This window comes from Semicossyphus pulcher, unplaced genomic scaffold, assembly GCF_022749685.1.
Source record: "Semicossyphus pulcher isolate SPU_LCO1_2020_fin unplaced genomic scaffold, fSemPul1.0.p SCAF_22, whole genome shotgun sequence".
Taxonomy (NCBI): domain Eukaryota; kingdom Metazoa; phylum Chordata; class Actinopteri; order Labriformes; family Labridae; genus Semicossyphus; species Semicossyphus pulcher.
In genome coordinates, this window is record NW_027211696.1 from 3,773,961 (window position 1) to 3,888,358 (window position 114,398).

General features: G+C 41.8%; 1 protein-coding gene across 1 annotated transcript; it reads left to right on the top strand.

Annotated features, from left to right (window-relative positions):
• Positions 1-16,335: 16,335 nt before the first annotated feature.
• On the top strand, positions 16,336-107,181 carry LOC138602007 (matrix metalloproteinase-17-like). Its single transcript, XM_069673368.1, has 10 exons — positions 16,336-16,499; positions 49,933-50,065; positions 50,246-50,381; positions 67,501-67,787; positions 85,422-85,598; positions 86,448-86,550; positions 89,863-89,945; positions 90,857-91,009; positions 91,964-92,221; positions 105,621-107,181. Exons 1-10 carry the CDS (start codon positions 16,362-16,364, stop codon positions 105,944-105,946), a joined length of 1,794 nt encoding a protein of 597 aa, XP_069529469.1. The 5' UTR covers positions 16,336-16,361; the 3' UTR covers positions 105,947-107,181.
• Positions 107,182-114,398: the final 7,217 nt, after the last annotated feature.

The following is a 114,398-nucleotide window of genomic DNA, read 5'->3' on the forward strand; positions in this document are numbered from 1 at the left end:
AACGATGACAGGGTGAGCAGGTTCCTCAGCGATAACAACCTGCTCACTATACATTATCCCACTTCTTACATGGCTTACAAAATCAATTATTTGACACAATATATTGAGCTGGAATTTTTTTTTATTGATCTAATTAATTTAAAAATGATTATCTTTACGTTTAAAAAGAGCTGCATCCATAGCAACAGTTAACACTTCTTAAAATGAGCCATCAAAGCTAACGTTACTCTCAATTGAATAAGCAAACCGAGCTGTTTTTAGTCACATTAAATGGAAACGTTTGCACTCATAGTGATGTAAGACTGGAACGTGAATGGGTTTTTTGTGTCTGGTCACTGTCAGAATCCGTTCCATTCACCGTCTTTAAATACCGTAGTATCCCACACTGTGTTCTGTTCAGTGTTTACTTTATGTGCCATCTTCAGTTTTGCAGATCTCTCTGTAGTAGCCTTCAGTTTTTGCATCGTTTAACCTTTATTGCTTTCTCTCTCCGCTGTTTTGCCTCTTGTCTTTTTTCCCCTCAGTAGACAAACTGAAGTCAAATTTACCGGACTTCTTCCGCAGTTTGTCCTCCGGGTTGTGTGATTAGATCTGCATCCCAAGCAACGGTTCTTCATAACAACGGTGTGTTATCGAGAAATAACAGACCTTGCAATGCTGTAATTAACCAATCAGAATCAAGTATTTAACACAGCCCTGTAATAAAGCCATATATCTAACTACCAGGAACAATGAGCAAGTGTTTTAGAGGACAGCTATTTAAAGTTCTTCTGTCATAGTTATTTGGAAGGATGATGATTCCTTCCTGTGATTGAAGCGTAATATAGCCTTAAAAGAAACTGATTTACAGAGAACCCTGTAAGTCGACTGCCTTTCACAGACTAGGTTGCACCTGGCCTCATTATTTTCCGCTTTTACATAAAAGCCTGGGACTTGATAAGGTCTGTATTTTGAATATTAATAAAATCGATCAGAATGAATAATGCAAAATTCCAACTGAAAATAACATTTGCAAAGTGCGTAGTCAGGAGCTCATTTCAACTTGAATGCTTTATAGATTTCTTCAGAGGAAACAAGACTTGTACAGAGTTGTTAAAAAACATTTTTATATAAAAAATATATAAAATATTTTAAATCAATTTCAGACTTCTGCACCTGGTATATAGATAGTTAGATAGTTTCCCTTTGCATTCAAGAATAACAGTGTACTCTTTTCTCCTGTTTTGGGGGTTTTGTTTGTTTCATGTTTTATTGCCATGGTGGGCACATGCAGCGATCCTTATTCAAAGTCTACTCACTGAGATAACAAATGCAGATCCTCAGCCTGACAGGTGATGTCCTGTGCAGGATGTGTGAGTGGGAGAGATACAGCGGAGTGAATAACAACAAGGAGGACAGCAGAATTACTGGAACACAGCTTCCATGATACATTACTCGGCCACATGCTCTCCATGGTGCAGCTCTTTATTATCTGTCAGGGTCACAGCACCATTGAACTGCGGGAGAGCAGGCAATACTAACCAGGCCTTTCTGTGCTGACATTTATTAACATTGGAGAAATGAAGCCAAGGAGTCCGCCCTACGCCCACACACACTGTACAAGGGAAAAGGAGGTGGAAAGCAATGCCGAACTATTGAATGAGGTAAATCGACAGTGTGTCCCTTCTTTTACAGATTAACATACGAATCAGAGCAACACGCAACTACTCTTTGAGAAAGATATCAACAAGTTGTCAGGCAGTCTGTTGTGTCTTCGTGTGCAGCTGGACGCACATGGAGAATAAAAAAAAAAGGTTGCCTCTGGGAATGTGTCGAAGCCCCAGGCTCAGTTTCACAGAACCACTTCCAATCTAGGACACAAACCTCACCGAGCCTCTGGATGGGAAGAACCGGCGAGATTACACACCAGACTGATTAACATTGACAGAGGAAAGGTGAATATTTATTGCATGCACAACCTCTTCGCTTCTCTTTTTTCACTATCCAATATCTTTTTTTTTTTTCACACTTAAGGGAACAAAGAGGAGGAGACATTGATGCTGGACCTCCGGACATTTTTCTTCTTTACTGTTGCTCGTCTGCATGCAGCCCTCTTCCAGCTTGGATATCAGATTTCATTATGCTGCACTGCTGCTAGGCTGTTATAGATTTAATCAAGGTTCAAATCCTACCACTGCCGCTAATAACAAATACATCTTGACATCAATATGCATTTCACACATGCAGAGCTTCTCATCAGAAAACACTGAGCAAACTGTGTTGCATCTTGTATGAAATCAAGCAGCGAGAGATGCATGAATTAAACATGACTATCGTGGTGCTACAACTGAAACCTGCACTGTTCTTTTACATCTAATGTAACATGGTATGAATGATTTACAACAACGCTATGAGGCTCTAATTGGATTAATTTGGTCATCGATTACAGGCATGATGATTGAGGGAACACCTAGTTTGTTATTGTAAAGGTTTGTTGTAAAGCGACTATTTCAGATCAGTCATGAATCCATCACACCACATTAGAGATGTCACATGGTTGTGCATGGACCAACACACAGCCACCTCTGGCTAATGTATGATTAATGAGTTTAGCTTGAAATGAGGATGTGTGGAATGGGAAGGTTGACAGAGGAATTGAAACCAGTTTTAATAAATCTCCAAATGGGATGTGGATATTTAATTAACAAGTGAGGAATGACATCTGCCAAATGGCTGGATGCAGAGATGGATAGTTCTTTACAGTGAAGCACCCATTGGTTTATAATGTTGTATTTTTGTCAGTCTTTTAATGATTTTTATAACTGCTGATAACCAGTTGTATAATAGGTTTTTACTCAAATTCCTACCTCGGGACACTTGTTGTGGTCCTTCAAATAGACACAGTGAGGTCGCCAAGCGGCACAAACTGTCCAGGTCCATTTTCTTCTCCTGCCCCTTCTCTGTCATGCCTCATTAGTCATCTTTCCAATCCCTGAGCTGAGCTGAACAGAACTGTCTTACGGGCTAAAATAATAAGCTTATTAAATAAAAGAAAAATTGAGCCGAATGAAATGTCAATGTGGAAGAAAAGAAGAGAATTTTGTTGAAAATGCCTTTACCAAAATAAAAATTGTATCCAATAAATCTCTGTACGCAAATAAATTCAAGTTGAGCTTCACAAATTGTGCCTTTATTCATATGAGATGAGTATTTCATAACGGCTGTTTTATTCATGTAAATCTGAACACTTTGTGGTTCTAAAATGCCCCTAAACTGACTATTTGATTTTGACTCTTGTTTTATTACAGAAAGTGAAGGACAACCATGACCAAAATACTTTTTTCTTTGTGTTACTTTTGTACTGATTTAGTGAAAATAAATGTGCCCAGAAATAAACCCTGGGGTACCCCACTCTGAGAACCCCTGCCACGAGGAAGGTACAGCTATACAGAAAAGAAAAAAAAAACACAAAAGCTTTGATTTAACTGCTCTCAAATTATGTTATACTGAGCTTTCTATGTCCAGTCTCATTAAGTCCCTTTGTAATCCTGGCTGAACTCACTCGGAACAACAGGTGACAGAACACAGGTCACAGCCATACTGTTACTTTAAATTACCTTGACTGTTGGAGATGTAATCGGAAACTGAATTAAATAGGAGCCTGCAGGTAAACGTTTTTCAAATAACCTTGGCTAGAAAGGGGAGTTGTTATGAGTGGTAAAAGTATGAAGGGTCACAAAAGAGAAAAAGATAAAACCGTACTTGAGTTTTTAACTCTACTGAGGTACTGGTAGTGGACATAAACATTGGGGGTTACCCAACAGTATCTTTTTTCAGTACTTCACTGTCTCTTTTACAACACTCTTGTAATTCCAGTGTGAAAAAAAATATGTCAAAACAAAAACAACATTCTGATTTATTTAGAACATTTTACTCACTACACAAAATCAACCCCCTCCCTACCTCCCCATCCACTCTCAAAGCCGTCCCTTCATCCTCGAGCATGTCACAGTCTGTCACCAGGGCAGAGCATGCGAGAGCTGTCATGTGTGTCTCAGAGGAGGCAGGTGCCGTGCTGCCGGAGCACACCAACAACACTCTACCACTTTTTTTCTCCAAGGGAGGAAAGAGAATATTTTGGCACCCAACCCAAGTGTGCACTGGCCTTTACTTGTGACCTAGATTAAAGACAAAAACACTTTCAGCTTTTATTTTGGTAATGCATCCGACATGCATAGTAGTTTAAAGCTTACACTACAAATCTTACATTGAAAACAACTCTTACTTAATTACTTGCATTTATTCCACAACACACCATATGACAGAACAGCTGTGTGAGCAGGATGTCTATCAGCATGCATGGTGACAGCTTCCTGCTTGTGGTGGAGAGCAGCAAGAATGACCCGACAGGTTGCCTATTTATACCCTCCCACTTAAAAAGGAGTGCCTTCCACAGCTGCGGGTGTGACTGTAGTGAAGTGCTCGTGGGCAGGGATCAGTTAGGGGGTAAACACGTGATGTCACTGTAAGCGTAGTCACAATCAGGAATCAGGTGGCAAACGCACAACAGCCGGCATCTGCCGTCATGAATTCAAAAAGGAAAGAAGAGTTAGTTCAGATCAGATTCAGAAATAATTCAAGATAGCACAAGCAGGCCTGCATCCTGGAAGCGCAATGTTCATTATTAACTATTTTTAAAGTTATTTTTAACGTTGTTGTTGTTGTTGATGTTGAATCTAATGAAATAATATTAAAAATTGAACAAGACAAACCCTATTGTCTATGGTCTAAGTGTGTCAGGTGTGATTTTTTGCACATTGGCTTTTATTGTAACCTATGCAGCTGTGTGTGCCCTGGCTCAACACAAACCAAAAGCTCCTGTGAGGAACTTTTGGTTTGTGTTGATTTTGGCGCCCCCTGTGGACAAAGCCGTACCTCTTATCACTGATTTTGTCCTGTACATGCTTAAGTAGTGTTTTTTTAACAAAAAATCTCATCCTGCTTTCTTTAAGTCATATGTATCACTCACTTTCGAGTTTTGCCCTGGGAAATGTAAACAAAGGCAGCATGCATTTAATTGGGGCGGCTGTGGCTCAGTAGTAGAGTCGGTCGTCTTTCAATCGGAAGGTCGGAGGTTCGATCTTCAGCTCCCTCAGGCTACATGTCGAAGTGTCCTTGGGCATGACACTGAACCCCAAATTGCTCCTGGTGGCATAGCCAACGGGTATGACTGTGATAACTGATTGACAGTTGGGCACTTTAGGTAGCAGCCTCTGCCATCAGTGTGTGAATGTGTGTGTGAATGGGTGAATGTGACATGTAGTGTAAAAGCAGCTTTGAGTGGTCGCACAGACTAGAAAAGTGCTATATAAGTACAGTCCATTGACCATTTACTAATTGCTTCATCTGACACATACCCCCCGCCAGCGGTTTCAGGCATTAAAGTACCCATACAGAAATAATCAATCTTGTCACTGACGGTCTGGTTTGCTTTTGGAGGTCATACAGAGGCATCAGAATGAATTTCAGTCTGTTTCATAACCAGTAAAAAACTTCTCAAAGGGGATTTAAAGGTATAATAAGTAGACTTTTTCTAATATAATATACTATAAATCATCACTTATGGGTCTCTATACATGGGTGTTGGTGAGTGTGTGTGCAGACCCTTGTGAGACCCTTCCCTCTGCATCTATTATGTTGTTTTGCTTTGCACAGGACGTTTTCAGAAGGGGCGCTGTTGTGGTTCCCTGAGCCAATCACAGCGTATAGGTGAGTGTGGGAGTGGTTCAAATTTCTAACTGGGCCCCAGTCAGACCAACGAACGTGGCAAAAGACGGATGCAGAGTTGGTCTTCTTTCTGTTGGACAGGTAGGTGCCTAAAACCTGGTAGGACTAAGCTAAGCGGCGGTTAGCAAGCTAGCGCAAATCTAACCAGCAATTAGCATTCTAGCGCTGCGGTAACCAGCGATTAGCATGCTAGTGCAAAGGTAACCGGCGGTTGGCATGCTAGCGCAAGGGTAACCGGCGGTTTGCATGCTAGCACAAAGGTAACTGTAATGCTGTCAGTGTTAGTTCGGCAAGGTGGGCGTGTTCTCGCACGAGAGAGTGAGAGAGAGCTTCTGGTGACAAAGAGCCCAGGAGGAGGGGCCCAGTTTGAATGTGTTGTTGACAAAATGCAAGGAAAAACCCTACTTATTATACCTTTAAGTAAATGATGAAAATAGCCTTCTTTGCTGCAAGGTTTTGGTCCAAAATTATGGACTGCACTTATATAGACTTTCGGGGTTCAGTGTCTTGCCCAAGGACACTTCAACATGTGGACTGAGGGAGCTGGGAATCGAACCCCCGACCTTCCAACTGAAAGACGACCGTCCCTTATGAGTAAGTCAATCAATATGCAGGTGTTGTTGGGGATTACTCACACATATCTAAGGAAAACTGCAACTGCAGAGAAAGTTTAGCTGCTCTGGAAATTCATTTTAGTTTCATGGAAAAGCTGTCACATTAGCGCGCTGCTGACATGATTGTGCTTTAAACACAGAGTAAGGGCCATGTTAAAGTTCTGTGAGGCTATCTGCCTTAGGCTAAACGCTAATGTCAGCATGCAAACATGATCACAGTGACAACAGGCTGATGTTATCATGTTATCACATTTTTATTTTAGCATGTTTGCATGTTAATGTTTGCTAATAAGCACTAAACAAAGTACAGCTGAGGGTGAGTCATAAGCTGAAGTAGCCTAAGGGACACATTAAAATCAAACGATGAAAAGTCAGTAAATCGGTGTTGATGCTGCACGGAATTCAACGGCAATCCATTTACAACGGAAGCTGTTCAGACACTGAAAAAAAGAGCACAGTTGCCTAAGAGAAAAAAGTCAAGAGAACACCAAAGTCAGTACATTTCATCCTGGGGACTCCAAATGTCTGGACAAAATATGATGGCAATCTAGCAAAAAGCTGTTGTGATAAATCAGTGTCGTCTAAAGTGTTGGACTGCCTGACCAACATGGCCATCCCTAAAGCCACGGCTAGCAGGGCTAAAACCGTCATTATGCAGGACAAACAACTGAGCATCAGCAAATGACCTATGTCTGCAGTATACTCGCACCAAGACCTAAACATCTTCTTACCAGCGGTGTCTGTTTGTGTTTATTTTTTTCTCGGACACTTCTGGGCTTCTTCTGCCATCCCCCATTTTAAAAAACACAATCATATGAATTATGCATCATGTCCTCGAGCAAAGAATCCTCACAGAAAGGGTACATAAAGGCCTGAAAAGTCTGCGGGAGAGCCCTCATGTGCATCCACTGTAGATTTTATGGTGGGGCTGCCCGGAGCTGCTGTAGTCTTAGTAGAACTGTACATCAAAGTCTGAGAGTCTGTGACAGAGAGATTGGGCGAGAGAGACTTTCAAGAAGAAGGAGGTAGGAGAAAGAAATGTGGAATTCAAAAGGGATGAGTCTGAGCCTGTGCCACAGTGTTTGATGGATTTATTACAACCTATCCATTACCCTTATTGACTTTACTGTCTTCATTGATATTGACGAGTCATCCAAACTAAATAAATGTTATTGGAAACCTTATTTACATTAAAGCTAATGCACACTGGCAGGGTAAATAGAGCTTACTACATTCAAACTTCCCAGGGGGGAGTATTTAAGTTTGTTCATTGTTTATGCATGGCGGTGCATCTCAAGGGGGACTAAAAGTCAATGTGAACATCACAAACTACATTTTTAAGAGTCAGCAGAAGGACTGTATCTCTCACTTGCCACTACTTTATCATACTGGACATGAATACAAAGGCGGATTCACAGAAAGTACAAAAGAAAAGTGACATAGGGACAGCTTTTGGATTCCAGTGAATAAAACTTAATTTGGCTCTGGAACTTTAAATACTTCAGGTCTTTAAAAACCTTTAACCTAGTCTAGTCTTTTGGATTAAGCTTCAAATTACCATAACCTGGATGAGTGAGACCTTCACACACATTTAGGTGTGGTCCTCTTTTTGTGTTTTTTGCAAAAATGATAGCACATGGACGGTAATGGAGTCAATGCCAAAGACTCTGATTGGTCAAACTTAATTAAGGTGTTTTTCGACAGCAGGAACTTTCCCCAGGAACTAGGAACCTTTTGAGGAATTTAGTTCCAGGGTAAACTCTCAGGGTGGGGCCTGAAGTGCTGATAGTTTCTGATTGGTCGAGTACTCGCTGCAAGCTCACTGTTATCATCGTGCTTTAAGATTGTTTATCGCAGTGTTTTGAGATGGAGTCAGAATAGAAAGTCTATGCAGGCCTTGCTGAGTCTTTATGCGGAAGAGGACATCCAGCAGGAATTAAAAAACGGTGACCAGCAATGAGACAGTGTGCGCCAAGATAATTACTTCTTACCAACACCTACTGGACAGGCGTTACTTTTACTGCTTCTCCATACGTCATTGGCCTGATTTGCTAACATAAAGTTCCTGGTACTTTTGGTCAAAAGGCACCTTTAGACTGATTAGAGTTACATAGGGAGCTACCCTGCCATGTGTCATGTCTTAATTATGATAGACACTGATCAACCATTACATTATGACCACTGGCAGGTGAAGAGAATAACATTTTTTTTTTTTTTAAGATAATTTTTTTGGGCTTTTGCCTTTATTTATAGGACAGCTGAAGATAGACAGGAAATGGGAGTAGAGAGTGGGGGATGACATGCACCAAATGATCAGCAGACAGGGAGTCGAACCTGCGATCAGCGCAACGAGGACTGCACAAGTGCAAAAGTGAATGCTGGTTCTGATAGGTGTCAGATCACACAGTGCATCACAGTCTGTTGGATATGGGGCCGTGTAGCTGCTGACCAGTCAGGGTGCCCATGCTGTTCATAATGTTCTGGCGGATCTGTGCAGAGTCCAATTGGTTTTGCATAAGCTGCACGGCGGTTAGCACTGTCGTCTCACAGCTAGAAGGTCCCTGGTTCAAATCCGTACGGCCACGGGGGCCTTTCTGTGTGGAGTTTGCATGTTCTCCCCGCGCATACAGAGGCTGTCTCCAGGTACTCCAGCCTTCTCCCACAGTCAAAAGACATGATCGTTGGGTTCATTGGTGACTCTAAAATTCTGTGTGTTTGTAAGCTTCCCTTCGCGGTTTAGATGATGGATGAATGCATGGTTTTGCATACTGCATGTTTACCCCTGCGTATGCTTCAATCGTTGTTTAGGTAACATTAGCCAAAAAAGTCATGAGACCCTAGAGAGAATATTTTCAGTTTGTAGATGAGAGGAATGTATTTTGTTTGTAGTTACTTTCCAAATGAATCTTTCACCCATTATAAAAGTAGACTGCGCAGTCAGTAAGGAGCTTTATCTTTATGCCAATTTAACTTCAATCATCCCTACTTCCAAATTGCTTTCATATTCAGCAGTGTTTTAGTTCCTCATAATTTATTACCAACACACCGAGTAACATACAGATAAAAATAAGAAAAAAAGCAAGATTGAAATAATGTTAGGGAATACAAAGTATTATACTAGTAATTAAATATATTAACAACTTTAAAACGTGGCCTCAGTGTGCAAACAACAGCTCACAAAGCCGCAGAAAATCATTCACGTAAATTTTCATTAATACTTCAGAGACAGTCTTCATCTAGTTTTTGAGTGCAAGACGTCTGCAACCAAATTGGCACAAAATGCAATAACAAATATTAAAATACACGGACTACAATGGCAGCCAGCAAACTTAATTAATAGATAGGTTTTCCTATAATTATAAGATCTGACCAAAGAAAATGAGCTAAATCTTCTCGGGGAAATAGTCTGAAGCTGGAGAAAACTGCAGGTAAAATGTGCACAGCAGACAGTGAGGAGTAGATGTATGTGTTTTTCTTTCTTTCAATATAAAACTAAAGGACTGAGGCTTCTTTTTGCCAACAGACTTGCTATGAGACAATATTCAAATGCTTCAATAGTCATAATATATGTCAAGTCCGACTGGGACTGGAAGCAGTAAAGCTGAGAAGTTTTTAAGCCCTCAGCGCTAAGACAGCAGAACGTAAAACCGCTGAAAGAAAAAAAAAACAGACTTTTCATGTCTTTCTCCTCTGAACCAGTGATGACTGGCTGCTGTAATGGATCTGAATAAGAAACAGAAAAGTATGTATGTGTGCATGTGTGTCTTAAGTTACAGTCACTAAGTTAAAATGTTTACTCCGATTCTTTGATTCTCTGGCAAATTAACCCTTCAGCTGCTCTATTACAGGGTTAATATGCCACATGCATGTAGCTCTTATTGTTAGACATTACACTATGTCCTTCATTACCTGGTGGATTTCACTTATGCAACACAAAAGAAATGAATAAGTACATGAATCTTTCCTCAGAAGAAGAAAGCAGTGGGATGACACCACTGTTTCATGTAATAATTATCTCTGCAGCTCTGCAAATTGTTTCGTGCTTTCCTCTGATGTTTCTCAAATATGGTGAAAATAGAAGTGTAATGAGGGGTACAAAATAAAACATCTTTGCATTTCAGAGACATATGCAGTTTCTCTACTTCAGTGACCCAGCTTCTGCTCATATTTATGTTTAATTGGCTGTATTTTAACTCTTTGAACGCTCACTTTTTAATGTGTAGTCTGTATTTGGAGCCGTATTTGTCCCTGCTTCCTGGTTTGAGTGACATCTTTACATGTCCTTAAATGACAAAAAGATGATAGAAAATGTACACACTGTTGGATGGAAAGTAATTGGATGACCTTTTACAGTGATCTAGTTTGAGATTTCTCGCTGGTGGTGCGTTGAAAGAACAACCAATGACAGTCACTCGATCAAAGAAACATGACTTTGTTTCCCTTCTTTCTTTACCAGTGCCTTTTCTCAATCCTTTCCAGCCATTACTCTTGAAAGCCTGTCTCAGCTTAGACCAGATATTTCTAAATTTAACGCAACTGTCACACGACTTTAGTTGTAAGGTCCCAAGTTTACCGTATTTATTTTTTGTGGTTCTATACAAATTGTAAATGTGTGTTAAGGCCCTTTAACCTGGATCCTAATCTCTATTTACAGATTCTACATAGAAATGTAGACTCTGTAGGCAGGGACGTGGATTTCTAGGAAGGCAAGTGTTCTGGTTTCCGTTCGTAGTACGCTTGTAGTCCGAGTAATATTGATCAATCATGTATCAGCAGGCTGCCGCGTATGCAGGAAAAACAGTCTGATGACAATTTAGCTTCTTATTAATCTCTATAAACAGACATCTGCAGCGAGTTCAGCCAACAATCCGTTCTGGATCTAAAATTCAGTTCAGATTTCCCGACTTCCTTGAATGCATCAGATTGCAACGACCTCAGTTCAACAAAGAAGCATTTTAAAAGTAGGTTTCTTCTCCTCTTAAGGACAGACCTGACAATCCTGCCTTTTAACATATTACAAATCTGCAAAATTATGTTGAAATTGCAGCAAAAGTAAGACCCGTTAATTAAAGTAAACCACAAGAAAAAACGACACATTCACCATCGTCCCCAGAGGCTATATAGTCGATGGGATCCGAGATTGACCTGGATCCTAATGTATTCCCTAATCTCAAGGGCTGTGTCTGTAAGACAGGGAGCATGCTAACAATTAGCAAAAAACAGAAACAAAGTAAAAGCTGAATGTCATTATTTTGTCACTATAGTCATAAACCAAAATCATTACAATTATGACCTGATGTGGCACTAGAAGAGAAGCCAGAGGATCAGGAAAGTAATTACAGTATTATCATGAGAGATGCTTGATTGTGTGCAACAAACATCATGGCAATCAACCACATAAAATAAAGATATTGGTGACATATGACATATTGTCCGAATTAGAGCCCGACTGATATTGGATTTTTGGGGCCGATGCTGATTCCGATATTAGGGAGTAAAAAAATTCCTATATCGATATATTGGCCGATATATTCACATATGTTCAAAATGTATCTGAAATTAAAATATTAAAATTCCAAATCTGAAAAGTTAAAAAATAGCACTAAAATAAAATATCAAATTAAATAGAACATATATATATATATATATATGTTTAACACAAAAACACACAAAAGTAGGAACAAGAATGAATTTCTTGTTTTTCCCACCTTCACAGAGTGCTGCTGAAGATAAAAGTTACTAAACACAGACCAGCTCAATTGACAGACTCATACTGTTAATAATAGTAATAAAAGGCTTAATGAGCAGGATTTTCCGTATTAAATATTCCCTCTTAATCAACATTATAATCCAGGAGAAGTGTGAGCCGGTGTCTGTATCTGTAGAGGATCTGCCCTTTGTCTGTGTTTCTATTTTTATTATTCTGCTCTGTTATGGACTGTCTATAGCGGGGCAGTGGTCTGGAGCTCAGCCAATAGTCTAGTAGGAAGATAGGGTCCCTATGCACCCCGTGGATATATTTTTCGAACTTAGTTTTTTGTAATCCTCAAGGTGTCTGGTAAACAAATTTTGATGTTCCCAACTCGAAATATTGTCCCAAGGGTCTGTTTGGCAGCCATTTTTGCAGCTTGGATTTCTGACGAAAAATTGAAAATCTACATAACTTTTGAACTATACATCGTACAGAGACAAATGACCCCATTCTGTGTAATTGTGTCTGTCATCATCCCTGTAATCATCCCTGTCATCATCTCTGTCATTATCCTTGTCATCATCCCTGTCATCATCCCTGTCATCATCCCTGTCATCATCTCTCTCAGCATCTACGTCATCATCACTGTCATCTTCACTGTCATCATCCCTGTCATCATCCTTGTCATCATCCCTGCCATCATCCTTGTCATCATCCCTGTTATCATCACTGTCATCATCCCTGTCATCATCTATGTCATTATCCTTGTCATCATCCCTGCCATCATCCTTGTCATCATCCCTGTCATCATCCCTGTCATCATCTCTGTCAGCATCTATGTCATCATCTATGTCATCATCACTGTCATCTTTACTGTCATCATCCCTGTCATCATCCTTGTCATCATCCCTGTCATCATCACTGTCATCATTTCTGTCGTCATCACCATCATCATCTATGTCATCATCCCTGTCATCATCACTGTCATCATCTCTGTCATCATCTCTTTCATTATCCTCGTCATCATCCCTGTCATCATCTATGTCATCATCTCTGTAATCATCTATGTCATCATCCCTGTCCTCATCACTGTCATCATCTCTGTCATTATCCTTGTCATCATCACTGTCATCATCCCTGTCATCATCTATGTCATCATCCCTGTCATCATCCCTGTCATCATCCCTGTGATCGTCACTGTCATCATCTCTGTAATCATCTATGTCATCTCTGTCGTCATCACTGTCACCATCTCTGTCATCATCTCTGTCATCATCACTGTCATCATTTCTGTCATCATTACTGACATCATCTATGTCGTCATCACTGTCATCATCTGTCATCTAGGGCTGCAACTAACAACTATTTTGATAATCGATTAATCTGTTGATTATTTCTACGATTAATCTATTATTAATCGAATAAAAAAAAAAGATCAATTTTTGTATTAGCATTATATTCAAAACAAAAAAAATATTTCACATTAAAAAGGAAAATACAGAGAAGGCCATCACAATAAAACAGGACATTGTGGATACAGCCATGAACTGAGTATAACAGGTAAATGAAACTAACCAAAATATATTTAATCCGATATTGCTGATGTTTCTGTTGTGAATAAATAAAAGATTCACTTTAGGCTGTCTCTGACTAATGGCATAAAATAATCAAAAACTCCATAACGTTATGTTACACTCCAGTGTCTGTCTGACCGAATTTCAACTAAACACACGATTACAAGTTCATTTAAAGACAATGTTACGTACAGAAATACTTTCCGTCATTTCTCTCCATGTTGTGACGGTTTGTTTTCAAATGAACGAAATCGTAACCGTAAACGGACACTAATCTACACTAATCTAACTTCCTGTAATTTATCACGTGAGCTACACAAGCCGCGGCATTGGCTGGCTGCCGTTTTCACAGCATATGCCATGCATCATAACAGAGACCCAACTAATCGATGATGAAATTTGTTGCCAACTATTTTAATCATCGATTCTAATCGATTAATTGTTGCAGCCCTGTCATCATCACTGTCATCATCATCCCTGTCACATAGAGAGAGAGAGAGAGAGAGAGAGAGAGAGAGAGAACAAGCAAGTTGTCATTGTTCCTTTTAGTCAAAACAATAAAATGGGGTAAAATTTTGAGTGTAAATTAATCTGACTTTTTCATATTTTTCAATTTTTAATACACCAAACTTGTTCAAATCATCATAATAACACTCTCAATCAATTCCTCATGCCAATTGATTTTGTCAGAAATCCTAGATGGCTGCAAAAATGGCTGCCAAACAGGGATGATGACAGGGATGATGACAGGGATGATGACAAGGATAATGACAGAGATGATGACAGGGATGATGACAGGGATGATGACAGACACAATTACACAGAATGGGTTCATTTGTCTCTGTACGATGTATAGTTCAAAAGTTATGTAGATTTTCAATTTTTCGTCAGAAATCCAAGCTGCAAAAATGGCTGCCAAACGGACCCTTGGGACAATATTTGAGTTGGGAACATCAAAATTTGTTAACTAGACACCATGAGGATTACAAAAAACTAAGTAAGAAAAACATATATCCATGGGGTGCATGGACACCCTATCTTCCTACTAGACTACAACAGTCTGCAGGTCGGGACTAAATCAAAACGTAGCATCGCTTTAACATCTTCATGAGACGTAAAAGGGACTTCACAAAACGTCTTCATTTGCCGTTCTGTGAATGAGAACAGTCCGCGCATGTGCTGCTCAGCATCTGCTCAGCTGTGACGCGCACTCTGGCAGCGATAGGGACGTCCTCATTTCCCATCATGCCTGCCGCCTAGTGCTGACTGAGTATTTTAAGTTGTTGAATTATTTATGTTCCAAAATGCAAAAAAATATTTTGTTAGTGTTTTTAATGTGTCTGTTTAGAACATGTGTTCTGCATATGTTGGTAATTGTCATTTTTGTGCTGGTTTATAGTTGTAACCAGGAGTGAGGTGGCTGTGGACATTTCTTGACTTCAGCTGTATTTTGGCTAAAAGGTTGTGAGTCTGGCTCTCATGCTGCGAATATTAAAATTGTGCCCTGTGTTTATCAGAAGGTGTAATGGCTTTTCCCCATGGCACTGCAAAAAATGTAATTAATTAATATTGGAGCATATTGGAGGACATATACGCCAATACCGATATATCTGCAAAGTGCGAATATTGGCTGATAAATCGGTCGGGCTCTAGTCCAAATAGTGACAAAACTCATGATCAAACAGTACATATTAAGTTTATATTTTGCTCACATGTTTAAGATATTAAGAATAAATTTGCTCAATGACCACATGATACATGCTCAATATAAAGTGGTAGGTGTGGTGGTCTGGGGGGTGGATTGGGGGCTTACATCCCTGTTTTGCCCCAGGGCACCCAAAGGCTTTAATCTGGCCATGCAGCCATCTTTTGAAAGCTTGAGAAGTAGAGGTGGTTTAGACTAATCATGTTTGTTTGAACAGCAACACAAGATTAGCAGACTGCAACAGTCTTTAAATCCCTCTTGACATTCCATGTGCAGTCTTTACTCCTGTGTTATGCTATGTGTTTGAATAAAGATAAAAGAAAAATTAGGCTCCTAATTCAAAACTGGATTCGCCTGAGGGCATGTCAAACCCACTTAACACCGACGTATTCCTCATTTTAAGATAGTGGAGCAACACTGACTAATTGTGCTGTGCGTTTTTTGGCCAAAAACCCATGAGACTCAGAAATTACGCAGTACTCGCGTCATGATTATAGTAGTATCCAAGTGGGCTAAAAAGGCGTTGAACTCCCCTCCTCTCTCCCCTCCTTCCTCCTTTCCCCACAATCCTTAAGGCAAAATACTCACGCACCCTCTGTGTGTACGTCAACGAGCGGGGTCTCTGATGCTGCTGCTGCTGCTCGCGGACAAAACCACACGCAGCTGCTTTCATTCTCCAGAGCGCGAGACTGCATGGACAGGGGGAGAGCTCGCGCTGCTTGTTGCGGGGATATCACCTCAGTTGGACTTGATATCGGACACGAATACACATCTTTTCCACCTGATAATGCCTACGTAGCTGATTATTAGTAGTGCCGTTTTGTTGAAAACAAACTTGTTAACCCTCAAACGTCCTTCCACTTGTTTTAATGTGTTTTATGTGTTTGCGCTCAACAGTGAGGTAGACTTATGCGGAAACATTGTACCGGAGTGTCGGCGTGTGATTTATCCCGTGGATGCGGCTGTCGGGGTCGGTGTCTGAGCCCTGCAGGAGCAGCCTGTCATAGGGCATGATGATTTTTGTGGCTCTTCACAAGTGGATGAGGAATATTTCTCCGGAGATGCTGCTGTTGGTGCAGATATTGTGGTTTCTACCTCTGACCGGAGCGGCTCCTTCTGTGAGCACCGAGCAGCTGGACACCGGGGTGGTAAGTTTTCTACCTTTTTTACACGGGAGGTTGTAATGACAAGTTTTGCCAGTTATTAAGCTCACACTTACGGACACGGGGGACAGGGAAGTTTTGCCACTTGCTACCATGACTGGAAATGGTGGTGTGCTTGTCTATATCCTCTTCGAGCAGACAGTTTTATCTACTTTTGGTGGTCTGAGGCTAACGGTGCTCGGACTTTTTACATCTCTCAGCAGTCCTTTACACAGTGGAAAATTGGCGTTGCAGGTTGAATGTGATAGGAAATGAAATAAGAGCAGGAACCCTTGTAATATCATGCGATTAATAAATGTCGGCCTATGAGTATTTGTCTTGGCAGAATAGCCTACCGACCGTCCCCACAGCATGTTGACATATCCTGCACTGATAAATGGCAAAAAGGGCTCACTGACAAACTGACTATGCCTCTTTTACCTGTCATGCCTGTAGCAGACGGCTCCAACATGTCACGTGACACCAAGTTAAAACAATTGATGGGTTTAAATAGTGGTTGTTGAAATTGAAATGTGATGGAGCAGCAGATGTTGTTGAACCAATGAAAAAAAACACGATTTATGATAATAAAAAATATTAGATAAGAACAAATTAAGAGTGTAAGCTGTGAATTAAGTAGTTTAATATTTAAATTTTGTAGTAAAGGACCCTCTTGTATGATATTCAGGCTAATTAGAAACACCTCAGAACACAGAACACCATCTGAGTAAATCAAACCTATTACATAATGATTTTAAAGTCTAATGAGCAGCGCACCTGCTTAGAAACAGGTATCTGCTAATTAATAACTCTTGGGACAACATCCTAATTAAGTGTCTTCTTAAATAGCTCCAATACCAGCATACATTTCTCATTTGTTTGTTGTGTGGTATTAAAAGTGGAGACAAAATGATGTGCATCAAAACAAATCTCACATCTCAAAGCATATTGTGTTGCTGCTGGTTCAAACAGCGTCTCTCCTCGGCTGTATCGTTTCTCTGTTTGCTGAGCCTGAAGCTTGAGGATGAGTCTTATTATCAAGGACGTTGCTGAGGTGTTTGTGTTGCTGGACTTCGCTGACTCCCTGTTGATGTGTGCTGCCAGGATACAACAATTCGTCCTCTCCGTCTCTAGATACTTTTATTGTAGCTGCAGACGTGAATCTTAGCTCGACAAGTTAGTCAAGGACGGCGTGCAAATGTGAAGGAAAACAAGTTGTGAAGACGAATCCCAGTACAAGCTCGTGGTTGGATGCAAATGAGCTGGTGTTTGGTCGCACAATCCTTTAAGCTGCTTTGATGCTATATTATCCCTTATCAAGCTATGTTTGAGTGTGTGAGCAAACACTTGGCTTCTTACACATTCAGCAGAAACAAAACAATGAGAGCATCACTGGGATTCATTTTCTCCAGTCCAAGTGCATCAGTAACTGCTGTTTTACTCCTACGGTTTGCTGCTATTGAGGATCTGCGATTATTACTTGTGAGGTATTTGGCTCATCAGCCACGTGTTTACTGCAGCTCTTCATCATTTCATGCTGTACAACTTGCTTGCGTGAGCTCCTGTGCTGGGGAGCAGCTGCCTGCAGTTTTCTTATGAACCTAAAAACCAAAACAATGAGCTGCAGAGAGCTGAATCTGTATCGTCAGTGAGCCTGATGAGCACAGAGCCTGTCACGTTACTGGAAAACAACCGATTTGGTGTTCATATCTGAAATACTGATCAATGCAGGCTCGAGTTTATAGATTTCTTTTTTGGGTAAAAGATAGAAAAATGATGACGGATTAATCTCACTTTTCAACAAAATTTAGCCTGTTTTTAATCTCTATAAACTGATTCTGCAAAGGAATACACAATCTGCAGGTGATGCACAAGATTTAGGGTGTCAGAAATGTTCAGGTTTTCTATTTGTAGTCCCATTTGTATTGTTCACTAGCGTTCCTTTGGGCATTTGCTGTAAGCAGGGAAAAATTCAATGTAAAAAGCAAAACAGGCGGAACGCATCAGCCGTAATGCAATCCTGAAACCGGACGGCGGTCATCGGACATCTGAGATTTAATACAACACAAGCAACGATCAAGACATGAGGAACAAAGTCAGTAAGTGCCAACAAACAGCTTCAAGTGCGACCGGACACTGGTGCTGACAGACAGTGCACGGGGCGTAAAGAATCATTGTCAACAACATCAACAAGGTCAATACATCCTCATTGTCATCCTCATCAATAGCATCAATATCGTTTAACGCAGAGGTGTTGATGAAAGAGCTGGCTCTTTAGCTTCTTCTTAAAGGTGAAAGGGACTCTGCAGACCAAGTGGAGTTTGGTAACTCATTCCACCAGCGGGGGACCACAGAGGACAAGAGTCTAGTTAGCGACTTAGAGCCCTGTTGTGATGGGAGTAGCAGGCGCCTTTCATTGGCAGAGTGTAGAGGGCGGGACGGAGAGTCAGACCTGGAGGCTGTTGCACAAAAGCAGAATTCAGAAATCCAGGATGACTGGAAAAGCGAGGCACGACCAAGTCCAATCAGTGCGTCCTGGCTTAATCCTTTGCACGTACGCCAAGCCAGGATGAAGAGGAGTGATCGTGTCAAGCCAGGTGCAAGTCATTCGGATAAGTGCGCGTTCACGGCTTTCTCAAATAGACCACGAGGTCGATCACAGATTTACTGATGCAGAAATGAAGAAGACGCGACGCATACTTTTCTCAAAGTGAGCAACAGCTTATTATGGAAACATATGAGGAGGTGAAACACATTGTATGTAAAGATGGCAATACAGCCGCAGTAATTAAAAAAAGAGATAAAGCCTGGCAGACAATAGCGGGCCAACTGAACTTATGAGGCCGATGACAACGTGTTTGAAAGCAGGTGCGCGCTGCGGACGTAGGTGAGGACAGTGGAGGAGCAGCCCCGCCTACTCCCCGGACAAAGTATCCAGAGCCCTATAGACAGAGAGTCGCGTCAGTGGAGGTCAAGTATACTCCATGATCTGCCATTGGGATGCCGCAACTCTCTCTCTCTACAGCTCTGAAAGTACCATCACTCAATCAGTCAGTCAGTTACTCAGTCAGTCACGTACAGACCCGTGTGTAGGGCTGACCCCGGCAGTCAGCCAAAAATATACACTTACTAACCACTGCTCCACTTAGAGGAGTTATTTGTCATTTTCACAAATGAACAGTTGTACACTTTGGCTTAAAAGTGAGCAGAGGAAGTTAATGTTACTCAGGAAAATTACCATTAAGAATAATTACAAACACTTATTCACAATGCAAGAATATATAAATAAAATGTTCAGACAGAACAAACATGACTGGACAGAGGAGGATCTGGCAGCAAGTAAAGATCAAGTACAACAACATTTTGCAGGCTACTAAGTGCCTTGATTGTTGATCACAATGTACAAATGAGGTGTATAAATGACTTTATTCTTTAAGTAGCAAATTCTTCTGTGGCCAGGGAAGGTGATAAAGATGTGTGCCATTGATTTTAATGCCAAATACACATTGATTATGCATCAAATCGTGCCTTTATTCAGACTCTCAGCATCCCCAACCGATAAGTTCGTGCCACTCGCAAAGACAAGGAATAAGTGTAAAACAGCTGACTGAACAAATAAGGCAGCAAGATTAATCAAGCCTGGCTGTTAGCCTGGTCTGGAGCAGGCTAGCTGCACAGAATAAATCTCCATGGTAACTTACGTGGCCCTGCTTTTGTGCAACCGAGTCACGGCTAAATTCAGCCAGGATAACCGGAAAATCCTGGCTTAATCCGTTATCTAGGTTTTGTGCTATAGCCCCCTGGAGGTGGGCTGGAGCCGTTTTTGTTGCTGTTTTGTAAGCGAGCAACAGGGTTTTGAATTTGACGTGAGCGGCAGCTGGGAGCCAGTGGAGGGATATGAGCAGTGGAGTGACGTGCCGTTCTGGATCATCTGCAGAGGTTTGACTGTGCACGCAGGAAGGCCTGTCAGGAGCCTGTACCAGCAGTTGTGTTGCATGTTCAATTTTATATAAATTTCTATAAACAGACATCTCACAACTTGAAATGCTAGTGAGATTGTAAACAATGACAAACGCATGAATGGGAAGTCTTGGCCTGGAAATCCTTATCACTTATCTGATAACCGCTGGCTACACCGGAAGCTCTTGGCCGGCGCTCTTAGAGGCGGAATCCATGTCAGACGATAGCCAATGGATTCCAAACTTACCGGTCATGTCTTGGCATCTTTACAGTTGAGAAAAGTTGAATTCAATGGTTTGCTTATTTTCATTATTAATTAGATCGCTTATTACTGCACAATTGTTATGTCTGTAAGATCTTAAAAAATGCCCATAAGACCAAGAACCCAAAGTGATATCCTCTGTCTTGTTTCTTTTCCCACCAAATTCCAAAAATCCATAAGTTTCAGATGATTTTGTAAGTAACTAATGGTTTTACTTCCAGTTTGAAGTTACTAACTTACCAACAAGCTCAGCCAGAAGTCATAGTGTATAGTGTGTGAATGTGTAACAACAGTAAGTTGGAGTGACTGGGATCGTACACCTGAGTGTGATAAGTAGTCATCCCCAAAGGCGGACACAGATTGTCCACGGTTGTTGGTTTGGTGTTAGAGAGGTTTACGATGACCAAAGGGATTTGGACAGACAGATGGACAGATGGGTCCCCGTCCACAAACACTCGTCCCCTGTGACTGTCTGACTTTTAAATAAGACCTCTCAGCGAGGATGAAATCGCTCTCAGCTGCTGAGAGCAGGTGGATAATTGCTTGTTGAAGGTATGAGTGGGTTCTTCCATCGTGTGTGCCCAGTTGTGTTCGTAACTGCTTTACATTTGGGACTCGGTCCACAAAAACAAGCATCTACTCACAGAACCGTGTCCTGATCTCTGTGCCGCTGCTCCCTGGTCCCATCACACTCCAGAGCCACCGCGCTGCATCACTTGGCTTTTAGTCAAGCTTGAGCGCAGAATGTGTCCGTCTCTCTCTGTAACTGCTGTACACTGTCACCGTAATTAACTGCACCACAAACTTAAGCACAGCTCTGAGGCATGCAGTTTTTTAGTTTTGCTGTTATCTGGCCAGATATATCACCGCACAGTGCCAATTTGCGATTTCAGCATTTTAGGGAAGTGCTACATTACAGCTACAATGTTATCTGCAATATGTTTTCCGCTCATCATATCATTTTACCCCTGATGGCTGTTTTCTGCTCTAGTACAGAACGACGGAGCTCCTTTGGGGACTGTTACTTCGTAGGCAGAACTGTACTTGCTTTAGCAGCTGTCATACAGTAAGACTTGGGTGAGCAGATTGGCTGCTGATAAAGGTGTTTAATCTGGTAGACACTGACATCATCTGCGCAACATTTAATCCCTTCAGAAGGGGGGAAAGGTGCTGTGAGAAGTGTAACACCAGTGTGCAGCCTGTGCCTCATGGGAAAACCACACCCTGCCATTCTGCTTCTTATTGCCATTTTGCGTAATCATTTTCAAATGAGAATAACATCTGGTCGTGAGTCCACTCCGCTGAGTGGAAGAGAGAAAAAAATCCTGGTAGACGCTACCCTCCTCCACCAACTTTCACCACCCTCTCTCCCTGCTAGGCCTCATAATGCAAACTCTCATGCAGCCTGCCTGGCACCACCACCACCATCACCCCTCATTAACTCTTTCTTTGCTTCGTGTGCACATTTCAGCAGTATCATATTCTGTCCCCTCTGTCTTCCAATCCGGATAGGAGGCTATCCGGACTGAAAGGACACAGTGGCTGATATAAGTAATCAACCAGGCAGGGTCAAGACAGGAAAACACATTATAATGAAAAGGAAGAGAATCATCCAAAGAGTGTCAGCAGAAAGTTTGGGACTACTTTTTCTTGAATTTATCAGCGTAATGATTTAAAGAGAAGTTCCTCTTTTAGATAATCTACCTGTAAGGTATTTTTAAGCTGTGGCATGACTTCAGGGCGCACTGAATGCGTGCCAACTTGTATTTCTCTTCATTGACTTGTCATGCTGGATCATTAGGATACTTTTAGCACGCCTGTCCCACTTCCATGAAGCTGTGGGACCTTTCTGTCTGTAGCGCTCCATCACAGGGCCTCTATCCAGGGCGAGGACACTTTTTTAAGGTGTGCCAAATGGGAGATGACTGCACAGTAGGATAAATCATTGTGGAATGAGTGACAGAGAGCACAAGGGACAGTTCAGCATGTAATATGCAGCACATCCTCAGCTTCTCAGGAAAAGGGAGATACTGTGGAAACCAGCCAGTCCTTCAATCTACTCCCATCCTATCTGTCATCGCAGCTTTGCTAAGTGCAAAAGTTCTCCAGGGAAATGCAACTTTCTGAGGAGATTGTCAGACTTTACAATATCCTTAGAGGCCATTTCAACAAGGGAGTTTTTCGGCTGCTACTGCAGCAAAACTGTGTGGGACTGATGTTTGGCAGCTGCAACACTTCTGCTTGATGTTTAGTCGATGACAACACCAGATGGATTTGAGTAAATTCATGACTTACAAAAATGTAGAACGCTTCCTGGTGAAATATAACATTTTATAAGAAGTAGGAAACACCGCACGTGTGTCTGGCCTTGTCTTCGACCAAAATGGTAATTTCCTGTCTGTTCCTGTGATGCTGCTTCTGGCTGACCTGGGGCCAGTTTCACAAAAACAGTCTTTGACTACGACCTGGTTAGACTTCAGATAGACGTCTACACGGTCCAATGTAGGCTCTATTTCTTTATCATCTTCACAGGGACTGTTTGCAGGTATCCAGGTAAGGAGACTTAAACATGTTGAGGAACTGAATGATCATGCAGACACATCAAACCTCTCAGCTCTGCTCAATTAGAAGATGCTTCTCTTCTGGAGGACTTAAACAGATAAAAGGTCATTTCACGCTGAAAAAACAGCGTGAAATACAGATCAGAGCACAGTGCAGAGTAGGGCCGGGTATCGATAAGGATTTCTTGATTCAATTCCAATTCACAAGGTCCTGATCCGATCCGATTCGATCTGACTGGTTAAGGGTATTTCAGTTACAATATCAATGCATCTCTAACCTGGTGCATTATTATAGTACAACATTTTTAATGTTTACATTAAGAATTGACCCTAACATCATGTGCTTTAACACAATATTAACAATTTTATGAATCAGACAGCGTATTAACTTTTTTCCAGTTTCAGATTTTCAGTCTGTACATCTGGCTCATGGTTTTGGATTAAACAAACTGGGGTTCAATCTTTTGCGCAAGATTTGGCCACGAGATCCCACAGCGCGAAGAACAAAACCACACGAGACTAAGGGTTATGGGGAAAGGCATATTGTATAACAACATGCCAAAAATACACTCACAGCCAAAGCCGACGCTTACAGAGTGTAACATAAACGTATTCATGGACGCAGACACGATAGAAAGAGTCCGTCGGTGATCACTGATGTTTCCGTTATAGGTGCAGTAAACAAGTCCAAGCATGTCTCCCTCACTGCCGTGTTTCGGGGGGATGCGCTGAGTTGTGCTGCGTTCAGGAGAGCTCAGAAACGCGAGTGATCGGACACGTTTTTACACATATTCTTAAAGATCGATCTCGGGATTTATTAATCGATATTGGGTCATTCAAATGAGAGTCGTTTCGAATCGGAAAAATCTATGTTTTTAAACCCAGCCCTCGTGCAGACCTGTAGCAGGGCTCAGCTGCCGAAGCTTTTTAATGTGGCAGGGCAAAGTGCTAGTAACTTGTCAGTCAGCCTCAGGCTTGTTCCCCCTGGACCAATGAGTCTGTTAGCCTAGAAGTCTGTGTCTTTGCTTTGAGAAAGTTTTTGCTGCACTGTTTAAGTTACATTACACTAATACAAGCAGCAGCACTACAGGAACCTGGTGCTCTGGGGAAATCTATTGTGTGCATTTCAGAAACAATTACAAAGAAACTCATTAATTCTCTCTCGCCTGTGTTACTTTATTTAATGGTACAATGATTGAGCTGATTTGTGGAACGCTTTTTGCTGTGATTTGAGATCTCTAGGCTGCATCTCAGCCGTTCCTTTGGTTTGCATTTCAAAAGGAAAGTGAAGCACAGCGTAGTTCAACCCGGGCTCTTTATGTTTGACTTTACAGTAGTGATTGTTTAATGTTGTGGGGAAGAGAGGGCTGTTTTCCACAACGGCGCTGCACGCGATGGTGTTCTCTCTACTGGCTTGAAGTGACTTTATTACTTGAGCAGGCCCACTCCACGGCTCCCCATATAGAAAACCTCAAATCAACTCCATGTGGACAGTTCTATTTTAACCCCAGGAGCCCCGCCTCCCCTTCTTGTCTTCGACCAGATCAAGGTTTTGGTTTTCATTGCTATTCAAAGGGCCGACCAGATCTTGTAATTACAGTGGTTTCTGGTGCTGTGCTGGCTCTGCATGCTGAGCCCTGAAATAATCCAAAGCAACGCCGACCAAACTGCCAATGGACGTCTTTAATAGCACGATCAAGAGAACCCGAAAGCAACAACAAAGCTGCTCTGAAATTGCTTGCAGAAACTGGCAGAATAGTAATAAATGCGGTTGTGACCGCCTGTGCATGTCAGTTTCTTCTTGTGTGTCGCTTTTGAAATGCATGATTGCCTGTGCATGTGCATCACATCCACACTGGTGATCTCATAGTTTGTCTCTCAGTAGCTCTTTTCATTTCTTACCAAGTCACAGCAGAGCGGATGAGGGGGGAAAAAAGGACGCTGATTGCCTATCTTCTGAGGAGTCAACTTCAAGCCCGCTTTTGTGCCCATGGTCATGTTCCCTGAAGGTCCAGTGAAATAAAGAGCATTAGACAGGAGAGGGAGGAAGACCATGAGAGACTGAGTGGGTGGCAGAGATAAGCTACTCCTCCATCAAACTGTCACTGACAATTAGGCCCAGCTCCTTTTAGTCCAGCGCTGATGCTCAACTTCCTATCAAGTGAATATAATGACACACTTACAGCTGAATTTCAAGTGGCACTCATGATTGTGTGATTTGTACTGTATTTGGTTGTGTGGATGAGGCTCAATCTTGCAGTGGGGTTAATGTTGAGAGCAGGGCAATGCTGCTTTAAAAATAGAGTCAAACACATGAAGAGATGAACACACATGCACAAACATGCATGTGTGTATTTCTGCATGTGCATGCTTTCTATAGCCACGCCAGTTGCCAGCATTCCTCGGCGTACACTAGAGAGACGTCGGTTTCTTTGTATGTACCATTATAGTGAGACATGGCAGCTATTGCATGGCTTTCGTGTGGGCTCCATGAACTACATTCAAGGACAATCCATAAATACACGCTTATGTATGCGTTTCTTTCTACAGCGTTCAGCTTCTAAAGGCAGTTACGAAGATTTATACCATCTCAAATGTGTAAAACAATCATTACAGTTTCTAAGCTACAGATTTGTGTTCTTCAAGTCATCATATACATTAAGAGAGTAATAAAATACCTTCCTATGTTGTTGAATGTGCCATGTTTCTTTGAAGACGTTTTTCCATAGCGGTAAAGGTCACGGATGAAAAACATTTTACATGCGATATCGATTAACTGACTGAGTTTTTTTGTCATGCTGAATGACCTCTCTCTTGATGTATGATAAAGATGTTGCAATGAAAAAGACAGGTTGCATTTAGCATTCTAAACCCACACACCTCCGACTCACCTTCAGCATACTGCAAAAAAAAACCCACTCCTCCAAACTCCTCTTAGGGCGAATACAAGCCTTCTAAGACAACTATAATGAGGACACATTTGTTCCCTAAAAAGTAATTTCTAATTTAAGAACATAGTGCTCTGTGGGACATTAATTCTGAAGTGCACGCAAGAAGTGACGTTGATAGTCAAACACGAACGCTCATGCATTGTAAAATGTGCTCCAAATAGACGGCCTGAGGCACATTACGTTAAGATTGCTCACAAATTGAAGATTGACTCTGATAGATAAAATCTCTTGTTGTGTTTGCATAGGCTATTTGTTTGTGTGTAACGTTGCATCCTTTCTCCCTTATCCTCTCTATCTGGGGACTCTGGGTGAGCTTTATTCAGTCCCTGTGACTGTGGGCCTTGGCGGTGTGCCATGCCACATTACCGCCCACAAAGGAAAGAACTTCAAAGAAGGTTTGGGGGCTTTTTCCCCGAGTGGAAGCTCTGAAACTTATGCCTCCTAAATTAAATTAAGGGGATGTTCTAATTGGCTCCATCAGTGTGTTTGTCTTTAATCTCTGGCTGACATTTTTTACCTCCTCCTTTTCCTTCCCATTCCTTTCTGTCCTTAAATCATCCCTCACCCACTCATGCTCAGTCCCCTGCAATATTGCATGGATTAACTTACTCTGCCCTGCAAAGTAGGGATGCACGATATTGGATTTTTTGCCAATATCCGATATGCCGATATTTTCCAACCCCTTTTGCCAATTGCCGGTTTCGATACCGATATATTAGGCACATTTCTTCCCACCTAATTGCAGAGGACATGAAGTCTCCCCTGTAGTGGAATTGATATCATGCCTACTCTTATTGTAGTGGCCAAAAACATCATACCGCAGACATCTTGCACCCTTCTTGATGCTTGACGGAAGAGACATTGTACAAATCACGTGTCTGAGCGCACCTGAACGCAGCATCCCACTGAAACACGGCAGTGAGGGAGACATTCCTGGACTTTTTTACTGCACCTACTACGGAGACATCAGTGATCGCAGACGGACTCTTTTTATTGTGTGTGCGTCCATGAATATGTAAGTTAGTTTTGCACTGACACTCTGTTAGCGTCAGCTTTGGCCGCGAGTGTATTTTTGGCATGTTTGATGTTAAGTCCGGTAAAATGACGAGAATGTGAGCTAACTGTTAGCTGGTTAAGAGTTGTGAAAGTTGTTTTCATTCATTGGCTCGGGTTTCTGTGACTTTTTAGTCTTTATTTGTATATTGTTGATAACTTTGCGCAGGCAGTGTGCGTGCACACTCGCGCCGAGTTAATGTCGTAGCATTATGTCAAGCTTTTTTAGGGAATCATCGAGCATTTAGGCAGAATTAAAGTGTTGTCTTATCGGCGGAAAATATCGTCAGAAAAATGATCCCTAGTGCATCCCTACTGCAAAACCTTTTACCATAATAAATTAGGGCTGCCAAATTCATAACTGACACTGAAGTGAAACTCTTGTTGGCCTCTTTAATGGAGCTGAGTTGCTGCTGGCACAGATTAAGCAAATCCTCTCGTGAGCCACTGATTAAGAGTCTCAGCTAAGAAGTTTCTGCCGTACCTCAAAAATACTATCGCAAATCAACATGCAAGGAAAGGTCAGTCATTGTTTGCATCCTTAAAATGTATCGGCATCAGCAATATTTCCACTTTTTCTGGTCAATTTTAAGTGATTCCTTTTTGTTTATGTTGCTTTGAAACACATGCACTGAGGAACACATAGAAGAAACAGATTTGGTACGGAAATGAGAGCGTGCACACTCCAAACAGCGCTTGATAAATGAGGGCCGACCTTATTCCAGCACATGGAAACGTGTTCCACAATCCTGCTTCAACCTAATTTCTCCCAATAACCTGCTCTCTGTTCAGCATGGAGCCCTAGACTCTCCTTTTCTCTTCCCCTCAGCCTCTGTCTCTTTCTATTTTGTGTCGTCTCTTCTTTTTCTCCTTTGTTAGTCTCCACTCTGTTTGTTTTCCACTCTCTGTTACTTTTTCCCCTGAGCGTGGTCCCTTTTTTCTTTCTCCCCCCTCTTTGTATCTATCTTTCCTCCCCTCTCTTTTTCCCTGTGTCACTTCCTCTTTGTATTCTCTCCTCTTTCCTGTCTCTCTTACCTCTTTCTCTTAACATATCTGTCTCCCCACCTTCCTCCCCGCTGCCTCCAGGAGCAGGCACAAGTTGAGTCTCCGCTCTCTGTACAGCCAGCTGTTCCTAAACCAGGGATTAGATGATTCACTTACAGTCACATTTTAATCCCTGCTGTCACGCTTTCGCTCACACAAACATGCAAATTAGGACAGATTTTCCTCCCAAATGTCTAAGAAATGACACTCACACCTCAAACTGAATAGAAACTGGGTGTCACAATGAGCACATCTATCAGAACGTGCTGCCTCCTTCCAACAAGTCAGATTTTTGCGTCTTTATATGCACATTGTATCTGCAGACGAGCACAATACTTCCTGAGGAGAAGTGATAGAGTGTTTCAGCAGGGTGGCATTTGTGCCATCTGCTTGCCAACAGTAGGCTGGGATCTAACTGATGACTTTTATTGTGTGCCATCCCTTTTATTGGTTGTTTCTGTGCTGTATTGAATCTATGGAATTAGTTAAAATATCTTCACCCAAAAGTCTTCCTACAAAAGAAATCAGTGGAATGAAACCTTATCTTTAAAGGTCGAAGGTCATTTAAGTAAATGTAATTTAATTCACTATGTATCGCTGAATGAGGTAACACATTGATTGAGCCCATGGCCCACTGATGAAAGCCTTTGCATTTGCAGTATTATGGACCAGGTGTGTGTGGCAACTTTTGCGGAAAAAAATCTGCCAGCAGTGGTTGGTCTGCCAGAGAGGGTAGGCAGAGCTAAGCGGCTGCTTTTCCTGTCTCTGCATGTGTTGCGAGTAAACAGTAATCTACTATGGCTGAACAAACAAAGAAAAGATCGATGACTACAGCTACAACTTCAAAAATAAGTGAAAATCCAAAGAAAAAGAAACAAATTGGACGCTCAGATGAAGGCAAACAGTCTAACAAGGAAAGCGAGGGAGAAAAGTCAAGAGTTACAACCGTAACAAAGGGAGCCAACTGTGGACGTCTGGTTAAATTGGGAAGTGTCCTCCTGCATTTACCGTTTACTGCCAAAGAGAACAAAACGGAAATCTTCGAGATTAGACCTTTAAATTTCCATATTTTCTTTCATCCAAATAGCTGTTAATTTCCATTTTGCATCAGGCCTCTAAAATGTTTTTATTAAGATGACACAATCTCTCACATACGAAAACCCACTCATGCATTGGCATACATTTTGGACTGAATGTTGACATATTTTGCAGCAGAATCCCAGAAGACGTCTTTAACCACATAAACTCAGTGTAAAAAAAATAGTCTAAAAAGTGTTAAATCCTCCCACTATGTTGATGATTACGTGTTCTTTGGTGTCCTCTTGTAAAGGGATATAACAGCTTATGTGTGCTGTATTCTTTCTGACGCCTACTTGTTGAAGAGGCTTTGTCAAAAATCTGTTAAACAGAGGAAGTGCGACGCGCCAACCCCACTCTGGATCCACTGGAAGTGTAATATACACACAAAAAGTGTTAAATGGGTCAACTGGGCCGGATGGTTTAAAGTGTAAAAGAGTTTATGCTTTTGATGTAGATACATTTAGTAACACAAAGCTCAATGTTAGATTGGTAATGCAGGCGTCCCATGTACAGAGGCTACAGTCCTCAATGAAAATGGTCTCAGGTTTGACTCCCGCCCTGTATCATCCCCCCCTCTCTTCTCCCCATACTTCCTGTCTCTCTTCAGCTATCCTGTAAAGAAAGGCAAAAACATAGTCTTTAAAAAGAAGGTCATTGTTTTTGATCGAAACCAATGTAAACAGGATTTAGCCAGATTTAAGTTCACATGCATCCAAAACTTGTTTCCTGCTGCAAGAAAAGACCATTAATGATCTTTTTTCACCGGTCATTACTGCTAAAGAGATGCTCTTTTTCTAATATGCTTCTTATCACTGAAAGATAAGAGGCAGTATGAAGAACAGAAAGCTATAAACATCTCACAATCCAGTAACATTCAAATAAAATATCGATTTCCAGTTGACTACTTGCAACTCTCTAGAATTAAAACTGTAGAATGAAGTCATAATTTTCAATTAGAGAGTTAATTAGCCAAAACTCATGGCACATAATCTCAATAAATAATAGAAGCAATGGGCAGAATAAAAGCCGATAATGGAAGAATGAACGCTGCTGCCAAAACTAGTTGATAAATGTGGCTGCAGTAGACTGTGTCGGATCTTTTACTGTAACAAAATGAAAACCAGCAGGGACATTTCAAACACAAATCATCATGTAAGCCTCACTTGGTCAACATATTGTGTTATTTAACAAGTCTCAAAAATGCTGAACATGGACGATATTGATATGCAAACAAAAATTTTATTGAGTTTTCTACTTGACCTCTAAATATGGTGAAGGCGGCATGGATATTTCCATGGTTACATAAACTGCAATTTCAGATCATAATGGTAGCTATAAGCATGCTAGAGCTATCTACCTCTGCCACACACATCAGATCAGTGTCGTCTGCAAAGAAGCTTATCAGTTATCAATTTTCTGCCTATATGCAAGGCTTGACATAAGCACTGGCCCGGTGGCCCGGTGGCCCGACGGTATGTTTGTAACCCTCCGGTGTGCCAGTAGGATCCACAAGCCCACAGTGTACACAATATTGTAGCCCTCCCAAGATTCCCGGTCCCGATGGACGGGAATGATTACTTTCTACACAGATTCCTGCGGTAATATCCATCCGATGTCAGCATCACTGCAGGCACTTCAGCTGCTGCTGTCAACAACACGTTACGCGCTACTCGCTGCACTCGCGGCCGAGCAACTGTCATTCTAGATAACGCTAATTGATATTAGCAAGCTAACGCGGACTAGTACAATGTTTTTAAAAACCCCTAGTTCTGGTCAAGCGCCAGGAAAAAGGGCAACAGTCGAGAAAAAAAAAAAAAAGCAGAGTGCACTGGACTGTGAAAAAAACGTCACCGGTGTCACGTTCCGCCACGACATGGATTTTGCAATACCGTCATTACCGGGATAAACACAAAGTGAACTGACCACTGTGCATGCAGAGTCTGTGTGTCACCTGCCTGTATACTGTAAACGTGCAGTTTTGCCGTCACAGATGTGCCTGCGGGATGATCGAGGCAGACGGCAGTTATGTGAGGTAGCTAAGTGTGTGTATTCCCGTAATCAGCGGCGCCTCATAGCGGTGCATGTTAGCGCTGTGGCTACATAAACGGACTGTTCACGGAGCGGATGTGCCATGGACTGTTTACTTTTAGTCTGCAGCTGACAGAAAGTGGGAGAGTCACAGGGCTGATCACGCTAGTTTAACATACATTTGAACAGCATCAGTAATGATAGGAAACATACCGTATAAGTAACGCAACTGCAGCTTTAACTACTTATTCATGCGGGTGTCAGAGTTGCTGAACCAAGTGTGGTAAAAGAAGCCTCTTTATTTATACCCATGTGATTATTTTGGTCTATTTTATAATAGTTCCACAATTGAACAGACATTCATTAATAAGAACCCTTACATAAGGAGAAACAAAATTTGACTTTAAAATAATACCTAAATAACAAATTATTTCAGGGCCAGTGGTTTTAATGGCAGGGCCAGTGAATTTGGAAAGTTACCAGTGGAAAATTGTGCTCACTGGCAACCCCTGATATATCCATAATGTTTATGCAGAATGAGATTTTAACAACTTTAAGAAATGTATTTGTGAATTGATACTTTTTTTGCTTCTGTTCATGTTTATTGGATAACTTAAAGTTTTATTCATATTGATTCTGCACCAACTAACTTTAACTTAACTTTTAATAATTTACTTATTTTTCCTCATTAACACAAATGACTAATCCAAATGAATACCGCTGTCTTAATTTAAACAGTGGGCATCCTTTAAGCTATTTCCGAGTCTCGTGAAGTCATTCTAGGCCAGTTTTAGATTAAATGTATTTATATTAATCAACCAGACATGGTAAAGGAAGGAACATGTAGGGATTTGTGATTCTGTAAGAGTTGCTAACAAGGCATGAATTAATTTCTTCACGCTTTTACCCCCAGCCGCAATTTTCTGTTCGATTAAACGTGTCATTCAGGCTGCATGTCACCCTCAATTTCCCCTTCTTCCTATATTCTCCCTCTTTGATCTTATCTGTTTGCACGAATGAGGCTAAATCCTTCATTTCTTTGGTAAATTGTGTTTGCGCTCAGGATATGCCATTGGAATACTTTCAGGGGCTTCTCATTCAAACACACTTAGAGAAGCTTTCATTGCATGGATCCTACATCATCCCATTGTAAGACTTTAAGTAAACCACCTCTCTCGGAAGAAGCTGCTGATATCCAATGGGAAGCTGCTACAACTGCTTTGAATACTGATAGCAACTTTGTGCAGAGTGCACCACCATGAATATTCTGATGAAATTAAAGTTGAGAGAAATCTGTTCTGTGAAGGAGAAGCAGAGGATTACTTGGCATGAAACATGTTAATCCCTGTGATATTTGTTCGTTGGTTGATATGTAAGTGAAAAGTGTTAACAGAACTGAATAATTAAATCACTGCTCTTGATGTAGTAGTCAGATTTTTGTTTTTGCTTGATCTTGGTCTGATTTTAATGTGTCCGGTCTGTCTCGAGTTACACGAATAACTCATTTACTTACTCAGTACCCGCTCTCCCAACACAGCAGCAAAAGCACTTTTTCCGCACACAATCATGGGAAGCGACTTAATTAAATCCCCGAGGGGAAATTCAGTTTTTTCACTCTGTTTACAAACATGCTACACACACATAGGCCCGAAATACACACATGCACAAACAGGACTCCATGGACATGCACTAATGGAGAGATGTCAGAGTGATGGGGCTGCACGTGGACATGTGCCCCGAGCGGTGGAGGATTCATTGCCTTGCTCAAGGACACCTCAACAGTGCCCAGGAAATGACATGGCACCTCTCCAGCTACCATCCCCAATTCTACGCTTGGTCCATACCGGGACTTGAACTACCGTCTACCCCCAAAACGAAAACAAGCGTCACAAACCCCGCAAAATGATTCACTTTACTATCAGAATTTGGTAAGCCATGTCCAAATCAATCAGAAGGTCTCGAAGAGCTGCACGATTGAATTTAAAGTCCAATAATGTTAGCTGGGTGCTAAACCGGATGTTAGCCTGATTGGGCAACAGAAGTCTCTAGTGCACATGCTCTACGACGCTTGGGCCGGTGGGGGATTACAGCGCTGGGTAACTGACACGAGTGACTGGAAAACCCGACTCTCTTTTGAAAAACAAGAAGAAAAAGAAGATGTACTTTATTAATCCCAGAGGGGAATTTCAATGATTTCACTACACTACACACACAGGTCCAAAATACATACATGCACAAACAGGATTCTATGGACATGCACTAATGGACAGATGTCAGAGTGAGGGGGCTGCACATGGACATGTGCCCCGAGCTGTGGGGGATTTGGTGCCTTGCTCAAAGGCACCTCGACAGTGCCCAGGAAATGACACGGCACCTCTTGAGCTACCAGCCCCAATTTCCATGCTTGGTCTGTACCGGGACTTGAACAGGCCAGCCTCCGGTTCCCAATCCAAGTCAGACTACAGAGCTACAGACTAAGCTACTGTCTACCCCACCTTTAGTGAGTGACTCATACAAACTCAGGTAAAAAGAGTCGAACCTCCCATCTCTAATGTGAACAAGTAAGTAGGTCAAATAAAGAGAAAGTGAAGATATTCTACACCTACACTACAATTACAAAAATAAACTACACTGCCAGTCATGTACCCAAGCAGAAACCGTATTTCTTGAATATAAGACAGCCCTGGTTGTGAGATGACCCCCTTTTCAAAGAGCTGGTTTTGGGAAAAAATACAGTTAATACAGTTGTATTTGAGGAACAATATGGTGTGAGACAGTTTCCCAGAGGTACTATCACTCCAAGTATCAGTCCTCCTTCCTCAAGCATTTCCTCTTATAAAAGAGAAATAAGATTCTCCACTAAAGCACAATATGAATCTCAAATGATGACAGGCCTGCTTTCAAGTATTCAGGCTAATTCTGTCACACGCTCACTTATTTTTCTTGGCATTTTCAGACTCTGCTTGAGCGCCTCTTCATAGAGGTTCTTGGCTGCCTGACTGACAGTCCCTGGTTCATTTCAAGAGCGAAGATGTTGGGATACTTGTTTGACTCGATTGCACTCAGGATTTAATTGCTTCCTCGGAAAGGAAAAGACATCAAACAAGCAATCAAAAACTTAAACTGTAGGTTAAACTGGGCTTCCTCAACACTTGAGGATGGTCAGGACTCACTCTTCCCTGCTGTCTACAGCAGAATATGACCAACAGTCCAAATTCACTGCAGCAAAACTTTTCTTGGATACGGCTGTGGGCTGCAAACAGCTTCCCTTTCTTTACTGTCCCCACATGTGGTGAGGCAGTGTACAGATTTATAGACAGTTTGATTTCATTCCTAGGTCTCCAGGTTTTTAGCGTGCGCCTCAAAAATCCTTCAACAGGCCATTTTATGAAGACATTATGACACGTTACAGTATGATGTAAGCAGGTGTGGATAATAAAATACATGACGGCTGAATTCAATTCAGCTGCTTCAGTTTCAGGGTCCTGGTGTACATGCTGGCTTACTGTCACGCGTTGTGTTCAAGTTCAATCCTTTTATTGTCATATGTACGGATAAAAACAAGTTCCACCGTACAATCAAATGCATTTTTGCTCTTTCACCCTCAATGCCGTTTTAAAACTAAAAATAAATAGATCAAATAGAAAGGAAAAGAAAAGAAAAATGGAGATACACATCAATAGAACTATACAGTATACACACAAGATAAAGAAGTGTATTCAGTTATCAAGATATGTATATTGCACAGGGAGAAAAGTGTCTTTATTGCAAGATTATTGTTATTGCACGTGCGGCATGTGTGTGTGTGAGAAGGGTGCTTCTGTGTGGTGGGGGTGGGTTATGGTGGGGATAGGGGTAGTGGATTGCAACTGTTAATGTGTCTGATGGCTTGTGGATAAAAACTGTCCTTCAACCTGGAGGTCCTGCACACTCCTGTATCTCCTGCCAGAGGGCAGAAGAGTGAAGAGTGTGTGTTGGGGGAGGGGTCCCTGACGATACTGCAGGCTCTCCTGTGGACTCTGCGGTGGTAGATGTCCTGCAGAGAGGGTAACAGTGCCCGGACAATCCTCTCAGCCATTTTCACCATTCTCTGCTGGCGTTTGCGGTCCGCAGAAGTGCTTTTCCCAAACCACACCGTGATGCAGCTGGTCAGGATGCTCTGGACGATAGCAGTGTAGAATATCGTCTGAGACATCCCCAACTTCCTCACTCAGCTGCTGGGTGATGTTGAGTGTCCAGGTGACGTTGTCGCTGATGTGGACACCCAGGAACTTGAAGAAGCTGACCCTCTCCACCTCCGACTCCCGGATCATCAGAGGTTGATGCAACCTCCTCTCCCTCCTCATGTCCAGGATTATCTCCTTGGTCTTATCCTTGTTGAAGGTGAGGTTGTTGCCACCACACCACTCCACCTGACTGGCCACCTCGCTCCCGTATGCCGCCCAGATATCAGATCGATGACTGTCGTGTCATCAGCAGAACTTCAGGATGGTGTTGTGACATTAATACATGTCCTGGTCCGGTTTGTGCATGTGTGTATTTCAGGCCTATGTGTGTGTTGCATGTTTGTACCAATGACTATATACTGTCTGCAATCTTGCGATGGTGACGTCATTTGGAGCCAGAGCTGTGCAGAGCTGCAGAGCTGGGGTGGAGCCACCCACTTTACTTACTGAAAAAAACAGCAAGGATCCCGCACGTCCTTGTGTGAGAACCCTTGTGTGTAACGGAGCATTTGGGGAATTTTTGGTCACATCAGGTGTTGTAGTTCTTGCCTCTCAAGAGTGCACTCCTCGGGGCACTGGTTTAGCTCAGTTGGTAGAGCAGGCACCCCATATAGAAAGGCTACAGTTTCCTGTGTTTCTTGGCTTCCTGTGTAGCCAGTGGATAGGTATAAAGGACTTCTGGCCAAGACTTTCTTTGTCGTTCACACAACCAAACCAGTAGACTTTAAATACCAAACATCATAATTCTGCATTTATATGCTGAATCTGTTAGACAGAGATTGGTTTTGGTTTTGTTCTTTTATGTTCTGAGACTATTTGTGCATGTAATGTCAGATTTACTGCTCTGAACTGCTGCTCCCCCCTTCTTTCTTCCATGATCAAAAACAAGTAATCGTGCTTTGTTGTCAGCAAAGAGCACCCAAGAGGCGAGGCAAAGCTTCATCCTTAATTGGCATTAATTAATGGACTTGCATGAAACTTTAACTCCTATTCCAGTGGCTTCATAACCTTTTAAGTCCAGATTCCAGGCCACAGATCTGAACTCATCCCCAAGGTAATAGGAAACGATGTAAACACTATAATGGTCTTGGCTACTTCATGACCCTTCCAGAGTCGATGGGGTCGCAAGGTTAAATGTCTCCGAGGGGCTCATTTCCTGTCAGTATTGTGAAGATGGATGGACTCTTCAGCTGTTCATCAGGGCTAAACAGGGAGGTATTGTGGGACAGAGGAGGCCCTGTGCACAGGGGAACAACTGATCCTGCTTTTGTTGCTGTGGTGACGATGAAATAATGTGTGTGATTACATAGAGGACTTTGTACTGTGGCCGCGCAATTGGCCCAACACGAATATGACTTGTATGACTTTGGCATCGACCAGGTCAACATACAAGCATCATAAATATACAGTACTTTGGCCAATGTATGAATCTATATCTGATCTGCCTGCCCATGCTAAGTCTATGTGGGAACACTGACAGATGTATACATCTTAATTTGTTTGATTTTATTTGTTGTGTCCACTATTTTAGCATGAATAAGTTTGAGCCAATCAAAACGCTTCACGGTCACACTGACGAACAGCCAATCAGCAGCATGCTAAACAACACACAAGCCATAGATAGTAGACAGTAGCTCAGTCTGTAGGGATTTGGTTAGGAGGTTAGGAGGGAGGGTGGCCGGTTTAAGTCCCGGTACAGACCAACCATGGAATGGGGCGAGGTGCCCTTGAGCAAGGCACCAAATCCCCAAACTGCTCAGGGTGCATGTCCATGTGCAGCCCACTTACTCTGACATCTCTCCATTAATGCATGTCCTGGTGCGGTTTGTGCATGTGTGTATTTCAGGCCTATGTGTGTGTAGCATGTTTGTACCAATGACTATATAGATCGGCGGGTGGAGCCGCAGTAGCCACTTCCGCTAACCATAACACACACTTAACTTAGTGAAAAAAACAGCAAAGATCCCACACGCCATCATATTTAACAGCAGAACAGCTTCTTGTGTTGGTCTGAAGGAGACGTTCACAGATATGGAAACTTCAATGACTGTAGAGATTGTTTTAGTTACGTCTCCTCTCGCTGTTCGTCCTTTACTCAGCTAATCAGGATAAAATCGCCTGCAGGAGCCGTAACAAGAGATGTCAATCATCCTTTTGACAGTATCACATAATTAATTGAAACTAGCTTCTTGATTTAGCTGCTCTGCTGAAGCCCATTAACCAGCATGCAAATATCACTGCAGTTGAGTTTAATGCTGTTGTAGTTGTTATTCTTCAGTAATGCTGCTAACCACACACCGTCTAGTCCTGACTTGTTTAGGGCAGGGGTCAGTACGAGAGCCAAACCTGGTGACTGTGCCAAAGGCCTTTCATTCTTCCCTTTAATAATAAAAACATGTTAACATAATTTTCTTAATGTGATAGCAGTTGTACTTCGAACCTCTATTCTGATTTCTGTAACCTTTAGGCTACTGTGTTTTTGTCGCAGCCAACCGCATGATTTAGTTGGTCTCATTTACATATTTTCCTGTTCCTGTTTGTCGGGCGGTGGCATGCCAAGCCAGCATTTAAAGTAAAAAGTAACAGAGCTTTAGGGTGAGAAAAAAATACAAGTTTAATGTGGACAATGAAAAATATTTTTTTGATTGTAACTGCCTTCATGGAGCCAGAACATCTCAGAGAATAGCTCTCAGAACAATCTGTAGTAAGTGCTCCTCTTTCTCCTTGAGCCTATGTGTTCTTTACAACCGTCTTTAATATGAGTACAAACAGATATAAAATGTCTTTGCATTAACAAAACACAAAGCAGCAATGTTTTATGAAATCGCATAAACTCTGCCCTATTGTTCCGCAGACTCGCTCACCCACACAATGCCTCACCGTCTCAACCCTCCTGTTTCAAACGCTACACTGATCGCTGATTCATCTGCAATCCAGCAACGCTTCGTATCTGCGCCCACATTAATCAATGTCTCACACATGAAGCTCGTTTTTTTCTCCACGGGTTGGACGTTTAGCTTTGTGGCAGAAAAGCAGACAGCAGTTGTTGGCTTTGGACAAAGGAACTAATCCTTTGTCCACAGCTACACGTTGACATTAAAAAACATAATTTAATCAGAGAAGGTAATTTTCTATGTCTTCTGCAACATGCATGCTATTTGAATACTATACAGTATATAAGCAATACAATTTCAAATCATAACTCTTTTCCTTCAAGAGTTGGGGCTCCTTGTGGAGTCAAGGCCTCACTGTGTTAAAGGACTGCAGGGACCAGAACTCAGGATTACCTCAGATCCAGACTGTGCACTGCACACTGGGTCAGTCTCGCACTATAATACGCACTCCATATATGAGACAGCGAGAGGCCGAATGTGCGTGCAGCATGTGTTGTGTCCTCAGTGAATTATTGTTTTAATGTGGATATAAATAAAAGATGAATGTGTGTTTGTGTAATGTGTATGCATGAGTTCCCGAGTACGTGTGTGTTTGGACACTTGTATAAACAAGCCGCATCTCGCAGAAGAAGGAACTGTTCTCTAGTGAAATGTTTTTTCCATGCTGGTGTTGGTAGAGTTATGTCTTTCAGTATAGTACAGATTTTTTTCTCCATGCATTATTTCAAGTTAATTTAGTGTTCAAATTGATTGGACAAGAGCAGTTGTCCTGGGGCACAGATTTCCTCTTTCAATTTGGAATTATCTTGGAATTTCTTATCAAGTCTGCAAAAAAACAAAACACAAAACATGTCTTTGTGTTACATTTAAAGGAGAAGTTCTGTATTTTTAAACCTGGGCCCTATTTGTACAAATTTGTGTGTCGACTCATGGGAACAAAAAGATTTGGAATCGGTCAAGTAGCTGGCCTCAACCAGAGCCGTGATACGAACTAAGGCAAATGCGCCCGATCAAAGTACGTCCATTAAAAGTGCTTGTTTTTGCCACTGACAGGCTCAGGTTGTTACTCCAGGTGTCCGACGACATTACAGAAATGATCCCTAAAAGGTCGTCCTTTCTTTTATAAGAGTCATATCCTTTTTGTGTAACCAGAAACAGAAGTCTGGCTCACCAATTTCCCGAGATTTCTGTTTCTGGTTACACTAAAAGGATCTTACTCTTTAAAAAAAGGGACCGTCTTTGTAGGGATCATTTCAGTAATGTTGTCGGACACCAAAGTGTCAGTGGCAAAAACAAGCACTTTTAGCGGACATACTTTGATCGGGCGCATTTGCCCCTGGATTATGTTGCAGTCATTGCGGCTGTATCGTGGATACAGCGGTGGATACGGCGAAGGCTACCTACTGGACAGATTCCAAAAGTTTCTGTCATTTCTACCTAAAAATACCGAACTTCTCCTTTAAAGTTAAATTAAAGGTGTGACAGCCAAAAAAAACCCACCCACCTGCTGCTCAATTAAAAAACCCTCAAATGTTGTCCAAAAAAAAGTGTCGTTAAGTTCATAGTAAAACATTTATTCAGGAGGTCAGTCAGGAACTTGTAATCAGAAAATGTAAAGTGTAAGAAATGTATGTATATGTTTATTTTTGTGTAATACATGCACATATTGATGTGCAGGTGCAGATATGCATAAACTGTAAAACTGTAGAGCAGCTCTTGGGAGGGAAAATAAGGTCCTCTGTCATTAGGTGTGCTCACTTTGCTTCGTGTACTTTCAAAAGTGTTATAGGTGACGGCTCAACTTGTGGGCTCCTTGTAGGCTTCAAACCACATTTTAATTAGGTTTCCTTAAAAAGGATTGTTCGTCCTTGTAGCAATGGTGTTAACATACTCTTGCCAACTGTCAAAGTTGGGCCCAGGTAATTGGAGTGTAGAGACCGGTGATATCATGACACTATTTTTGCTGAAAACTAAACTGAGAAAGCGTTTTTTGGTGAAATAACCTTTGGGTTTTTGGTAAGTAAAAAATTCTACTGATACCCTTTTCAGAATAGGCACTTGTAAAGCGTTGTTTACAAATGGTTGTAGCTTCACATTTTACACATCATTCCTTTTGAAATTTGTAGATACATTTGTCAGTGGTCTCAGGCAAGAATTATCTCCTGTTTAGAAGTTGGTTAAAAATGGGCCCCCTGTCACTTACTGGCAACATTACTGCGTACACCAACAAATATGAAACAAGGATAACTCGGTATGTACAGTAAATCTCTCAGAGCTGACAGATTGCTATGATCCTATGGTACATGTATCACCCAGGGAAGTCAAGGTTTCCAGAACATGAAAAGAGAAAGACAAGAGCACACACATGCATCAACACGTTTGATAAAAAAGAATCCCATAAGACGGAGGGCTGAATCTGCCAGTGTTGAAAGCAGAGGAAATATTAACTGATGTTTCAGATGATGCTACAAACAGACGGGTTTGATTTAGGAGGTTATCTAATTGTACCACAGTGAAGTGCATCAGTGCAGCCCTGTCTCCCAGGAAGTATACAGAGAATGATAAATGGTAGCTTATTGACACTGATGAAAGGTGTTGTTCTGATTGATCAAACGCTGCACAGCTGCCAGAAATTATAGAGCCAAAGGAGGGAAGATAACAGGGGTGTGTCATTCTGCAGAGCACTGGAGGGACTCTGAACCACTAATGAGATTGTACGCAAAGACTGTATAAGTTGATGAAGGAGTAATCTGGAAAAAAACTGATAAGGCGAGAAGATGTAAAGTCCCCGAGGACTAACTCAACAATTTCTCTCAGATAAAATATTGGTGCTCACATCTAGAAGGTTCCTGGTTCAAATCCTTTGACCGCAGAGGGCCTGTCTGTGTGGAGTTTGCATGTTCTCCTCGTGCAGGCAAGGGTTCTCTCTGGGTGCTCAATCTTCCTCCCACAGTCCAAAGACACGTCGTTAGGTTCACTGGTGACTCTAAAAATGTCTGTGAATGTGAGTATGAATGTGTCTATGTGTAAGCCCTGTGATTGACTGGTGACCAGTCCAGTCCAGTCCAGTGCCGAGCCCCCCTGTGACCCTGAACAGGATAAACAGTGTAGATAATGGAGAGATGAATGGATGGATGAAATATTCATCGCAGAATAAGCAGCAATCAAAGTTAAAGTTTGGAAGATGTAAGGTAGAACTCAAAAACTAGCCAACACTTCATTAGGTCAGTGTGGGGGTCGAGCTGAGCTATGTGACTGAACTAAAATTCACCTGTTTGTTATGGTAGGACTCCATGGTTGATAGTAAAAAGCTGATTAAAAAAATTGTTACCGGGGCATTATTCTAATTATAATTAGCATTAGCACTTCTATTGTATAATATTGAATAATATAGGTTTACATACATAAAGTATTAGGCTAACATTAGTCCTTGCCCAAAGCCAGTGACATCTTACACAGTACACTTACAAATTTGGCAGAGATGAAAACAATGAATCAAACACACACTGTTAAGCACTCTGTGTTCTGGAAGTGTCTATCAGCTGTCACACAGGCCTCTCAGTCCCCAAACAAACCATGAGGTCACACTTTTTTTCAGCCTTCTGTCTCTGTCGTTGTTAACCAGATTTTTTGAAAGAAACAAACAATAGATATGAGCAAACTAACCTACTGTAAAAGTTGACTTCCGGTTAGAATTAGCTAGGGAAGTAGCTAGCTAGTCAGTGTGCAGTGAGGGGACTCCTTAAAAACATAGTATTTCACCCGGATGGGCGTGGCTTTTCAGGACGTAACAGTACGTACGGCAGTGAGCTCTGTGACCGTCAGCCGTCTCAGCACTAACTGTTAGCGCAAGCTTACTTTACGTTAACAGGCGGAGCGCTTGATAGCTATATAGATAGATATTAAGAATGAAATTACCTGAGTCTGTTGTTATGTGGGTTAAATGCTATAACCCCAACGTCAGCAGTTTGTAAACAAATTTAAAGTGAATTGCACCTCATATATGTACATAGTAGCTTACTGCCCTGTAAGCTCATTTGGACTGGGCATCTAATAGTATCTTAGGGACGGCTGTGGCTCAGTGGTAGAGTCTGTCGTCTTTCAATCAGGAGGTCAGAGGTTCGATCCCCAGCTCCTCAGGCTACACTTCGACAAGGACACTTCATCCAAGGACACTTCGACAAGACACAGAACCCCAAATTGCTCCCGGTGGCATAGCCAACGGGTATGAATGTGATATCTGATTGACAGTTGGGCACTTCACATAGCAGCCTCTGCCACGAGTGTATAAATGTGTGTGTGAATCGGTGAATGTGATATGTTTGAGTGCTTTGAGTGGTCGCAAAGATTAGAAAAGCGCTATATAAGTACAGTCCATTTAATAATGGAAGATACTACACTGATATCAGAGTGCAGACAGACCCCCATCTGACTATATTTTTGTTGTTGGACTTAGCCTAAGTTATCTAAATGTCAATATATTTAAGCACTATTTAGTTATATTATATTAACAAAATATATTTTCCAGTATAACGTTATGGTCAATTTGAGAATTTGTCAACAGTCAGGTAGAAGTCTTTTGAAAATCAGCAGGACGTCTAGTCACGGTAGTAGCCGTGCCAGCAGCTCAATGAGCTAGAATCTAATTCTACCTTCGTAAATCAGTGATCACAAAAAAAATAAAAAATCATCTCGGTTTGAAGTTACAATTAGGCATGAGGTCTCCTGTTTGTTTAATCTTGGAGTTAAGGCCAATAGTAGGTTAATAAACGGGCTACGGTTTTGCTAGCTGAGTGCGAGCCGACGAGAATGTGCATCAGGCATACAACACTCGCAGGACTTAAGGCACCACCACACTCGCAGGACTTAAGGCACCACCACCGGGGGAAATACCGTGTTTTTAGGAAGTCCCGAGCAATGAGCAGCTAAAACAGTTTTTTGTTTTTTGAAAGATAGCAGTGTTCTCTCAGCTCACATTAAAGGATCACAGATCTGCGCTGGGCACAAACACTGCTAGAAAAACAAAGATAACTAACTAAATTGAAGAAATGGACCATAAAGGTTGTGACATTATAGACGCTCAAATTGGGAACAAATTACTTTGGTACAGCAGTATTGTCCCCCATTTACTGCATACCTGCCCCAATTCATCATCAAAAATCTGATAAATGGTTGAAAGGAGAGAGAGCTGGTCCAGACTCCAAACCAACATCGCTCATTCTGGTATGGCGCCTGTCCAGTTGTTGTGCTTAGCTGACTTAGCCAGCTGCTGGGGTTAGCATTTTTTATTTTTTTTAATGTGCTGACATGAAAGCGGTATCAATATTCTCAACTGGCTCTTTGCAAGAAAACAAATAAAGTTACCAAAATTCCAAAGTTTTTCTTTGACACCAAACGTTTGCTTGGAAATGGCCTTAGAACAATTTTTATTGTGCCCCAATTCCTGACTCCCAGATGAGGAGTTATGAATTATGACGACCACAAATAAGTGGGGGACATTGGGGAAATGTTAATTGATTGTTCGGACACTATTGGTAAAAACATTATTAATACATTAATACTCTCTTAATCCCAGTCAGTGTTGTCTTTTTCATGATTTCACCAGGAACCCAACCCTTTCCTAACCCTTAACTGTAATCTGAACTTTGAACTATTGCTTCAAGCAAATACGACTTGCACACATACGACGTGAATGAGTCCTGTACTTTGATTGACAAGTTGACAAACAGTTTTACTTTGTCAGACTTCAGACAAAACTGCACTTGACTTCCTAAATGCTTTTTTACTTATTGTTGTAGGAAAATATTTCTTTGTTTTCATTTTGGGAAGTCTGATCATTTAAAGCTAAATGCTAATGCTCCAGGACTGGGCAGGTCATTTTAGCAGCATGGAGGCTAAGTGGTCGAGATCCCCTGGGCCTGAGTGTGGACATGAGGTCAAGCCCACGCGTCAGCCAGAATTTGCCCTGCTGAAAGCCATCGAATAGCAGCTTGAGAGCTGCTGGACTGCAGCTGAGCCGGTCTCTGGCTTGACTGCAGGGGGGAAACACAAAGGAAGGAGGAGTTTTTTTTATAAGTGGAACTTTATTTGGTTAGTTATCGTTTAAGTGTGGCACTAAGTCCTCTGAACACACACAAGGATTGCACAATGATGGGTGGTGTATTGATCATTATTGAACACTGTATCATACTTCCTAATACCAAACATAGAGGTTAAATGTGCTCAAGTTTGTTTGATTAAGTCTTAAAACCAATCTTTCATTACAGAATAATTCCAAATAACATTTTTATGTGCAGCCATACTTTTTTTTGCCGTATATTTCATCTGATGAAGATTTGATTTTCAGGATCGTTGCATTTTAATTTCTGTGATTATTTATGCAAATCACCAAACTAAGCTCTCATTCACTTACACAGTCGATTTGTTGCTGGTTGTGTAATAACTTGTTGCATCATGAGATCAGATACTAATTATATACATATATAGTGCAAACTGAAAGACATGGCTCAAGTTTGCCCCACACCAATCATTAAACCCATCGCCTATCGTCTGACAGCGATAAAGCCTCTGGGAGCAAACTCTTCGAGCAGGTAGCCAGCGTTAGCAATAAAGCACTTCCAGCCAAGACTTCCTTTTCCTTTTCTGGCCTACTTCAGCAAACGAACCCGAAAAAGAAACAGTTAAGTTTGCCGAAAATACAACATCATAATGCAGATTAGTAAAAAGTGAAAATGAGAGCTTTGTCAGGTCTGTCATCGAGAGAATACTACTTTTAAAATCTTTGTTCAACAGAGATCATTTCTGATGCATTTAAGGAAGTTATGGAATTCTAAACGCTGACTGGCTTTTGTGTCCCAGCATCAAAGGAATATGTCGCTCAATTTGAAATTTGTGCTCTAGAACGGATTATTAGGCGAACGTGCATGCAGATGTCTGTTTATAGAGAATAATAGAAGCTAAGCTGTGGGGTGCAGGTTTAGCTCAGTTGGTAAAGCAGGTTGGTGCATGTCATCCCCCACATTTCCTGTCTCACTTCAGCTTTGCAGTTTCAATTTTGGCAGCTGTTTCAGATTTAGTCTCAGTCTTAGTTTTCAGATGAAAATTCTTATTAGTTTTAGTCATTTTTACCTTTTATAGTTTAAGTATAGTTTTAGTCAACGAAAACTCTAAACATTTTCGTCCAGTTTTAGCCCAAAAAAAGTCATCACATTTTAATCATCGTTTTATTATCACAGATCTATTTTTAGCTCTTCATCGTCTCATCTTTGTCATGGAAGAAAAGATTGTTCATGAACATTTTCTGTCATTATTTTTGTTAATGAAGTTAGCACTGTCGAATAAAGGCAAAAGCCAAAAAACTAATCTTTAAAAAAAGAAGCTAATTTGTCGTCAGATGACGGCCGATCGGAGCCGGGATTGTCATTCAGGTGGATGACGTTCCGCCTGCTTTTGCTCTCCACACTGACTGTTTTTCCTGCATACACTAAAGCCTGGTGATATGTGATTGTACTACTTGGACTACAGACGCACTATATCCAGTCCCGCACCTACTAGATAGATAGAGATAGAGATAGAGATCAGGCTCACACTTTTATATATGTATTTATCCTTGTATAAAATCGGACTTTTTTGGGATGTATGTTTGGTTATTTTGTTTAGTTTAATGGCATTCAAAATACTTTTATTTCTCTGCTGTCCTCTCTGCTTCTTCTCAGCTTCCAAAGTAATTAGTTGTTTTGTGGCTTGAAGCAGCGGCTGAACTTTACACTTTGCCATTCAAGATGTTCTTTCGTTCTGCTTCATAACTCTGGCACAGGAAAACGAAAGACTCCACATCGTTACTTTATGCAAAACACATCAGAAAAATTAGCTGCAACTGTTGAGGCAAACTTACCACTGTAGCATCAAAGTCTTTAAAAAAGGGCTCTCATGTGGGACGCAGGGCAGTAATACAGATGTTAGATATCATTGTGCATCATGCTGTGTGTGTGAGTGTGTTTGTGCTTAACTGTGCATCCTAATGAGCCATTAGAGAAGAGTCTGTCATCTTCAGATGTAGAATGATTTGTTGTACAGGCCTGATTCAGTGTTTTTCTCCCATTCTGCACTCATTTATTTCTCTTATCTTTATTTTCGGGAGGAGAACAGCACCATTATTTTTTGCTTGATTAAGCTTGAAATGCATGTAAATTATTTAAGCTTTCCTTTCTCTTCCTCCTTTGTTCTTGCAATCGCGATTTAATCTCGGAGCTGTCGCTCTCCATCGTCTGTGAGAGTGAAAGTGTGGTTAATTTTATTGTTCTCTTTATCTCGTGATGATTTTTTTGTGTCTCTGTTTGAACTCGGATGACTTGTGCGCAGCCTTTTTAAAGTACATCCAATCTCACCTAAATACAGTGACACCCCTGTATATAATTTAGCAGTGTTCAGCATGTTACTGAGCTCTTTGGCAGGTTTTACAGCTTTTTTTCCCCCTGTGAGCTACGGTGTCAGGGTTTAAATTAGTTGCTGGCTCCACAAAAAAAGTTTGATGTAGTGAGTTTATGAGTTGTGTGTGAAAAAAAGTGGAGTTGCGGTTTTGTAGACAGCCCAGATGTAATCCATCACTTCAACACTTTGCTTACAGAGAAGAACTCACACCTCCCCTTGTCCGTGTGGATGCAGTCACGTTCACACAACGTGTGCACAAATGCATACACATGTTTTGATTTAACAATTATTTTTGGATTATTAACAGTTTAAAGTTTCTTTTGCATTGTTCCGGCAATTGTTTTTAATCTGTTCATGATGACATCACTTCAAAAAAGTGTGACAGAGCAGGAAGCATGGGCTTTCAAAAACCTTGTGATCAAGATAAATGTTATGATGAATCAATTAATTTTGAAGTGACCCTAAAGTGAGTGCACCCAATCTTCATTATTATCCCTCATAGCACAGAAAAAAACAGAACATCAGGTAGCTACGGAAAGTCAGATAGGTCAATTTGATCCAGGAAGTCACATAGTGTGTTTCAAATGTATCCTACATACGAATTCTGTCCATACAATAAAGCTGAAACATCTAGATATTCAATTACTTGAGGCGCTGCACGGGGGTGCAGTGGTTAGCACTGTCAAATCTAGGAGGTTCCTGGTTAAAATCCCCCTGGGTTGAATCTCGCTTCGGGCGTAGGGGGGCCTTTTGTGTGGAGTTTGCATGTTCTCCCAGTCCAAACACATGCTCGTTAATTGGTGACTTATAAAAATTGCCCTTAAAAAAAGATTGTCTGTCTTGACTTACGATCAGTCAATCACCTCTCGCCCAATGACAGCTGGGATAGGCTCCAGCCCCCATCGCGACCCTGAACAGGATAAGCGGTATAGATAATGGATGGATCAAGCAGTTGATTGACAGAAACATCTGCAACTATTTTGATAATCAATTTATACATTTCTAACCTCTCTGATGGTTTTGGCATCTCCAGTGAGACAAAAACCCACTGCTTCCACTCAGTGCATTAAACTGAATATAATTGGGTGTTGGACTTGGATCACACAATGATTTTATACCTTATCTTTGGCTCTAGGGGATGATCTGGTCATTCTCTTTACAGTTTTTTGATGATTTATAGAATATAAAAACTAATTGACTAATCAAAAATAATGAGCAGATAAATCTTTGATTTAGTCGTTAGTTGCAGAGACTTTAGAATATTAAAGCTGCTGTGAGGAACTTTGGTTTGTTGATTTTGGCGCCCCCTGTGGACAAAGCCGTACCTTTATCTCTTTGCTGATCCTGTACGTGCCTAAGTTGTATTTTTTAACAAAAAATCTCATCCTGCTGTCTTTAACAGTCATATGTATTACTCACTTTAAATTTGTACCCTGGCTTCGTCTGGCACCTACCCCCCACCAGCAGTTTCAGGCAATAAAAATTACTATATAGAAATAATCAATCTTGTTGCTGATGGTCTGGTTTGCTTTTGTAGCTCTTATAGAGTAATCAGAATTAATTTCAGTCTGTTTCATAACCAGTGAAAAACTCCTCACAGGAGCTTTAAACACAAAAGTGTTTCTCCAAGGTTTTAAAACGTATTTGTTTCCAGTATTTTCTGGAGCTCTCTCACCATCATTCACACTTTTATGAAACTTTTCTTCAGCTATGAGCAGCACTTTCCTTTCTGCACAGCACAAACATTTCCAAGACTTTATGCTTAAAAATGCTTACAATGATCACAGATTTGGGACATGACAACGGTCTCTGAATTGTGATGGATGTTTACTACAGACCACTTATTCAGAAGATAACCATTTATTTTATTGTTCCATTTACAGTAGGTTACGATCGCATGGGAGTTTGGTAAAACCGATTCAATTATCTGACTTCTGCTGTTTCTTAGCCCATCTTTTGCAACATTGGTGAGTGCTTCCACTGATTCCACTTTAAAAGACCAACGACAGAAAACGTAATTGGAAAACTTTTGGAAAAAAGCGCCATCACATTCCTTTTTGATTCATAGAGTCAATTTCACTTCCCCGCTTCCTTTTAGACTCTTTAACCAGCACGCTCGCCCCAGGCTTTACAGTAAAAGTTAAAGAAACTCGTTCAGGAAATTGTTGTTGTTTCTCATCATGCCTGTTGTTGCTAAGGGTCAATTTAATTTCCCTGCAAACCTTTTCCCAGCCCTCTGCAGGGATGGCAATCCCAAGGATGAGGAGGCGAATATCAGCCAGCAGAGAGCTCAAGCGAAGAGTTAATGGGATTTTGCCAGCGTTGTCTTTACAGAAGGGTTGCCTTGCAATCGATCTGTGTCACTCACCTCTGATGAGCGCTGATCAAAAACCTATTTAAAATCTGCCATCTCTTATTGGCTGTTAGATCATGAGGGGAGAGGAGGCGGCTTTGGTTGAGCTGAGATGGATGAAGGCGAGAGAGAAAAGAGGAAAACAGCAGACCAAGGGAAATCTCAGGGGACAAAAGGCGAGAGGAAAAGATCGGCACTAAAGTTGCAGCTTGCACGCATCCATCAGTCAGAACAATGCAGTCAGCAGGGCTGCTTTGATTGGCAGCTGCTTCATTGGTTTATCCTTCATATACATGCTTCTCTTATTGCAGGACTATGTTTCTTTAAGCCAATTAAGTGCATCTTTGAATTCATGTCACATACATTCACATAGTTTGTATATTAATTATCACCAGAGACACAGATACGTCCCACACCTGTTTTTAATGTGCACACTCACATCCTCTCACATAACCTGAGTGTCTATGTGCATAGATACAAAGTATCCATATAGACTGTACAGAAGGTGTCAGGCCTTCTCAGCTGCTTTGGGATACTTAAAGTCCTTGAAATGCCTGGGTTGACCTTTGAACTCTGCGTCTACCGTTTCCCTTCCAGGACTGGCTGAGCAAGTTTGGCTACCTCCCGCCCCCTGACCCAGTGACTGGCCAGCTCCAGACCAAGGAGGCCCTGACCAAGGCCATCAAAGCCATGCAGAAGTTCGGAGGGCTGAAGGAGACCGGAGTCTTCGGTATGTGGGAGCGTTTGGGGAATCATGTGGGATAGTTGCTTCTTTGGCATGCTGGAGGAAAATATATATAATATGACAATTGAAGTCAATCCAATCAAGAAAACATAAAATTATAGCCTCAAGAATTTCTAAAGAGTCAAATGAGGATCTCTGAAACAACGTCTCTTCTCTCCCCTCCAGACCAAGCCACCCTAGGCTTAATGAAAACACCCAGATGTTCTCTGCCAGATGTGTCAGAGGGAGAGGGGACAGTGGGCCGCAGGAAACGAGGCCTCACTCCTCAGAACAAATGGAATAAGAGGCATCTATCCTGGAGGTAGGTAACAAGGAAATATAAATTCTACCTGACACTAGAATACTTACAGTTTTAAATTAGACTTTTAATCGGTTGCACTTTTTACTACTCATGCCAGCAGATAATAGACCATTGTCATATTATTTGGGTACTCAAGAGAGAGCTAGTCATTTTGTGTGTCACCAACAAATGTTTTAAAGTGATTCATATTGGTTGTCCTGGTATCTCTCTTAAAGTAGAGGTTTGGTATTTTTAAACCTGGGCCCTATTTGTGCAAATGTGTGTGTCGAAATGACTCACAGGAACAAAAACTTCAGAATCGGTCCAGTGGATGGCCTCCACCGTAGCCGTGATACAGACTGGGGAAAATGCACCCGATCAAAGTACGTCCTCTAAAAGTGCTTGTTTTTGCCACTGACAGGCTCAGATTGTTACTCCAGGTGTCCGACAACATTATGTTAATGATTCCTACAAAGATCGTCCTTTTTTTAAAGAGTACGATTTTTTTTTGTGTAACCAGAAACTGTGACATTTCTAAGTAAAGAAATTAAATGCATGTAAATATGCAAGGTTTACTTACTCATAGATAGTTGCCCGTTAGGTCCCTGTGGTCTTGGCCGCCTCCTCCAGTTTATGTTGGGCACATGAAAGAAAGTCTGCAGCACAGCCCTGTTGATCGGAGAGGGTGGAATCCTCCGACATGGTTGCACAGCGCTGTGTATTGTCCAAGGTATCATCCATGGAAACCCCTGGCCATCGAATTCAAATGCCTCATCTTCATCGTTGAAATCCAGTAAATAATCAGCCGTGGCTCAGTGGTGGAGGTGGTCTACTTTCAATCGGAAGGTCAGAGGTTTGATCCCCAGCCCTCTCAGGCTACATGGCGAAGTGTCCTTGGGCAAGACACTAAACCCCAAATTGCTCCCAGTGGCATAGCCAACGGGAGCAATCTATATAATTACAGTCCATTTACCAAATATATTCTTGCTGGCAGTCCTCTACGTAAACAAATCCTCTCTCCAACTCTAACTCACGTTTCCACCGTCCTGTTCAGGTAACATCTCGCCACCCGCAGGATTTCAGAGCGAGACTTTTCCTTGAGCGTGACTTCTGTTTCTGGTTACACAAACAGGATCTTACTCTTTAAAAATAGGACGATCTTTTGTAGGGATCATTTCCGTAATGTTGGACACCTGGAGTAACAATCTGAGCCTGTTAGTGGCAAAAACAAGCACTTTTAGTGGACGTACTTTGATCGGGCGCAATTGCCCTAGTCCATATCGCGGATACGGTGGAAGCTATCTGCTGGATGGATTCCAAAAGTTTTTGTTCCTATGAGGCATTTGGACACACAAATTTGTACAAATAGGGCCCAGGTTTAAAAATACCAAACTTCTACTTTAAGAACTTAGAAATTGTAGGATTAGTAGGATTAGTATGGATTATAATAAGGACAAAAATCCAGCTGAGTTTATTTCGTGTAACTTGTACATTCTGATTCTCTGAGTGTGATGTGGTTCTGTACAGATTTAGTCCAGCACATCACATCAGAGCAGTGCAGTCGGCAATAAGACACAAATCCCCCCCGCCAACTCCCAATTTGTGCATCCTCTGATAGATTAAATTAGAGGTCTCTTGCTCAAGCTGGAAATCTTTTGCTCACCAGATCAATGCTAAGGAAGGGCATTTTACAAATATGCCAAGCTGATTAGAGAGACTTTGATAAACAACAAACACATCTGTCCTCTCAGAGGATGGTAAAAAGATCCCTCGTTTAACTTGAAAAATAAAACGTTGCCTTAAGTGATTAAAAGATGCTTCGTGCCAAACTTCCGTCGCCATTGCAACAAAGTACAGAAAGTTGTTTACAGAAGTTAATTAGATCCATAATGGGACATTTAGAGTCCTGTGTAGTAGTGCTGCAATTAAAGGACTATTCAACTGTATATCCATTTTTTTGTTTATATAATGGATTCAAATGGTGGCCTAGAGCCATTGCAAATATGGAAATATGTTCAAAACAACAATATTGCTACACTGCAACATCATCACCTCCATATCTGTCAGAAGTTCCTCCAGAAGTAGCGTACTAAATGATATTGGGAAAGAGAGGACAGCTTGCTATATACTGAACACAAGGATCAATAGCAGAGAAGTGGATAATGCCGGCAGAGTGCTTTGAAAGGTTTCTGCAGATGTTTTGCATGCTTTTTTCCCCCCACAACTCGGGCTTAGTGTTGGAATCAATTTTAAGCGTAGTGGAGAAGCAGAAGAAGCATGATGCAAACTTTTCAGAGCCGCCTTTCAAGCGGTTCCTACAGCCTCTTAGTATTTGTTAAAAGCTACTTTTGAGGTGTATGAGTCCTTTCATGGTGTAGGAGGTCGTTTGTATCCCTGTTTTTTGTGAAGGAGAGCGGATGTTTTTGGAGTTTTCCCTTGGTGAAATCGATGGGCGTCCATTGCTACCTGAGAACTCATAGCATAGACATTAGAGGGAGACTCGGTCAAACACAAAGCTGCTCTGTGCTGATTCGCACAAGCTATCAGGGCTGATTCAACAATGAGCTGCCATGAGTGTGTTGGCCAGAGTGTGTGTGAGTGTGTGTGGAATATGAATAGACTTATAATTTAAGAAACGAGAGGCAACACACACACACACTGTATCCTTTATGCACAGGTGTGTAAGCATTCCCTCCCTCCTGGTGGGCTTTAACTTTCCTTTTCTCTTTGTACTGCTGCCAATCATCCAGCACGCTCCTGTCAGCCCGCTCCTCTCTGAAATAAGACAGGTTTGTCTTCAGTCCAGTGAAGCGCCTTTGTATTCACAGCACTCAGATTTGTAGAACAGTGCACTGGCTTCAGATCCGGAGAGATTTCCATACAGTGCAGATTTTCAGTAAAGCACCATAACAAAGCATTGATATTCTGCATAGATTTGGCCCCCTCTGTAATTCTCCCGGTGTGCTTCCTGCTTCCGTCTTCTTCAGCTTATGTTGTGGCACTTGAATAGCAATTCCCCCACGGCTTGGTTCAGAAGTGTATTTTTATCATCTAATATTTCATGGTATCTCTGCTTTATTAGATTATACGGACGAATAACAGGGCTGACTGAATGGAGATAATGTGCAAAACAGCTAATGAGGCAGATGCAATCTGACAGACGTATTAAATGTTGGTATTAACAGGAAGTATTTATATCACTGCAACATACATTTTACATCAATATGTCAATATTAATTATTTCAATCCAAAAGTAGGAAGGCAGTGTTAATTAGCCATTGTGTGTTGATACTTTGTAGAGCCCTTCTATAAAGAAAACGATACTACTGCAGAGGATAGCGTAATGTTAGAGGAGCAATTCTCCCCTGGAAAAAGCCACTGTCAGTCAAAGCTGGTGTTCTCTGTAATCAATAGAAGCAATAACATTTGAAATTGGTGCCATAGCTGTGAAGAAAGTTGTACAAACAGCTTGTGGTTTTGCCCTTTCTACATTCCTACAACACCCAGCATGCATTGCGCCCCTCCCTCTGAAAGGAACGGCCCAGCAAGAGACGCTGGAGTGAAATACTACCGTTTTCCAGTCAAGGACATTGATCACTCAGAGCGTTACAGAATCTGATCTACAACGAGAATATACCGGTGGATCGTCTAAAAAATCTTCGTGTCTGCAGTCTACATTTCAAACTTGACGATTTTAAACGAGACATGACATCGGAGGCGGGCGTCCTAGATTGAGGAAGTGTAGTTTAGCGAGCTCCCTGGGCTCCGCCAGATGTGGAGAAGCGGATAGCGTCCTCAAAAGGCACAGAGCGGATATGCATTTTTTATTCTACCATAATGGCATTAGCTCCTCATAATAGCACGATAGGACTGAGGTTGATCGGCAAACTGGCCCTTTAACATGTATTGAGGAAAGAACAGACATAAGACTTTGTTATTCAAATCACAAATGCTTTCGTGCTCAAGGTCCAAGGTTTTATCTGCAACTTCCATTTAGAGGCCTCACTGTGCACCTGATGCTTTTGTCATTGAGGAGACTCACGTTTGCTCTTTTTGGGGGTTTGACAGAACCTTGCTAATTGTAGCTGCTACTACACTCATGGTGCCAACTTAAACTACTGAGCAAGATGTTTCACTGACTGCGGCAAAAATATTCCAAAAAGGTAAAACTAGTCTTAAAGTAAGTCTAACATTTGGTCGTTGGCTCAGTTATAGTTGACTTATACACCAATCAGCCGTAACATTATGACCACCTGCCTATTATTGAGTAGGTCCCCCTTTTGCCGTCAAAACAGCCCTTTACCGATGAGCCATGGATTTCACTGGACCTCTGAAGGTGTGCTGAGGTGTCTGGCACCAAGACGTTAGCAGCAGATCCTTTAAGTCCTGTGAGTTGCGAGGTGGGACTTCCAGGGATCGGACTTGTTTGTCCAGCACATCCCACAGAAGCTCGATTGGATTGAGATCCGGGAAATTTAGGGACGAAGTCAACACCTTGACCTCGTCGTTGTGTTCCTCAAACCACTCCTGAACCATTTTTTGCAGTGTGGCAGGGCGCATTATCCTGCTGAAAGAGGCCACTGCCATTAGGGAATACTGTTTCCATTAAGGGGTGGACTTAGTCTCCAAAAATCTTTAGGCAGGTGGTAATGGTGTATATAAACTCTCACCAAAAAAGTGGTCACAGTGAGCGCTGGTTTAGCTCAGTGGGTAGAGCAGGTGCCCCATGTACAGAGACTACAGTCCCCAACACAGCTGTCGCAGGTTTGCCCTCGGCCCTTCGCTGCATGTCATCCCCAACTCTATCCTCCCAATATGTCCTGTCTCTCTCCAGCTGGCCGATCAATAAAGGCAGAAAAAGTGGCTGCATGACATTCAAAACAATCCACAAGTTAACTGACATAGGTGCGCTCCATTACTTTACCCACTTATGAAATCATTACTGTGGGAAACAATGAGCACTATTTCCACCAGGTTCTCAGTAGACTACTATCCTTTATGTCCAGGTGTTAACTTGAGATCAAAGCGTTTAAAGTTACTGCAAAGCATTTACAAGCTCCAATAAAACTTTGTTATTCACAGAAACAGACTTTTAGTACCTGGAGCATTTAAGATAGCGTTGTCATGGCATCCTCGATCAATCACAGGTCTGCACCCTCAATCTGCTTCGATTGCTTATTAGATTATCACATCAGCATAAAGGGAGAAGCAGGTACGCCCACTCGTTCCTGATTTAGCGGCCCTCGGTACGATTGACATAGTCCGTTTGACTGGCGCTTCACACTCTCTGCTGCCTGTTCACACACATCAATCACACCATTATGTTCTGAAAATGTGCCGAGTAGGTGGTGAGTAGTGAGTGTCAGATATTTCATGGAGGGAAAAGAGATAAGCGGCAAGGCTGGGTAGCTATTCATGTGAGGGAATTTGATTCAAGTCTGGTGTTTTTCTTTTATTGAAATATGAGTAAATGATATTTTTAATGATGCCGAGGAGTCATTGTGCCAGGTCTGAGCCCTTAATCCCTCTTTTAACTCCTGCATACATGTTTTTCTTTTTTTCTCTTAAACACGCGTCCATGAAGCTCTCTGCACTCAGCTGAGTATGTCCCACTGTTAGCTCATTATCTCATATTGTTAGGCCATTATCACAGCAGACAGCCTGGCAGTCATTAGCAGCCCAGCTGATAACTCAAACAGATAGGTGTAGTGAGCTGAGCAGAGGAGAGAGAAGATGGGGAGGCCCGATGAAGATAATGAGGAGGAAACAAAGAAAAGAAGCCAAAAACATGACATGAAAGATGCTACTCTTCTCTCTGCATCTTTTTAGTGAGATTGATAGGCGTTTTTTACTCACTTCTAAGCTGGATTTCAGATTTACCAGCTGTCATCAGAATCTTCAGACTTGCACATCATCTTTCTAATTAATTAAATCAACTGAGAACAAGAAGGAACAATGTAAGAACATGATCCTATACTGGATGACCATTAAAAAGCAATCGTAGTTGGTCCACAGCAGGATCGTGCATTAACATACCTTAAAACCCAAAGCAAAGACCTGCATGTGGTAGCTATCGCCAAAACCCCAAACCCTCTGATGGTGATTAGAGCCGTATTCAAAGTCGAAGGCGGGCGGTAATGACAGCATTAAATGTAGCCATAGTCATAACTCAGCAGCAGGGGTCCATCAAAGTACTAATTATATCCATAGCTCGCAGTGGTTAAGAGTGTTAAGAAACACACCAGCTGTATTGAAAAGCACCTAGCTATGGGACTTAGCAGTAGTAATAAAGCTGCTGGCAGTAACAGCCAGGCATAGCACAGCATAGCAAACCGGTTTTCAGTCTCTATTAACTTTAACCATTTAATTTATATTTTAAACATAAGGAAAGTAAGTTGCATTAATTAAATGTCCGTGTATTTTGGCATTCTGACCTGCATTTTAGAAAATCTAAAATAGTTTTTCACTTGGAGGTTGCTTCAGCCCTTCTTAAGGAAAACATTCAGCTAAAGAGACACCGGGGCCTATGCACCCAACATAAGTTAAATAATGTTAGCCATAATCAACATCATAGCTAACATTATTTAGCTGGTTAGCATGCTAACTTTTGCTTATTAGCAGTAAACACAAAAAACAGTTTGCCCTGATGGTGACGCTCCAAGGAAAGTGAATGAATCGCAGAATTATTCATGTGCTTTTATTTCATGATTCAGTGATAACACTTAAAACCAGAAAGGACAGAGGAAGGGGCGCTCTGTGGCATTTTCAATATCCAGCTAAAGAGACAATGGGTGCTATGCACCTAACTTAGAACAAGATGCTTGAGTAAGGGAACTGGTGCTAATATATTGATGCTAAAAGAGTCTACGGCGATGCTAGAAGAGCAGTATGACTGTATAGGCTACGTGGGGCTTTTAGCTTAATGCTAATGTCAGTTTTGCTAACATGCTCAAAATAAGAATGTTGATGTTTAGTAAGTTTAATAACGTTAGATAAATATGATTGTGTACATTATTTTGCTGGTTAGCATGCTAACATTTGCTTATTAGCAGTTAACACAAACAACAGTAAAAACCCAATGTGCTGCTCAAATTTAAATGTGACCTGATGGTGATTCATATTGGACTAAAGTGGTGGAGCAACCAATGACTGACGCTGCCAAAAAAGCCTCAACTAAAATCCAAATAAAGCACTCTTGGCCTACTTTTAATGAGAAAACAACACAATATGCTTTATACTTTATCATTGCTAGATTTAAACCAAATTGAAACACTGACTCAAAATTATCATTTTAGTGTCACTGGTAATGGCATCTTACATTAAACACCAGTGCCCTTGAAACTACATCGTTAATAAGAAAAAGTAGATGAGTAGAAGGTGTACAGGAAAGAGTCTGTTATTTATTGCCTGTAACCTTGAGTCACAAGCTTCACAAGGATTGTTGAAATCCTTCTCTTCACTGCACCTTGAGTTTGCCTCGTTTGTGAAGTGCCTCTGTTATTGGTCAATCACAAATCTATCATTGTGTACTTATCACAAAGCAGTTCTGCCAGAGGACTTTATTGACACCAAACCGAACAATCCCACGCTATTGAAGGCTTCAGCATTCATCTCTCTGCCGCCATTTGAGGCCACCAACCTGTGAAATTGCTTGTTGGAACCTGAAGAATAAGAATAACTATAATATTGAGTATTATCTTATTAGAGGCCCATTACATTTTTCTTAAGTTTCCCATCAGTAGCTCAGAGTTGGTCACTGTGATAGTCAGCACAGGCGGAGAATGAGGGAGGAATGAGACTGAAAAGGGGGTGAGAAAGATTTGTGGAGAGAGAGTAGAATCATGCAGAGCCTTTTAATTTAATGTCTTTCATCTTCAGCCTGAATGTCATCGCCTGTGTGTGTGTGTGTGTGTGTGTGTGTGTGTAAGAGAAGTACAAGGAGTTTTTGCTTTCGCGCAGCAGAAGTGTGTCTCTGTCGGGGAAATATTTTTCATTTTTTTGAGTGCTTTTCAGTGTTTCTGCTGCTACATGTGTGCAGCTCAAAATGCATATGAGCACCTGAATCACCACCTGCGTGTGAGCTTTCAATTTTCACGGTAATCAGCTTATGTCTGCGGAGGGTAGCAGAGCACAGGAGGTGAATAATATTTTGTGTGCGCCTGTGTGTGCGCGTGTACTTTTTAGCATCACTTTTGATGTCGGCTCATGTCTCTGTGGAGGAGCGGAGCCACGGGAGGTGAAAGCCTGCTGAGAGGCTGAAGGCGGGGACAGCAAAAGAGTCTTAGAGCTTTCTTCATCTGTTTCTCTCTCCCTCTCTCTCTCTCTCTCTCTTCTTCATCTGAATCATCACTCTGCCCGTGCAAAGGTCTGTAAGAACGACATTGAAATGAAAAGTCAAGCAGGTGAAAAGTATGAGATTGTGTCTGTGTGTACTTGTGCGAGCAATAGTTTGTGTCTTTCCAGATCAGCCTAAGCTCATACATATGTAGCACTCACACACACACACACACATTTATCTACACACAGCCTCATTTGCTCTTTCTCGTTTGTCAAATGAAAGTTGAAATCGTGCCATGGAATTAAATAGGTCAAGAAAATTAAGTCCACCTTAATCAGCCGTCTCTCCATCCGGCTAACTTCAAAGTCTGTCAAATCATTTTTCCTAATCTTTGGCAGAAGAAGCACGTTGGATTGCAGACCTGTCTCTTACTCATCCCCACACCACATATTCTGTTGTGTCATTTGAGTAAGATAGTTATGAAACAGGACTTTGGGTGGTTGCATTTAGAGCTGAAATCAGGAACCTTTACTCGCCTTCTCTTTTACTGAAATACCAATGTCGGATCCCAAAAGCAACGGTGAACATGCCGGGGCGTGTAGCCGGCGGTTAGCCATAAAATACTTCCTTTTCCGCGTGCTGCATTGTTTACAGGAAAAGAAACAGTTCTTCTTGTGATTGACTTTAATTAACGGGTCAGAAATTTCAACATCATGATGCAGATTAGTAAAAAGTAAAAATAAAGCTTTGTCAGGTCTGTCCTCAGGAGGAGAAGAAAACTACTTTTAAAATGCTCGTTTGTTGAGCGGAGGTCGGATCGAAAAATTTCGGATGCATTCGAGGAAGTCGGGAAATCTGAACAGCTTTTGTGACGCCGCGTCAGGGAATTTATCTCAAGTTGAATTTTAGAGATTGTTAGCTGTTAGCATGCAGGTGTCTGTTTATAGAGATTAATAAGAAGCTAAATCATCGTCAGATAGCCGCTGATGGGAGCCGGCAGATTTAGTTCTGCCTGCTTTTGCTCTCCACACGGACTGTTTTTCCTGCATACGCCGCAGCCTTCTGATACGTGTTTGTTATTACTCGGACTAAAAGCGGACTACAAACGGAAACCAGAACATTTGCCATCCCAGAAATCCACGTCCCTGCCTACAGATTCTACATTTCTATCTAGAATCTGTAAACAGAGATTACTGAAATACTAACTCTGTGTGTTTCACTGACACGAGTGCAAGCATGTAAGCCCAGTTTCCCTACAAACTGCATCTATATTTAACTGTTCTGTAATATTAAAACTTTACATCCAGCACCAACACAGACCAACACATTTGTATATAAATGCAGCAGACTTTGGCTGTACAGAGGAAAACAGTCTTTGTGGGGAGTTGAAGAAGCAATTCAATCCAAAGACCATTGGCTATCGTTTGGTGATGTTATAGCCTTTTTATTAATCATTATATACGGACATCTGCGTGCAAGTGCAGCCAACAATCTGCTCTTAGAAGTCGTCTGTCACCTCCAACTGCCTTTGCGCTTCTCAAGTTGCTAGTTGGACTGTGAAAAATGGCCACTTACAGAAAAGGAAGTCTTAGCTGGATTCTTTTATTGCTAACTGCTGGTGACACCGGAAGCCCTGAAAAGTTGGCCCCTGCTCTATATTGTTAATAGATGACAGCCGATTGGTTCCGAGGGCACCCATGCCCATCATGAGTTTAGGCTGAACCCAGATACAGAGAGACAAACAGGTAGGGTGTAAAATAACTGCTTTATCTAGAAGAGCTGGCAGGAGAGTAGTGAAGGGGGCTGGCTGGAGTTTGGCCTGAGGAGTGGGGGAGTAATCCGGGAGGAAGTGGCTGGCAGACGGGTTTGGTGAAGTGGCGAGGCAGGCTGGCAAACCGAGGATCCCGGAGACACAAAGAACAAGTGTAAGTCAAGGCGACAGGCAGGCAAACAAGGAAAGCAAATCAGGCAGGCAAAAGATTAAACTAGAGCTGGACATGAGGCACACAGACACACCGTGTATGGGACAACGATCCCACAGGGAGTGTCTGTCCGTGCAGGGTTGTTGTAGGAGGCGGTGATAGCTTGATGGCAGGCTGGCGTGTTGATTGCAGATCCAGGGCAGGTGTGCTGAGAGTGAAAGAGACAGAGGGCAAAAGGGTGAGGGGAAAGCCAAAACACACCAGAGGAGTGTACTGCAAAGTGAGATTAGTGGGTAAGCCGGGTCTGTTGAGCCTAAACCCAAGGTGTCATGAAGCTGGTTCTCTTTTAATGTAGCTAGATCACCATGGTAACTTATTCTGCAAAGTCCCGACCAGGTTATGTGCAGAGTCAAAATCGGCTGTAAAGCGCTGCCCTTTCATTAATAGAGTCCTGACGATGTTCTCTGTGGGTAATACAGCTCCTCAGCTGAGTGTATGTGTATAGGGAGACTTCTGGAACGTCACGTTCCACATGTAAAGACACAGAACGAAGCTGTGCCGGTAGCACTTACTGTATGCATCACATCGCAGAGCCTATGCATTCAGTTAGTGATGAATTTAACAAGAACATCCCTCCAGTCTCCCTCTTCTCGCTTCTACCTGTTTGCTTTGGGTAAAATTAACACTTATATTTCAGCAGATCATCCATAAAGTAAAAGACCGTCAAGGTCACAGCATCTAAAGACACTGGATTATGGTTTTATTTGCTGCCAAGTCCGTTTTACACGCCTGCTTTGGTTCCTGACTATGCTACTGAAATCATGTTTATTATTGTTAAAGTTAAAGAGTTGTTCTATGTGTAGCTGTTTTATTAGAAACAAACGGGATGCACTGAGATCGTTCGTGTGGTGAAATAAATACATTGATTTACATATAAACACAATAATTTCCTGCAGCGTTCCTCTCTCGCCTTATTTGCAGCAGCAGTGTTGGCTTTTATTGTAATAAATTTTCATTTCTTCTCATTTAAACAGTCTGACTGAAGCAGAAAGCTGATGATCGCTCCTTTTTTGTGCGGAAGAGGCGCCAAATGACGCGTAAAGCGGCCCTTTTTCTGTGAGCGCGCACAGAGCCTGCAGCAGAAAGCCTGGATTAACAGAGACAGTTCATAACCACCTTTGTGATACTTGTTATCTCTAACTGCTGCTCGAGGCTTTGTCGAGCCAGCTTACCCTAAGCTGGGTATGTTGAACTTGCTTCGTAGAACACCCCTCGGGCGTCACGGAGGAGGGACTGTGACAATACCTTTAACCACAGCTGATTTACCTTAGCAGCGATCCTTCTCTTAACGTGACCATACAGTAGTTTCCATGCACAGATATTGCAGGATTTTTTAAACCAGTTTTACTAAAGGTCATCTGGGTGGATGTTCTTGGGTTTCAAAAGGGTGACATTTGCATTTTAAACCTATTGTACATGCCACTTCACTTTTCAAAATCCCAGTGTTGTCCTCCTTATACTAAAAAAAAACCTCACTAAAATCTGTCTGAACAGCGTCCTCTCGCTGTCCAGCCATTATAATCTATTTAATGCAGCACTGGGAAGATCTAGATCAAAAAACACCATGCACCCTGAGCGAAATAACTAGCAGAAGCAGCAGCAGGTGTTGTAATAGGACTGTCTGCTGCCCCTGGGAATCGCCTCTCAGGCTACATACAGGCTTCCCTAACCATCTGCAGCTTGCCGAGTATCCGTTCAGCCTAAAAAGAAGACACCGCTCAGGGCTGTGTGGCAACAAATCACATCGTCCTCTGCAGTGTTTATGGGAAAAGTCATCCAATTAAGGTTTTGATTCATAGCTGACACTGTGTGAATATATCCTGATTCAAAAGGATGCAACGATTGGACTCAACGGAGGCTAAGATAATAAAGTTTCTATTACTACTCATAGATAACACTTCCATTTATTATGGAAGGCAAGTAATCAATTTCTCCGAATGTCTTTTAATATAAGTTGATAAAAATCCACATTGAAGAAAGGGCTATTTAAAAAATGTCACTTTTTCCAACCATGACTTTTGCCCGTCCCCACTTCCACCTATCTCTTTCTCAAACTGTCAGCCCCGCACTGCCTTACAACTTCAACACCAGCCATCTTTTTTAAAACAGCCTTTGTAATGAGGAACATCTTTTTGCGGGTAAGGAAAAGGAGACATCAGATGCTCTGTCAGAGATGGAAACGTGTCTGTGTGATCACTGATCCCTCTGAGTGGAGTAGCCTGCAGAAACGCTGAAACTTAAGGACCCGTCATTCTCGGGGAGAACAAACTCTGATTCTGACTAAAGTTAGAAATGTGGAAGAAGAAGCCGTGGGGAGTTGTCAGAAATATTTCTGCCATAGGAGAGTGTCTGTGTTTCTGCCCTTTACTCCATCTTTTCTCACTCTGTCTCTTATTAAAGCATCTCTCTGTTTTCTATCTAATTCCGTCTCTCTCTCCTCGCTCATTATTTTGTCTTCTTTTGTTTCCCCGCAGATTTGACACGTACCGCTTGTTCTTCTGAAATAATATAGTTGGTTGTTATCTTGAAATTAATAACAAGAAGACGAACAATATAATCTTAAATTGGTGAATGCAGATGAAAGTTGAGTCACAATTTATAGCGCCACATACAATTGGAAGCGTGCGCAAAAATATACTCACAATGGCAGTGCACTCTTTTTTTTCTCTGACACACATTGACAGACATTTAGCCTCCTATTCAATTTAAGAATAAATGAATGAATCTGCAGCTCATGTTGCTTTTATTTTGCAGTTATAATCCCAATGGTCTTAAAACCGGAAGAGGGAGAAAGTTAAAGAGCCAAGAATGATAAATGAACCCTTGAAACCCTCATTATAAACCGCTGCTGTACCTACACCACGACCAGAGATCCTGAACTAGTTAGAGTGCAAGAAAAGAACTGTGTCTGCGGCGGAGGAGCTTCAGTCGGGAGATGAGGGATGAGTCACCAGTACTTACCGAGATGTTCTTAATCATGAAGAATTCAAGACGTTAAAACAAACGTCAAACAAATTATTTTTTCAACAGGAACTTGGCTTTTGAGGTGCCACTTTCCACAAAAGAAGTGATGAGGACGACACAGGGCCTTTTATGTAAAAGTCTTACAACCTTTTTATGACCTGAATGTTTAATGTAGGGCTGTCAATCAATATTTAATCGCGATAAATCGCATGGTTGTCTATAGGTAACTCGTAATTAATCGCAAATTAATCACACATTTTTTACCTGTTGTGTTTAAATGTACCTTAAAGAGATGTTTTTAATACTCTTATCAACATGGGAATGGACAGATATGCTTCCTTTATGCAAATGTATGTTAATTATTATTGCGACATTTCCAAACAATGACACATACTGTCCAGAACATTCTACAGAATAACCTCAAAGGTACTGCATGCTCAGAAAATATGCTGAAAGCACAACATGGCGAACTGAAGCCCAACAAGCAACAGACGGGCATAATGACCTGAATGTAACATTCCTAAGTAGTAAGTCATGAGTCTGCAGTAGTAGATAAAAATACCATCATTTTAGTAAAAGTTTAATCACTTTATTTTTCACAACCTGGGGCTCCCTGCATCAGCTGTGTGCTTGGCCAGCAAGTGGTATTTAAGACACGACATACTTTACATCGACAGTGAATACAAATAACTTTTGTCCAGAGAAACATCTAGCAGAGGTTTGTTTCTGCTTGTTATCCACAACATTACCGCTGCATCGCTTCCTGATTTCACAAACTACAGGGTGGGCGGAGGGTCATAATGATAGAACGCGCATGTGTTAATCACGTCAAAATAATCAGTGCCGTTAAAGGGAATGTGCGTTAACTCGGTATTATCACGTTACATTTGACAGCCCTAGTTTATTGTGATTGAAACATGGAGTTTAAAAGTCCCACAGTTGGTGCAGGCTTGTCTTAAGCGGGGTACAAACTACAAGACACTACCCTCTTCCGACAATCGTTTGCAAAGTCCTGATTTTTTGATGGTTCTAAAGATGATCTCTCCAGATGTTCCTGTGGTGTGAGGTCTGTTAAGAGTGGTTTTACTTCCCAAGATCTGCTCAGAAGGCTGTTGTGGCCGTACCGATTTAAAATCGTAAATGTTAAACATGTTCAATATTTACGATCCATTATCCTGTTGTGTGGGGGAAACCCCGATGTCATCTGAGCAATAATGCCCATGCGCTGTACATGTTACTTTATGCTCCCAGTTTGCCAAGCCGTCTCCACCACTTCATCCATGAATTTTTCTGTAAATGTCCAAAAACTATCACCGCCAGTTCTTCCTGCCCGCCATCCGCCATGTTTGTTTACTCTAAAGTCTCGTTTGATTTGATTTCCAGTGTTGAGAGTGGGACTGTTGGTGAATGAATCTGTTAGTGTGTGGTGAGCTGTTTTGGCGTAATCGTTGCTCTCCACTCACTACAGGAGTAAAACTGTTAAATCTATGATTATCATGTGTGGGCTCTCTCACATTTTCAACATCTGTTAAGATTTTAAAAATCTTTTAGTGTGGGCCAGGCATTAACGGACCAAACATAATGACATTTTTGTTGTATTTTTGTTGTGAGATTAGATTTGTATTCGCGCTGTGAAGGGGGTAAAAATCCCATCTTGTTTACTGCCACTTTGATTTAAAAGCTCTTACTACTGATGATAACAGTGTGTTTTATTACTACTGTACACACACCATAAGCAGCTATATGTCAGAAATACTACTGTTCAGCAGGGCCCATGGAGTTGGTTACCTTGCTAGAGTGCAGGAGTCGTGTTGCCTGGCTGCTGCTTCTTCTATTTTATTTACAATATTTAAAAGATTCATTGTTTCCTGTGAATCCGCCACTTTAATGACATCTTAAGGTAAAGTGGTTGTCATGCCCCAGGCAGTAAAAGCTTTCGTTGAATCTTAATAGCCTTGCTAGGATCAGAGCACTCTTTTGGGCCATTGTTCGTTAATGAAATTATTCATTTATCAATTTTATTCGATAAGTCTACTTAAGCTTTGCACCACATTTTATGTCCCAGTCATTATGCCGCCCTGCAACATACTGTGTGACTCTCTGCTTCCTCAGTTTGACATCCACTGGAAGTTGAATGTTTCTGTTGACAGTTCAGAGATAAAATCTTATACTGCGTCTGATATAAAGACTTTGATCTCATGCTTAGTTATTGCTGAAATGAAGTTAATGAATGTATCCTGGAGATAAACACATTCAAATGCAGTCCAAACAGAAAACAGAGCGTGCTATCTCCAGAGTAAGAGAGAAGTAATTCATTAGCCTGTTTATCCACTGATACTGAAAAGTCACAGCTCAGCTGAAGCGCGCTCACCTCCAACTCCCCCTCCACAGTTTACAGTCCTTGTTGCTGACTCGCTGCAATCACCATTTCACCAAGATTTTCATCCTCACTTTCATTTCCTCGTCCGTGCATATTGCAGCATAAATAAGAAGCGCAGGTGCTTTGGCGGAGCTCATTTTTATTCGGCTCGGGTACAACTGAAAGAATTGATGCTGTCCCGAGGTTTTCGTGCACCAGCTCGTGGAACTCGATTATTCTGTGTACCTTGTAGCTTTAAACTAGCCCACAGGTCAGCCTGACAATCAATATGTGAATCAATATCCATATATGTGCTCCTTGTTTTGATTGAGTTACAGTGTTGTCTCATTTCATGCAAGTCACAACCCCAGAACACTAAAGATTTTCAATGATATCAGGCTCTTCAATACAAGGAGTGCAGCTTAGCATAATAAGCTACCTGGATGACCCTAAACACCTTAAACATGTTAATATATAATGTACATTAGGTTGGAAGTAAGTAGAATAAAGTAATATGAAACTGGGCAATCAGATTTTTTATTGAAAATAAAAACAGGAAGCGTTATCAGGACAGTTTAACCTGGTGTAAGCTGGTTTTGGTGGTCAAAAAGGCGATAGTCTCTCTATGCTAAGAGCCAATCCTACACTCAAATGAAATGTCCCAGAGTGTTCTGGTTTGGCCCAATTTAAACAAACCTATTTAGGGAGAAAGAAGGTGAGTGTAGGCAGGCAAGACTGCCGGATGGAGAAAGATAAAGGGAATAAGAGAGACAACAAGAGAATAAAGAAGGAAAGGAGATATGGAGGGAGAGTGGGTAGACAAACTTAGTGCATCTGAGTAGTTCTCTGTTTATTCTTGTCCTGTCTCTACTGGGGCTGAGAGAAGGAAATAGCTTGAGAGATGACACTGTGATGAGAGGAAGTAGGAAAATGAAATATGGAATGAAAAAGAAAGGAAAATACAGATGAGTTCTCCTCCGAGCTGACGCCACAATCTCTTCAAATGCACATTGTATTCTCAACTTATTATCAATATATGTGAGCAGCAGGAGCACCTAGCCATGAAATGCAAAAACCGATGGAATCGCATAAGATATGAAAAACAAAGTTTGTTTGTTTGTTGTCTATAGCAGCGCCTCTGTTCCCTTTCCCCTTCTGCTTCCTGTGCTCAGCGCCTTCTTTCCCTGACTTTAACTTTTCTAGTCTCTTCTCCATCTTCATGTTCAAGTCTGTCACCCATACAGTCTTACTCTTCCCTTGTCTCCTCCCACAGATTTTACCTCCATTAGCCTTTCCTCCTTTAATTTTTCTTTTATTCTTTCCTTGTTTCTTGTCAATCATCATTTTTCTCCTATAATTTTGCTCGGTTCTCTTCTCTTGTCTCCACTTTCACTTTGTTCCCCTGTCAAGTCTCCCTTCTACGTCCTTCATCAGCCTCCTCTTCACTGATCTCCTTTCTTGTTCTCTCAACTCCCCAATGCCCTTCTTTTCTTGCTCCTCACCCCCTCTTTTCTCTTGTTTTTGTAACATATTCCATCTCTCCCTTTCTTGTCTCAGAGTGAGGACCTTCCCTAAGGATTCGGCCTTACTGGGCAGGGACACTGTTCGAGCCCTGATGTACTACGCCTTGAAGGTCTGGAGTGACATTTCACCACTTAACTTCCACGAGGTGGCAGGAAGTGATGCAGACATTCAAATTGACTTCACAAAGGCGGACCACGATGATGGATATCCTTTTGATGGGCCAGGGGGCACCGTGGCGCATGCATTTTTCCCTGGAGAGAGGTTCACAGCTGGGGATACACACTTTGATGATGACGAGGCCTGGACCTTCAGATCTCCAGGTAATTAACATTCTTATCTACCTTATTAATCCACAGTGTTTGTGTTTACACAGCAGAAGGGCCTTGGCCATTGTCCAGCTATATCCTCCAACAGATGATTTAAATGTTAAGCAATAAATACTATTTAAACACTTTTAAATACATTTTTCAACCATTTGTCCATCACTTCTGTCAATGTTTCTAAAATGTATTCATTAAGCTATATTTCGCTCACTTTTTTAAAGAATTTTCCATAATGTTAAGCTTCCTCCTTCACGCATAATTTATTTTTGCCATTTATCTATTCCTTTAAGCTGACTATTTTAACCGTGTGTCTGTTACTGTAGGCTTACTATATCAACCATTTGTCTATTACTTGAAGCTAACTATTACAACCATTTGTCTATTACGTTAAGCTAACTGTTTCAACCATTACTACTTGAAGCTAACTATTTCAACCATTTGTCTATTACGTTAAGCTAACTGTTTCAAGCATTACTACTTGAAGCTAACTGTTTCAAGCATTACTACTTGAAGCTAACTGTTTCAAGCATTACTACTTGAAGCTAACTATTTCAACCATTTGTCTATTACGTTAAGCTAACAGTTTCAACCATTACTACTTGAAGCTAACTATTTCAACCATTCGTCTATTACGTTAAGCTAACTGTTTCAACCATTTGTCTATTACGTTAAGCTAACTGTTTCAAGCATTACTACTTGAAGCTAACTGTTTCAAGCATTACTACTTGAAGCTAACTGTTTCAAGCATTACTACTTGAAGCTAACTATTTCAACCATTTGTCTATTACGTTAAGCTAACAGTTTCAACCATTACTACTTGAAGCTAACTATTACAACCATTTGTCTATTACGTTAAGCTAACTGTTTCAAGCATTACTACTTGAAGCTAACTATTTAAACCGTTTATCTATTACTTTAAGCTAACTATTTCAAGTAGTAATATATTACTTTAAGCTAACTATTCCAACCATTTATCTATTACTTTAAGCAAACTGTTTCAACTGTTTGTCTATTACTTTTAGTTAACTTTCAAACATTTGTCCATTTTAGTCATATTAACCACATATTATTTACTTTAACCATTTTTCTTTTAGATGCATTTCAACTTCTTTGCATGCATGCTAACTCATTTTAATGCACCCCCAACGACAATATAATGCGTTAATATGTAACAGACAGCTAATTGCAGATTAATGGTCATTGTTTATGTATTGTATTGTTTATGTTTAGTTTATGTAGCTAGCTGAGTTTACCATGTTACAAGTAACCCCAAGGTTTCCTCTTGTTGGGAATCAATCACCTGCTATCCTCAGGTGATACTCTGGTAGCCTCAAGCCTTTTATTGGAAACCTTTTTGTGTTTCAAATAATTGCAACATTGAGAATGCGGTGACAGGGAAATCTATTTAACGCCCTCAGTAACAGGGACATTATTTTTTCCAATAGTAAGGTTACTGCGGAATTATGTTGAAGTGCTTCGATGATTAATGCCTAAGTGGATGGACAGAAAATTAATCATCAACATAATAATCATTAAATCGCTTAAGCTCTTACATCTAAGTGCCCAGCTTGGTTCCAGTTTCGCAAATACAAGAATTTGCTACTCAACTCTTCATCATTGGTTCTGTTGAAGTAAGTATCTTTGTGTTCAGGACTATTTGGGTGTCGGTCTGACACAAATTCATCACATGCTCTCAAAGCCTGTATAGTGCCAATTTACATTATAGCTTGAAAAATCAATGCAAAGATTCATGAATATTCATCAGCGGCAGGCAAACTTTGAGAATATAATTATTTCTATGCAAAATAGAGTTTTGTTATTCTATTAATTTTGGTGAGCCGACGCTATAAGTTCATCAGATGGCTTATTAACACAGAGCAAGGGTTATTTATTATGTATCATTATTATGATAAGAATATGAATTATAATATGAATAATTATCCGTGGTGCTTTTCATTATTAAGTCTGTTATTACTGTCAGTGTTGTGTTTGGCTGCCTCCAGTGAAACGTATTCATTCAGTGTGTCTCTGCTTTGTGCTGTGTGGGGCTAATAGATTGGTTTATTCACTGTTATCCTGAATGATCTGGCCAAATGTCTTTCATCAAACAGTTTTCAAAGAGTGTGATTACCCGCTAAGGGAGATCTGCGAGTTTGAAATGACGACAGGATGGCAGCGGCTCGAAATGGAATTCAATCAGCCCTGCCAATCAAATGCAGAAAAGCTTATATTAGAAATATCTGTTATCCTTGGGCAGCTTTGGAAAACACAACACTGCTTTTGTGACCTCCCAACTCTCACTGATTCATCCTTTCACTCTGTCATGCATTCACTCACTCGCCGCAGAGATCATCATTCACTCGCCTCCTCTTCGCACTCCTGCTGAACCGTCTGTGTGCTTGTTATCTTATGTATGATTGTGGATTCCAGAGCCTTTGCTGAGTCTGTGTTCACTCTGGTGCAAAAGGAAATTACTGGTGGCACAACAGGAGCATTTTTCAAAACGTGACCAGATAGTCACGTTCCGATAAGAACCTCATCATCCTGAATTCTCCCAACTGTCCTCTACTTTTTTTTTTTTTTAAAAGAGAGGGAGGATGGAAGAGAGGGAGGTGACAAGCAAGAAAGGGCATGGGAGCATTACAGGTCCACTCATCCGAACGAAATGAGCGGATGGAGTGATCAAGACGCTCTGAATGCATCGTCAGGCAGGGGCTGTCTCAGTGCGGTCACACGAATGACAGCATAAATCATTCACTCCCCTTTTCTTTTCCTTTTCTCTGACTTGCTTTCTTTGGTCTTCCTCTCTGTGGATGACTGAACTTAAAATGACCTTTTTCTCTCCTGTGCTCACTACCTCTGATCATCCCTTCTTTTTGAAAGATGGGTGGACAGCAGAGGAGAGGGGGAGAGGTGCATGAGAGATGTTCGGCTGAAAAGTTTAAACACCAATTACAAATGACAGGTAAAGGATGCTGTTAGAGTATGACACAACAATACCAGCTCAAGGTCAGCTTACCAGTCGAAGCTGTGACTGAATGAGGGAGATTTGATGTCTGATAAAGCAGCATGATGGTTTGCTACAGGAGTGTCGTGATGGTGTAATCCAGAGTGAGTTCATTTAACACCAATCTAAAATAGCATTGACATTTGGGGGGCGAAGGGAGGCACGGTCAGTGATGTCCTCGGCAACAGCCCCAGGTTATCCCCACTCTCTCTCTCCCCTATATTTCCCTGCATGTGGGTCATTGAAATGATGGGTTATTTGTTGTATCACACAGTAAAATCCACATCATTTTAAGAATCTTTTATTATCAGCGCTCTTAAGTGGATTCCAGATGGAGTCAGGTAGAAGAAGTGTACAAATGATGACATAAGGTTGTCCAATATGTTGTATCAAACGCAGATAGGGACCCACAGTACAGAGACAAGTCTCCAAACAAGGGTAAGGTTGAACAGTTAATTATAACAAATTCTTATCTTGAGTGGTGATTATTGCTTGTCCAAATGAGGAGGTCCTTGGCAGTGAGAGCGGGGTTGTGGGGGTAATAGTTTCCAGAATATCCAGTCAGGGGCTGGCAGAGGTTGTAGTCGTGGAGCTGGGCCCAGGAGGTACAGAGATCTAAACACAAAGAGAAACAGGGGCAAGAAGGTGCAGCAATACTTCAAAAATTCCTTGAAAAAGAGCCTGAACTGTGTACCACCACAGGGTAAACAGACCATCTGGCGAGGAGTGGGAGACTGCAAGATAAAAGCCTGGCTCAGAGTGTGTAGGTGGCTTGATTGTAGATGTGTAGCAGGTGTGCAGACTTGATTGACAGACAGGTGTGTGAATCCATGCCCAGCTCCTGATGAACACTCGCACACAAACACTGAGAGAGAGAGCGAGAGAGAGAGAGAGAGAAGGGGAAACAAGAGGGAAAGGAGACGAGGATCCTCACACAATATGATTAGCCGTGTCCCAATCCAGGGGCTGCAGCCTTCGAAAGCCGTATTTGATTGAAGGTTCCTTCAGATGCGACCGACAAATGCGTCCTCCGTTTCCCAGGCCACGAAGGATCCATGGGGTGTACCCTTCATGGCCCAAAGTATCCCAAGATTTATTGTGCGCCAATTCAAACGAGATGCAGACTATTTCACGGCCAATGAATAAACATTAAAACGTTTTTGGTTTCAACTTCAATCGGATAGTTTTCTTAAACACGTTTAGAAAAACTTTTGGTTTTGAAACAAACTATCTTTATGTAATAGGTTAAGTTACGTGACATTAGTTATGCTAGCTAGTTAGCCCGCTAGCACCTGTTGCTAAGTGACAGGAGCGGCGTTTGGTGACGCGAGGGTAAGCTGGAGACGCAAACAGGAAATCCTCCATAGACCAGACCGTCTCATTTCACTTCTGCTTTAACGGTCTAAGCAGGCTGTGAATGACCCATCCTCCGCAGACGGCCTCCTTCGAAGGCTGCAGCCCCTGGATTGGGACACAGCTGATGTGTGATAAATAACCAAATACTAAAGTGTGCATGTTAGCTAACACTGACAGTTTGTGCGTCTGTCTGCTGTTTCACACAGTCAGCGTGTTTGAAACATGTCGCCACCTGAATGCAAAATTATTCAAAGTAGCAGAAGTGCTGTTCTTTTCACCATAAGGTCTTCATCAGTCACATTTTGCTCAGTCTTCTCTTATCTCTCACAGTTGGGACCAAATTGACACCATTTAATCTGAGTGAATCAGGCCCATCATCTGATTGGCCAAATGGTGTGAAATGCATGGCTCCATGTATGCAGGACTCCATCTGTTAGGTCAAACGTTTGCCTGCTGGTTGTAAATGCACGGCACGTTTCTTCTTATTCATTGCGATTCAGACAGTCCCTTGCAATGTTCAGACAGCCTCTTGCAATCCTTTTTGCTACTAAAGAACTGCACAAGGCACCTAAGCAGGGTAAGAAGTATTGTTGCCGTGCTGTAAAGTCCCCCGGAGCCAAGAGATGAAGGGGTGCCAAAGTTTGTGATATGTGTGGATGCCATTACTCCTCCTCTGATTCCAAATGAAGCCTTTTTTTCCTTCCAGGAGCAACAGAATTGCACTACTTGGCTGCTTTTACCCATTTCTAACCGCACCTCTTCCTCTCCTCACCCTCAGACATCCTAAATAGAGTCATTCCTGGATTAAAGGTAAATCCATGACAAAACCTGACATGAATGCCTCTTCCAAAGCTAGAAGCAAAACAGAAAGAGACCTTTAAGCAGGCAGCGTTTTATGAATAGGCGAGTGATTTTGCCACACTGATGCAGTAACAGTAGTCCTATACAGCGTGTGATTGTCACGGTTATGTGTTTATTATCTTGTGCAATGTACTGAAGAAACAGAGCTCAGCTACAGAGTGTGCACACTAAGCTCCAGTGCTTTATTTGATGGTGGTGCATTCGGAAAATAGTTTCCATTTCTTGGCTATTCCTAGAGGGAATTCAGGGAAACAAGTATTAAAGCAATTCCTCAGTTTTTATGAATGTAAAAAAAATCTTTGCAACTGTGTCTTTTGGTTACTTTATATGATTTTGGGCTTTTTGAGCTAATGTAATTGACCTTTCACTAAGCCCCTCCCTTGAACAGCCATTGTCCAATCCTACGTTTGCAACCGTAACTAGACTCGAGAGGCCTGTCAAGCTTTCAGAACAAGAAGAAATGCTCAAACGGTGTACATGATCTGCAAGTCTGACAGCAGATTTCCTCAAAGTTTAGAGGGGGGTGTTGTATTTTTCACATTTCCGAAGCAAAAAACTCAAGAGGAGAGACTAGGTCAAAACCTAGTATGTGGCTGACCACATCAGGTTAATGTGCGCTTTTGTGGGCAATGTGTTACGAGGACTGTCCGCATGAGGCCGATGGCAACGTCTTTGAAAGCAGGTGCGCACTGCGGACAGCCCCGCACTGCGGACAGCTCCGCCTACTCCCCGAACAAAGGATCCAGAGCCTTATAGACAGTCGCGTCAGTGGAGGTTCGATATGCTCCATGATCCGCCATTGCGATGTCGCAACTCTCTCTCTCTATGGCTCTGAAAGTACCGTCTGACTCAAGTCAGTCAGTCACACACAGACCTGTGTGTAGGGCTGAACCTGGTGGTCAGTCAAAAATTGCAGCTTAATCCATCGTAGATCAACAAAAACTCCTTCGTTTGCTCATAGGTAAGACGCTAACTAACTTGGCTAGTGTGTTAGCAAAGAAAGACAGTTGAATATTAATTATACGTTAATCCAGATCGTGTGTTTGGATCGAGCCCAGGATATGCGAGCGATATCCTGAGGCGCTTTAAACAAAATGAAAAAGTGGGATAATTTAGTTTTGCTAGCAGTGGGCTAAAACTATAATAATACTAATAATACTATAAAATATGAGATAATGAAAGTTAAAGGGAGTCATAACTAAACATTAGCTTAAAATAAAACAATATATTGACTCACCTGCTGTGCAAGAACATTATTGTTCCTGAATATGATTGTCTTTAACATGAAATGTCAACACATCTGACGCTTGCATTGGGACCGGTGAGCTTTTTATGTCCTCCATATCTCAACACTCTGCTGACAAATTATATTCTGGATGTAACTTTCAAATGCGTGTTGTCGTCCTTTCTGTCGACTTCTCTCTGATATTTGGGAACTATTTTTCCCAAAATTTGCTATTATTTCCCTCTGAACATCTCTCACTGTTATAGTTGAAAATGCCATAATATTTACATGCCGGTGCGAAAGCTTGACAGGTGTAGCAACAGTAACCAAGAGGGGCGGGACTTAGCGAAGGGTCAATTGATTGTTGGAGTTCTTTATTTGATATATATCCGAAGCTTATTTCCACCAACTGTCTCATTAAGTGTGCAGACAGTCTTACATTTCAAAAAAAAAAAATAGCTCATATTTTGCAAGACAAAAAAGATTTGAGATCTGATTAGATCTGAAATTTGATATAGCACTACGTGTCTTTGTAACTTAATTTGCCTTTTGGAGGCAAAGTGAATGCATGCCCACTTTATTAGTCTCTGTTAGACATCTAATCTCTCATCTAGCATCGAGGAGTTGTGCTTTTAATGAGATAAATTGGGACCGGAGAAAAAACATTAAATGGAATACATTGGTTTTGTTCATTAGTGAGTGCCGTGGCCTTCATAGCAGAAAACAACATATTCTGTGAATATAAAAGCTCAATATAAATCAGACGTTCCACAAATCTGAAGCTTGAAAATCGGTTCCCTTCTGTGTAACCGTCTAAACACAGACCCGGCGCCCTGTGATGCATTTTGACCTCATGTTTTAGATTAAACCTGAACCTGAAGGATCGACCTTAAAGAGTGTGTGTGTCTCTGTGTACGTTCGTGTGAGTGTGTTTCTGTTTAAGCGCCGCTGTCTGTCCCAGCTGGTGAGTCTGTGATGGGGCCAGGACCTGCGTGGATCTCTCTCCTTTGTTTTGCGCTGTCAGGTCTGTGAGCCATATGCTTCAGGACAGCAGCTCAATCTGCTCCAATTAGACCTCCCAGCAGGCGGCGGCGGCGGCGGCTGCAGGACAAGCAGAGGATGCTGTAGTGGAGCCTGAGTGTGTTTTGAAATGTGTGTATGGGGCGATGGAGGAAGAGGGGGGGCGGGTGTAGTAACAGCTGCAAAGATGTAGGTTTGGTTAATGTGTGTAGGGCAGTGAGCAAGGGAGCGGTCAGAGGGGTGTGGCCTTATTTACTGTATATGGCTGGAACATGTTTCTCTTTGTGTCATAACAGTCTTTCTATAGCCGCTTTCCCACTGGTCAAAAAACCCACTAACATCCGGCTTTTTTGCTTAGTGGGAAAGGTTACAATCGGCATTCAGAGTCAAATGACTCTGCAGTAGACCCGGATAATTATTGCCTCGGCTCCGATCGGCATCGATGGGAACACAAAACCTGTGTCTACGCGCTAATCCCCGCCCCCTCTCCGGCGCGATGCTGTGCTCTGTCGGTAACTTCTGCGACGCCTTGTCATCTCAGCTACAAATTCCGCCCGTCTCCCGCCCGAGCAGCTCTTGAACATCGTTCCAAATTTGTCCGCCCCAAGTTTGATAAACAGACTGAATGAGTAATAAATACAACAAAGACCTAACCACCGTAAAATCTTCACTGTTCACTAAACCTGTTTCGGGAGCGTTTGTGACGTCAGATGGTGACGCAGCAGAAAAGAGACCGAAAGGTGTATACTTCACTGGCAGGGGTACAACATAGCTCTTTCTAAAATACAGCTACTCACAGGTCATAACAGCTGCTGAGCTGCATTATAAAGGATATTTTTTTACGATGAATACTAACTCACTAAAATCAACCCAACAAAAGTACACACAATGTATTGCCCTACATATGTTTTTAAGTGCTCATTTAATTATTCATGGAGGCTGCAGGTTAATGGTACCCATTGTTTTCCTACAGTAAAGTGGCCTTCAACATGGGAGAACATAGAAATATGAATCAATTGAGTGAAAAAACAAATCTTTCAAGGATACTTCCACCACGATGAATCCCCTGAAGGCTGGAATTCCCATCATGTGCATTAAACAGTTTCATCTGCAAAGCAAGCACACGCTGCTATTTTTAACGGTTAAATCTTCTGAAGAAAAAAAGCTCCCTAAATGTCTTAAATCAGCTCCCTGAAGATAGCGACAGATGTGGTAGAGTTCTCTCTTCTTCTGTGGTGTTAGAGTCCGGATTATTACACCACTTCTACTCTGCAGCTGCCAGACTGACGCACTGAGGCAGAGGGAAAAGCTAATTAAACTTAAACTCTTAATTTCTTAAAGTCACACTCTGCCGGCCCCGCCTAGCTGCTGCTCTTCAACTTCCCTCGCGTGGCATTTTCTGCTCGTCTCTGAGGCTTTGTTTGGCTGATGGTTGTATCACTGCTTCTTGCTGACGTTCTGCCTGTAAGACAGAAGACGTCCACTCCTGCCTCGCTAAGCTCTGCAACCCACAGAGCTATCACATTCATGAATTGTTGTTCTTTGCAGCTTTTTCAAAAGCATTGTATTCCCTTGAGAAGGTGTGAACTTGTTCGGTCAGCCCCGGAGGTAAAAAAAATAAAGGGATGTTGGTGCTTCAGCAGCTTTGTAATCATCTCTACAAAAATGAGCCTTATCAGACAAATCCTGAGCTGAGTAATTGCTTTTGCTAATTCCCTCCCTCCTTCTCCCGGTGCATTGTTCTCAGCGGGGACCCTAAATCTGAGTCCGCCAAGGCCATCTCCTAATGTGTGCGATGATGGTGAATAGCGGAATATTAAGCACCACATTTAACCGACCAGTTCACCCCCCTGCTGTGTGACTGATGGTGCCGGCGTCCATTAGGAGCTGTGGGAGGCGGACTCTCTCAGAGATCAAATAGGTGGAGGTCTTGAAGTGCTGTTTTGGCTTTGACAGGCAGCAGATTGCTTCTGTTAATTATCGCTCGGCCCGCAATCTGCTTCTGCCAAATGATCGCCCTGACTGAAACAAAAGCATCATTAAGCAGGTGAATTTTTCATGACTTTCATTTTTCCGGTGCGTGTGCTGCTGTGGTGCGTTCTGTTAACGTGTCTGTGAGGAGGGCAGATTGGACAGTTTAATTCTAATAGAGGATCATTCATATGAACTTCTTATGAGTTAATATGACATCTCTATAGAAAAGTGTGTGTATGTAGGCAGGGTTGGGAGGGTTACTTTAAAAATGTATTCCGATACTGTTACTAATTACCTGTTAAAAAAGGTAATCAGTAACCTGATCCAAGTATCACAATTTTAAAGTAAAGTCACAGATTACTTTCACTTACTTTTGGATATAAATAAAGACAATACTTTGTTAAGTCTGCTGTTCCCACTACTTCACACTCAAACTTCAAGTAAACTGCCATAAACTTATTCCAGTCTCCGGCTTGTGTTTTTACCTGCACCATCAGTTGGTCTTACCTGTAAATGTTTCTTAAAATTAAATGTCGAGTCCTTCGATAATGACAGCACTTATAGCCGGAAGGCATAAAATGCACCGTACTGCCATGTTCCCATTTTCCCCTTTGAAGACTAAATGATGGTGAATTTTCCACCCAGTTAAAGCGTTCATTTCACCACAGGCCATGGCAACTTGGTGGTGTTGTGAGACTTGTAACGTGTGCATGATGGTGCATGGTATTATCAGACACGGTCAGACGGACGGTTTAGAAATGAGAAGCATTAGAATCAAGCATCTCTGGTATTATATCGTCTTCATTTTAAAAGTTGCAATCCTGTTTTTTTTCTGTAATAAGTTGCCTTTTTTTGACTCCCCAAGCCAGTATGTAGCAACCATAACTGCACCTTTCCTGAACCCTGCAATCAGCATTTTGGCCGTCGCCATCTTGGCTTTTTAAAGCAGAAGTGACCATATTTGAACCACAGTGTAGAGATGCTTTGTTACGTCTCTGTCCTGGTTGACATTCACGCCCCGCAGCATACCCTGCTTTATCCTCAGTTTACTGTAATCTAAATGAGACTATCTACAAAATGAACATACTGGTGTATTGAAGAAGACTTGAAAGAAGTAATTTAGGCCATTCACTCATATGGAAAGCTTTTACTGGGGTAATAAATCACCTTAGAAGCATCTCCCCCTGCTGGCCATTAGAAGGCATGCAGGTTCAAGGTCATTCCACATTGGCTTCACGTTTGAAACAAGGGCCTGGTTGTGTTGGAAATCTTGGAAATCCACTTTTTTTCTCTCCAGGATCATGTAATCCGGCTTACTTTTATCCCAGTTGTTCAAAGGAAACTGGATAGGATCAACCTTATCTATACTGACTTTTAAGGATTACCAAATCTGGATTACCAGTACTCTGAATGGGACTTCATACTACATACTTTGCCCACAGGGGGCGCCACAATCCTCACAAAACAAATGTTCCTGACTGCTTTTATATGAGTATTATATGTTTGATGGTAAGAGCTATTTTGTGAAATATTTTTGGGGATGAAATCCTTTATTTTTTTCCACAACCCTAAAGTCTACCTCATGAACTATGTCATGATAGCAGATCAGCAATTTAAGAGCAAAATATAAAAAGAATAATGTCTAAAGTATCAACGTCATTGTAAAAATGTTTTGTTTGACCAATTTAAAAGTTTTATTACATTTTTTTCCTCTAATCCAGCCAGAGTCCTCCCCTCTGCTTGGATCAGAGTAATCCTGATTCTTTGGATAAAGTTAATTAATGTAATATATAAAGTTAGTCCTTCCGGATAAAAGCCAAGATTGGATTACCTGATTTTATCCGATGACATAATCCAACCCATTTGATCCTATCGATCGCTTTAATCCGATCAGATTACCTTTGAATAAGCGGGCCCAGAGACTGTCCACCTCTTTTATATAGTCTATGTGTGATACATCCATTTATGTAGATGAAAGGATGCCAATCACATTGTTACTGTCTGGATTTTTGAAATGGGATTCGTTTTAATATGAATATTATTTATTGACATTATTGACTTTTTTTTAAAGGTGTTGAGACAGGAGAAGAATCTATGGTAAAGTGAGAGGGTATGAGAAGCAACAAAGGTCCCCTTGGAGTCAAACCGGGAACATAGCAGTTCTATGGTGTGCATTTGTACCATCAGGTCATGGAGATGATCAGCTTTCGCCTTCTTTCTTCTTTGACTAAATGTGTCTCTTTTAAGTTTTGACTCTCTGCAAATTCACTACCTTTGCACATTACATTACATGTGCATTAGTCACAGATCACTTTGAATCTAACACAACAAAGGTCTGCCAAACACAATGCTGTTAACACTACTTTAGTGAATTTTGTGAGATTTGTGGTTTCTTTCGGGTATTAAGACATTTAAAATATATCTAAAAAATGTGTATGGAACAATAAAAGTTCTGGGACCTTGGACATGTTTAAGATACAGTAATTCAAAAATGTGTCCTTAGAGAAGAATAGGGAACGTGCAGTTAAAGCCTTTAAAAGACCAGGGAACATGGCAGAGTTGTTTATATATGGGGAGAGTGATGAATTTAGACTCTCTAGGCTACATCACGTCGTTATGTGTCCGTTTTATCGAGCGTTACTGAAAGTGTAATTTAAAGTTTTGTTGTTAAACCCACCCTGTGCTGTATATCAGGTCATATATTGTCCCTGCCCTGGGTTTCACTCCGTATTTCCAGAATAATGTCTGGCTGTAACAGAGCAGACAATAATACATTATTTCAGTGCAATACAGGATAGAACACTGCCAACAATGCTGTAAAACAATACAGACAATTGCAACAGGACCAGAATCCAGAGACGGTAAACAAACCACAAAGTTCTAACAGGAAGAACAAGAGGGCAGAGCGAAAGTGCACCAAGAAAACTCGCCACCCAAAGAACCTCGATACATGTGGCATCCTCCAAAACTTTTTACCGTCTGCATCAGAGAGCTGCTGGTAACTGGTCACTGATCATGACAACAACTCCACCTTTTGTGTGATCAAAAAAGTTTGTCTGTAAATATAATCTGTCATTATTATTGTTATCGGGAGACCAATCAGTCCGGGGCTGTGCGAGGCTCAACCCCGGCACACGGGCACACTTTGTCCACATGTGTGGAGACGGCCTGGAGCCGTTAAGCATTATTATACAGACGAGCTGCTGTTGCGCACGTTTATGAAAAGTGAAGCTACGTTACAGATAGTTCATATAGTAAACACCTGTCGCGTCTGGACTTTACAATAAACTGTTCAAAGAGCTGCCCCCTCCTCTCCCTGCTCATCATCGATCTGGGCGTGTAGCTGCGATCCGTCAGTGTGCGCTCAGCTACTTCCTGAGAGCGCAGCAGAGAGTGGAGCTGCAGACAGCTTCTCTCCACAATCAGACACACGACAAGAGCAAACTGCACGGCTCTGCGAAACTTTATGGCCGTGTTTGCGCTTGAATATCATGAGTGCACTTTGCTTTGTGAATCGACCTTGAAACGGAGCAGATAGCGGGTGCTATCAGCGACCGCAATTCATTCTTAGTGAATCCCCCCCTAAATGTCTTTAGACAAAATGGGTCAACTTGTTACTCAGTGAGAATGATGTTTGTACATGATACAGCAGAACTCTCCAGTGAGGGCATGTCTGGGAGTTTATTCTTCAAATATTTATGTTTCTGTTACTGTTTGTATGAAATATGAGGCAACGCAGCCATGAGGTTGCTCTGGTCAAATTTAAGCAACTGCAGCTCGACAGACTTGCCATGTCAGCGAGTGTGCCTGATAAACGACTGGCTTTGCTCATGTACCTCCAGTGGATAAACATAGAGCTCTGTTAGCAAACAGGAGATATCAGCGCGAGCGTGTACTGTTGTGGCCTTTAAATGAGTGCTTAAACAAGCTGATAGTTGATATTGATAGTGTGGGATAAGTAAAGCAACTTGGGTTAGTTTCCTCTGTATGATTCTGATGGAATAAATAGAAAAGTAGTGATAAATAAAGCAAAACATTACAAGGACTCATATCACAATTAAAAGCTAACCTTTGACCTCTATGGTTCCTTCTATAAGGTCAGACAAGTGCTGGTAAGAGTGGTTGCATCACAGTCTCACAAAAAAAGCCTTCACTATATTTAGTCTGCACTCTTTTCACTACAAATGATGCTTACCTGGATAACCGGAGGGTCTCTGCAGACCAAGGTGATTTCATCAGCCTGTATGACGTCTTACACAATGGATACACTTTCTGTAGCGGGTCCACTGCCAGTTCAACTTTTCAAGAGAAGTGTTGTAAGATACGTGCAACATGGAGAAACGTCAGCTTTTATACACCACATAGTTGGTGTCCGTTTGTTGAACTTTTTGAGCTGTTGAGGCCAGAAAAGTTCACTTGAGTACATCATTATCAACTGATTTATAATGTGTTAAACACGGTTATTCCAGGCCCATTATTCAGTTATGATAGGATTAATTTCTCTTTAACTTTATTTTATACTGAAAGGCCAATAAACCCGAGTGGACTGGGTGGAAAGATAACTTTATTACAGTGCACATACCTCATGAAATATGTTGTCCATTTTGTTTACCAGTGTGGGATAGAGTGGATGTATTGACGGGGAGCAGAGGTCAGGGGAAGAAGCTGTTCTTGTGCCCTGCTGTTTTGGCTCCATTTGTCCGGAGAGTTTGGATGCTGTTGTGTGGAAGTGGTCAATAATTATGTCGGATGTGAGCTTCTTGGGCGTGGAGAAGCGGATGTTTCAGAGAACAAGGAGGCTGTTGGCTGTTTGTGTGGTCAGGTCTTATCCCACGCGGCCCAAACCACAGTCATGTTTTGCATAATGGTGGACAGGATGACCAGCTGCATGTTCTCAGCTGCATGAGGTGCATCCCCTGGTGACTCACATTGACCCCAGAGGCAGATTGAACCTTCTCTGAACCTGAAGCCTTCACTTTGTGTCTTGTCACTGAGTTGTGTCATGTTGTATTCATTCAGGTTGTTTGATTTTGTTTTTCTTTCTTATAATGTCATGCCATGTTGTTCTTTGTCAGGCCATTTCCTGACTGTTGGGAATTCAGTAATCACGGAATTAAGGGAACAAGAGAAGGATAAGTACACCAGCTCTTCTTCAATTCTGATTAGAACGCCCTTATGGAGATTAACACATCACTAAAATGGAATAAATAAAACATTTTTTATAGATTTTATAGATTTTATATTGAATAAAACAAGACTAGGTCAAAACCTAAAATATGGCTGACCGCATCAGGTCAATGAGCGCTGTTCTGGGCAATGTGTTAAAAGGACTGTCCTTATGAGGCCGATGACAACGTGTTTGAAAGCAGGTGCGCGCTGCAGACGTACGTGAGGACATCGAACGAGCAGCGGAGGAGCAGCCCCGCCTACTCCCTGAACAAAGTATCCAGAGCCGTAAAGACAGAGAGTCGCGTCAGTGGAGGTCCAATATGCTCCATGATCCGCCATTGCGAAGTCGCAACTCCGTCTCTCTGCGGCTGTGAAAGTGTCACTCACTCAGTCACTCACTCAGTCACATACAGACCCGTGTGTTGGGCTGACCCCGGCAGTCAGCCAAAAAATACATCTTAGTGCCAATTACTATTTTTTTGGAAGTAGCCTTGTGTAAAAACAATCATAAGCATGACATAGCTTAGCGTTATTGAGCATTTCTCACTCATTCTAAAACTACACAAATATTTAACATCACTTTATTTAAATAGAAATAAAACACAGTAATACCTTGATTGACAAAGGCCTGGCTGTTTAACATTGTTTAATGTTTGTCCATTAAAGTGATAATCTTAAAGATTTTCATGTAAATAAATGTCTGTTAAGTCACTTTCTATCGCTAGATGAGGCAACACAATGGTGATTGAGCCTATGACCCACTGATGAAAGCCTTTGCATTTGCAGAATTACAGACTGGGTGTCTGTGCGACGTAAAAAATCACAAGCGGCGCCGAGTTAGTGACGCGTTTTCCATCAGCCAGCAGTGGTTGGTCTGCCAGAGAGGGTAGGCAGAGCTAAGCGGCTGCTTTTCCGGTCTCTGCAAGTGTTGCAAGAAACAGTAATCTACTATGGCTGAACAAACAAAGAAAAGATCGATGACTACAGATATAATAAAAATAAGTGCAAATCTAAAGAAAAAGAAACAAACTCGACGCTCAGATGAAGGCAAACAGTCTAAAAAGGAAAGCGACCGTCAGTGAGGAAAAGCAAGAGTTACAACCGGAGGCAAACGTGGACGTCACACATGCAGCACTGTCTGGATATCTGGGAAGCGTGCTCCCGCAATAACCGTTTATCACCATCGATGCCGCCAAAGAGAACGAAACCGAGATCTTCGAGATTAGCACTTTAAAACTGTAGTTTTTTGAAGTTATGGAACAGCTTGTGATGCTAAAGTGACTTCCTGTTTACGGTGTTGGTGGCTTTTGATTGATTTGTGCTACAGATGTTTCCTAGCCCGCTTACATCTCTATGAAAGTCTTTGCTATTCTTTGAAGCTTAAATGATGCAACACAATTCAGTATCACTTGTTTGAAACTAGCTTGGTTACATAGAGCTTAGAAAGGTCATTTGTTACAATGTTACAATTTCGTATAGCAGAGCGACGTACATCTGAGAGTTAATACAACACAAGCAACGATCAGGACAGGAGGGAACAAAGTCAGTAAGAGCCAACAAACAGCTTCAAGTGCAAAGGGTTAAGGTCGTCAATATCATCATCTTTATGAACATCCTCAATACCATCATCATGAACATCATCAATATCATTAATTTGCCAATAGCTGTCCAGTCAAGGAGAGCAGCAGCTCTAAAATGAAGGTCTTAACTGCAGATCCAACATCCTCAAACAGTGTCCTTATCAATTTCCAGGCTGTCAAAGTTACTCCACATTGATGTTGACTGAATCTTCCGAAAAAAGTATACTGGCCCTAAAGGCAAACTTCAGGGCTTCCACGAAGGGCTATATGAGGTCTTTGAGGCAGGCCAACATGAGTCTTTCAAAGATCTTCCAACATCAAAGCCGCTCTGTCCTGTGATCCTGCTTTTTGAGGACTGTGGGAAAAGAAGACGGGAAGAGGTCTGGTGAATGATGCCTTTAGTGCCCATCTTCAGCATCATGCAATAAAAGCATTTGAGTTGTTAAACAGCTCCTTGTGGATCACTTGTAAATCCAGGAGAATATTCAATATTCTTTTAATAGTCTGTAGCTACACAAAGTCTTCTCTGTATCGCTGCCTTTCCATGTGAATGTGGTTCATCCACCCGATTCTCTCAGCTCCTGCTTCGTCCACTTCTTTTCTGTCATCCTCTCATGAAGCGTAAATATGATGCGATGCTACATACTCTGTACTAAAACCCTGCTCTCTCTCTCTCCTTCCTTTCGTCCACCTTTCCACTCTGCGCCATGTGCTTGTGTAGATTAGAGCTGGCATTTTGCCTTCAGAATACCCCAGTTGCGCACTGCAAGCACGAGTGTATGTCCCAAGCCGAGGCCATCCGTAGGTTAACTGAATGCAGCCTTGAGCCTAGCCACCAAGGAGCTGTAAGCTAGCTTGGCTTGGCTAGTTCTCCATATAACTGTAAACCTGAATCTCCGAGCCCCTGGTTTTGTCTCGCTTTGCAGAGTCCGACAAAGAATTTGAGAGGCTTTTTTCTCTCTCTCTCTCTCTCTAGCTGAACGCAGAGGGAAAGGTGCTTTAATAGCCTGCAGGCTCTTTAGGTGTCTTTCCGCACTCAGGTTTTGATTGCTAGCCTAGGGACTCAGCTGTATTAACATAGTTATCTCACTACACCAAATGCCTAACAGCCCTCAAAGCTTTCTGAGCTGTCTGTCATGCCTCTTAATTTGCACCATAAGCAGATGAGTTGAAAAAGGATCAGAAATACCTGAACAGTGGTCTGACTGCGGTGATTGAGGACACAGACTTATAGCAGAAAGGTCACATTGGTAACTGTAGCTTTAAGCTCTTACCAACACTATTTATTAACATTCTGCCATGCCATATTCAGAGACAAACTCACAGTATATTGAACTTTCATTAAGTTTGACTATTAAACAAGCCAAGTGGCCTCATTCTTCTTGTGTTTGATTCAGGCTCTTATTTTGTTAAATGATCTCTCTCTGTGTCTCCTTCAGACTCCCACGGGATGGATCTGTTTGCGGTCGCAGTCCACGAGTTCGGTCATGCCATCGGCCTGGTCCACACCTCAGCCATGGAGTCCATCATGCGACCCTACTACCAGGGTCCTGTGGGAGACCCTCTGAAGTACGACCTCCCCTACGAAGACAAGGTCCGCGTCTGGCAGCTCTACGGTACGAGGGAACAACTTCCTATGTGTTTAAAAAGAGAGACGAGGGGAAATTAAATTAGTCGTAACTATATCAGAATTCCCATGAATAAATCGGGCCGCAGTCTACAAAAAGTGCACACATAAAAATGATATTTCAGTAATTGATTTTAACTGTGGGAGATGCTGTCAGAAATGAAACAAAGTGGCCATTTAACTATGAAGGTCGCCTTGTAAATGGATGTAACAGCATGTATGACATTTATAGGAGGTCGATTTTTTTTCACAGGCTTTTCAAGTCAATTCTAAAACATGTGGACAAGCTGTTCACCACTTTTCTGCAACTAGCCGATTCCTGTCTTTATACTACACTACATACTGGTCAAATGAGCTGTAGATGTTTTTGCCTCTCCTCTTCTCAGAGTGTTTTTTGAGACCGATGTTACCCACATCTGCATTCACAGAATCTTCCTCGGCTCCTCTGACCATGACTCATGAGCCTGTGCTGTTATTATGTGTTTCTTGGTGCAGTGGTAGAGACAGACGTTTTCTAGTCACAGTTCAGCAGAGTGAGGAAACAGAGGCCTCCTCATGCAGGAAGCAGCCAGTGAGTTCTGCAGAGCGAGACATTGATTTAATGGAAACATGGACGGAGTTAATTGGAGCTCGTTATGGCATGTGAACTATCACAGCATTCACTGACAGCGGAAACGGTACAGTGATGAAAGAGAGTGATGATCATGAAGAGAAGTGTGTGGGTGAACAAAAGGAGGAGAGAACGACAAGATGTATGTGCTATTTTCTAGCACAGTACGGCGAGTAGGAAAGAATTAAACATGTTTGTATTAATTTAAGTTCACGTTTGACCTTCTAGGTGTCAGAGACTCAGTGTCCCACACAAACCGACCTGGCAACCCGTCCCAGACAGCTGAACCTCCCGTCCTGCTGGACCTTCCTGAAAACAGATCTACTTTCCTGTAAGTACATGCGAACATAGTTGTGATCTCTTACCTGGAAGGGGAAAAAAACTACTAATATAGCAACATACTGCATAAAAATCCTCCAACTCAAGGACTCCACCATTACGCCTTTATATATTGCAGTGACCTTGCATCAATTATGTTCCAATTTCTTTGGATGTCCATTCTCTAAATCATTTTCAACGTGACACCCTCTGTGCTGTCATGTCCAGGAGAATGCAGCAGAAAGATATCAATGAAAAACAAAAAAATGACTCAACAGAAAACCCGTGTTATCTGGACACGTGCTGCTCTTTGATGAGTGTTATGACGCACCTGGCCAAAGGAGACATTCATGTGAACATTTTTAAAAAGCAGCTCCAGTCATGTTTTGAGACGTATAAAATGCTCTGCTGGAAATAATAAATTGTGTCCGATATGTTTTTTCTGCAAATACATTATCATAATGGATCCTCCCGAGGCATCTCCTCCTTCTCCCTCATTGAAAGTTCCTGAACCTCCATAGGCCCCGCCCACTATGCACATTTCCAACCGCCCCCTCCGCCGCCCGCCCTGTAGCTCACCTTCGACTCTGCCCATCAAACTCAGAAAGCTGAATGCTTGTATTGAATTTTGCTACGTTAGCTTCTGTACGCTACACAATGGCAAGTGGTATCGGGTATCAGGCCGTATCAGAGCTTAAGTGCTCATAGTCATACTCATAAAACTACGACGAGTACCGCAGCCAAATACCACCTTAAGGCTTGACGTTAGCCTCCCGTTAGTGAAGCCAGTAGGTGGCGAAGGAGCACTTTTCAGATTTCACGGACAGCACGTACACTCACAGCCAAACTGAAGCTAACAGAGAGTAACATAAACATTAAGGCAAACTAACTTACATATTCACGGACGCACACAAGATAAAAAGAGTCCGTCAGTGATCACTGATGTCTCCGTAGCAGGTGCAGTAAACAAGTCCGGGCATGTCTCCCTCCCTGCTGTGTTTCGGGGGATGCGCTGTGTTGTGCTTCATTCAGGTGCGCTCAGAAATGAGAGTGTTCATCACGTGATCTTTTCTACACTATGTGTGGTACGTTGTGTTATACTGAAATCCACTGAATGTGTTATAGGTTACAGGAAAGTAAAATGTGTGGCAATGTTTGTTTGTTAAGTAAAAAAAGAGTTTAATGTTAAAATGTCAGCAACAGTTGCATCATTCTGTCAATTAACTTTGCTACAGTCAGAAAGTGAGAAACATCTGATGACAATTAAATATGTTTTTAAAGTCATTATGAGAACTGTAATGATGTACTCATATCGGTACTCAGTATTGAAAAGTACCCAAATGTAAGTACTTGTACTTGGTCTGAAAAAAAGTAGTATCAGTGCATCCCTACTTTCCCTAAATGAACCAAAGAAGAGCAAAAACATTTCGCCTTCAGCTGTTGTCTGACTTGTCCGTCTCCATCTTCCTTGTGATTTAGTGCCAGTTTGTTCTCCTGCCCATCATTCACTGCAGTAGTTGTTTCTGGGGCATGATGTTTTTCCTTTCGTTTTTTATTTAGGCCTACATTTTTTCTACTCAGTAACGAATGTGATTTAAAATGAAACAAAACCTAGTTAAGTAAAAGTAAAATTACAGATTTCAAAAACTACTTACTCAATTACACTAACGCGAGTAAATGTAAGTAGTTACTGTCTACCTCTGAATGGTAATGTATTTGATGAATCGATCTCTAATTTGTTACAACGTTACTGAAAAAATGCATCAGCGCAACAATGTTATCAGTCAGCTAATAACGTAATTAGTAGTAGTAAAGTTAACATTAGTAGTCAGTAGTGATTACATCGCCGATGTAGTTGCCATAGGTTGCACATAATGATATGACCCGTCCATGAACAGGATTGGCTCCTCAGGTTTGTGACGTCTCAAACCCTGCCAGTCTGTTCAGCCTGTCCTTGGTACACTGCAGTTTAAAAGCACACAGGCCCAGACGTGGAGATGACTGCTGATGTTGTCCCTGTTATGTTTTGTAGCACATGAAAACCACCACATGGAGATGTTTACAAGGTTAAACAGTTGATTTTCCACTGGAGGGGGTCTTTAATGTATTCTGTGTTTTACCGTTTCTAGCTGATAGGAATAACACAGACCTAAAAATGTGACTGCCGTTTATCGCCTTGGATCTCATCGTGGAGAGATCCCTGTGTGTTATTATCATAATTATATTGTGATGGTTTCTTAATTTATCCACTTCCACCCTGAAACAATGTAATGAATCCATGCTGGAACACATGTATTGTAAAAAAAAATATTTTTTAGCTTGATAGGAAGTCATGAGGTGCCAACTAAGCAAATTAGCTAAGAGGCTGAGAGTGAGCTTGGGAGCCTGCCCGTCTAATTAAGTAATTCCCCATAGCATGCTGGGTGGCTATCAGGCTGTATTTTTTCAGATTACTGAGGATAATTAGACGTAATTTTGTCCATTTATGTATTATGAGTGTACGTACACACGTTCACACACAAACCACACAGCACCAATGTTAAAGCCCTTGAGAGGTCCAAAGAAAGGAATCATACAAATGTCTTAATCTGCGGGTCTGCGATTCAAATTAGTTTCAGAAACATGCACACGCGCAGCACTAAAGAGCACAAACAAAACAGGCAGCACAGAGGGGAAAAAAAGGGCACAGTGGCTGGATAATTAAGCATCTTTCGTTCCCCGGTTTCAGACTTTCCCTGCCTTCATTACTAATATCCCTCCGAATCCATCAGGTCGTGATGCGTGGAAAAGCTGGATTAGGTCTGACAAGGGCACCTGTACTGACCGATAGGCTGCGGTGTAGTGTTAATAGGGCTTTGAATAGAGACCTTTGTTGGTAATAGAAGGCCTGGCGGGCTCCCACTCTGTGCCCTGTAGTGCTAATGGCTTCATCATTGGCACGCTGGCCACGTCGGTGCTTTAAATCACTTAAAAACCCCGGGGATAAATGCACAGAGGGATCCTGCTGTGTTAGGCTGATGGCATCTCCTCTTATGTTTAGCCTGGTTCCACTCATTTATAAAAGCAGGCGCAAATTCACATGCATAAAATGAATTTTTAAAAAGATACAATTCAGAGAAATCAAGTAACAAATAAGCGTTTCTTCCTTTTTATAAATATGTCATTGGTTTTTTTCAATGCTAGGTTTTTTTAGCGGTCTACAGGAACATCATGGTGTATGGTTTTCAAAGCGTTAAAGTCCAGTTTGACACAAGAGGTTCTTGTTTTCCTCTTTCTTTCAATCTTCTCTTTTCCCCTCTCTCTTCTTCCCTCACATCTCTCCCAGGCTGGCGCGAGATGCCCCCGACAGATGCACCAGTCACTTTGATGCAGTGGCCCAGATTCGAGGAGAGGCCTTCTTTTTCAAAGGTACCGAGTCACAGAGGGACACAGACAGACGCAAAGCTACAGAGCGTTGTGGGGGGAAAAATAAAAGGAAATTAGCTAAATGAGCGGAAGTAAGAGGAGGGAGAGCGAATTAAAGATGGAGAGAGAGAGAAAGAAGAGGCACGAGAAAAGGAGAGTGTGGTGGTGGATGCAGACGCCCGGCTGAGCCTGTTGAGCCCTGCCGAGAGACTGCAGTCCAAAAATTACATCAGGCTTTCATGCCGGCCCTCTGGAGGAATGACCCGTAGCCTCTCACTGACAACAGAAACGAGAAGCAGACGCGCATGCCTTCAGCAGCAGATGTCTTGGCAAAGTATGCTGAACTTTAACTGACATTTTTGAACCCTTTTAATGTTTAATAGAACTTACAAGAGATGACATTAAAACTTTATAGATCATTGTTTGAAGCATTTTGCCCTTTGCATGTTGATTTTTCAGACATTTGAATACATCTAGATATGGATTGTGATTTGATTTGCAGTGCAGGTCTGCCCCCTAAACCTTAACACTTAAGACACGTCGCTCAGCTATCTTTTCATCGGCTCAGCTAATTAACAGTTCCTTTAGTAAACTCTGCTGAAGATAAAGATGATAATAGACAAAGGGAAAAAGTGTATGGCTCTTTGCACTTAAACCCACTTCAGTCCAGGAACACGTATACCTTGACTTTTTTACAATGCAAGTTTCAGTACATAAAGTCTTAATACAAAAATACCAATTAGAACTTAACCCATTAGTATTTTCTATGCATCCATCTACATTTGCGCCGTTGCGATTGTTCCTTGAGGGAATGCATAGAAAACAACAAAACATAACAGCCACTGGCGCCTTTATTATTTGTCATCTGCATCCTGAATAGCACTCATCCCCTGCACACTGTCTGCCTCTCATAGGGAAGTACTTCTGGCGACTAACGCGAGAGAAGCACCTGGTGTCTCTGCGTCCGGCTCAGATCCATCGCTTCTGGAGGGGCCTGCCAACCAACCTGGACAGTGTGGACGCTGTGTACGAAAGGCCCGGGGACCACAAGATAGTATTTTTTAAAGGTACGCTACCAGAATAAATCTACCTTCTATTATGTGATCACATCCTGGAATGGATTTTCTTTCTTTCTATCCCAAGTAAATTGTTATTTGGATTTTTTTAATATAGATGCTCAAATACACTATGTTTAATAAACATAGTTAATGCATACTGCTTTTAAATGGAGCGACGCTTGCAAGCTAGTTCAAGCAGGCAACTCGAGCTGCGTTGATTTCACACTTGCACATGCGTCACTTGACAAACACTTCCTCCTAATTTGGCGGTCTATTTAAGCTGCAGGATTTCCACTCTCTCCCTCTGCTCTGTCGTTGCCGCCGCCGCCCTGCACCAGTACTGTGCTCATACTGTCAGCCCCGCCCCCACCCCAAAATCCACCTGCAGGCCCCGGCTCGGTTAAGGATATTATGTCATCACTCCTCAAATTTCTGCTTGTAAAATAAATGTGCGAGGAGTGATGAGGTCGGAGTCAAACACAAGCTATGCTCTGCTGCTGCAACAAACATTTCAAACTATTACAAACATGAGTCGTCTGACTGAAACATGTTTTTAAAACAAACTTTAAAAGTCTGCAGGCCCACTCTATAAAATGCACGCATTAAAACTGCAGGATAAACAGAGACTGCTCACACCTTTCTATGAATATGGTTTGAACTTTGAAGAAAATTGTGAATGTTTTCTTTTTTGTTATTTAAGAAGGCAAAGGGGTTTCACATCTCATTTTCTAAAAGCAGTGGAACAGAATCAAGGGCACGTGTAACATTTAATATAAAGTGTAAAACAGCTTCGCTGGCAGAGAACGTTTCTTACTGGCTGCGTTACAAAGTTATGTGTGAATGTATTTTTATTTTAGGAGTGTCCTGCACTTTTCACATGTATCATCTAAAGTGCATACACTCTCTGCTGTGTGTGTATAAAACTATATATTGTTATATTGATTTTCTGTCCACCCTCTTCAGGTCTGAAGTACTGGCTATTTAAGGACAATATCGTGGAGGAGGGATACCCTCGTCCAATCAGTGACTTTGGCCTGCCTTCAGAGGGCGTGGACGCAGCCTTTGTTTGGCTCCACAACGACAAAACCTACTTCTTCAAGGACAACAACTACTGGCGCTACGACGACCACCTGAGGCGAATGGACCTGGGCTACCCCAAAGACAGCACGCTGTGGAAGGGGCTGCCGCCAAACCTGGACGACGCCATGAGGTGGTCTGATGGTGAGTAAAATGAAAACACTTTATTCTTCTTTTCTTGGCATTAAAAAAGATGATAATGACACGATCATTAACGCTTCTAGCTGCTTATTGAGGCCACAGTTGTTTTCTTTTATCCAGGAAATCTTCAGGTCCTCTCTCCTTGTTGGGAGGTGTGTTTGCCCTGGTCTGCCCTCTTCTAGTAGGCAAGACTCAAACAGAGGCAATGGTTGACTTCGAGGTTCTTTGAGCTCGGCAAACTGTCACATAGAGTGAAACCAGCCTCTCTGTAGGGAAACATATTTCCCCCCTTGTCAAAGAGATGCGTGGTCTCATTCTCTGTCACACGTTTGAGATTAAAGGTGAAGGTTGGTATGAAGGTTAATTAACGTTAGCTTTGCTTTGAAGCTGAATGTGTCAGTATACTTCAAACAAAGGGCTTATCAGATGATCAAACAATGACTGAAACCCCCGTTAGAACGGTGTAAACCAATTTTTGCTTTTTTTTAAAAACAGAGAATCCCTTTGGCAGCAGGTGGACAGATGTGAAAGCAGAGGAGCTTGAACACTTTTATTTAGACATGGTTGGACATCCCCACACGGCATATTCTGTCACAACCAAAGACTGTATAAAAAGATGGGCGACATGACAGCTCCCTAAAAGTGAAGCCAAAACATTTGGAGCGCCCCCTGCTGACTGGCTGCAGTATAGGTCATAAAGCCCGCCTCCTCCATGTTAACAGATGGGACATGAGTCAAACTATAAAATCAAAATACACGTCAAATACATTTTTCTCAAACGTGGTTTCTGTCATTATAGTTAGTTCTTATCATGCTGATTTATGTCCAACAGTTCATTTTTCTGACAAGTTTAAATTAGTTAATTGTTGTAAAAAGGATGATTGACAGCTCTGTTGACAAATACGACTCCTGCAGCCGATCTGTTCCAGATTAGCAGAGTGGAGGAGGAGCGGCGAGAGGAGACGTAACTAAAACGATCACTACAGTCATTGAAGTTTACATATCTGTGAACGTTAACCTCAGACCAACACAAGAAGCTGTTCTGCTGTTAAAGTCACCGACATGCGGGATCCTTGCTGTCTTTACCAGTGATTTAAGAGTGTTTTGGTTAGTGGAAGTGGCTACGGCAGCTCCACCTGCCACTTTCTACTTCGCAACTCTGGCTCCAAAAACGTCACCATCGCAAGATGGCAGCTCCTATCACGGGGGCTATTTTGGCTTCACTTTTTTACAATGAGAGCAGAGGGAGATGCGTCGTCCGCGTTTACTCCCAAAGCTATGTAACTGACTGTTCTCTCGAACGATATAACTATTAACTTTGGAGAGTACAGGCAGCTGGCGGACAGGACAAACACATCGACACCCTCTTAAAATAATGGTTTTTCAGAAAACACAAAAAACTGAACCAAATATTGAATATATGATATTTAATAATAATTTGACAATAGATGACTATTGACATACTAATAACAATGTCTGTCAATTATGTAACATAAGAGGAATAAATTACTTCAAATTTTTGAACATGCCTTTGTGACTGAAGGAATTTTAAACCTTCAACTCTGTCAACAATAAAGCATAACTAACAAACTAACTAAACATAATGCGTAAAGGCGTGTGCTCCTCACTTCTCCCTCCAGCTCTTCTTTGCTGGGTTCTTGAGTGATGCCTATTAATGTGGCAAATTGTCAAAGAAGTGATGACACTCGACGGGCATGATGTGTATAATTGACTGGAGGTCCTGGAACTTTCTCTCCTTGACTGGCAGAGCACATGGAAACATTCTGATCCATGCTATCTGCTATCGGCAATGAATTGGGCCCGAGGGACGTTTTCAAGGGCCCAATTCAACCACAGTGTTAGGGAAGTTAACAAAGAAAGAAATAACTTGAGTTTGGATTAAAACTAATTTCTAAAACTTTTAGATGCTTACATCTAATGTACATCTATGTACATAAGACCCTAGATCACATAGTTAGAAGGATTTTGTGGAATTGGGTTTACGAGGCTTTAAGCTACATCAGGCACAACAGGCATACTATAATACTGGTCACGTGATGTTATGATTACTAATATTAGGTTCAAGTGAGATTTTCATTGAATAAAAACACAAAAGTAAAGAGGGTCCTTTGTAACAGTTATAGTTATACACATAATTTCTAGCTGTTAGATTACAATACGGTATATTCAAATCTTAATTAATTAGATCATGTAACATGGAAAAAATGAGACAAAAACTGTAGATGAAATATTGTTTGAAAGACAGAAAAGAGTTAACAGAAAGTCGATCACTTGTAACTGCCACAGATTCTGGAGCCTTTCCACTCTTTGCTAAATGCTAGCTTCATGGACTTAGCTATTTTGCTGACTGAAAAGACTGAATAAGACTAAATAACTGTGCAATATTTATAGCCTAGTCTATATTATAGTAAACCTCATCACTTACCAACAGGGGACGAGCCCTGAATCATGGAAATAACTTCAGTGGCTAGGTAGATTTTCGTTCTTCTAGAATCGCATGATCTGTCAACAGGTAACGACATGCAACACGTTCTTAAAATTAAGAAACAGGTTCATTGTTTTGTTGGGTTTTGGCACCAATGCTTCTTAGAAAGGTTTGGGAAAAGATCATGTTTTGGGTCAAAGGGATGCTTGTGTTACTTAAATAACATAAAACACATGCCTCTTTGTCCTCCTCTGCTTCCATAACATGCTGCTCTAAAGTACTTGCAGATAAATGTATGTGAATATTTATTGTGTTCTGATACTTTTTCAATATTCTGCTATATAAATGATCTAAACTAAACCCCAAAGTAATCCTTCACCTAGAGTGAGATGGTGTTAGGAAGGAAGCCAGTGACATATTTTGACCTCTTCTGTCTTGATTAAAAATTGATTCTATACACATTCTGATTGATTATGTTCAATACACATGATGAATCGCCACCGTGGGTCTCTCGCAGTGATAAATGGCTACATTTGTCAGAGAGAAATAGAGCTGTAACACTCCACCAGAGCATCAGACCACTGGTTGCTCTGGTGTTTGCTGGAGCCTTAGGCAAGACCGTGCAATATCCTTCTCAGGGGAAATCCTCAAAGACGAGTGAATTACAAGAGAAAAATGAGGCTCGGGTGGAGCAATTATGCAAGTTAGCAAACATGGAGCTTCAAGCCTGGGAAGTTTTTTGAACAGATAACGATTTAAAGCATACTTCACAGAGGCAGTAAAACACCAAAGTATAGAATCACTTGAAGCCTTTTGAGACATTTAGAAGTTTGATTCCCAGGATTCTTGGTCTGTCGCTCCAACTTTTGGACTACTGAATGAACTACCATTAAATTCCAAACAGATGTATGTGGTCCCTACTTTAGTGATCCTTTAAAAGTTCCTCTTACACCAAAATGAAGTTCACATTTGTGATGTTGATAGAAACCTACAGGAAGTCATATTTCCCTGAGGATGAATCATATATTTCATATATAATAACTTTGGCGATCCTCTGACTTATAGCATGACACGGCATCATCACTGGGTCAAGATTTGCCCAATGCTTCAAAAACCAGTTTAGTGCTAATCAGAAAGTGTTAGCATGCTAACATGCTAAACCATGACATTAATCATTCTAAGCATTTAAAGTGCCAACAATAGCATGCTAGCGTTAACATTGAGAGAATCTCAGCATGTTAACATTAGCATTTAGCTCATGAAGGAACCCACACTTACTTTTAATGATTGGTATAAATGTCATTAAAGCTCCTGCGAGGAACTTTCAGTTTGTGTTGATTTTGGCGCCCCCTGTGGACAAAGCCGTGCCTCTTATCTCTTTGCTGATTGTGTCCTGTACATGCTTAAGTGGTGTTTTTTAACAACTCATCCTGCTTTCTTTAAAAGTCAGTTTTTGCCAGAGAAAATGTAAACAAAGGCAGCGTGCAGTTAATCACTCTGTCTGACACCTACCCCCCGCCAGCAGTTTCAGGCATTAAAAATAACTATGGAGAAATAATCAGTCTTGTCGCTGATGGTCTGGTTTGCTTTTGTAGGTCATATAGAGCCCTGTTTCTCAACTGGTGGGTCGGGACTCAAAAGTGGGTCGCGGATGTGTGCTTGAAAAACTAAAAAAGTTGTGGCCAAAAGTCGATGCTGTGCTTTTATTTTGAAGGACATGCGTGGAGTAATAGTGTAGTTGATTCACACTCAATGTATCCACTGATTGGGTAATCCGGGCTACAGGTACATTTACATTGTTGAAATCTTATGAGCCCTACAGTAGTTGCATTTATGTTGCACTTTTTTAGTTTATTCCTGTTGGAAAAGGGCGGCTAATGAATGAACTGTAGAGGGAATATGCTCTTCTTATGCACTGCTACCTGCTGGTCATTTTGGCTATTATACTGTTGTGTTGTGTGATGTGGACATACTGTCATGTTTCGTTCCGTCTCAGGGGCAAACTGCACAGATTGTAATTTAATACATTTGAGTGGTTCATGCAATTTCAGAAATTTGGGTCGTGATTTTTCATTAAGGAGGTGGTGGGTACTGAAAGCCGGTATTAAACGGGCTGAATTATGGAAGACCGTAGTATTGATAAACTCTGACATTATCGGTTCTGCTTTCGGTACTGGAGAAATTAAGAAATACATTCCCTGTTTATTATTGCTACGATATTTATAATTGCGTAGTCAGTCACTGAAGAAGCCTTTCGGATGAGAGGTGAAACGCAGAACGTCAACCAAGTCCAGTTGCCTTTTGGAAATAATCTTAAAATTACCATGACCTGGGTGACTGAGAACCTTCACAGACATTATTGCGGAGAGAACAAAACGTTCAAAAGTGTGGTTACTCTTCACCAGAGTCAGTGCCGACAGTGCTCACTGCCACAAGTGCAACAACACTTTTGCTTGTAAGTGCAGAAACACAAGCAATCTGTCCAACTGTCTAAAGTGCATCATATACAGGCAGAGAAATGCACCGTTTTCCACTCCCTAGCTCGTAGTTCATCACTTCTTGCCCCATCTACGTCGGGTATGCTTGCAGCCTACCTGTCCGACCCCCAGTCTGTTCAGTGTGTTTCATAACCAGCAAAAAACTCCTCATAGGAGCTTTAAGTACCATTATAATGATGTTTGGGTTGGATTGCATGATTTTGCACCTCGTTGTCAGTCAAGGAGTGTTTTGTGTATCAGTTATATTGTTCATCATGTCTGTTTGTAAAGAAACTTGAAAAGACCTCCAGTGCTTATATTTTCTTTACAGTTAGTTCATACAAATAAGGCAAATATAAGTCAAAAGCAACAGACTGTTTGCTTAAGCACACGGTGAAAAGGTGTAGATTAAAAATGTATTTATTAAAGTTCAGTTAAAGTTCTACCTGTCGTAGATCTAACATGTCACTGGAGAAAGTGCATTCAATTTAAGATTCATTTTCATCCATGCAGTGCCTCTGTCATAATATTTATTTTGATTTAATGTGAGTTTATTTTATTTTGGCAGTCTCCCTGCTTGTATCCGTGCATAATATTTTGTTGGCATAGCTGCGGTATGCAGATTAGAGGCACATTTGCATTTGATTGTTTTTTTTTAAATGTGTCAAAATATTTTTTTAACCTTTTATCTGTTATTTTGACGTGGCACACATGCTCCTGTGGTGCCAGCGCTCGGCTCCGCGCGCACACAGTCAAACACATTCAGACCTTGGAGCTGGCCCAGTGTAATCACAGCAAGCAGCTCCACTGTAGCAGCTGAGCGTCAAGGTCGCAACCACTGTTTCCATTCACAGCTACAGCCATCGCAACGCTTGTGTTCAACTGACGAAAGCTATTTGTTTTATAGACTTTGGGCAACTTTTTCTTTCTGTTAGGCTGTTGTGTGTTTGTGTATTTATGGGGCATTTTTATATATAGAAAATACACCAAACTAGCCTGGTAGTCCTGAAACCTGAGGCCCCTCTCAATGGCAGCCAGACAGTCTCTAATCCCCCCTGCAGTTTGTCAGAAAGCTCTTTCCCTGTCAGGTGTTTAGTGCTCTGTGTTCTGTCTTGTGTATGTATGTGTTTGTGTGCGTGTCTGAGGCCAATCGAGCAGCCCCGACTCCGCTTCACCCCCGGCCGTTATCACCACAGAGTCTGGAGGGGTAAACGTGGACACAAACACACATACATGGACCACAGGGCCTGAAAACCGAAGCCACATCAAAGTCTGTTCTCTGTTTGTTTTCGCCGACTCAGGGTTAAAAAGAGATAGAAACACAAGGGGAGAAAGGAGTGATATGACAGCGAGGAGAAGAGAGGAGATGTGGTGACACCTTGTTATGAACACAGAACAAAAAGACCGAGAGAAATACGGGAAAAGAAGAAAAGAAGTGGAATCCAGCCAAGAGGCGATATGGGGACACTTGAGGATGAAGAAAGATATTAAAGACAAGGAGGAAAAAGAAAAGGTATTAGAGAGATAGATGGCTTGACTCAGAGGACAGATAGAGAAATCAGAGGGACAGAAAACAGGCAGTAAAACCTCAGAGAATGGTCGCTGTGGAGGGAAAGCGGAGCATAAAGGGTAGTAATGTAGCTGTAATGATGATACTAATATTTGCTGCTTAAGTCAGTCATGCTCCCAGGAATAGAATAGCCCGCTGGCCATGGCAGGAAAAAGGTAAAAGGAGAGGGTTACATAAGGGTTATGTCCACTCACCATCCATGGTTGAACAAAACCTCTGCTACCATCTCATAGTAGTTATTCTGGAGTCCATATCTTAAAGGGCCACTGTCTTGTCTGCGGAAAATGAAATTAAACTGTTGTTTACAAAAGCAATATTTGGAGGAAACACAAGAGGATATGTGGAAAGTAGTACCTCGGTACCACTAGCTCAGGAGCAGTGGGTGCACGGCAGTCATGATCACAGCAATAACAGAACAAAGCTCCGGCATTCACAAATGAAGCAGTCCTCTCACTTGTATTGAGCGATGGCACTGAACATTTTGCAGGGAACACTAGAGACCATTGAGTAAACCAAAGTTCAATGAACACACTAAAACCGACAGTCACAAAATGATGTTTGATTATTCCATGTAAAAAAGCTTTGAACTATTCCAGTATCTATTTTTGCACAATATGTCCACGAACACAACGAGAGACAAACTTACATGCCAAGATAGATTTATGTAACATAAACATGCCTTTTAAAAGATCAACATACGCTTCCTACACCGTGCAAAATAAACAATAGTTAGGTTCTGGAAGCTGTGACAGGTATATTAATTTAAACATTATTAAACATGAACATGTCTTAGAAAATAAACATAGCCTACCTACACCTGTCTGTTATGCTGGGGGCGAGAATCTCTCTCTCTCTCCGGCCGGGCTGGGGTTTATTTTTAGCTCGTTTCAGCCGGACTAAAGTTCATTATTAATGTAGCATAATAAAAAGTGACGTTTTGATGCATTCAAAGACATTCCGTAACCAAGAGAGTGCGCGGGAGGACATGTGAGAACACGCAAGAGCTTGAGAGACAGCCACGTTAACGACAACTATTCATTTTAATATCCAAATATCCATTTTTTATTATAATTCGGTTATATATTGGAATTCAGAACATTCATTGACAGCCCTTCTGTATTGTAGGGGTGATGTACTCAGTCTTGCATTGTGTGATGAATTCGTTTGACTCCAACCAGCAGTTCGTTCTGATAAAAACAGAATGATATGAGGTCGCTCACAGGCAATTTATTGGTAACAAGTTTGAGAAAATACTAGCAAAGCAGTATGTAGCGAACCAGCAGAGGGCAGTCATTAAACACACCATATCCATCATCCATCCATTATCTATACCACTTATCCTGTTCAGGGTTACGAGGGGGCTGGAGCCTATCCCAGCTGTCATCGGGCGAGAGGCGGGGTTACACCCTGGACTGATCGCCAGTCAATCACAGGGCTGAAACACAGAGACAGACAGCTTTTCACGCTCACATTTACAGACATTTTTAGAGCCACCATGAACCTAACAAGCACGTCTTTGGACTGTGTGAGGAAGCAGGAGTACCCGGAGGGAACCCACGCATGCACGGGGAGAACATGCAAACTGTGATGCAAACCGGGATTTGAACTATAGGAACCTTCTAGCTGTGAGGCAAGTATCACTAAATTGTAAAGCAAATAAGTTAATGTTAAAATGGAAAGGAAGTAGGGAAAACATATAGAAAAAAATGGCTAGTAATGGAAATTAGGGTCAAAGGGAATCATTAGCTGTTTAGCCAAAGGTGCCACAATGTTTGCTAAATACTACAATGCCCATGGTTTCTAGGAAATGGCTTATATTTTGGTAGAAATGAAATTGTCTGTTTGTGACAGGATGTTTAAGATATCATTCATCCTGAGTAAATGGGCACAGAGCTAAGAGCCACAGACTGTCGGGAGAAAGGTAGATTCACATGTTGTTCTTTTTTTGTCTTTTCATTGATTTGTTGACAAGAAAATATGAGTATTGAAACATTGAACTCTCAATAACAAATAATAAGGAAAGTCCGTCAAGACAAGATATCACCATAAAGTCAAAGATTTGATCCATTCAAGTGTGGTATGGGACAACAGCCTTCTGTTTAAATGTCATCATCATCATCATCAACTTACTCAGCATGGCCACTTTATTCCTCTTCACTTACATAACCTGAAGACAAACTGTTCTCGTGCTGATTCAGGAGCTATTAGTCAGGAGTTGGTGACATTTGATATTTAATCACCTCTTTTGACAGTTTAAGACTTTAAGTCTGTGCAAAAAAGAAAGAAGCCTGTGTGACATTCAGCCTTTTGGGCCTGGACTTCCAATAATAGTGATAAATGGATAAGAGCAGTGACTGTGTGAGTGTGTGTACTCCTGGATGTCTATCTTTGTGAGGATCAAGGTCAGTTCTAGACTCAGGGAATGAGGACACTTTCAGAAAGTGAGGATATTAAGGTCAGTCCTGACTGCAGAGGGCTTCAGAGGGCTATTCTGGGACGTGTGTTTGATAGTGAAGGTTTGAGAGGAATGAACTATGTTACTGCTGGTCCTCATTTAGTGGCACAAAGTGTGCTTCTGCGTACTGCAGAGAATACCTTATTTTAATTCCAACAAGCTGTAGCCTGACTTGAATATATTCTCATGATTATGAACAGGAAATGGACTCTTCGAGGTGTCATGAGCCTTCACCCATTTCCAAGGAAATACCAGCGCCGCTCCCGTTTCACATTTAAGCATTTTTATCATTTGTATGCATTAGGGACACCAGAAAGAGCAACAAAACACACACGACTGGACTTAGGTACAGGCGTAAGCGCACTCCAGATGCACAGAGGGAGCATTGAGATCACATTAAGAGGTGGCCTGGGACGCATATGGCCCCATTCTTGTAGCAGTGTGTTCGCTGTGTCCTGGATCACAGTGAAGGACCGCCTGCTCCCCGTATACAGGATAAAGATTACGTTGAGTGACAGGCCGCCTGCCTCTCATTCTTGTGGGATTTAATTATTCTCTGCTTTGTCAGAGGAGACTCTTTGGTTTAATTATTTCCCCTGTCATTACAAGCATGTGAAGACTATGCATCTCATATTGATGAAGTAAGCTACTGTGCTTATGTTTTTTTTTTTTACACTATTTGTGCACAGCCTCCACATGCTTGTAACTACCTATCATGGGTATGTTAATCATGCAGATCTCTTTGTATGAACTACACTGAAGACTGGAGTCTATAAGTGTGAAAAAACAAACACTCACTGATAAACCACCGAACTGTGAAGGTAAATTAGATGAAACGATTAGAAAATGTTTTCATGTCGTATCAACATTTTGTCTTTACTCGCTCCCTCTCTCGGCCTTCCACGCTCCCTCTCTCTCTCTCTCTCTCTCTCTCTGTGAGTCTGAATCAGCCTACAACTCGTTTATATTGTTTATAATGTAGACTATGTGGGCACATAGAGCTGGGTAGCGAGATTGGATCATCAAGGACGCATGTTAATACCAGATGTAAACAGCCTCAAAGAGCAGACATTGCAGTCACATGTTTGGCATTTAAGGCCTGAAGAGGAAAGAGCTGTTTCCTCACAGCTTCACGCTGGTAATACATGGCTGCAAAATCATTTACTAATCATTTATTTTATTTAGAAAGTGAATCATGAACATTTTCCATATTCTTTTGTAGATATTCACATCAGGGGTCAAGTCCTTGGCAGCAGAAATACCAACTGAAAGCTTCTGTTCTTCTTTCATATTTTCTCTCTCGCCGTATTGTCTAACTTCCTCCAACACTTCAATTACATAATACATTAAAAAGTGCATGGCTTAAACTTTTTCAACACTGTGAGATTCATTTGCTTTAAACACAAAAAATTAGCGACTGCACAGTTCATGGCGAGTTCAACGCCATTAACGACAAGAGAACATTTCTCACTTCACCGGAGCTCTTTTACGCATTAAGCCTTTAATCAGTTTCATCAAACAGCATTCCAGCCATTTGTCGAGCCACTGAATGAGCCACAACTTGAAATGACTGCACCATATGAGGAAATACTACAGTACTTTTTTTGTATTGAAAGCAGTATTTGACATGTAAAAGCAGAAAACACGTTATCGTCATTCACAAAATCCCTTCTGATGAGCAGCGGACCTGTTTTTCATAACGGCCCACGGTGCATTGTGGAGGCCTGGATGCAGCAAAGTGGTATTTGCATCACAAACACACGCGCCGTTTGTTCTTCTGCGAGGACGCATGTGGTATTTCTGTGACTCTAATTAACTGAGGTACCCTGAAGTGAAAGGACAGGCGCAGTAATGTGTGTGTCAGTAGCAATCAAGTGACACGGTGCAATTATGGTGTCAGGAGAAGTCCAAGAGGCGTTGCGCATACACACACACACAGACCCCCTGTACAATGACGCAACCTCTTTTTATGTACAGCCCGGGACAGATTACGCACCAGTCTTAAGAAATACATTTAATCTAAGAAAAGAAACAATTACAGTAATGCAGAATCTGCTCTGATTCTTCTCAGAACAAATTAAGTCCCTCTAACCACCCATCTCATTTAGGGATTGTTTATGCACTCTCTAATGGTGCTCAATTATGCTGCCTCTTCCAACGTAGGTGCTCCATCCTGCGGCTATCACTAGCAAAGTTATTGGCTACAACTCAGCTATCCTGCACAACAGCCAAGTATTTACGGGATGCATCTGCCACCTTCCATTTGGTCCAGATCATCCATCAGAGTACCTAGTTGAATCATCGCCATCCCACAGCAACCAACTGCCTCTGAGAAATAAAAGCTTGTGACAACACGCGATGGCTGGTGATGCTGATGTGTGCCAGCTCTGCGGTTATTTTCATACGGAGAGAGTGAAGGCTTCCATCTGAGCTGCAGGCATGCCAACTGCTTATCAAGTTGTTAGTTTTAGACTGGTCCACTCATGTGGCAATAAAGTAGGAACTCTATATTTATGCTTGTGAAGAGTTGAGATGGTGAAAAGGAAAGATTCAACATAACTGGAAACATGTTATTTCCAACTAGGGATGCATGACATAGTTTTATTTGCCAATATCCGATATGCCGATATTTTACAACTCATTTAGCCGATTACCGATACCGATATTTTTTTCCCGCACACCTAATTGCAGAGATTATCAACTCTCTTCTGTATTGGAATTATCGTACAGTATAATGGTGATACTCTTATCACAATTGTTACAACGGTCGGGGTGACGGGTCTTGAGATGGTTAATCAAGTTTGTAGTGTTGAAAGACTTTGCCTTGGCTCCTCCTCGCATCACCGAAGCTGAGCAGTCATTGCAAACAGCAGTTTTGCTATCTATTTCGGACACTTTGAAAAACTTCCACACCACGGACATTTTGGCTTCTAACTCTCTCATGCTGCAGGTAGACACACATGACGTCATCACGCTGCGCCGCGCAGGTCTTCTTCGCGCCTGGGACATTGTGCCGAGGTCGGGCCTTTAATCAAGTATGCAGCAGCCCATTATTTAATCGGTTAATTATATCGGCGTGTTGGCCGATATCCGATAGTTCATTTTTAAGCCAATATCGGCCGATACCGATAATATCATGGATCCCTATTTCCAACAGAGTTAGAACTCCTTCCCCTGTAAGTTGCATTCCCATGTTATGCTAGTTTAATGGCTTACATTTCAGATCAGGGTCTTCTTTTAAAAGTCATCCTTGGCTTGACTTTGCTGTCACATTGATAAAATGACAGGACTCTCCGTGATGGATGTATGGCTCTACATTCCCGCTCATATGGATCTTTTGTGAAACCACCCGGCTTGAACAGCTGTACTGTGGGTTGGGAAAGTTGGGAAAGTTGAAGCATAAACATTCTGCCCCCTGAATCCTGGATTAATTAAATGAATGTGCTTCATGTTTTATGTTCTGTGCTTGTTGTGTATTCCAGAGCAGAGAGAGAACAATCCTGTCATCTTGTGATTAGTATAGCACATCTTGTATTGCAGTGTCCCTCGAAGGGGGGTGCTAGTACCAAATGGGGATTGGTTGAATTGAGAGACACAGACAGTAATTTGTGGTTCTTCTCCCCGTGCCATTCCTGACCCGAACACAGATGTAATGGAACAATTGTGTCCCACCAGTGGCGAGATCGTGGATGTGCCCAGACCTCTGCCTCGCCATCAGCATCAAGATTATCTATAAAGAAAGAAAACATAGGAAAAAATGACTGATTGGTTTAATCGATGCTAAATAACAAGCTAAATTCAGCTAGCAGGCTAGCAGAGAGGCTAACAACATCTTATGTTTAGTCTTATTAAGAATACAAATTGGGTGGATCATTAACTTTCTCCTCATATGAAGTCGCCGTCCATGGAAAGCATGACAAGTAGCACAAATGTGTTCGCAAGTTGAACCAGCTTAGAACTAGAACCAGGTTCGCATTGGTCGAGAAGGGGTACTGGAGGTACTTTGGAAAATTCAAGAAAATGGATCAATGGGTGAAACATGGCAGCAATACGGCCAAAAAAATACTGAAGAGGAAGTGAAAAACAGCGAAATCACAGCCTGCAAAATACCATCAAAATCAGGAGGAACATAATGCTCGTTTGAAACCGTCCTTGGCTTTGCATTTTATTGCGGGGAGAGATGAATCCAACAATTTGTAAAAGCCAGCACTTTTCATAAAGTTTGTTGAGTAAATCAAACAGTGATGGCCCAGCGCTGCAATGTCTCATTAAAAAGGCTGTCTGTAAACCCTAAAATATTAGCTCTGTTCAAAGGGTACTTGGCTGAAGAAATAATTTAAAGGGGGTACATTATTGAAGACAGTTTGAGAATCACTGCTTGTATTTTGCTTTGATTCTGTTCTATTTTGTACGAAAACACATAAATATCAACGCTCCCCTTTCTCTCCCTGAAGGCTCGTCCTATTTCTTCAAGGGGAAGGAGTACTGGCGAGTGCCGGGCAGTGACATGGAGGTGGAGGCGGGATTCCCCCGCCTCATCGCTAAAGACTGGCTGCTGTGCACCGAGATGCAGTCGGACTCTCCGGACACGGAGCCCAAAAGCACGGAGACGAGAGGCAACGTGCACCATCACCCGGACCACGCGGAGAACGGATACGAGGTGTGCTCCTGCACCTCTGACACCGCCTCGCCTTTAGGTGCCCGGCCCTCCCCCTCTCCCCTGTGGCTGCTGCCACCTCTCTGGACGCTCTCGCTGGCCCTCCGCTCTGAACCGCTATGATGCCAAAGCACGGGACAAAGTTCCTGAGCTGGTTGGTGGAGGGCAGAGGACTCTCAGCGGAGGCAAAAACTGGAACTTTTTCTTCTTCTTATATCATTTGGTATCTTTTTGGGCTCATTTCTGCTGTTATTTATTTAACATGTTACTTGGTGGGCACTGCCAAATTAAGTTGTCATGTTATAGGCATCAACCCACTCACAATGCTTTAGTTTTATACTGAATGATCACACTGCATCGTCTCTGCAAAACCTTATTGAATGCAATTATATTCCAATAGCACCAACAGGTATTTGTCTTCATGAGCAGCAGGTTTACAGCAACACTTACTCACTTTAGGACCTTTAAAGTGACCAAAACACATTTCGCACTTAGCTGCGGTGGTCTCTAGACATTTAGATGGTTCAAAAGAGTCTCTGCCTCCATCCTAGTGCTATGGAGGTCAAAATAATTTAGTTTTCTTCAACACCCATTTGAAAATCTAATTGTCGCCATCTTCTAGTCAAATCTGTTTACAACAAGGTCTGTTAGATTATCTGTTAGAAGAACAGGGACACTGTTTCTGATGAAACACTTTGCTGTACTTTCTATTCACCTGCATCGTATTGGGATTCCTCAGAAACAGACATAAATCCAAATCTACTTCCACGACAAGATAGAACCAAAGCTAACTGAGCAGACATACAATGAGGACCTGACCTTTTAATAGACCCCAGCATCCACGCACACACGTCATCCATTTAACGGAAAAACCTTGTAACAAGAAAGACTGTTCTGGCTCCCGCTCCTGCAGAGAGCGTCTGTGAGAGCTGTGAGGACGGATGCGCGAGTAGGTGGATGGCCTCCGTCGGCATCAGGTGAATCCCCCGGCTGTGCTCCGCGGTGCTGCTCGTGTTTGCATTTCCACAGGTTCGTTATCCTCACCCTCCCGGTTCGGAAGCATTCCCTGCTCTTGGTTTCGGTCGTAACTTTTGTATCAAGTTCAGATGATGTGATATCTCTGTTAGTCTCACATCGAGGTCATCGAGTTTAAAGAGCCTTTCTGTGACTGCTGGACGTTTCTTTCATCACTTTTAGCTCTTTCTGACGACCACAGAGCCCAGATTTATTCTTGCTGTAAAGATATATTTACCTATAGACTGATATATTTGAGTTGAAAGCTTCTGCAGTTATTGCAGAACCAATCGGACTGTGTATATTTTAAGCTGTGTTTTATAATGTAAAATATTTTTGTACAAAAAACGAATAAAACAAATCTGAATGACTCTTTTGACTGTGTGTTGAGAGCACTTGAGAGTACTCGGTGTGTAATTATTTTATTGATACTGACACGGAGCCCGGCCTTGAACGCGGATGAAGGTAGCGTGACAGCTCGCAGACACCAGCCGGGAGCTGCTCTGATGTTCTCCTTAAGCGTGTTTCCTCTCATGATGGTCAGCGCTGTCGATCAGGAGCGGCAAACGCACCGTGTCAATCAAGCCGCACACACTCTGAGAGGCTTTATGAGCAGATTTACCGGCAGAGGATTAAACAGTTTATTTCTTGAGGAAGGAGAATCAAAAAAGTGATGTTACCCGATCCAGAATTATTCCTCGGATCAGAATCTGATAGATGACAGGATGAGAGGCCTGTTGAGTCTTGGTAGACAATTTGGCACACTGACATCACTCTGAAAGTTAACAGACTGACATTTGTTGCATCGTGCTTTTTAAATTAATGATTCAGACTCAAATAGAAAACAGGGATGTTGTGTTTTGCTGCTTCATAAATAGACTTCCTGAAATCACATTTAATGTTGTGTTGTTGCAGACTTCAGTGCGTGTGTGTGTGTGACTTACACCCCTACAAACACACAATGAACACCACAAACTGACGCTTAATTAGAGTCCTTATCACACACAGGAACAAACACACACCGTATCTTCGCAGGTGTTTGTGCGGATGTTTGTTCTACCCAAAGGCTGCAGATGCCCCCCCCTCCCCCTCCTCCCTCCCCTAAAATAATGCACACCCTGAAGCTTCGCTCTTTTTTGAGGTAAAATGAAGTTTAAAAGTTTAAAAAGTCAAGCCTCAATCGCCTCCGTTTCTGCCAACTGCAGCATTTTTCCTTCCCTCCTCTTGACACACTCGAGCGGTATTAATTAACTGGCGTGACTCGGCAGCCTCCAGGAGAGCACCTGCACCCAGGGGCGCATGCAGCAGAGATGGGTCACTTTCAAGCAGGTATGTTCTCTTTCACAATGAGACGTGTTTCATTGAGTTACATTGGAAATATAAAGTTGTCATTTTGGAAACACTTTTACACTGAATATGCTTCTTCTGTGGCACTCTCACTGCTTGAGTCTCCAGATGGGCCGGGCAGAACCAATCAATCAGTCCGTAACTAAAATATTCAGGAGTGAAGAGAGCTTGCAAAATGGAGAACTTGGAGTAGGATGATTAACAGGAAGAGAGCGTGCAGAGAGAGGAGAAGCAAGCGGACACATTAATAGACACATACCAACAGACGAACTGAAGAAGTGGCAGGCAGGGAACAAAACCCCAGAGAAGGACAAACAGATGAAGAGATATAGACACAAAATGAAATGTCATCCCCACAGAGACAGTGGCTGAGATAAAGAAGCAATTTAACGGTAAGTATATAATCCACAGAGGAGATGGGAGACTGTGTTCTCACCGTAGCTGTTCATACAGTCTGTTTATAACAAATCAGGCCTTATTTTGACAGCTTTGACCATCACATCTATCTGTTATGGGGCGAATGTACTCAGCAAAGTAACTGCTCGGATCAGGGGACAAGGTGACAGCTCTAGATTAAGGTCAGAGATAAGCAGACAGTTTAAGAACAAGCTATTTGCTCAGATCATATACTGTTTTATTTTGATGTGAAACCTGAAATGAGGTCATCCTGAAATGTTGTACTGGTGTTAAAGGAGCACAGCTGCTGTCAGTCAAAGCTGGTGTTCTCTGTAATCGATAGAAGCAGGTATATTTGAAATTGGCGCCATACAGCTTGTATAAACAGCTTGTGGTTTCGCTCATTCTACATTCCTACAACACCCAGCGTGCATTGCGCCCCTCCCTCTGAAAGGAACAGCCCAGTGTCTGGAGTGAAATATTACTTTCCCACCTAAATTTAACGTGTTGACGCAGGTTTTTCAGAACGAACAGGTTTAGTAAACAGTGAAGATGTTACGGTGGAAAGAGATTAGCGTGTCAACGCGGGTTTTGTGTTCTCATTAATGCCGATAAGAGCCGAGGCGATAATTACCTAGGTCTACTGCAGAGTCATTTGACCCGGGTCTGACTGCCAATTGTAACCTTTCCCAATAAGCAAAAAAGCTGGGTGTTAGCGGGTTTTCTGACCACTGGAAAAGCGGCTAAATACTACCGTTTTCCAGTCAAGGACATGATCTTTGCAGGCAACGGCTCAGAGCGGAACAGAATATGAAATAAGACGAGAATATACCTGTGGATCGTCTAAAGAATCTTCAGGTCTGCAGTCTACATTTCAAACCTGACGATTTTGAACGAGACATGACATCGGAGGCGGGCGTCTTAGATTGAGGAAGTGTAGTTTAGTGAGCTCCCTGGCATCCGCCAGATGACGCTTTTTACGCAGTCTGGCGGAGGTTTTCCAGGGCCCATTGGAGAAGCGGATAGCATACTCCAAAGGCACAGAGACAAATTGCTTTTTTTTCTACCATAATGGCGTTAGCTCCCCATAACAGCATGTTAGGTCTGAGGTTGAAAATCAGCAAACTGGCCCTTTAAGCACAGGAAAAGAACTACAGCAAGTCAAAGGTTGGTCTGTAAACTGGATGGATGTTCACAGTTTGGGTAATACTTCCACACATCGCTTTTAGTTTCACCTAAAAATACCAAATTAATAATAATAAGACCGCTGGCTCTGATTTCTTTTTATTCAGCTAGTTTCACAGCTCCAAGCAAACCTAATGACTGTTATTAATAATCCTTAAAATTATGATTATGAAACTCAAATAGTGATAAACACAATTATGCTCTGGAATGGCATTTTTTAAACAGCAGTCTGGTACAGAGAACTGAAGCTACTCCTGTTCAGACAGATGCCGAATGTCACACAGAAGAAGCTACAACCAGAGAAGGGCAACGCAAAATCCATCAACTCTGTTTATGAGTTTGATTTGTGTGTGTGTGTGTGTGTGTGTGTGTGTCTGTGTGTGTGGGTAAGAGAGAGAGAGACAGAGAGAGAGAGAGAGAGGAGGAGAGGGGAGATTAGTGCTCTGCAGTGATATAAATTCTGAACCACGCACTCTATCAGACTCTCTCGCACTCTCTTTGTACTGCTGCTAGTTTGGCTAACCCCCCCCACACACAAACACACACACGCATATGATTACTTCTGTGTGTGTGTCTGTGCAGCCTCAGCCCACTATAAAGCGCGAGGTGTTGGTCAGAGGGGAGACGAGCAGCTGTTGTTGTGGCTGTCCGTTTTGCATTTCTCCTGTCCTCCCTCACACATCAAAGAGCGCCGAGCAGGACCCCTGAAGTTGGCACGGGTGCAGAATACACAACACAGACCTCTAAACACCTGACCAGGAACAACTCTGAGCCGTGGGTGGCGGGATGCCAGAGAAGTTGCAGGAAACACAGTAAGCTGTGAAAGTGAAACATCTTTGGATCTCACGAGGGAGCAGCACATAAAAACCAGGTAAAAATGCCCCATGGGAGATTCATTCACTATCTAACACCCTCTGCATGCACGACTCAGCCAGATATAAATGGGTTCAGACATGCATGTTCATTACAGATATGTAAATGTATTTAAATGAGAGTGAACGTGAGACCCTTCTGGCTAGGTACGGATCCTTTAGCTTGAACTGAAATGACACCTTGAGGCCTCTGCAGCGATTATCAGTGCCGGAGTTCCTGTAGGCCGCCCGGAGCCAATCAATCAGTCTGAAGTGAACCTCACCGAAGCTGCTCTTTAGGAAGACACACTTAGGATGTGTCTTAGGATGGTTTGAGAGGATGTGGTAGGACGTTAACTGTAGGATGCACCGTCTGTTGTAGTGGCAGACGGTTTAGCGCCGCTCTCTAAACGTGTGTTCATTTTCAGGAACTATTCCTCGTGACTTATTTTTGTCAGATAAAGAAGTGAAATTGGAACTTTTCACAGCAGGAAGTTCCTGTAAATGACTTTTCTTTGTTTTCGGATGCTTCTGTTTGGCTTCCACCCTCATAGCTCAGACACATCCAGGTGTTTGTGATTTACAGACCCTACCTTGCACAAAGCAGCCATCACAGTGAGTGACAGCAAATGATGCCTTTTGCTTTTACTTTAAATATTACTTTTTGCTGATAAAAAGGTGTTTTGTAACTTTAATTAACTCTGAAAGCACAGAAAGCGATAACCATGTGCAGAAAAGTCAAAGTTATGGAGTTTTTGCACCTATTTGTTGGTCCTGTGCTGCCCCCTGCTGGTGACAACTGGTCATCTTCTGTGAGTCTGTGAGGTCAGCTCAACAATTAACTCACTTATCCAATTAATATACACGTTTAATGTCATTTTTTTGTCATTTCTAAAGCATAAAAGTTTAACCTGATCAAATATTTGGACAATAAAAAACCAAAATATGATTTTATTTATACATTAAAAATACATTACATTCAATTACTAAATATATTTAGTAATATATAGAATTATATATATACATAAATATTACGTGTCATCTTGGACAGTGTCTCCCACCCACTCCATGATGTGCTGATTAAGCACAGGAGCACACTTAGTGAAAGACTCATTCCCCCAAGATGCACCACAGAACGCCACAGGAAGTAATTCCTGCCTGTGGCCATCAAACTTTTCAACTCATCCCTCTGATTCTCTGACACTCAGACACCTAATTTAAATGTTACATTAAATGTATTTTGTTACACTAAATGTATAAACTATTCAGTGTATACTTAGTTCCCATATTTACTTATATGAAGTTTTTACATATTCTGTAAATATAATTGACATATTATCTTACATTTTCTGTATATAATGAACATATTTTACATAGTTTTTCTCTATTAATATTTTCTACTTTGTATTGAGCAACTGTAACTAACAAATTTCCCCCCGGGGATAAATAAAGTATTTCTTATTCTGATGTTGCTCTGTTAATACTGAAAGCTGGAAACATGCAGTGTAAGAGAGTTTCGCTTACAGCAGTAATAAAAACTAGGGCACTAAAATGACTTGTGTTCAGGAAGTAAAAGCTCTTTCAGTGCTAACATTCAGACAGAGCCAACATCACCTGAGCCAACTGAAGCCGTGTTGGTGGCTGAAGTATCTGCAGGGGTCTCCGCTCTGATCTCCTCAGGCCTCTCGTTTAATATGACTGCAGGCTTCTCTTCACAGGCTTTAGACTGAGGTCGGCCCTAAGGTCCTCCTGTCCTTTGACTTTCTAAATTTTTCTAGTAGTGACCCTGCAACTTCATTTTCAGGCCAGCTTAAAACTTTTATTATTGATAATAAATTCAGCTATAAACCGGGCTCTGTGTCCTCACTGTTCGGGCCTTGTCTCCCACGTGAGGAAATGTCCTTTCAATTTCCGTCTACCTCTTTATCTTAAGCTTCCCGTGCCGGTCTCGATGGCTTTCTCTCGTCTCTCAAGGGCCTCCTCCTCATCTGTCATCATTTTCTCTTCCCCTCCCGCCTCCTCCTTGTCTCCCTTCTTTCCATCCTTCCTCTTCTAATTTTTCACTTTAATCTATCATAAGTGTCTCTCTTTCCTCTTTTTTTTAATGAATTCATTTTTAAATTTGTTCCGCTTTTCACACTAAAGCGGACACAAAGAGACGTTACTCCTTGTGCATTCAACCTTTTCCCTCCATCCCTGTTTTTTTAGATATCCTTGATGAGACCTTTACAGCTGCATATTGATTCTTGCTCGCTCTTCGTATTTCTATTTATAAGCATGACCTTTTGAATCTTACATACAATATAATAATTCACCTGTGGTTTAGGAGTATAATTACGTTTTGTGTGCGATACTTTAACAATAAGAGCGGTGGAAACAGAATAAATGTTGCTATGTCTTTATCCTTTGTAACAATTGAGTACTTCTTTGGCAACTGCATTACCTTCCTCCTAATTTTATTTCCCCCGGTAAAATAGCATTATGCATTGTTAAGGCTCCTTCAGAGAGAGCACTTTGTGTTATTATATTATGGGAAGAAAAGCTCATTTTCCCAACTGCATGTGTCAGCGTGCTCAGCAGAGCGGGGAATTATAGTGTGCAGAGAGTGCTGCTGTACTCCACTATATACTGACATCACAGATCTATTATATTATGTATTGTATATTGTATGTATATTACATATTTTTATTAGATATCAAATTATTCTTGATTGTAATTATACATCGATTAATCTGTGTATAATTACTACACAATTACTCATTCCCAACATGTTGCATACTAGGCCATATTGATGTGGCATCACAAAACTGCACTTGTGGTTACATGTGCACACTGGTTAGGGGTAAATGGGTTAACGGGTTTGGGTAGCGCTCTTATTTTGTTTTTCTCTATTTGTTCAGCAGAGATCCAGCAGGGGGCAGTGTTGGCAAATAAGCGCTTTATTGTGGTTCCTTACCGTTTCCTCATATCTGTACGGTTGTCGAGCAGTGGTGGACGTTTCAGATGTCTTTTAATACATTGTAAAGCCGTCTTATTTATATTAGGAATCATTATAAGCACTGTAATAACTTTGCTCCACTGCAGCCTCACATTCATTCATTGCCTTTGCCCTGCTCAAATCGTTTATCAGTTTAGTGACACTGCGGTTTCTGGGTGCTATACTTACGAGAAATGAGGTTGTTTTTCGCGGCGCCACACAAACACACACACACACCTCTCTTTCCCTGGAAATCAAACGCCTTGCTGGGGGAACACCTCGGCACTTTTTTATTTTTTTCAAGGTGAATAAATGATTATTCATCCCTGCCACTCGGTCACCCACATCATCCAAGCGGTGTACGGATCACAGAACCGCGTCTCCTAACCCGCACCGCCGAGGTCATGCACTGCATCCTCCAGCTGCAGTTTAGACGAACATGTCACAAGTGTTGAAACCACCGTTTCCTGTCCCACGAGATATTTTTACTGCAGCAGAACTGATGCATTACAAACAAGACAGACGAACTGCAGTAGAAAGCAAATATGCAGCTTCTGTTATTGGTGGTAAAGCTGTCAAGCAAATTGACTAAATCCATAAAAGAAACTTGACAGTAATTAATTTAAATTCCCATTACCGCCCTGCCCAATCATGCTGAACCGCCATTACATGCAGCAGATGTTAGTGATACTTTCTCCTACATGAACCTGACTTTGTAGCATACCTGCAGTGGTGACACACGCCGCAGGCAGGAACACACTGAATTCCATCTTCAAGTCTGAAGTTGATTTAAGCCAAGGAGAGG

Excerpts from the sequence above, each read along its gene's own strand:
- LOC138602007 (XM_069673368.1), top strand. The coding sequence starts at position 16,362 with ATGATGATTTTTGTGGCTCTTCACAAGTGGATGAGGAATATTTCTCCG. Across the intron at positions 16,500-49,932 it reads AGCAGCTGGACACCGGGGTG|GACTGGCTGAGCAAGTTTGG; the intron begins GTAAGTTTTCTA and ends TTTCCCTTCCAG. Across the intron at positions 91,010-91,963 it reads CAAGATAGTATTTTTTAAAG|GTCTGAAGTACTGGCTATTT; the intron begins GTACGCTACCAG and ends CACCCTCTTCAG.